We start from the raw sequence: 144,179 nt of genomic DNA, 5'->3' as shown, positions 1-144,179 counted from the left end.
TAGCTGTGGGAGAAAATGGCATAAGGCGTATTTTACTGCATTTAATTCTTTAACATTAGAGGAGTAGCAGCTTTCCTCCATGTTCCATAACCCTTGGCAAAAATCATTCCCCATATGAGCGCCCCATCCATGAGGACTGGCGTCCGTGGTTATGGTATGAGATGGCGTTATTATCCATGGAACACCACTCATTAAATGGTCTGAATTCAGCCACCACGTTAAGGAAGTTAAAACTTCCTGAGATAAGGTTATTTTCACATTTAGGTGACCAGAGAACCGTCTATCTTCTTGTAAAATCTGGTGTTGCAGTGTACGGGTATGATGTTGAGCCCATTTTACCGCAGGTATACAAGAGATAAGGGATCCTAGTAAGGACATAGCTTGTCTTAGGGATATACGTGGATTGTTTATTGCCGCTAGGACTTTGCGTTTGACCAGTAGTATTTTTACCTGAGGCAGGAGACACTTTTGAGATACGGAGTCTAGATGGAACCCCAAGAACGCCTGACAGGATAGCAGAGTGAGTCTGGATTTGTTGGTATTGATTATCCAGCCTAGATCCTGTAGAGAGGAAATTGCATGAGCCAAACGATCAGCACATTGAGTAACTGAATTTCCAATGACCAAAAAGTCATCCAGATAGGGAACAATTAAGGTTTCTTTTTGGCGAAGGTAGGCCATCACCTCTAGCATTATCTTGGTGAAGATCCTCGGTGCTGTTGAAAGGCCGAAGGGCATGGCTGTATATTGGAAATGATGAATCTCGCCGTTGATTGTCACTGCTATTCTGAGGTACTTTTGGTATCTGTCATGGATAGGGAGATGATAATAAGCATCTTTCAAATCAATGCCCCCCATCATACAGTTTGGAAAGAGGCGTTTTAGAGTGGATCTAATGGATTCCATCTTAAATGTATGGTTTTGTAACAAATGAATTGAGTTTTTTAAGGTTTATGATGGTCCTGAAAGAACCGTCGGGTTTAGAAATCAGGAATAAGGGAGAGTAGAATCCTCTGCCTTCCTGTCCCTCGGGGACTTGGACTAAAACCCGCTTTGATAATAGGGTTTGAATTTCTAGCTCTAGAGCCTGCTGTTGTGCGGGCGAGCTGAGGGATGTTATAATATATGACTCGTGGGGAACACGAGAGAATTGTAGTTTAATTCCATCTCGGATGATGTTTAAAACCCACGAGCTAGATGTTACTTTTTCCCATTGGGTGGCGAAAAATTTCAGTCTGCCCCCTACTGGTATATCCTCAGAATTTATTGTCTTTTGGGGGGTTGGGTCTTCTAAACATGGTACCTCTTTGCCTGTCCTCTTTAGCAGTCCATGTTGTAGACCTATCCGTTTGCCTCCTTTTACCAAACGGTCTCCTCTTAAAGGCTCTCCTGTAAAAGGGAATAGAGGAATCAGAAAAAGCTTTCTTCCTGTCCTTTGCCTTTTTGAGTATCTCATCTAAGGTTTTACCAAAGAGGTACTCACCCTCGCATGGGATTGCACATATTTTAGATTTAGACTGCGCGTCCCCTTTCCAACTTTTCATCCAAAGTGCGCGTCTTGCATTGTTCACAAGACCTGCGGATCTCGCTGCTAACCGAAGAGAGTCGGCAGATGCGTCCGCCATAAAAGCTGCTGCTCCACGTATAAAAGGGATGGCCGCTCGTAGTTTCTCTCTTGAAACTTTATTTTCGATCTGCTGGTCCAACTGATCAATCCAAATGATCATTGACCGGGCAGCGCAGGTGCTGGCTACTGCAGGTTTAAAAATTCCTGTAGCCGCTTCCCAAGATCGTTTAAGGGATGATTCAGCTTTACGATCTAATGGATCGACCAGAAGTCCCGCATCCTCCACAGGCAGAGTGGATTGCTTGGAGGTAGAAGCTACGGCTGCATCGACCTTAGGAACTTTGGTCCATGTAAGGAGCTCCTCATCACTAAACGGATATTTACGTTTAGACGCGGAGGGCAAAAAGCTTCTTTGATCCTGCTTCTCCCACTCTCTTTTAATTAATGCTTTCACCGCTGGTATAACCGGAAAACATCTCCTCTTTCTCTCCGCCAAACCCGCAAACATAATTTCCTGCGTGGTTTGCGCACCCTTTACCTCCTCACACCCCATGGTATTGCGGATTGACTTCACCAAGTTGTCCACACTGTCTAAGGGGAAACATGAACGCCCCTCGATTTCTGATGAGGAAGATGACGATGATGATGATGATAGGGAGGCTTCTGACAGTACAGTCTGGTCACTTTCGGAGTCTGACATAAGTGTTGGTGTTTTGGACTTAGCTTTACGCGGTTTTTCCTGGGTCATATTTTTTAGTTCCTCCCTAATAATGGCCCGTAAGTCCGTAACGGACACTGTCGCTCCCTGAGTTGTTTCCTTAAAACAGTCCTTGCACAGTTTTTTGGGGTATGAGTCCGGAAGGGGCTGGCTACACAAGGCACATTCCTTATGTTTGGACTTTTGTCGTTTTTTAGACTGGGCGTAATAAGTAGCGAGAGAGAGAGAAAAGAGAGAGAAATAGGGAGACAACGTCAGCTTAATAGGCAGAGTTTTAACACTCACCCAGTGAAGCGAATAATACCGGATCAGAAGGCCGAGATCCTGTTCTGGAACCGTCACTCTTACGAGCGGACTCCGAGGATCCTTTGGTGTGATCTTTGGTGGGGGGCACTGGATCTCCAGCTGTGGGGTCCATGGCACCTGGGGATGACATCTCTGCATCGCCGCATTATTGTTTCTGGGCGTTTTAAATAGTGCGCCCTTTTTTCTTTTTTTCTTTTTTTTTCCTTCCCCGCTGCGCAATGCGCATGCGCGGATCGTCGCTGGCTCCCCCGCCCCAGATCCGGCCTAGGCGCCCTGGAAGTGACTCATTCAGTTCCGGGGTAGCCAGTATTGCGGCGGTCGGCGCATGCGCGGTCCGGGGTTCAGCGCCTGACCGCAATGGAGATTATCTTACCCGGCTCCTGGCCGCACCGCACGCAGGAGAAGACGCCGGGCGGCCCTCCCCGGACCCGGCCGTCTGCTCGATTCACCAGCCGAGGAGGGAGCCATCTAACGGAACTCCCCCAACGCTGCTTCTGAGCTGTAGCCCCTGCCGTTCTCACAGACACCGCACAGGCGGCATGCTAGCCCAGGTATGTTGTAGTCGTCCTGTCGTTCCTGCAGGAACAGGAAACCTAAACTGAGGAGGAGAGGCGGACCGCCCCCTTTTATTTCTCGGTAGGTTTCCTGTTCCTGCGGGGCGGATCCCTCTCTCCAGTGGGGTGCTGTCGTGGCGAAAGGGAAAAATGGCATCGTCAGCACTAAACATCTTCGTTGCCATTTCAAAACTGTGCAGAAGGGTGCATAGGTCCCTGATCTGAGACGACTCCTGCAGCGTGATTTGCCCCACCTCTTGATCTCGTTGGCCCAGGCTATATGTCATAACGTATTGCACCAGGGCTCGTCAGTGCTGCCACAGTCGCTGCAACATGTGCAGAGTTGAATTCCACCGTGTGGGAACACTGCATTTCAGCCGGTGAACTGGCAGGCCCAACGACTTCTGTAGAGATGCAAGTCGTCGAGCTGCAGGATGCGAACGTCGGAAGTGAGCACACAGCGACCATGCCCTCTGCAGAAGCCCATCTAGTCTGGGATAGTGGGATAAAAATTGCTGGACAACCAGGTTCAAAACGTGAGCCATACAAGGCACGTGTGTGACATTGCCCCGGCGAAGGGCCGCACCCAGGTTTGCAGCATTGTCGCACACAGCCTTCCCTGGCTGCAGGTTGAGTGGAGACAACCATTGATGGAACTCGGTCTCCAGAGCTGACCACAACTCCTCAGCTGTGTGACTCACATTTCCCAGACATTTCAATGTAAACACCGCCTGATGCCATTGAGCCCTGGTGACAGCATGGTGAGGTGTGCAGGATTCCTTCTGCGCAGTTACAACGTGGGTGGCATTACCAGACAGGCTTTGGGTGCAGGTGGAGGACCGAGAGGAGGTTGAGGAGGCAGAAGCAGTGGAGGAACTTCTAGATACAGAGGATCGACGAGCAACTTGTGGCGATGGCAAGACTTGGACAGCAGCCCCTTCTCCTGATGTCGCCGTAGTTACCCAGTGCCCAGTCACCGATATGTAACGCCCCTGTCCATGTCTACTCGTCCAAGTGTCTTTGGTGAAATGCACCGTCACACACAGAGTTTCTCAAGGAAGCGGTGATGTTGTGTGCAACATGCTGGTGTAGTGCAGGCGCAGCTTTCTTTGAGAAGTAGTGGCGACTGGGCATCTGGTACTGGGGCACTGCGACGACATAAGGTCTCAAAAATACTCTGTGTCCACCAGGCGGAAAGGCAGCATTTCTGTAGCCAACAGCTTGCAGATGGAGAAATTCAACCTCTTAGCTTTGTAATGGCTAGGAGGAAGTGGTCTTTTACTTGTCTACATCTGAGGGACTGGGGGTTGGCTGCCGTGTTTAGATGGAGTTGAGTAGGGTGTCCCCGGCAAACTGCTGGTCTGTGAGGAAGGGGCAGGTGGAGATGTTATGTTGCCTTGATCAAAATGTGGTGTTGATGTCAGAGAGCGCTCAACACCAGCAGGTGTTTCCACTTGGAAATGTCCTGATGACCTGCCAATCACACTGGCTGTTGCGGGTAAAGTGGTGGAAGGTCTGCATGCAAAACCATGTGCGACTGCTGTCCCCACAGTCACAGAGGATGAAGAGGACGTGGATGCACTTGATGGGGCAGACGGTGGTTGACCCGGCCCACTAGGCCGCATTGTAGCATAGTGAGCTTCCCACGGCAACTTATGCCTCATATCCATGTGACGGTTCATGCATGAAGTACTCAAGCTAGTGATTTTTTGGCCTCTACTAAGATTTTGTTGACAAATCTTATAGACAACATGAGTTGGGTCATCCTTTGCGATGTCAAAAAATGCCCAGGCTATGCAAGGCTTAGAGCCCGTGCGACCTGAAGAGCCACCACGACTTCTGGTCTGAGGCACAGTTGAGGTTGAGGAGGCAGGTGTTGATGTGCTTCCAGTACTCCGACTCTGTCCAGGAAGGCGCACCGTTACCTCGTTGTCAGACTCATCACTAGCATCCTCCCCCACCTCCTCTGCTGACCTCATGGACTGGCGGACTGGGGATTGACAGTAAGTGGGGGTGTACAACCTCGTCATCATCATCCTGTGTGTTCTCACACCCGTCATCCTCAGAGCCAACCTCTTCCTGCCCCGACAGAAAAGTCAAGTTTTCGTTCCAATCAGGTATCTCAGTCTCATCATCATCTTCATCATTGTCTCCACCAGCAGGAGTTACAGTTTGGGAGCAAGGTTCTACATTACTACATTATGCTCAGAACCTTCTTCATCTGGGCCTGGATCCGACTCACAAAGATTCTGGGCATCAGTGCAGATCATTTCCTCGTCTGGATTCACAGAAGCTCTGGAGCCGACCTCTGATTCCCAGGCTATAGTATGAGTAAACAGCTCGACAGACTCAACCATCTGTGGTACCCCATGCTCTGATGGGCTGCTGGAGACTTGGGAGCTGTGAGGAAGCAAATGCGATTGGGGTGACAACTCTGAGGACTGGAGTAGTTGTGATGTTGAAGTTGACATGGAGGAGAGCCCACTTGAACGAGCACTTGATATCCGTTCAAGCAGCTGCTGTTTTTGTGCCTCATCTGGAATTTTTGGCGATGTCCACGAAAAGAAGTAGACATCTTACTTCGGCTGGAAGATGGTCTTTCTTCTGCAGATGTTACTGTTGCTTTACAACTTACCACTCGGACACAACCTTTTTTTCCCTTTCCAACATGCCTATTCCCCTTTCCACCATTAGCAGGCCTTTTGCCACTCATTTTAGTGCTTAACTAATTGGCAACTCTGTATCTGTAGTTGTTGGCACAACAACCGATGGATGAAAACCGAGCAGAACTGAGTGGCCAAACTGTGGTACTAGGCCCAAAACTATTAACTGGATCAGATGCAGTGAAAATAGAGATACACAGGCGGTATAGTTTGTTTCACAGGCGGGCTACTCTGCTGACATGCAGACACTGCTCCTAGGCCCAAAACTATTAACTGGGTTAGATGCAGTAAAAATTGAGATACACAGGCGGTGTAGCTAGCTTCACAGGCGGGCTACTTCAATGACTATCAGACAATGCTACTAGCCCAAAAGGATTGGCTGAGCTAGATTACACCAAGTGCTTTGACAAACACTTACACAGCACTGGCACAGACCTGCCTGGCAAACAGTGCTATGAACTGCTGTAACCTACCCTGAAAATGGCTGATATCACAACTAGTCCCAACTCCTCCCGACTCCCTAAACCTATTTCTCTGACAATTCGCTCCATAAAAACACTCTTAGGCTGTATAGCGCCCACAGCAGCAGCGGAGCCGTCTAACACTAAGCTGCAGCAGTGAGGAAATGGTGGTGACGGGGCAAATGGCTGGTTCTTATAGGGCAAGGACATGTGACATACACAGCCAATGACACATGCCCTTGCTTGTGTGCATCACATGCACATTGCTGTGTGTGTGCGCACTGCTGATAGGCTGAGAGACTGCACCGCCCCACTGTAAATGCGGGAAAGAAGAAAAAAATGGAGATCGGCATTATTTCAGCACAGATCTATCCCCCGCCCACTATACTCTGAAACAGTCTATTAACAATGATAAACAGTTTTAATGTGCAAATCAAGGGAGGCTTTTGGTGAACGAACAGTTATTGAACAGAAACTCGAACAGCCGAATTTTAAGCAAATTGTTCGGGTTCGTTGAACGACTCGAACACCGCCCAAAACAGCTCGAATTTGAAATTGGTGAACAGTTCGACTCGAACACCGCTCATCTCTAGTCTGGACTGTGTCTTTGGGACCTCCTCCACCTGCATCATATCTCTGATAGCCTGGCCTAGACCATCGGTATCCTCTGAGGCAAATAGGTATCTCCTGCCCCATTCTGCATTCTCTGACACTGCCTCACTGTCTTCTTCCTGGTCTGAACCACAGAGTTGGGATACCTCAACCGAGCTTAATTTCTTCTCCCACCGAGGTCTCTTAGCTCTCGGACCCAGACTGGGGGGTTGCGGACGGGCCAGGGTAGATATAGAGGCCTAGACTTCGTCCCGAATTAGCGACCTCATCTCGGACAATAGGGATAGTTGTTCCTCCCTTACAACCCTGGTTGTGCAGGTGTCACAGAGTGTTCTGCCATATGCTTCTGGTAATTTTATCTGGCATACAGGGCATTGTCTGGTTTTAGCTGAAGCTTTGCCAGACCATTTTGGCATAGGCAGGGGCATAGCTGGGGTTCCCTTTGTTCTGCCTATTTATGAGCAGCAAGTAATTTTCATAATGTAGTACTAGTTATAACCATTAGATGTCATTAGTTGTCCATTTATCCTGTTTCTGGATAAATGAGCATTTCTCTTTAAGCAGCGTGTTCTGATTAGAACTGCCCCCTTAGTTTCCTGGGCAAGAAGGGTTGCAGAGGTTCAGCCGTATGCTGAAATCCACACAGCACCATATGTGGAGGAAGGCAGAACACCCTTATACTGTACGATGTAGAGAAAAGGAATAGTCAAAAGGGCGTGCGTGTAAGTGTGGGTAGGATTGCGCACAGCGCATTTACCCCACAGTCCTGGTCCATTTTGGCCAGATCCTCCATAGCACTCTGCAAGCCCTGTACCTCCGGAGAACCAGGTAACAGCTTCTACTACCTATCTCACTTGGTACTTCTGCAATCCACCCTAGAATGCACACTGACACCATATTCCGGCGCATCCCTGACATCACCGGAAGATCGACGGGTCTTTCCACCGCGCAACTTCTGGAAGGGAGCAGCACCCAGCCAGCCAAGATTGGACCTGAGAGCCCCCCCCATCAGGAGGAAGCAGCTCTACCCATGAGCCCGTCCGCTCAACTGGTCTTTGTGGTTGTGGGATTCCCCACTGGAGAGTGTCAGCCTCGGACCTTCTTGACAGGGGAAAGGATTGGTGACGCCGTATGATCCCCCTGAGCCCATCCAGTAAGCTGTGCTTCACTCTCGTGCATCCCTCCATGCAGGGATAGGAAAAAACACACTGAGGGTTGTGAGTGAAGAGGGGCATTTTAACCTCATGTATTTCCTGTCCCTGTAAGGAGGAGGAGGACAACCTCTATGGTGCTGTCAGGAGGGATGTCCTAGAAAATCAAAATATACTGTATCTATAAATATTTGAATAAAAAGAAATAAAAGTACACATTTGGTATCGCTGCGTCCACAATGACCCAACCTATAAAATTGTCCCACTAGTTACTCTTTTTGCGAACAGTATAAAAAAAGGCAAAGGAAAACATGCTTTATCATACTGCCTGACAAAAAGTGGAATAAAACGCGATAAAAATGACGGATATAAATAAACATTATACCGCTGAAAACATCATCTTGTCTCACAAAAAACAAGCTGCCATACATCTCCATCAGCGAAAAATAAAAAACGTATAGCTCTCAGAATAAAGCGATGCAAAAATATTTTTTTCTATAAATAGTTTTTATTGTATAAAAACGCAAAATCATAAAAAAGATATAAATGAGGTATCGCTGTAATCATACTGACCTGAAGAATAAAACTGCCTTATCAATTTTATCACACACGGGATGGCATAACCCCCCCTCAAGAAATTACTGAATTGCTGTTTTTTGTTCATTCTGCCTCACAAAAATCAGAATAGAACGCGATCAAAAGATGTCATGTGCCCGAAAATGGTACCAATAACAACGTCAACCCATCCCGCAAAAAACAAGCCCACACATGACTGTGAGCCAAAAACCTGGAAAATATATAGCTCTCAAAATGTGGTAATGCAAAAATTTTTTTTTGCAATAAAAAACATCTTTTAGTGTGTGACAGCAGCCAAACATAGAAACCCGATATAAATCTGGTATCACTGTAATTGCACTGACCCGAAGAATAAAGTCGCCTAATCACTTATACCGCATGAGGAACTGCGAAAAAATTAATAAAACCAATTCTTCACATACTATTGATTTTTTCATTCTACTTTCCAAAATCGCAGTAAGGCTCGGGCACATTTATCCTGCGCTCTACGTTTATACCACGGTTTATGTGTAAATCTCTGAAATATGTGATTCAGATGAAACCCCCGGCAGAGGATCTAATATATAATTGCCTAGAATACTACTTCCTGCAATTTGTGCCAACTTCCGTGGCTTTGTCCGGAGCTAATGTCCGGAGCTAATGTCCGGAGCTAATGTCCGGAGCTAATGTCCGGAGATAAGTGACGTCAACAGTGTCCAGTGTCTGATTGGTTGCCGCCTGCTGCGAGCGACCAATCAGAAACGTGCCGTACTGTGACACACTCCGCCCGCCATTTTGGTGTGATTTTTGAATTTTTACCTCACAGCAAGTTTCTACTGCGTGGAGGCGGGCCCAGTGACGTTGCTCTTCAAGCTCCTGCCGAATTTCGTCAAAAAAATGATAATACCATTTACCAAAACTATATATATTTAGTTGTGAAGTGGTTCAGTGACATTTTCACACCAATTTTGAACTTTTGTTTGGTGTTTTCTCCATACACTGCCTATTATTTTTGTTCTTTCTTACTATTATTTATTAATTGTATTATTCTTACATTTGAATAAATAAAGTATATATGGATTCTAGACTCCCGATTCTTTAGAATCGGGCTGCCATCTAGTTTACTATAATGAGGCAGATGGAGGCAATGTGGATGCCGTCTGACCTGTGATCCAGCGGTGTCCACGTGTCTAGGATTGCATAAAAGTCCCGTCGGACACAGTTTTGTGCATTTCTGAAAAGGACATCACTGAACAGAGGCCAGATGGAGCCCAGAATAACTCTGCTGCCTCATTATAGTGAATGGATCCCTTAGGGAATCACGTCATTTGGGGATTTAGATAGAAACCCCAAAGCAAGTGCTCAGCATAGAGCACCGGATAAATGTGATCCCAAAAGTTATGTAAAATGTTCCCAATAAAAGCTTCAACTCAATCCACAAAAAAAAGCAAGCCCTCACTGAGGTCCGTCATCTGCTAACAGAAATATAGGGGGCTACCACGTTACTGGTAGCACAAAGGCTCTGGAAAAGCGAAATGGTTCCTCACCCGCCAAAAGAAACTCAGCAAATTCTGCGCTCCCAAATCCAAATGCCCCCCTCCCTTCTGAGCCCCACAGTATACCTAAACCACATATTGCATCCACATTTGGCATTTCTGAAGTGATGAGAGAATGCCTAATTTACGAGTGCATGCCCCCAGAAGCACAGGCTGGGCATAACATTCTGGTGACTGCAAGATACAGGTCACAACAGTGTATAGGTCATTTCAAGGGCAGTTTGCAATTTTCACTCGGCAGCATTCATTGCTGCTTGTTTCTGGAAAATACCCATGGAGTAAAAATCAGCACTACACATGTAGATAAATTCTCCAAGGAGTATTGTTTCCCAAATGGGGTCACTTGAAGAGGGATTCTGCTCTTCTAGCAATTAGAGGTTCTGTATATGGAGTCTGCAAACCGTTCTAGGAAAATCTGTGCTCCAGGAGGCAAATAGCACTCCGTTCCTCACGAATGTCTCTGTATGGCCAATTAGTACTGTACAGCCACATATGGGGTATTTCCACGGTCAGCAGAAATTGTAGGACAAATTTTGGTGCAATTTTTATCCACTTCTTGTGTGAAAATGCAAAATCTCGGGCTAAAACAAAATTTTGGTGGTAAAAATTTATTTTTTCTTCAATGCCTAATGGTATAAAATTTTATGACACACCCGTGGTGTCAATATGATCACTGCATCCCTGGATGAATTCAAGTAGAGGTATAGTTTATAAAATTGGGTCAATTATGGGAGGGTTCTGCTGTTCTGGCACCTTATTTGCGCTCGCAGTGGCTCATGGCACCTGCAGACCATAACATTAAAATCTGGCGCTCGTTGCCTTCTGAGCTTTGCACTGTGCCTGAGAAATACTTCACGATTACATGTAGGGTATTGGCTTATTCAGGAAAAAATGGACTGCAGTTTGTTATAAAAAAAAAATCTTATTAGCTTTTAGAAAAATTAAAAACTTTTGGCTAAAACATTTTTGTGAGGAAAATGTGATTTTATTATTTTCACGGCTCAACGTTATAAGCTTCTGTGAAGCACCTGGAGGTTCAATGTGCTCACCACACATCTAGATCACTTCCCTGATTGGTCCAGTTTCCAAAATGGTGTCATTTGGGGGGGATTTTCACTGTTTATGCACATCAAGAGGCTCTCCAAATGTGACATGGCGTCAGCCAATTGTACCAGCAAATTTTGCATTCAAAAAGTCATATGGCGCTCCTTGCAAGCACTGCCGTGCGCCCAAGCAGTGGTTTTCTCCTTCATATGGGTATTCGTGTGCTCAGAGAAATTACACAACAAAGTTCGGGGTCCATTTTTTCCTGCTATTACTTGTCTAAATAAAAAAAATTGGGATTTTTTGTGTGAAAAAAAGTTAATGTTAATTTTTACTTTTTTTTCAAAAACCTGTGAAGCACCTGAAGGGTTAATAAACTTCTTGAATGTGCTTTTGAGCACCTTGAAGGATGCAGTTTTTAGAATGGTGTTATTCGGTATCTTTTGTCATATAGACCCCTGAGAGTGACTTCAAATGTGATGTGGTCCCTAAAAAAAAAAAAGTTTTTGTAAAATTTCTTGGGTAAATGAGAAATCGCCAGTCAACTTTTAACCCTTATGTAAAGGATCGCACAGAGGAAGGGGTGTGTTGACTTCACTCACATAAGGGGAGGGGAGAGAATGACCCAGCAGGGATTGGCTCTCTGGCGGCACCACTCACCCCAGGTCAGTCAGGGAACAGTACAGAGGGCAAATAGTCGCCGGAAAGGCTTCCATTATAGGTACGAGTTATTGAGGCGCACCCAGTGAGGGTGGATATACATCACCAGTCCAGGCTGGGGATATAAATATTATATATATATATATATATATATATATATATATATATATATATATATATATATATATATACATAAAAAAGTCAAAAAATGAGGCAGCACTCCATAGGATCAGTATTCAACTTTGCAGGATTTAATCAACCCACTGTGCAGGGCGACGTTTCGGCTCAGACTGAGCCTTTCTCAGGCAATGGGTGGTACAAAAGGGTGCATATATATAGTACTTCCATCAATAATTACAACCAATGAGTATTTCAACCAATCAAAATTCATAACATACAGTGCTTAGGTTATTTTTCATTGTCATATACTAATATAAAGTGCTATAGTGCTTAAGTGCTAAGTGCTCTTATGTGTTTATATTGTAGACATATATCCCCCTGTCACGATCGCTACATATTTATTGTCCATAGATATTATTGACACTTACTTTCCGTTGTGAGGGCTCATGTAACGCATGGAGGACGCCATTCACTATACTTAGCGTCCATACGTTCTAACTGCGCATGTCCGAGAGAGCAATAAGACCCGAATAAGGGAATACCGATTGCTTTACTATGCGCTTGCGCACTAGCGCCAATAGACGCCATGTAGTCTCTGGCAGAAGATGATTACAGATTAATTCATCTAGCGCTCGCGCACTAGCGTCCTTAGTAGCCATATTGTAAGTGGCACATTCCACCGCTCTACCATGTGCTTCCGCCTAGCCACCATATTGGAAGTGGCATGAACTAGAGCGCTAATTCCTATATAAACAACCAGTAGATCAATCCAATCCGCCATGTATTTCATGAAATATGGTATCGTGTTGTGGCTAGAATTATCCAACTATCCAATATATAGGCTTTCAAAAGGTTTTTTACATACCCTGGCAGCTCGGACGGCACCTTATTCAGGATGTCTCCGGGCGCCACGTAGTGTCCAGATGCCCCAGCTAACCCATAAACGCCAGCTGTTGCAATTAGGACAACTACTAGGTACCAAACCTTAACCTTTGTGATACCATTATCTGAGCCAACAACCACCATATACATAAGAATATAATATCCTATAGGAAATAATTTTTCTTCAGATGATAATGCTTTACACCAATTATTTTATTGTTCTCAGGACAGTTGCACAGTAGAAATAGAGATTTTTTGAAAAACTTATTTTTAATATTTTGAAATTTTTGGCAAAAAACAAACATTTATAGAAAAAAACAGGAAATAACAAATTTTCGGTCCTCCTGCGTTCATGTCCACCCACAGCTTTGTTATGGATCTACAGAGGAGATAGCAAAAAATATATATTAAAAACAATTAGAATTTAAAACAACAGAAGGGTAAGCATACCCCTTCTAAACCCGGTCCTCCAATTATACAACCTAAAACAAGGAACTATATACCATAGAAAACCATACACTTTACATAACTGTATGAATTTTAAAGTCCACATTAAGGCCATTTGGTTTCAGGGTGTTCAGTTCGTAGATCCATTTTAGTTCCTTCTTCTTTAGGATCAATTCCCTATCCCCCCCTCTCCTCTGTGCCGGGACTACATCAATTATTTTACATTTCAAATCCTTCTCAGTATGGTTGAATTCTAGAAAATGTTTCGGTACTGGGAGATCCGTTCGCTTTTTCCGTATGCTGTACCTATGCTGGTTCATTCTTACCTTAAATTCACATGTGGTCTCACCTATATACCAAAGTTTGCAGGGGCACATCAGTAGATATATAACATATGCTGAACTGCACGTCAAATATTCATTAATCCTATACGTTTTCCCTGTCTGGGGGTGTAGAAATGTAGGGCCTTTTACCATGTGGGTGCAATTCACGCAATTCAGACATGGAGAGCACCCTATTTTACTGACACCAGTTAATGTCCGCTGGGAATTTTGTCACATTGTCCCTATATCTGATTTAACGAAATGGTTACCGATATTCCTACTTTTTTTATACAAACATATGGGAGGCCTCTCAAACTCTTTAATGTCCGGGAGACATCTCCCTAACATCCCCCAATGTTTTTTTTATAATTTTAACTACTTCACTGCTTTCTTCGGCAAAGGTCATAACTAGTGGGATTCGGTCAAGTCGTTTCCTTACAATCAATGGCTTATTAATTAATTCATCCCTTTTCTGGTTAAGGACTGTTATCCTGGGGCCCTGCACCTGAAGATAAGTTGATATTGTGCTGTTCCCTTTTTCTACGTATATATATATATATATATATATATACACACCGCTCACTTAACCGCGATGTCATCGAGGGTTCTTCACTCACTGCATTCTTAGGAACAGAGGCAGACGCTTGCAGCGCTGAGAGCCTGGGCCAGTCGGAGGGGTGAGTATATCCATATTTTTTATTTTTATTCTTTACTTTTTACTTGAATATGGATCCCAGGGCCTGAAGGAGAGTCTCCTCCAGACCCTGGGAACCACACGCCGTAGAAGATGACTGGGTGTATAAGATGACCCCCGTCTTATATCCCAAATTCCATATGGAAAAGTTGGGGGTCGTCTTATACGCCCAGTCATCTTATACACCAGAAAATACGGTGTGTGTGTATATATATATATATATATATACACACACACACTGCTCAAAAAATAAAGGGAACACAAACAACAGAATATAACTAAGTAAATCAAACTTCTGTGAAATCAAACTGTCCACTTAGGAAGCAACAGTTTGACAATCAATTTCACATGCTGTTGTGCAAATGGAATGGACAACAGATGGAAATTATTGGCAATTATCAAGACACACTCAATAAAGGAGTGGTTCAGCAGGTGGGGACCACAGACCACATCTCAGTACCAATGCTTTCTGGCTGATGTTTTGGTCACTTTTGAATATTGGTTGTGCTTTCACACTCGTGGTAGCTTGAGCTGGACTCTACAACCCACACAAGTGGCTCAGATAGTGCAGCTCATCCAGGATGGCACATCAATGCAAGTTGTGGCAAGAAGGTTTGTTGTGTCTGTCAACATAGTGTCCAGAGGCTGGAGGCACTACCAGGAGACAGGCCAGTACACCAGGAGATGTGGAGGGGGCCGTAGGAGGGGAGCAACCCAGCAGCAGGACCGATATCTCAGCCTTGTGCGAGGAACAGGAAGAGCACTTCCAGAGCCCTGCAAAATGACCTCCAGCAGGCCACAAATGTGCATGTGTCTGCACAAACGGTTAGAATCAGACTCCATGATGATGGACTGAGTGCCTGACATCCACAAATGGGGGTTGTGCTCACAGCCCAACACAGTGCAGGATGCTTGGCATTTGCCACAGAACACCAGGATTGGCAAATTCGCTACTGGCACCCTGTACTCTTCACAGATGAAGGCAGGTTCACACTGAGCACATGCAACAGTCGTGACAGAGTCTGGAGATGCCGTGGAGAGTGATCTGCTGCCTGCAACATCTTTCTGCATGACCGGTTTGGCAGTGGGTCAGTAATGGTGTGGGGTGGCATTTCTTTGGAGGGAAGCACAGCCCTCTATATGCTCGCCAGAGGTAGCCTGACTGCTGTTAGGTACTGAGATGAGATCCTCAGACCCCTTGTAAGACCATATGCTGGTGCAGTTGGCCCTGGATTCCTCCTAATGCAGGACAATGCCAGACCTCATGTGGCTGGAGTGTGTCAGCAGTTCCTGCAAGATGAAGGCATTGAAGCTATGGACTGGCCCGCCAGTTCCCCAGACCTGAATCCGATTGAACACATCTGGGACATCATGTCTCGCACCATTCACCAACATCATGTTTCACCACAGACTGTCCAGGAGTTGGCAGATGTTTTAGTCCAGGTCTGGGGGGAGATCCCTCAGAAGACTATACGCCGCCTCATCAGGATCCTTGTATTGAGGCATTTCCACTGAAGTTGGATCAGCCTGTAACTTCTTTTTCCACTTTGATTTTGAGCATCATTCCAACTCCAGACCTCCGTGGGATATTAGTTGTGATTTATGTTGATAATTTTTGGCTTTTACTGCTCTCAACACATTCCACTATATAATGAATATAGATTTTCAACTGGAATATTTCATTCAGTGATACATAGGATGTGGCATTTTAGTGTTCCCTTTATTTATTTGAGCATTGTGCATATATATATATATATATATATATATATACACACATATACCTCCCGGCCATCACTGTCAGGGCTCCTCACTAACACAGTACAGTAATGCTACCATCCGTTCCTCGTTCGATATAAGCCCTATCCGACAGCAGGCTTAAATCGGGTCAGAAACCAACTTGGGTAGCGTATAATAACCAACAGAGGATGTGGGGATTCGTGAATCGAGATAAAAGAGCAGCCCAAGATTAACCCCTTTACCCCAAGGGTAGTTTGCATGTTAAAGACCAAGCAATTTTTTACAATTCCGACCACTGTCCCTTTATGAGGTAAGAACTCTTGAACGCTTAAACAGATCTTGGCGATTCTGAGAAGGTTTTTTTCCTGACATATTGTACTTCACGTTAGTGGTAAAAAAATTTTCGATACAACTTGCGTTTATTTGTGTAAAAAATGGAAATTTGGCAATTTTCAAACTTTGAATTTTTATGCCCTTAAATCAGAGAAATATGTCACACAAAATAGTTAATAAATAACATATCCCACATGTCTACTTTACATCAGCACAAATTTAGAAACAATTTTTTTTTGTTAGGAAGTTATAAGGGTTAAAATTAAAAATCGATTTCTCATTTTTTACACCATCATTTTTTCTTTAAAGGGACCACATCACATTTGAAGTCACTTTTAGGGGTCTATATGATTAAAAATACCCAAAAGTGACACCATTCTAAAAACTGCACCTCTCAAGGTTCTCAAAACCACATTCATGATGTTTATTAACCCTTCAGGTGCTTCACAGAAATTTTTTTAATGCTTTTTAAAAAAAATAATGAACATTTAACTTTTTTCCCCAAAAAATGTAATTCAGACCACATTTTTTTTTATTTTACCAAGGGTAACAGGAGAAATTGCACTACAAAAGGTGTGCAATTTGTCCTGAGTACGCTGATACCCAATACGTGGGTGTAAACCACTGTTTGGACGCATGAGAGCGCTCAGAAGGGAAGGAGCGGCGTTTTACTTTTTCAACGCAAAATTGGCTGGAATTAAAGGGACTCTGTCACCTGAATTTGGAGGGAACAAAAAATGCAAGATTGCCTTGTGCAGGCATGTACTACGGAGGACAGAGAATGAACTTCAATCCAATATTGCAGCCAGCATGCAGCCAGCGGGTAAGGAAAGGGTGAATCAAACACCCGAAAACCCCGCCTCTATAGCTGAAAATTGTTCCCTCCAAATTCAGGTGACAGAGTCCCTTTAAGATCGAACTCCATGTCGTGTTTGGAGAGACCCTGATGTGCCTAAACAGTGGAAACCCCCCACAAGTGACACCATTTTGGAAACTAGACTCCCTAAGGAACTTATCTAGATGTGTGGTGAGCACTTTGAACCCCCAAGTGCTTCACAGAAGTTTATAACGTAGAGCCATAAAAATAATGCAAATTTTTTCACAAAAATGATTTTTGCCCCCAATTTTTTATTTTCCCAAGGGTAACCGAAGAAAATGGACGCCACAAGTTATTGTGTAATTTGTTCTGAGTACGCTGATCTCGCATATGTGGGGATAAACCACTGCTTGGGCGCATGGCAGAGCTCAGAAGGGAAGGAGCGCCAGATATTACTGTTATGGTTTGCAGGTGCCATGACCCATTGGGAGAGCCCAGGAGGTGCCAAAACAGCAGAACCTCCCATAATAGACCCCATTTTAGGCCGGTTTCACACGTCAGTGGCTCCGGTACGTGAGGTGACAGTTTCCTCACGTACCGGAGACACTGACTCACGTAGACACATTAAAACCAATGTGTCTCTGCACATGTCAAGCGTGTTTTCATGGACCGTGTGTCCGTTTGAAAAACACGGAGACATCAGTGTTTGTGGGAACGCATGGATCACACGGACCCATTAAAGTCAATGGGTCTGTGTAAAACACCTACCGCACACGGATGCTGTCCGTGTGCAGTCCGTGTGCCATGCAGGAGACAGCGCTACTGTAAGCGCTGTCCCCCCAGCTTGTGGTGCTGAAGCTCCATTCATTTCTTCTCTCCAGCAGCGTTCGCTGTAGAGAAGGAATGAAAAATCATTTTTTAAAAAAAAATTGTTGTTGTTAAAATAAAGTTCCCGGTAATCTCCCCCCTCCCACCCCCTGTGCGCCCGCCCGCTGGCATTAGAATACTTACCCAGCTCCCCCGATGCTTCCTCTCAGCGTCGCAGCTCTTCCTGTATGAGCAGTCACGTGGTGCCGCTTATTACAGTGATGAATATGCGGCTCCACCCCTATGGGGAACTTTATTTTAACAACAAAAATTTTTAAAAAAAATGATTTTTCATTCCTTCTCTCCAGCGAACGCTGCTGGGAAGAAGGAATGAGTTCTGGATTCAGCACCCAAAGCAGGGGACAGCGCTTAACTCTAGCACTGTCTCCTGCACGGTGCGTGTGGTGTTATGATCTGGTGGCCTAGGAGCAGCATGAGACGGACTCTGGAGAAGGTGGTCCCTGTACTGACCGCAAACCCTGAACCTAGCAGCACAACTAGAAGTAGCCGTGGGGGGTACCTAACACTCCCTAAGACCCCTCGGCACAGCCTAAGATCTAACTACCCCTAAAGACAGAAACAGGAAACCTATCTTGCCTCAGAGAAAATCCCCAAAGGAAACATAGCCCCCCACAAATATTGACTGTGAGAGGAGAGGGAAATAACATACGCAGATATGAAATCAGATTTTAGCATAGGAGGCCATACTAGCTAAAAAGAAAGAATAGAACAGAGTACTATGCGGTCAGTATAAAAACACTAGAAAATATCCACCGCAGAAAATACGGATCACCACATCTGACTAAAGACATGGGGGGTATATCTGCATCTCCAGAGAAATATCTAGGCTGCAAAAAATCCTTCACAGACTAAGCTGGACAAAACAAAAACATGAAAATGCACAGAACTATAAAGTCCACTGCAGGTGGACAGCAAAAACCAAACCAGGACTTATCTTAGTAGAAAAGCACAGCAAACTGGAGACCAGCAGGGAAGTGAATCCTTCCAGAACAATGGACAACTGGCACTGACTAAAGGATCCTGCAAAGCTACATACCCTAGTCAGTTTTGCAATTAGTAGATACACCTGTCCACTCCTGCAGTCCAGGCACAACTGCATTACCCTCTACAACCACCGGAGGGAGCCAAAAAGCCGAATTCACAACAGTGTGGTACCCAGTCGGCACACGGCTACCGCACGTGTGCCACGTGAGCACACGGACACGGATAACTCCGGTACCGGAATTATCTGGACGTGTGGGACAGGCCTTATGAACTACACCACTAAATGAATTCACCTAGGGGTGCAGTGATCATATTGACACCATGGGTGTATCACATAATTTAATAACATTGGGCAGTGAGGACAAAATACGTACGCTACTCACCTGGTAGCAGTGTTTTTTCAGGAGCCATGACAGCACAACGAGAGAGGGGATCCGCCCTTCAGGGACAGGAAACCTCAGACATAAAAGGGCGGCACCTCACTCCCCCGCCAGTTGGTTTACAGAGTATGAAAGGACCTTCTAGGTTAGTAGCACATAAACAATATTAATATTTGGTACAATTCACCCAGTGAATAAACTTAGGAATTTCTCTAAAGGAAGTGTTAAACCCATAAACAAAGAGGGTAGGGAATATAAGGGTGCTGTCATGGCTCCTGAAAAAACACTGCTACCAGGTGAGTAGCGTACGTATTTATTCAGTCGCCATGACAGCACAACGAGAGACTTTCAGAGAAGTGAAAAGGTGACTAGGGAGGGATAATAGCTTCCAGCACCCTTCTCCCAAACGTGAGGTCGGAGGAGCCACCTAGATCTAATCTATAGTGTCTAAGAAAGGTGGATGGAGAAGACCATGTGGCCGCCTTACAGATGTCCTCAATCGATACTTCTGCTCTCTCAGCCCAGGATGTGGCCACCGCACGAGTAGAGTGAGCCTTTATACCTTCTGGGATTTCCACGCCACCTGCGGTATAAGCAAGAGATATCGCCTCCCTAATCCATCTGGCTAGGGTATTTTTTGATACTTTAAGTCCCTTCCTAACCCCCTGGTAGGATAAAAATAAAGCGTGGTCTTTTTTCCAGGTGTCTGTTACTGAAATGTATTTGAGAAGGCACCTACGTACGTCCAAACAATGAAATCTCTGCTCCTTATTGTTAGAGGGATTAGGACAAAATGAAGGTAGGATCACCTCCTGGGATCTATGAAATTTTGAGGCAACCTTTGGAAGATAAAGAGGGTCAGGTCTCATCACCACTCTATCTTCCAAAAATTGCATATATGGACGCTGCCTGGATAATGCCTGAAGATCACTAACCCTTCTTGCCGATGTAAGGGCAACTAAGAGGGCTGTTTTGACCGACAGGATCTTGATCGGGACAGAGTCAATGGGCTCGAACGGAGCTTGTGTTAGAGCCGAGAGCAGAAGATTTAGGTCCCATGGAACTATTCTCGGTTTAATAACCGGCCTGGATCTGGTGACCGCTTTGAAAAACCTTGTTATCCAGTGATTATTGGCTATGTTGGAATTATATAGTGCCCCTAGAGCTGAAACCTGAACTCTAAGGGTGCTGGTGGCTAAGCCTAACTCTAGGCCCTTCTGTAAAAACTCTAGGATTTGAGCAATATCAGGTTTTTGATCGATCTGTGCTCCTGAACTTGATAGGAACTTCCTCCATACCCTAACATAAATGTTAGTCGTGGAGGCTTTCCTACTTTTAAGTAGAGTATCTACAAGATTCTGGGAGAATCCTTTTCCTTTCAGAAGTGACCTCTCAAGTTCCACGCTGTCAGGTGCAAGTTGGTTACTCGTGGATGGAAGACTGGACCCTGGGAAAGGAGGTCCGGTATTTCTGGGAGGATCCATGGTTGGGAAATGGACATGCTTCTCAACCATGGGAACCAAGACCTTCTGGGCCAGAATGGGGCTATTAAAACCACTCGGGCTCCGTCTTCCCGAATTTTTCTCAGAACTAGAGGAATGAGATTCAGAGGAGGGAAAGCGTAGGCGAGATTGAAATTCCAGGGGATCAGAAGAGCGTCGACTGCGTATGGATTGTCCCTTGGGTCTAGGGAACAGAATTGATGGAGTTTCTTGTTTTCTCGACTGGCAAACAGATCTATCTCTGGATATCCCCACAACCGCACGATCTGGTTGAAGACAGCCGGTTTTAGAGACCAGTCCCCTTGTTTGAGCTCGTTGCGGCTTAAGTAATCGGCCATGGTATTTAGATTTCCCTTTATATGAAGGGCCGTAAGGGAGAGCAGGTGATTCTCGGCCATCTGAAAGATATGATTCGTAACGTTCATTAATGACTTAGATCGTGTACCTCCTTGGTGGTTCACATAAGCAACGGTCACCTGGTTGTCAGAGAGTAGCCTAACATGTCTACCCTGCAGAGGTATAAGAAACCTATCTAAGGCGCGTTCCACCGCCATCAATTCCTTCAGATTGGAGGACGTGTCTCGCTCAGAATGGGACCACAGACCCTGAACGCAATTGCCTTCCCAGTGTGCTCCCCACCCCGTGGGGCTAGCATCCATTGTTATTACCCGTGATATCTGATATGTCCAAGGTACCCCTCTACGCAGATTAGGGATGTGTGTCCACCACCTTAGTGAACCCGTGGCCTCTACAGATAGGGAAAATTTTTTGTCAAGGTTAGCGCCCAGACGCCGAAAATTATGCAGAACATCCCATTGCAGAGCCCTGGAGTGAAACTGAGCCCACATCACCGCCGGAAAACAAGAGGTAAGTGAACCTAAGAGTGACATAGCACTTCTTAAGGAAACTACGGGATTACTAATTGCTCTGGAGGCCAGCCGGTGAATAGTATCAACTTTTGAGTCTGGCAGGCGACATTCCTGCTGAGCTGAATCCACAGTAAGACCCAAGAACTGCTGTGATGTCGAGGGCTGAAGACGCGACTTTTTGAGATTGATAATCCATCCTAAGTTGTGTAACGCCGCCATCACTTTCCCCAACTGTTCCTTACAGTGTATCTCTGAGCGCCCAACGATCAATAAATCATCTAGATAGGGAATTACTAGTATATTTTGCTCATGAAGGTGTGCCATAACCTCCACCATAATCTTAGTGAACACCCGAGGTGCGACTGCAACACCAAAGGGGAGTGCCCGGTATTGAAAGTGCTCCACTGTGCCGGCAAGAGAAATTGCTACCCTGAGAAAGCGCTGATGAGTTGCATGTATCGGGACATGATAATAGGCGTCTTTCAGATCCAAGACAACCATGAAGCAATTGTGAAAAAGAAGCTTTATTGCCGATTTCACAGATTCCATTTTAAAGGATGGGACCAGCAGGAATACATTCAGACCCTTCAGATTGATGATGGTACGATAAGATCCATCTGGCTTCTTTACCAGGAATAAAGGGGAGTAAAACCCCGTACCTTGTTCCTCCGTAGGTACTTTAACGAGAACCCCCTTTTTTTGGAGATCTCGAACCTCTGACTCCAACGCCAACTGTTCTGCGGGAGAAGAACGGATAGGAGTTAATTTGAATTTGTCCAGGGGGGTATGGTGAAATTGGAACTTTAGCCCCTCTTTAATGATACTGAGTATCCATGGACTATTGGTGATTTTTACCCAGGCTGGGTAGAAGGCCAAAAGCCTACCGCCCACCTGGGCCGCCAGTCATTGATGCTTTTTAGAGTCTGTAGAAGAGTTAAACATGTAACCTCTACCTCTTCTCCTGTAAGAGTTGTATCTGGTCGATTCTCTATTTGAATCCCTGTCCGATCTTCGGCGATATGGCCCTCCTCTGTTATAGTCCCGTCTATAGAAGGGTCTTGTTAGGAGAGGGAAACGCTTTTTACTGTCGCCTGCTTTTTCTAGAAGCTCATCCAGTACCGGGCCAAACAAATGAACCCCCTCACAGGGGATGCCACATAGTTTTGATCTGGCCTGCAAGTCTCCTGGCCAGCATTTTATCCAAAGAGCCCTACGGGCCGCATTGGACAGTGCTGATGACCTTGCCGCTAGCCTAACGGAATCGGCTGACGCATCCGAGAGGAAGGCTGCTGCATCCTGAATCATAGACATGGATGATAGGATCTCGGCCCTAGGAACCTTATCCTTGAGCTGGTCTTCTAGATTACCCAGCCATACCATCAACGACCGGGCAGTGCAGGTGGCCGCAATCGCCGGTCTCAGGGAACCCGCTGATGTTTCCCAAGCTCCTTTAAGGAATACCTCAGCCTTCCTATCAAGCGGGTCTTTTAGGCTCCCCAGATCCTCAAACGGGAGAGACGTCTTTTTACACGCTTTAGCCACTGCCGCATCTAATTTCGGAACCTTGTCCCAGGATGAAGAAGCTTCCTCCTCAAAGGGGTATCTTCTTTTGAACGCTGGTGGGAGAGACCCCTTCCTTTCGGGTTTTTTCCATTCTTTCGTAATCAGAGACTTAACTTTATCGACTACGGGAAATACTCTTCTGGATTTGCGATCTATGCCTTTAAACATTATATCCTGGATGGAACTTTCCGCCTGGGTCTCCTCAATGCCCATAGTACTGTTGACAGCTTTGACTAAGCGGTTAACCCTGTCCAGTGATAGACAGGTTCGACTAGTTTCCGCGTCCTCTGATGATGATGACGGATGGGAATCTGAACTCACACCACCCGTGTCTGAATCCACATCCGAGGCTGGGGATAATATTTCCCTCCTGTTTTTTGAGACTGTCTTCTGAGACCTTATGGAATCTCTGACCTCCTGTCTAACCAGATCCCTAAGAGTAGACGTAAGGTCAGGGGTCTCGTCCTTAATTAATTGTTGAATGCAGATGCTGCACAATTTCTTTTTATGTCCATCCGGAAGAGGTTCCGTACAGATGGCACACTCTCTATGTTTGGATTTGGACACAGATTTCCTCCCCTAATAAGGAGAGAGGGAATACAAGGAGGGACAGCTATCAGAAATGTACTTTCACGAAGCTCACTTACCCATCCCTGCAGTGAATGGTACCGTGATCGGGGGGTCCTTCTTAGCCGGAGATTCCTTACGGCCAGAGGACTTAGTTGACTTCTGAGTTTCTTTGGCTCTACCAGCGCGACTACTGCCACTAGAACGCCGCTGGGAGCTGCTCAAAGGTTGTTCAGGTGACTGCTGCTGCTCACCGCCCAGCTGCGGTGTTCCTTCCAGAGACTCCATTCCAAAATGGTGGACAGGAACAATGTTGAGCCTCAGTGCAGCGTTTAAATGTATCCCCCTGGGTACCACCCCCGGATGGGGGGTCAGCAGGGACATCCCTCGGTGCACCGCTCATTGGTACTGCCCCCGCTAGCGCCCGTAGAGCGCCAGACACCCTGAGGCCGAAATCCCCCCTGCGACGCCGGGCGCCGCCATTAGCCAGAATAAGACGCTACCGCGCATGCGCGGCCGCGTCATCGCCCCGCGCCGCACCCGCGTCATCAGGACACGCCCCTTCTGGACGCGGCCGCGGCGCTGAGAGCAGACGCGCCGACAAGGACGGCAGCACTCACCTAGCCACCGCAGACCCCAGCACCAGCGGCGGACCGACCCCAAAGGCTCCGGCAGATGCGCATATGGGCCCCATGTACCAGGTGACTAGCGGCATCACAGAAGTCAAGCCCTCCGCTTAGGGCTGCTTCCTCCTGCTGTCACCTACACAGACAGTCCCCCTGCCGTGTGGTGCTTCCATCCCCCTGATCAGGCCGAGGTAGGGGACCCCCGCTACCTGCATCGGCCTGTCAGGAGTGGGATAGCTTCTATCTTCGACCCTCTTCTCTGGGCCTGTCTGAAGAGGTTCCGCTGTCAGGGACAGGAAACCAACTGGCGGGGGAGTGAGGTGCCGCCCTTTTATGTCTGAGGTTTCCTGTCCCTGAAGGGCGGATCCCCTCTCTCGTTGTGCTGTCATGGCGACTGAATAAATAACACTTTTACCACCAAAATTTTGTTTTAGCCAAATATTTTAAATTTTCACACAAGAAGTGGGTAAAAGTGGCAACAACATTTGTCCCACAATTTCTACTGAACGTGGAAATACTCCATGTGTGGCTGTAAAGTGCTACTTAGCCATGCGGAGAGACTCGGGAGGAACGGAGCGCTATTTGCCTATTCAAGTGAATGGGTCTGTGCTCATGTCAGTGTGTTTCCATGAACTGTGTGTCCGTGGGCAAAACACGATGACATGTCCATTTTTTTTGTGTCAGAACGGGCCACAAAATGTCCCGCACATGTGCATACACAAGACATGGATGTCATCCATGTGACACGCATCAGTGCCAGGGAAGAAGCGTTACAGTAAGCGTAGTTCCGCATCGCCGGGTGCTGAACACGGCTCTCCTCATTATTCCCTGCTCTGCCGGTGATCAGTGCAAGCAGGGTAGAATGATGAGAGTTACATTTAAGTAACAAAAGACAGCAGGCGGCGGCTGATGGGATTATTACTCCCATCAGCCTACCCCTGCTGCTAATAACAGTGACAGCAGGAGCGGCGGATGGGAGTATTAATCTGCCCCTCATGCGCTGTAAATAAAAAAAACTAAAAAGAAAAAAAAAACGGCGTGGGTTCCCCCTTATTTTTGATAACCAGCCAGGCAAAATTCACAGCTGGGGGCTGCAATCATCAGCTGTCAGCTTCAGGTAGGTTGGATATCAAGAATAGAAGGGGTCCCCAAGCCATATTTTTAATTATTTAAATACATATTTTTAAAAAGAAAATGGCGTGGGGTCCCCCCTATTTTTGACAACCAGCCTTGCTAAAGCTCACAGCTGGGGGCTGGTATTCTCAGGCTGTTAAGGGGCCATGGATATTGAGCCCCCAGCCTAAAAATAGCAGCTGCCCAGAAAAGGCAGATCTATTAGATGCGCCAATTCTGGTGCTTTGCCCGGCTCTTCCCATTTGCCCTGGTGCGGTGGCAAGTGGGGTAATAGTTGTGGGATTGATGTCACCAGTGACATCAAGCCCACGGCTTAGTAATGAAGAAGCATGTATAAGACACCTATTCATTACTAATCCTATAGTTGTAATGTTAAAGGGAACCTGTCACCTGAATTTGGCGGGACTGGTTTTGGGTCATATGGGCGGAGTTTTGGGGTGTTTGATTCACCCTTTCCTTACCCGCTGGCTGCATGCTGGCTGCAATATTGGATTGAAGTTCATTCTCTGTCCTCTGTAGTACATGCCTGCACAAGGCAAGATTGCTTTGCGCAGGCGTGTACTATGGAGGACAAAGAATGAACTTCAATCCAATATTGCAGCCAGCATGCAGCCAGCGGGTAAGGAAAGGGTGAATCAAACACCCGAAAACTCCGCCCATATGACCCAAAACCAGTCCCGCCAAATTCAGGTGACAGAGTCCCTTTAAATAAAGACACAGCCAGAATAAAGTCTTTTAATGAAATAAAACACCACACAGTTTTACCATTTTATTTGTTACTCCTAAGCCAAGCGAAGCCCTTGATCTCCTGTAATAAAAGTAAAATAAAAAACAACAATATACCATACCTGTCCGTAGTTGTGTCCCACGCCGTAATCCGTATCTTTCAACCTGGACGGTGCACAGATGCGACCATCCCGGCCAAAAACCACTAATGAATGAGCTGCTTGGGAGTGGAGCTTCAGTGACCGGGGGTGACGTCAGAGATTGCTCCCAGTCATTGAGCTCCGTTCCCAGCTGGGCTGAGCTCCGGTGGCTTCTGTGAGAACCCCTCTAGCACCATAAGCCCCGAGAGCTCAACCCGGCTGGAAACGGAGCTCAATGACCGGGAGCAACCTGTATGACACCACCGAAACTCTGCTCCCAGCATCTCCTCTTTCACCAGTGGGTTTCAGCCAGGACGGTCGCATCTGTGCACCATCCAGTTTGAAAACTGTATATCCCCCAGATATGGATTACAGCATGGGACACAATGACGGACAGGTATGGTATATTGTTGGTTTTTTATTTTACTTTTATTACAGGTGATCGAGGGCTTCGCTTGGATTAGGCGTGACACTAAAATGGTAAAACTGTGTGGTGTTGTATTTCATTAAAAGACTTTATTCTGGCTGTGTATTTAACATTACAACTATAGGATTGGTAATGAATAGGTGTCTTATAGATGCTTCTCCATTACTAAGCCGTGACAACAACCCCACTTGCCACCTTTACAGGGCAAGTGGGAAGAGCCGGGCAAAGCGCCAGCATTGGCCCTTTTCTGGGCAGCTGCGGGTTGCTATTTTTAGGCTGGGGGGGTCAATATCCATGGCTCCTTACCAGCCTGAGAATATCAGTCCCCAGCTGTGAGCGCTAACAAGGATGGTTGTCAAAAATGGGGGGGACCCCACGCCATTGTTTTAAAATTATTTAAATAATTTTAAAAAATGGTGTGGGGACCCCTCTATTCTTGAAATCCATCCTTGCTGAAGCTGACAGCTGAGGATTGCAGCCCCAGCTGGGAGTTTTGTCTGGCTGGTTATCAAAAATAGGGGGGAACCCAAGCATTTTTAAGAAAAAAAAATAACTATTTATTTACAGCGCATGAGCGGCAGATTAATACTCCCATCCGCCGCCGGCTGCTGTCTCTTTTATTACTTAAATGTAACTCAAAACACACCTGTGGTGATTTAAATGTAACTCATCATTCTCCCCTGCTTGCGCTGATCGTCGGCAGAGCAGGGGAGAATGATGAGAGCAGTGTTCAGCACCCAGCGACGGGGAACAGCGCTTACTGAAACGCTTCTTCCCTTCTTTTTTATTTTTCTGGTGATCGAGCTGTATGGTGGTGGCTTGTTTTTTGTGGGACAAGATGATGTTTTCAGTGGTACCATGTTTATTTTTATATGTCTTATTGATCGCGTGTTATTCCACTTTTTGTTCAGCGGTATGATGATAAAGCATTATTTTTTACCTGTTTTTATGGTGTTCACTAGAGGGGTTAACTAGTGGGACAGTTTTATAGGGCAGGTCATTATGGACGCGGGGATACCAAATGTGTACTTTTATTGTTTAGATTTTTTTTAAGTATTTATTTGATAGAATATTGATTTTTTTAAACTATTTTTTTTTAAATATTTTTATAATTATTGAAAACTTTTTAAAATTAATTTTATCTTTTACACTGTGTCCCACTATGGGACACTCATTTTTTGCATGCTGATCGCTTCTATAGCATGCAGATCTGCATGCTATAGAAGTTGTCAGCGCTGAAGTTTCTGTACACTAACCTGAGAGACTTCCTGAAATGCACTGCGCATGACAGGAAGTCTCTCAGCTCTGGAGACCCGGATGTCGTCATGACGACATCAGGTCTCCATGGCAGTGATCGGGACTTGGCATCACGCCGCAGGGTCTCCGATCCAAAGGTAGAGGGGCTTTCCCCCCCCTGTGCCGGCTCTGGAATGCTGCAATCGTGTTCACAGTATTCCAGGGGTTAAAGTGCCGGGAGAGGTCCATGACTGCTCCTAGCACTTAGTACCGGGTGTCAGCTGTGACAATCAGTTGACACCCGGCTGCGATAGGCCACACACCACCCGTGTGTGCGGCCAATTGGTGATGATGTACTATTCCGTCCATGGGAATTAAGGCCCAAGTTACATGGACGGAATAGTACCTCTGATGGCAGGAAGGGGTTAATTTTATATTTAATCGCCAAAAGGCGCACTAGAAATATACAGGTATATATTTTCAAGAACAGATATGCAAGTATACATTCAAGAGTGTAGTAAAAGGATAGGGTATAGATAGGTTGCAATTACCGTATTATATAACATGTGACCACAGGGAGGTGCTGATGGATTACAGGTCCCAATCTTTGTTACGTTATTGCCTGGCCGCATCAGGTAACCTCCTGCCAGTAGAAAAACTGAGTCCAAAATGAGGAGCTGCCTATTATAACCTTGTCTGCTCCCTCCGACACACTATGCCCACCTCTGGGGTATGCAGCCTCTCTCCTCCCATATCTGAAAGAAAGTATGGTTTTCCCTCCGGAACCATGGATGTCCATAACTTTCCGCCCGAGGCTGACAAACGGCAGCGGAGCTACTGGATTCTATCTGTGCAGGGAGATCAAAAATGCCTACCGTATGTAATTCATGGTAGCTATGCTTTATAACGCCATAATGCAGAGTTCTACAGGTGGCTGCAAGGGACATGTGTGTGGGGGAAGGAATGCCGATTCGGATTATGTGCTCGTCTAGGCTCAGAGATATTGCATTCTGTTATTGTAAGTCATTTTCTAGATTCAATATCTCAGAGCCTTGCACTGGTTAGCCTTGGATCTGCTGTGCCATGATGACAGCCTGAGTAAGGGCAAGTGTCCACATTCAGGATTGCATCCGGATTTGATCAGGATTTGATGCAGGTAAAATCTGCACCTGAGGTCACTGGCAGGTCACCTGCGTTTTTGTACGCGTTTTTGCATGCAGATTTGTGTGTGTTTTTGTAAGCTCAATAAAGATATACCAAAAAAAGGGTGATGTCATTTCTTGTCCAACCTCTTCATTTACATACTCCATTGAAGAATAATGTTTACACACAGATGATAGATAACAGATCGATAGATAATACATAGATCTATCGTATCTACCTATCTACCCCATATCTATCATCTATCTATCTATAAATATATCTATTGATAGATACAGTAAAGACCAAAAGTTTGGACACACCTCATTTAAAGATTTTTCTGTATTTGTATTTTAAATTGTACATTCACACTGAAGGCATCAAAACTATGAAGTAACACATGTGGAATTAGATACTTAACAAAAAGTGTGAAACAACTGAAATGTCTTATATTCTAGGTTCTTCAAAGTAGCCACCTTTTGCTTTGATGACTGCTTTGCACACTCTTGGCATTCTCTTGATGAGCTTCAAGAGGTAGTCACCGGGAATGGTCTTCCAACAATCTTGAAGGTGTTCAGAGATTCTTAGCACTTGTTGGCCCTTTTGCCTTCACTCTGCGGTCCAGCTCACCCCAACAATCTCTATAGGGTTCAGGTCTGGAGACTGTGGAGGCCAAGTCATCGGGCATAGCACCCCATCTGCTGGCTATGCAGCATCAATAGTAAAAAGATATAATGGTAAAAGTAATAAAAAAAAAAAAAAATGCTATTCTGACCTTCCGTCGCCTCCGCAGCTTTTCCGCTCCGCCCGATGCTCTCGGCAGCTTCCATTCTCAGAGATGCATTGCGAAAATACACAGATGAGTTAGCGGTCTCTGGCAAAGACCGCAAAGTCATCTGGGTAATTTCGCAATGCATCTCTGGGAACGGAAGCTGCCAGCCACATCGCGAGGAGCGGGACAGCTTCGATGGACGACGGAAGGTGAGAATATAATTATTTTTTATTTTAATTCTTTTTGTGGGCTGTATTATTTACTACGTGGCTGCTATATACTACGTGGCTGTGCTATTACTGCGTGGGCTGTTCTATATACTACGTCGCTGTGCTATATACTACGTGGCTGCTATATACTACGTGGGCTATGCTATATACTACGTGGCTGTTATCTACTGCGTGGGCTGTGCTATATACTACGTGGGCTGTGCTATATACTACGTGGCTGTGCTATCTACTGTGTTGGCTGTGCTATATACTACGTGGCTGTGTTATATACTACGTGGGTTGTGCTATATACTACGTGGCTTGTGCTATATACTACATCACTGTGCTATATTTCGCGGCCGGCCGCAACCAATCAGCGGTATTGGCGCAGAATTCAACCCCCACTCACAGCGCGACATACATACATACATATTCTAGAATACCCAATGAGTTAAGAATATATATATATATATATATATATATATATATATATATATATATATATATAAGATGTGGCTTCATCTGTCCAGCGGGGTAAGCGATATGAATCACTATATACATGAGATATGAATCATCACATATGTGAGACTATGGAGGACAAAAGTAAAATACATCAAAGCAGCAATATTGAAGGGAATGTGGAGATAATTATACTTATTAGAGCACTTTAGCACAATGCACCTTATATGTTAAAGAGGTACACATGGAGCGAGTTTTTATAGAAATATGATGTAATCTTAATACGTTTACTGTAAACACGTGTATGGCTATTGAATATGTAAATGATTGTGGGCTATATGTATAAAAGGACACAACTTGTTACCACCCACTGCTTGAGGAAGGCTCAATGTGAGCCGAAACGTCACACAGATGTGGGTATGAATAAACGTCACAGTTTTTCACCTTTCTAAGAATTGGAGTGCTGCCTTCTTTTTGGTATGTATGTATGTATGTATGTATGTATGTATGTATGTATGTATGTATGTATATATATATATATATATATATATATATATATATATACACACACATATACATACATACACATAATATATATACATATATATACACATATATACATAAACACAGTACAGACCAAAAGTTTGGACACACCTTCTCATTTAAAGATTTTTCTGTATTTTCATGACTATGAAAATTGTAAATTCGCACTGAAGGCATCAAAACTATAAATTAACACATGTGGAATTAAATACTTAAAAAAATGTGAAACATCTGAAAATATGTCTTATATTCTAGGTCCTTCAAAGTAGCCACCTTTTGCTTTGATGACTGCGTTGCACACTCTTAGCATTCTCTTGATGAGCTTCAAGAGGTAGTCACCGGGAATGGTTTTCACTTCGCAGGTATGCCATCTCAGGTTTAATAAGTGAGATTTCTTCCCTTATAAATGGGGTTGGGACCATCAGTTGTGTTGTGCAGAAGTCTGGTGGATACACAGCTGATAGTCCTACTGAATAGACTGTTAGAATTTGTATTATGGCAAGAAAAAAGCAGCTAAGTAAAGAAAAACGAGTGGCCATCATTACTTTAAGAAATGAAGGTCAGTCAGTCTGAAAAATTGAGAAAACTTTGAAAGTGTCCCCAAGTGCAGTGGCAAAAACCATCAAGCGCTACAAAGAAACTGGCTCACATGAGGACCGCCCCAAGAAAGGAAGACCAAGAGTCACCTCTGCTTCTGAGGATAGATTTATCCGAGTCACCAGCCTCAGAAATCGCAGGTTAACAGCAGCTCAGATTAGAGACCAGGTCAATGCCACACAGAGTTCTAGCAGCAGACACATCTCTACAACAACTGTTAGGGCTTGTTTTCACTTGCGAGGAACACGTCCGTGTCTCGCATGTCGAAACGAAGCTCTGGCGCCGGCACTCCGGAGCGGAGCGTGCGGCCGCATAGCAACACATGCAGCCGCACGCTCCGCTCCGGAGTGCCGGCGCCAGAGCTTCGTTTCCACATGCGAGACACGGACGTGTTCCTCGCAAGTGAAAACAAGCCCTTAAGAGGAGACTTTGTGCAGCAGGCCTTCATGGTAAAATAGCTGCTAGGAAACCACTGCTAAGGACAGGCAACAAGCAGAAGAGACTTGTTTGGGCTAAAAAACACAAGGAATGGACATTAGACCAGTAGAAATCTGTGCTTGGGTCTGATGAGTCCAAATTTGAGATCTTTGGTTCCAACCACAGTGTCTTTGTGCGACGCAGAAAAGGTGAACGGATGGACTCTACATGCCTGGTTCCCACCATGGAGCATGAAGAAGGTGTGATGGTGTGGGGGTGCTTTGCTCGTGACACTGTTGGGGATTTATTCAAAATTGAAGGCATACTGAACCAGCATGGCTACCACAGCATCTTGCAGTGGCATGCTATTCCATCCGCTTTGCGTTTAGTTGGACCATCATTTATTTTTCAACAGGACAATGACCCCAAACACACCTCCAGGCTGCGTAAGGGCTATTTTACCAAGAAGAAGAGTGATGGGGTGCTACGCCAGGTGACCTGGCCTCCACATTCACCAGACCTGACCCAATCGAGATGGTTTGGGGTGAGCTGGACCGCAGAGTGAAGGCAAAAGGGCCAACAAGTGCTAAGCATCTCTGGGAACTCCAAGATTGTTGGAAGACCATTCCCGGTGACTACCTCTTGAAGCTCATCAAAAGAAGGCCAAGAGTGTGCAAAGCAGTCATCAAAGCAAAAGGTGGCTAACTCCCGGTTACGTGCACGGCAGTTCTCACGATAACATAAGTTATCGCGAGAACTGCAGTGGACAAGAGACTTCCGGCGGCGGGACAGGTGAGTCAGCAGACATGCGTAGTAAGCAGCAATCTTGCCTTGCGCAGGCATGTACTACGGTGGACAGAGAATGAACTTCAATCCAATATTGCGGCCAGCATGTAGCCAGCGGGTAAGGAAAGGGTGAATCAAACACCTGATAACTCTGCCCATATGACCGAAAACCCGTCCCGCCAAATTCAGGTGACAGGTTCCCTTTAACCACTACCTCCTGGAACTGAAGGCACGACGTATCGGGGTGGCGTGCACATCGTGACAGCAGGAAAGCGTTGAGCATTGCCATTTGTTCGATGTGCACAGCCAGATTTTTGTACCACACCCTTGCCTTTCTCAAAGCACTGTACGGTAGGATGAGTTGATCGGAGATCAATGGTCCCCATGTTTTTATTGTACCCCAGTACACAGTCCGGTTTGCTGACCTGTGTAGAGGTACCTTGTACAGTGCCAAGGGCTGCCATCACCGTGTAAGGTGGTCAAGAGAAGGACATCTCTCTTGTCCTTGGACTTAACCACCAACAGGTGGTCGATACATTGGGCTCTGCTGTCACCCCTTCTGAGCATCTGCCCAAGTAGCGTTTTCGGGAGGCCTCTCTGATTTTTGCGGACAGTACTGCAGGATGCGGTTCCTCGCGCAGATGACCAGTCGAACTTTGAACAGACTGTCAAAGTTGGGGTCATCTCGTGGAGTACACTGTGCATTATAAGTATAAAGCAGGCATTTGTGGATGGCCTCAAAACGTGTCCAGGCCATGACCATTTGGAACACTGGAGTGTTGCATACAAATATCAACACTCCAATATTGCCGAAGTTCTGGCTTCTTCAGGATCCCCATATGAAAGACCAGGCCCCAAAACTGCACAATTTCAACTGCTTCTATGGGACACCAGTTAGAAAATGATGAACCGGGGTTTTGTGCCAAAAATTGCCAAGGGTACAAATTGCTCCACCATGAGGTTAACAAAATCCTCAAAGAAAAAGACTTTGAAAAAGTCTAGTTCTGTGAGGCCGGTGGTGTTACACTTGCTTCCTGTTTCTGCTACAAAATCAGGGATCAGTGGCTCGCAGTTTTCAGGGGGCGAGATCCATACGGGGTTCGAAGAGGGGAGCACTGGTTCATCTTTAGGAGGAGGCGCTGCCTCATCTGTCCTGGGACGTGGTGGAGGAGGAGGAGGAGGAGGCGCTGCCTCATCTGTCCTGGGACGAGGAGGAGGAGGAGGATGTAGAATCCAAAAAGTATAGAAATGTGGGATCCTCTCCCTCGCTGTCAGTGTCAGAGGCAAGGAAAGCATATGCCTCCTCCACTGAATAGCGCTGTTGGGATGAACGGGACAGGTGGGACATTTTTTTTTGTGAGTATGGTGCTCGGGTGTACTTTATTTGTAACTGTATGTATGGGGGGAATAGTGATTGGTGCAAACTATTATCTGAAAAGAAAAAGGTAAAAGAAAATAAAGCAAATAGGGAGAAAAAAAATTCCTGTGAAAAGAAAAGTCTAAAACAGCCGGCATGAGCTCTGATAAATTAACCCCTTCATGACCGGGGGATTTTTCGTTTTTCCGTGTTCATTTTTCACTCCCCTCCTTCCCAGAGCCATAACTTTTTTATTTTTCTGTCAATTTGGCCATGTGAGGGCTTATTTTTTGCGGGACGAGTTGTACTTTTGAACGACATCATTGGTTTTAGCATGTCGTGTACTAGAAAACGGGAAAAAAATTCCAAGTGCGGTGAAATTGCAAAAAAAAGTGCAATCACACACTTGTTTTTTGTTTGGCTTTTTTGCTAGGTTCACTAAATGCTAAAAATGACCTGCCATTATGATTCTCCAGGTCAGTACGAGTTCATAGACACCAAACATGACTAGGTTATTTTTTATCTAAGTGGTGAAAAAAAATTCCAAACTTTGCTAAAAAAAAAAAAAAAAAATTGCGCCATTTTCCGATACTCGTAGCGTCTCCATTTTTCATGATCTGGGGTCGGTTGAGGGCTTATTTTTTGCGTGCCGAGATGACGTTTTTAATGATAACGTATCTGCACCGAAATGCTCTTTTGATCGCCCGTTATTGCATTTTAATGCAATGTCGCGGCGACCAAAAAAACCTAATTCTGGCGTTTCGAATTTTTTTCCCGCTACGCTGTTTAGCGATCAGGTTAATACTTTTTTTTAATTGATAGATTGGGCGATTCTGAGCGCGGCGATATCAAATATGCGTAGATTTGATATTTTTTTTATTGATTTATTTTGATTGGGGCGAAAGGGGGGTGATTTAAACTTTTACGTTTTTTTTATTTTTTTCACATTTTTTTAAACTTTTTTTTTTTTAACTTTTGCCATGCTTCAATAGCCTCCATGGGAGGCTAGAAGCAGGCACAGCACGATCGCCTCTGCTACATAGCAGCGATCTGCTGATTGCTGCTATGTAGCAGAATTGCACGTGTGCTGTGAGCACCGACCACAGGGTGGCGCTCACAGCGACGGGCGATCAGTAACCATAGAGGTCTCTAGGACCTCTATGGTTACCATCCAGACGCATCGCCGACCCCCGATCATGTGACGGGGTCGGCGATGACGTCATTTCCGGCCGCCCGGCCGGAAGCGGTAGTTAAATGCCGCTGTCTGCGTTTGACAGCGGCATTTAACTAGTTAATAGGTGCGGGCAGATCGCGATTCTGCCCGCACCTATTACGGGCACATGTCAGCTGTTCAAAACAGCTGACATGTCCCGGCTTTGGTGCGGGCTCACCGCGGAGCCCTGCATCAAAGCAGGGGAGCCGGCATCGGACGGTATAGTACGTCCGATGCCGGTAAGGGGTTAACTGTGTCACTTATCAAAGTTTGGCGGCTGCGGGATGTGCGCACGGGGGGTGTCGCAATGGAAGGGGGGGGAAGTAAATGAAAAATAGCCAGCACAAGCTCTGATGAGTGAACTGGGTCACTTATCAAAATTCGGAAGCTGCAGGATAGTGCGTACGGAGTTGGCGCAAAGCGCTGCGGAATATGTTAGCGCTATATAAAAATAAAGATTATTATTATAAAAAAAAGGGGGCTGAGAAAAAAAAAGCGAGCACAAGTGTTGATCTTTGAACTGCGTCACCAATCAACGCTCAGCAGCTGCTAAATGTGCGCACGGAGGTGGCGCAAAGGGGGGTAAAAAAACAGGGAAGAGGGGATGGGGTGGATGAAGAGACATCGGGCAGGGATCAACACTTACGGTTGTAGCCAGGTGGCGCAAACGGGGGGTGAAAAAAATGAAAAAAAAAAAAAAGACAATGACAGGCACGAGCTCTGGTAAGTGAACTGTGTCACTTATCAAAGTTCGGCGGCTGAGGGATGTGCTTACGGAGTTGGCGCAAAGGGGGCTGGGAAAAAAAGCGAGCACGAGTGTTGATCGGTGAACTGCGTCACCAATCAACGCTCAGTGGCTGCTAAATGTGTTCATGGAGGTGGCGCAAAGGAGGGTAGAGGGGGGTAAAAAAAGGGGAAGAGGGGGGTGGGGGGGATTGGGGTGAAGAGAGATCGGGATTCAACACTAACGGTTGAAGTCTCTCTTTCTCCAGTCTTCTTTCTTCAGCAGGAATTGTGGTGTCACAGGCTGCTGTGGCACCACAAGTCCCAGCACAGGACATCTAGCTGTGTGACCGCTCTGCAGGAATCCTCAGCTAGTGTGAGAATTCCTACAAAGCAGTCAGACAGGTCACACACAGGTGACAAACAGGTCACAGAGCGGACATACCGCTGCTGTGACCTGTCATTGGTGGAATCGATGATCACATCGATCCCACCAATCAGAGGTGGCCCTGGCGACGTCGGTGTTGCTAGGCACAGGCGTAGGATCAGAGCTCACAGCTTCGATCCTAGGCAGGTCACCAGCAGGTCACTGCGGCCACACCGCTGCTGTGCCCTGTAATTGGCGCGATCAACATTACATCGATCACGCCAATCAGCAGCTGCAGGCCATACTAGACCTGTCCTCCTAGGCACCGACCTAGGATCGGTGCTATTACAGCACCGATCCAGGCCGGTACCGGCAGGGTACACTGGGGTAACACCGCCGCTGTGCCCTACGATTGGCACGATCGATGTGATCGTCGATCACGCCAATCTAAGCAGTTTTGGCAGAAGCCTGGTACCGGCCTAGGATTCAGTACATAGATCCTAGCCTGGGACCTCACTGTTTCAGCCAATCTGACAGGCTGAAATTGGCTGTTCAGAATTGAACAGCCAAATCAGTGATCGGGAGGCCGGATGGGGAGGACGCAGCCCGGGATGCAGACACCATCTTCCCTGAGGTAAGATGGCATCTGAATTTTAATGCGATCATCACGACTTAAGTCGCAGTGTCGCATTAAAGGGCATGACGTACTATTCCATCCATGGGTATTAAGGCCCTGGTCACATTGACGGAATAGTAAGTAAGATGGCAGAAATGGGTTAAAAACAGAAAACACATTGTAAAATTTTCGCCAAATTTTTTTCTGTTGTTTCTATTTATTTATTTTTTTACAAATAAACACAAGTCATACAAAATAAATTTTACAACTATCATGAAGTACAATATGTCACGAAAAAACAATTTCTGAATTAGCGGGATCCGTTGATTTGTTCCAGAGCTATAACCTCAAAGTGACAGTTGTCAGAATTATAAAAATTGGCCAGGTCATTAATGTGCAAACCACCCTCGGGGGTAAAGTTCAAATCACCAATTTGCCCCATTCAAAATAAAAACAAACAAAAAAAAAATAAATAAATCACATTTGGTATCGCCGTGTTCACTATCACCCGATCAATATATAAAAAATTAAACCAAATCAGTAGACAGCGTTACGAGAAAAAGATAGACGGCAGAATTACGGTTTTTTTTTGCAACGCTGTAATAAAATGCAACAACAGCAGATCAAAATATTACATCCACCCCAAAATGGAAACCATCAGCTCGGAGCACTTTTTTTTTTTTTTTGCATACTTTGAATTATTTTTTTCACCACTTAAAATGAAGCAGAACCTATACAGGTTTGGTGTCTGAACTTGTACTGACCTGGAAAATCATAATGGCAAGGAGCAGTTTTAGCATTTGGCTAACATGGTGTTAAAAAAACAAGTTGTGGAATTGCACTTTTTTGCAATTTCACCACACTTTGAATTTGTTTCCTGTATCCGATACGGTAAAACCAATGGTGCCGTTCAAAAGAACTCATCCCGCAAAAAACAAGCCCTCACATGGCCATATTAACCAAAAAAATGAAAAAGTTATGGCTCTGGGAAGACTGGGAGCAAAAAACAAATGAAAAAACTGAAAATCCCAAGGTCCTGAAGTGGGCAAGTTGGATTAAACGACAATAAACCTCATATCCTTATGTCTTTCTGGTCTCTTCTGAATGTGGTGAAACCCTCTATGTTTGTCACCATTCATGGCTCTTGCAGCCAAGTTTCTGAAATGTCCACTACATTTCTAAATGTTTTAATTAGTTCAAGGTTCCATAGCAATTTTACATAGTTACATAGTTATTAAGGTTGAAGGAAGACTATATGTCCATCTAGTTCAACCCATAGCCTAACCTAACATGCCCTAACATGTTGATCCAGAGGAAGGCAAAAAAACCCCATGTGCAAAGAGTAAGCTCCACATTGGGGAAAAAAATTCCTTCCCGACTCCACATACGGCAATCAGACTAGTTCCCTGGATCAACGCCCTATCAAGGAATCTAGTGTATATACCCTGTAACATTATACTTTTCCAGAAATGTATCCAGTCCCCTCTTAAATTTAAGTAATGAATCACTCATTACAACATCACACGGCAGAGAGTTCCATAGTCTCACTGCTCTTACAGTAAAGAATCCGCGTCTGTTATTATGCTTAAACCTTTTTTCCTCCAACCGCAGAGAATGCCCCCTTGTCCCTGTTTCAGGTCTATGATTAAAAAGATCATCAGAAAGGTCTTTGTACTGTCCCCTCATATATTTATACATTAAAATAAGATCACCCCTTAGTCTTCGTTTTTCCAAACTAAATAGTCCCAAGTGTAATAACCTATCTTGGTATTGCAGACCCCCCAGTCCTCTAATAACCTTGGTCGCTCTTCTCTGCACCCGCTCCAGTTCAGCTATGTCTTTCTTATACACCGGAGACCAGAACTGTGCACAGTATTCTAAGTGTGGTCGAACTAGTGACTTGTATAGAGGTAAAATTATATTCTCCTCATGAGCATCTATGCCTCTTTTAATGCATCCCATTATTTTATTTGCCTTTGTAGCAGCTGCCTGACACTGATTTTGTCTTATTTTTTATGAGATTGCACACAAACGGTGTCACTGTAGTTCAAGTTTACTTGCAGCTGTTTTTTCTAAGTAAAATGCTCAGGATTTTAAAAAAATAAACAAAAAAACAAGACTTCCTGATGTGAGCAAATACGGATGATTGATTATCAGGCTATGTGCACACGTCAGGATTTCTGGCAGAAATTTTTTTGACAAAAACCTGACATTTCTGCCAGAAATCCGCACACGTCTTTGACACGTTTTTTGTGCGTTTTTTCCCAAATGCATAGAATAGCGGGAAAAACACGAAAAAAGACGCAAAATTAATGAACACGCTGTTTTTTTTTTACCGCGATGCACTTTTTTTTCGCGGAAAAAAACGCATCATGTGCACAAAAATTGCAGAATGCATTCTAAATGATAGGATGCATATGTCTGCAGTTTCTAATGTGGTTTTATCATGTTTTTATCGCGAAAAAACCTGAACGTGTGCACACACCCTCAGTGTCCAGAGCTGTACTCGTCATGGACCCTGCCTGAAGGTGAGTGACCTTGGAAATCAAACTACCACTAACATGTAGAATTTAGTCATTAATATTATATAGCAATCTACATTTAAAGGGAACCTGTCACCCCCCCTGGCGTTTTTAACTGAAAGAGCCACCTTGTGCAGCACTAATGCTGCATTCTCTGAAGGTGGCTCTTTTTTGTGGGTCCCTTCCAATGCTGCAATATCAATTTTTATAATTTGTCCGCCATATCTTTAGTCTGTCAGGGGGCACGTCTTTTACCCCCGTACACAAACGTTTCCCAGCCATCACTCAGCCCCTCCGTGTGCAGCCTCCTGTTCCTTCATTAACGTCCCCAGTGCTTGCGCTGTAAGTTCCCATCATGCGATGTGAATCGAAGGGCAGCACAAACTGCGCATGCCCGAAAAAGGAACTTACAGCGCAGGCGCCGGGGACATTAATAAAGGCAGAGGAGGCGGCGCCTGGAGGGGCTGACAGATGGCTGGGAGGCGTTTGTGTCCGGGGGAAAAGATGTGCCCCCCGGACAGACTAAAGGTCTGGTGGGCAAATTATAAAAATTGATATTGCAGCGTTGGAAGGGGCCCCCCCAAAAAAGAGCGACCTTCATAGAATGCAGCATTAGTGCTGCACAAGGTGGCTCTTTTAGTTAAAAACTCCTGGGTAGGGGGGGTGACAGGTTCCCTTTAGGAGTTATTTCACAAACATAGAATTATTCCAGGTAGTAAAAAGGTTACAAGACTCTACTTTATGATCAAATATTTTTATTTAAAACACATGTACAACCCCTTTGGGGGAAGCCCGGAAGAAATCGTCCAAGTCCAGAGTTGTTGGGATGTTTATTTTGGTGTTCAGGCGTCAGAAATGCTATGGAGACTGTTCTTCACTTTGTTTAAGTTAATTTTCCAGGAGTTGAGAATATCGTATAACTGTTGCCACTGCTGCTTCCCAAACGTTCTGTGTGTGCTGTGACTATAAAAATTAAATCAAAATGTAAATAATGCAATACCGCCAAGACGGGTCTGCAATTATTCTAACTGTAGTTTAATAATTTCATTCTGCGCCGCCGGTTCCAAAGCACAATTCCCATTTCACAAGCCAAACTATAGAAAGATGCGCAGCTAATTAGCATTCAGGCCACTTTCACGGTCATTAAGTGAAATGTGCTGGAAAATAGGACACTTTCATTAAATAAGCTAATCACATTCAGCTCTGTGCTTTAATAAAATTATAATAAATAGGCAGCATTTAACTACAAGCACATGACGGGAACGGGCTAAAATATTAAACAGATATATTATGAGAAATAATTAAAAAAAAAAACCTAGAGATTGCACATTGCGGTAGGGAAATGGATTGCCTTACCTCACAACAACTTTCTTCTGTGTCTGGTCAATCTTGCAGTACACCATCTTAGTTTTCACAGCTGTAATTACAAATATGAGCAAAATTAAAATATTGTAAAAAACACTGAGCCATATATGACATTGTACTTAAAGTTCCTGGACCATCATAAAATGTAAAAAGGGGCTTGCTAGTAGTCACTGACATGCATGGCAGATATCCCTAAAATGTGCTGGCAACAAAGGGGGGTTCATTTATATGGAGATTATGGCTCTGTAAAATATTTCTGAAAGTATGAACTATATCTCTGCATGTCTCATATACAGAGAGAACAAATGCTGTACTGCAGAGTAACACTCCTCTAGCTCTGAAATAGTTCGCTATAGTTGGGAAGAACGCCTTCTATCCAGACCTGCAAGAGCTGCGGCATGAGGGTGTAACTGTGGAGAGATACACAACTATATGTTATATAGATTATATACATACTATACATAACCTGGCAGAATTTTTGCTTTCTTGGCCTCTTTTCAGAGAATATGAAAGATAACACCAAAACTTTTTATCCGTTCATTGTTAGTGGTTGTCAAATTACTGTGATCTCTGTCCCCACTGGGGCTCACAATCTAAATTCCCGATCAGTATGTTCTTGGAGTGTGGGAGGAATCCGGAGAACCCGGAGGAAACCCACGCAAACACGGGGAGAACATACAAACTCCTTGCAGATGTTGTCCTTGGTGCTAACCGCTGAGCCACCGTGCTGCCCAGATCCATCACGTTTATAGCCTTAAATCTACAGGGACCCCATGTAATCATGTCCACTTCGCCCATCGATCTCCAACCTCCAAATTGGAGTCCACTGTCTGAGACAATTAGCACGTTTTATTTTTGTTAAGAGACGTTAAAATTTAAATTGCTCTGTCCATGATTTCACATACAAAAAGTATTACATAACTCTGGTGAAAACCACAGAGGGCGACTTACCATCAATTACAAACGCTTCCACATCTTCTGCCCCAAGTTGCAGCTCCTGCTGCATGGTGTCAAATAAAATCTCCTTGTTTTCCACAGCCATTCCCATAAATGTTAGAAGCCGCATTTTTTCCATGTTTTGCTCATGTGAGAGACCTGAAAAGGGTAAATGAGTGACTATACAAACTAAAATAAGCCTAAAAACAGTATTAGTCACCTAAATGCTGCTCGATTTTTGGACCAATGATATAAACTATTAATATGTGGAGATTCCCATCTTCATGTGAGAGCCACTGTAATCTTGTATTTCATTTCATTAGAAAAAGGTCTAGACTTGTCAAGAAACAGAACCTCTCTTGTCCACAGGTCTAGTACTGCGGGGCAATGCGAAATGTGTACGCGCGTTTATAAACAGGAAGACAATCTCCAAGATACAGCAAACTACAAAACACATAAAGGGGTGTTACCTTTTAATTCATTTTCTACCCTGCCTGCAGTTTGTTTAAAAAATATAATAAATAATAAAAACCCACAAAACCAAGAACTCAAACAAAAAACGTGCCTTAACCGCCTTCCCTGGGTGCACTGATAAGCCTCCACTACTGCTCCTCGTGTCTGACATTGGCTGTCATCACTGACCACACACATGAAATGCTCCTTCCAGCGCCGCAGAGCTCAATGATTGACTTTTGCGCCAGTGACGTCAGGTCGCAGTCCATGCCATACACCATGAGCAATGGCGGGGACTTAAACCATTTTTTATCTTAAAATATTGCAGCCAGGATAAAAACGTAATTGAATGGGAACAAGCTACTTAAGATTAATTCAAAATTCATGTTTTAGACCCCTAATTTGTTTTATCCATTTAAAATCCTAAGTTCCCAAACAAATTGTCTGTGAAAAGAGATTTTTACTGTACTGGACACCTAAAATGCAGGGATTACAGCATTACATGATAAGTTACTAATTAAGTGAATAATTAGCAGTAATTACAGCACAAGAGCAGACCACCTATGAAACCAAAACAAATTAAAGCAACCAAAAGGCCTTTCGTCAAGGATCTTAAAAGTATAAAAATCAATTAGTACAAATTAACATAATTAACAAATGTAGGTTGATTAACTTTGAAAACAAACAGGGTCGATGCGCACAGAGAAATATTAGGTGTACAAGAGAGGGCGATTCGGATGACAAATTGTAATGCTTCATTCTAATTAGTAATCAAGGAATCAGCACATTCCTGCCAAAGAAATAACACAAATCAAATTAGATCTCATCTAAAATAAACTTCCCCGAACAATTAACTTCAACCGCTATCATGGGAATTTGTGAAACACACAGCATGGTCATAAGTTCTTAAAGCACGGCTTTCCATGGTGGGTACGGCTGCTTCCACATAGTTCACACACACATTTTCATGGTCTGCAACACATTTCTTAGGATTCTTCGTTTGTGAATTTATTTTTTTTATTGCCAAGGAATAAAATACCGTATATAGTCGAGTATAAGCCGACCCGAGTATAAGCTGACCGCCCCAGTTTTGCCACAAAAAACTGGGAAAAGTTAATGACTCGAGTATAAGCCTAGGGTGAGATATGCAGCAGCTACCGGTACATGTCAAAAGTAAAAATAGATACCAATAAAAGTAAAATTAATTGAGACATCGGTAGGTTAAGTGTTTTTGAATATCCATATTGAATCAGGAGCCCCATATAATGCTCCATAAAGTTTATTATTGCCCCATAAGATGCTCCATATTAAAATATGCCCCATATAATCCTGCATAAAGGTTAATAATGGCCCCATAAGATGCTCCATAGATACATTTGCCCAATATAATGCTGCACAAATGCTGATTATGGCCCCATAAGATGCTCCATAAAGATATTTGCCCCATATAGTACTGCACAAATATTGATTATGGCCCCATAAGATGCTCCATACAGACACTTGCCCCATATACCGTAATGCTCCACAAACGATAATTATGGCCCCATACAGACACTTGCCCCATATAGTGCTGCACAAACATTATGGCCCCATATAGTGCTGCACAAACGTTATGGCCCCATATAGTGCTGCACAAACGTTATGGCCCCATATAGTGCTGCACAAACGTTATGGCCCCATATAGTGCTGCACAAACGTTATGGCCCCATATAGTGCTGCACAAACGTTATGGCCCCATATAGTGCTGCACAAACGTTATGGCCCCATATAGTGCTGCACAAACGCTATGACCCCATAGATGCTCCATACAGACACTTGCATTTGCAGTGATAAAAAAAAAAAAAAAAAATCACATACTCACCTCTCCGTTGCTCAGACCCCTGCGCTTTCAATATTCACGTGCTGATCGTTCCGGCGTCACTCCATCTTCAGCACTGACGTACAGGCTGAGGGTGCGCACTAATCACATCACCGCACCCTCTGACCTGAGCGCCACTGATGAAGATGGAGCGGCGCCGAAACGAGGAGCAGGTGAGTATCGGGCAGCGCTGCGCTCACCTCCCCGTTATACTTACCTGCTCCTGGCGCTGTGCAGTCCCTGCTTCCCCGGCGCCGCAGCTTCTTTCTGTAGTGAGCGGTCACCGTTACCGCTCATTACAGTAATGAATATGCGGCTCCACCTCTATGGAAGGTGGAGCCGCATATTCATTACTGTAATGAGCGGTACCATGTGACCGCTCAGTACAGGAGGAAGCTGCCGGCGCCGGGAAGCCAGGGACATACAGGGACCGCGCCAGGAGTAGGTGAGTATAATTAGACAACCCCCGCTCCCCCTCACCTGCCGACCCCTGGGTATGACTCGAGTATAACTCGAGTATAAGCAGAGAGGGGGCCTTTCAGCCCAAAAAAGTGGGCTGAAAATCTCGGCTTATACTCTAGTATATACGGTAAGTATATTAAAGCTGTTCCCTGATTCACTGATTGTATTAGTGATGTAGCAGTTCCATATATTGCTTGTCACATAGCTGGCATCTACCTGTAAGTACAGCGCCAATTGGTGGAGTTTCACCACTTAAATGCCGCCGTCCATCGGTGCCAGCAGCATTTAAACGGCATGATCGTGGATGTACGCGGTGACTGGCTACTACTGTCTCTCTTAAGACATGATCGTGGGGGACAGATAAAGACCTCCTGCCGCAGCCATCTTGATTCTCCTGCAAAGTCCCACCCTGTGGGGGGGATTCATAGGAGAATGTCTTTACTGTAGACTGCAATATATATGTGTTTAGACCATTGCAAGCTCAAGTTCGTAAAGGAAATAAAAAAAATAAAAAGAGAAAATTCAAGAATTTGTTGTCAATTGCTGTGATGGAACGGAACTGTACAATCATGATTGCAGGCCAATTTTTACAGCACAATGAATGCTGCAAAAACAAAACCCAAAAAGAAATTGCGGAATTGTGTTTTTTTTGCCCAATTTCACTGCAGTTGGAATTTGTTTTTCTTGTTTTTCAGTACATTGAGTTTTTTTTACCTTTCTATCCAGATAATTTTTCTCTGCTTTTTGTAGAAACAGGCAGTCTAGTGTCCCTGCATTTATAATTCCCATCTTCAACTCTTTATCCAGCTGCTCCCTCCTCTCCTTGCCAAGGACTTTTGCAGTGACTCATGACTCCTGCAGGGAAAATTGACCTCCTGTTTCTACATAGAGCTTAGAAGGATTCAGCTTGTCAGTTTTTAATCATGTGAATTCAAAGACCTATTGGAAAAGGGAAGAATTAGCGGAGTAGAAAGGCAAAATGAGCAATTGTAAGTACACAGTGCTATGTAGGAGGACAACTGCAATATATTCAATAGAATAAAAAGGATGATGGGAGGAGGAGGATGGCTTCTTTAATAGTTGACTAAGGACTGTTCTGCTGCGCTGAAGACACGAACAAATAATCAAGATCCGTTGCAGGCAGCTCCCTGTTCTTTTATTAATCATGTTATGAATACAGTTGAATATTCATTTCTACTGACTGGTCCAAAACAAAATGTTGGAGGCACAGTTTCTCATCTACTTCATATGGTTATATACTATTACATAAGATGGCAGTGTAACAGTCCCATAGCTTACCATCAGCCAAACAAAAGTGGTAGCACCCTATACCACTTTATATGAGCGGAAGGACCCAAACAGTTATAGGTTTCCTCTGTCGCTATATAAAACCAAACTTCACTTTTGGGATCCGTATGTCTTATGAAACACATGTGCGAGACTTTAGGCTTTCCAAGTGTATTGTTTCTCATCTCATGTCAGATGTAGCTGTCAGAACGGTAGAGTATTTATATCTGAAATGCATCATTTACTGTGCCTGGCATTGGCTCTGACCCCTTTCCACAAAAAGGTAGTAGAGTGTCAGAATGGACGAGGAAAGGGGGGGATTCAATATGGGAAATGTAATTGTAATGCGCACAATAGCTGATGGACCTGTGCTCTTTTGAAACAGTCAATTACACATGAATGGGGGAGCGGCAGAGTGTTAATGACTACTCCCTTTTTCCTTGGTCTGTAAATAAAAGAGCTGCTGACATTAACATTCCATCAAAGAGATGCACGCTAGGAAACAAATTAACAGCAAAAGACAGGACTGCCAACTTTGCAGGACCCCAGTTTTCTGTTTTCCTTACAAGTCTATTGACACTTTTTTTAAAAAATCACAAGTTGCATGAAGAGCAGAAATCAGGAGACATCTGCCTCTTCTCGCCATCATTCTGAACCAGCAGTAATTGCAAGCGGTTTTTATCCATTGCTGCAGACACGACACCCTACATGCAGGTCATCAAGGCACTGAAGAGTTGGCTCCATAGTGTGCACCTTGATTACGTAAAACAGGACTGGTGTCAAATACCCGCAGTATATGGAGGGACACTTGAATTTAGTTACACGATTAGGGATAGTCAAAAGTCATATGAGTATTAGGAATGGCCAATTAAATGCACTTAAACCCTTTGGGTATGTTTTCACTGGGTGTTTTTTTTTTTTTTTGCTGCTTTTATGCTAATTTTCAGCTGTTTTTTTACAATATCAGCAAAGCCTATGAGATTTCAGAAATCTCATGCACACGCATTGTTTTTTTGTCATCAGTATTTTGTGCTTCGCTGCGATTTTTGGGCATAGAGCATGTCACTTCTTTCAGCATTTTTGCAGCGCTTTTCACCCATTGGCTTGAATGGATCTTGAATAAAAATGCAGCAAAAACACAGGTATCATTATTTGCAACCTTTTTGCTGCAGAAAAGTCATGGACGTTAGCACAGACAAAGACAAGTTAGGCCTAAAACCGCACCAAAAATGCACTTAAACCTGCATTTTTTTTCCGCAGCTTCTTTCTTGCCAAGAAATCGGGTTTTGCTGCAGAAAAAAAAAAAAAAAAAAGCAAAAAACGCCCAGTGTGAACATACCCTTAAGTTCAACTAAAAGATAAGCTGGAGAAAACAAAGGGAAAGTATCATCAGAAAATGACCTTTTGTTAACCCCTCTAATGGATACAGCCATCATGGAGCTCCTCAGGGTCTTTGGAGCCAGCTCAGAATCAGAGCCTGCTCCACACAGGGCAGATGCCAGCTATATAATGTGTCCACTGATTGCTGCCCTTTTAGCATCTTAATGACACGGTCAATTACAATTAAACCAAAAGGGGAGAACCCCATATTGGATCCTTCTCTAACAAGCCATAAGACTTGACCTTTATTTATTTGATTAAAATACATCCAAGTTGTATATAAAGGCGTCCCTAACCTGTCTTCTGTTTATATACTATGAGGAAGACTTCCTATTAGTGCTGTCAATAGATGGCACCCAAACTTTTTCAAAATTTTTAAAGGGAATCTGTCATCTCATATTTCGCATATAAGCTGCGGCCATTAGGGGCTTATCTACAGCATTCTGTAGTAATGATGTACAGCAGCGAGTGTAGCCCTGTGGCGGCATATGGCAGCTGCCATCCTTCTTCCGGGGTCCGGCTTCTTACTCGGTGCAGATGGAGCAAAGCAGAGATCGCCATCCGCACCTGTCTCTGTGATTTCTTCAGGAAAATGGCCGCAGATGTGGCACAGATGGAGATCTCGGCACCAAGATCTTGGGAGATGAGATCTCAGTGCCAAGATCTCCATTTGCACATGCGCCACCCTGGCAGTCATTTTCCTTGAGTCTACCACATAGCAAACAGTGCGAGGCTCTGGGCTTTCACAAAATGGCGACAGAGCCCCCGCACTACTGAACACCCGCAGCGCCACGCTTTTGTCCTTTAGCAGCGACCCTGGGACCCCGCTTCACTGCAGCAACCACCCCCGGTGAGCAATAAGATGCCTGGATCATAAGAAGCACCACTATTTTATTAAAAAAAGGTTTTTTTTCCCTATTTTTCTCCTCAAAATCCGAGGTGCGTCTTCTAATCTGATGCATCTTATAAACCACAAAATACGGTATATACGAGACAAGAAGTAGAAAAAAAAAATCCAATAGGGTTCTCAGAGTGATCTGTCAGAGCCAGAGGAAATATTCTCTAGCACTCACTCAAAATATTTCCAAGTAAAACAATAAAAAAAAAAATCAATATAAGCAATTTTCGCAACAATAGAGGTGCAATTCTTAAAAGAAAAGAATACATCCCTCCATCTCAGAAACAAACATCGACGATGGTTAGCGGCAGTGAAAATCATAGTCAAACAACCCCAACAAGTAAAAAAAAAAAATTACACTAGCGCCCCAAGAAGAAAGATGAGTATGAGAGAAAAGTAGCAAAGCAGATGTACAGACCTGTGTGAAAAAAAAAATCTGTGAAAGAGAGCTTGAAAGTTAATAAAAAGTATCTGCTACGCTAATCGCTCACAAGAAATTGCACTTTATAAGAATATAGATAGAAACCAACACATGATATATGGAGATCACCAATATGCATGATACTGGATAAGATAAATGTATACACTGTGTGCAGAATTATTAGGCAAGTTGTATTTTAGAGGATTATTTTTATTATTGATCAACAACTATGTTCTCAATCAACCCAAAAGATTCATAAATGTCAAAGCTTAATATTTTTGGAAGTTGGAGTGGGGTTTTTCAGATTTGGCAATCTTAGGAGGATATCTGTTTGTGCAGGTAACTATTAGGGTATGTGCACGTCAGGATTTCTTGCAGAAATTTTCCTGACAAAAACCGGACATTTCTGAAAGAAATCCGCATGCGTTTTTACCGCAATTTTGATGCGTTTTTGGTGCGTTTTTTCCCAAATGCATAGAATTGCGAGAAAAACGCAGAAAGTCCGCAAAAATAATGAACAAGCTCATTTTTTTTACCGCGATGCGTTTTTTTCGCGGAAAAAAACGCATCCATGTGCACAAAACATGCAGAATGCATTCTAAATGATAGAATGCATAATGTATGCATTTTTAATGAGTTTTTATAGCGTCTTTAGCGCGAAAAAACATGAAAAAACCTGAACGTGTGCACATGGCCTTACTGTGCAGAATTATTGGGCAACTTAATAAAAACCAAATATATTCCCATCTCATTTGGTTTTTTTCACCAGGTAAACCAATATAACTGCACAAAATTTAAAAACAAACCTCCCAAAAATTAGTGACCAATATAGCCACCTTTCTTTATGATGACACTCAGCAGCCTTCCATCCATAGATTCTGTCAGTGGCTTGATCTGTTTACAATCAACATTGTGTGCAGCAGCCACCACAGCCTCCCAGACACTGCTCCGAGAGGTGTACTGTTTTCCCTCCCTGAAGATCTCACATTTTATGAGGGACCACAGGTTCTCTATGGGGTTCAGATCAGGTGAACAAGGGGGCCATGTCATTATTTTTTCTTCTTTGAGACCTTTACTGGCCAGCCACACTGTGGAGTAGTTGGAGGCAGGTGATCGAGCATTGTCCTGCATGAAAATTATGTTTTTCTTGAACGATACCGACTTCTTCCTGTACCACTGCTTGAAGAAGTTGTCTTCCAGAAACTGGCAGTAGGTCTGGGAGTTGAACTTCACCCCATCCTCAACCCAAAAAGGTCCTACAAGTTCATCTTTGATGATACCAGCCCATACCAGTACCCCACCTCCACCTTGCTGGCATCTTGAGTTGGAATGGAGATCTCTGCCCTTTACTGATCCAGCCTCTGGCCCATCCATCTGGCCCATCAAGAGTCATCAGTCCATAAAACCTTTGAAAAGTCAGTCAGATATTTCTTGGCCCAGTCTTGACGTTTTATCTTATGTTTCTTGTTAAAAGGTGGTAGTTTTTCAGCCTTCCTTACCTTGGCCATGTCCCTGAGTATCGCACACCTTGTGCTTTTTGTTACTCCAATAACGTTGCAGCTCTGAAATATGGCAATACTGGTGGCAAATGGCATCTTGGCAGCTTCACGCTTGATTTTCCTCAATTCATGGGCAGTTATTTTGCGCCTTTTTTGCCCAACACACTTCTTACGACCCTGTTGGCTATTTGCAAAGAAACACTTGATTGTTCGGTGATCACGCTACAAAAGTTTGGCAATTTCAAGACCGCTGCATCCCTCTGCAAGACATCTCACAATTTTGGACTTTTCAGAGCCCGTCAAATCTCTCTTCTGACCCATTTTGCCAAAGGAAAGGAAGTTGTCTAATTAAGCACACCTTATTTAGGGTTTTGATGTCATTAGACAACACCCCTCCTCTTTACAGAGAAGCACATCACCTGATTTACTTAATTGGTAGTTGGCTCTCAAGCCTGAACAGCTTGGAGTAGGGCAACATGTATAAAAAGTATCATGTGATCAAAATACAACTTGCCTAATAATTCTGCACACAGTGTATGTACAGACATAGGAGGGAGTGTTATTGTTATTCCTTATCCAGAAAAAGATAACATTGATGAAATAAAAGTTAAAGGGTCTCATGTGTGTTTCAGGTCCAGCACCTCCCATTTTCTTGCGACAACGCCCTCCCGCTTGGTTCACAGGCTCCCCGGCTTTGAGCTCCTACGCAGGCCTACTTATCTGCCCTGTTGAGGGCAGAGTAAAGTACTGCAGTGCGCAGGTGTCGGGCTTCTCTGACCTTTCCAGACGCATGCACACTGCAGTACTTTACTCTGCCCTCAACAGGGCAGATAAGTACGCCTGTGCAGGAGTGCCGATGCTGGGGACCATGAAGAAGCAGGAGGGCGGCGTCGCAAGAAGATGGGAGGTGCGGGACCAGGACCTGCGACAACCATCGGACTGGACCGCACTGGACCGGCCCCGGGTGAGTATAATATAACTTATTTTTCTGTACTTGCAGGACAGATCGGGGGCTTATCTACAGCATTATACAAAGCTGTATATCAGCCCTGAAAGACGGTGGTCACATCTTATATCGGTCAAAACTGCTGACAGGTTCGCTTTAATATGACAGTTATATAATGAAAAGTGCCTTAGAAGAAATAGTCTGTTTTAAAGTTCTCAGCTGCGGTTTACAATGTCCCTATATTGTATAACAACCAAAACAAATGATCTTGGATTCTGGTATCCAGGGACGCTAGCATCCTGAGAACCCCTGGCTCTACACACTCTCGTCCTTCCGGGTCTCGCTGTTTCACCACCAGCCTACGGCTGCATCTTTTTCCGGATCCACTGACACAATCATTCTTTCCATGGCATTCGTTAATATATGATTTTCATACCAGTCCCTCTCTAAGGTACATCTGTGTTGGTTATTATACTGCTACTAAAACGCTGCATCACCAATGAAGAAATGAAGAGGAAACTCCTCATTTATATTAACAGCGTCTAGTTAATATTTCTACCTTATCCTTGGCAGAGAATATAGTGACATTGTAAACCACAGCTGAGAACGATAAAACAGACTATATTTATGCTAAGGCACTTTCAATGATCTAACTGTCCAATTAACTTTTATTTCACAAATGTTAGCGTTTTCTGGATAAGGAATAACAAACATACTGTCCCTCCTATTTCTGTACATATTTATCTTATCCAGTATCATGAATATTGGTGATCTCCATATACATGTGTGTTGGTTTCTATCTTTATACTTCTAAAGTGCAATTTGTTGTGAGAATTTAGCGCAGCAGATACTTTTTATTAACTTTCAAACCCCAACAAGTGTACAGTGTCACAATTTTGGTTCCCTCTACCAGGTCATCTTTGGATTCCTCTTTTCTGCAACCTCTGAATATGCAGGTTCACAATGCTCCAACTCTAAATTCTGTGAATATAACCTCAAAATACAGGAGCGGAAATACCAACTTGGAAGCATGACAACCCAAACAGTGATGAACACACTAATGCCTGTAAAATCATGCCTGACCCCCACATCTTCTTTAGTGGCATGTCAAATACAGTTATCCAACCAAGAAATGGACATACCAACAATCATACAAGCCCAATTAGAAAATTATATTCAAATCTTTAATTTGCCAATCTTTTATATTAAGGATTATCCTTTACTAGGCACCATAGATGGGACACCTTTAATTTGGTAAAAGATGTTAACTTACATTACATAAGTTACACAAACATCAAAACAAAGACCTTAATTTACTTTTGAGGAGTGAACAAGAGTCTATTGACACCTTGAAGGAATTACTTGTGGAAAATGAGGTTGGTACTTTGATTGTTCTGGATCATTTACATCGATTAACACCGCATCAAAGCCAGGACATGTCAGCTATGTTAAACAGCTGACTTGTGCCCGCAATAGCGCAGGTGGAATCGCGATCCACTAGCACCTATTTACTAGTTAAATGCCACTGTCAAACTGACAGAGGCAATTAACAAGTGCTTCTGGCCATCCAGCCGGAAATGTGCGCATTGGTGACCCGCCCCTCCCCGTCACGTGATCGGGTCATCGGTGTGTCAGCATGACAACCAGAGGTCTCCTTGAGGCCTCTATGGTTGTTGATGCCGGATTGCTGTGAGAGTCACCCTGTGGTCTAGGTCTATCAAAAACAAACCTACACATATTTGGTATCGCCGCGTTCAGAATCGCCCGATCAATAAAAAAAAAAAACCTGATCACTAAACGGCGTAGCGAAAAAAAAAATCCCCAGAATTACGTTTTTTTTTTTTGTCGCTACAACATTGCATTAAAATGCAATAACAGGCAATCAAAAGAACGAATCTGCACCGAATGGTATCATTAAAAAAGTCAGCTCGGCATGCAAAAAAATAAGCCCTCACCCGACCCCAGATCATGGAAATTGGAGACGCTATGGGTAACGGAAAGTTGCGCAATTTTTTTTTTTTTTTTTGTAGCAAAGTATGGAATTTTTTTAACCATTTAGATAAAAGAGAACCTAAATATGTTTGGTGTCTATGAACTCGTAATGACCTGGAGAATCACAATGGTAGGCAAGTTTTAGCATTTAGTGAACCTAGTAAAAAAGGCAAACAAAAAATAAGTGTGAGATTGCACTTTTTTTTGCAATTTCACTGCACTTGGAATTTTTTTCCCCGTTTTCTAGTACATGATATGGCAAAACCAATGGTGACAGTCAAAAGTACAACTCGTCCCGCAAAAAATAAGCCCTCAAATGGGCATAATCACGGAAAAATAAAAAAAAATTTATGGCTCCGGGAAGAAGGGGAGCGAAAAACAAAAATGCAAAACCGAAAAAGGTTTTGGGGTTAAATCAAAATCTTTAACAGCCCCCTTTCTCCATGTATCCGTCTACTGCTAATTTTGTGGATTTAGTCACAAGAGAGATGGAGAAATTCACTATTTCCTTAAAGGGAACCTGTCACCCCCAAAATGGAAGTTGAGCTAAGCCCAACAGCATCAGGGGCTTATCTACAGCATTCCAGAATGCTGTAGATAAGCCCCCGATGTATCCTGAAAGATGACAAAAAGAAGTTAGATTATGCTCACCCGGTCCGGTGCGATGGGCGTCGCGGTCCGGGGCCTCCCATCTTCTTATGATGATGTCATCTCCTTTGCTTCCTGTCGTGGCTCCGGCGCAGGCGTACTTTGTCTGCCCTGTTGAGGGCAGAGCAAAGTACTGCAGTGCGTAGGTGCTGGGCCTCTCTGACCTTTCTCGGCGCCTGCGCACTGCAGTACTTTGCTCTGCCCTCAACAGGGCAGACAAAGTACGCCTGCGCCGAAGCGTGAAGTCAAGAAGAGGACGTCATCCTATGAAGATGGGAGGCCCCGGACCGGACCACGACGCCCACCGCAGCGGGACCGCCCCTGGGTGAGTATAATGTAACCTCTTTTTCTCATCTTTCAGGTTACATCTAGGGCTTATCTACAGCATTACAGAATGCTGTAGATAAGCTCTGATGCCCGTGGGTTTAGCTCACCTCCCATTTTGGGGGGTGACAGGTTCCCTTTAAAAGCAATGACAACAATGTTACCCCGAAGCACAGAAATCAATTGACAATTAAGAGGGTAACATTATCACAGATAGTGTTTTACATCCATATGGTGGACAGTATCCTCTCTGATACAAACATAAGACAGGTCCAACATACAATATTTCAATAAACTGAAAACATACTGAGCATGGATTATTAGCAATGAAGAATACAAATGTATCTTCAATAAACATCCTACCATTCTTATCTTTTATGCACTACCCAAGGTGCATAAGAGTAAAACCAACAATCCAGGGAGGACAATCATTTCAGGGAATGACTTTGTAATGGACTTTCTAACGGAGAAAGGTAGGGTTCACGTGGAACAAAATTATTTTGCTTTTTGTTCGTACACTGCCATCATTTTTTGAAAGATCAGAAGGATGTTGTATGTAAATTGCAGAATCTTTCAGTTTCTGAAACACATTCTTAGCAAGCATGGATGCAGAAATGCTATACTGCTGCATTAAACATGATTTTGGAATACATGCGGTTGAAATTTTACTAAAATCACGTGGCTCACATCTTTGTGAACATAATTGTTTTGTACTCACACTTTTGGGAGGTTTTGGAGAACAATTTATTTTTGTTTAATGTTCCACGTTCCACCAACTCAGGGGTACCGTACTGCTATGGGGATGGTTTGTGCTTCCTCATATTCCAATTTATTCCTGGGTTGGTGGGAGCATCTATCTTTTTACATGATTCACATTTTACTTTGGGAATATAAAGATGAGCTTTTATTGTTTTAGGAAGGGCCTAAAATCAGTTTTTTCCGATTATGTCCATATTCTAAACAACAATGAATTGGGTCTTAAGTTTACACGAGATAAAAGCCAGATTTCACAAATTTATTTAGCTCTATCTGGATTGATGAAACCGGCAACATCCAAACAAAAACTTACAGAAAGGAGACCTCAACTAATAGCTTTCTCCATTGGGACAGTTTCTGACTCCCCTAAAGAAAAGTATCCCAACTGGGCAATACTTAACAGTGAGACGAAATTGTTCAAGAGAAGATGCTTTTTAGAGGAATATTAAAGGTGAACCTGTCAGCAATATTGTGCACAGTAACCTACAGACACCGCCAGATCAGCGCCGTTATACTGATGAATATGATACCTTGGTTAATGGAATCCATCTTGTGGTTGTGGTTTAATCTTTATTCTCAGTGTTGAGTGAATGATATGCCCGTGGTCCGGGGTGGCCTGTGCGGGGTCTTCATGTGGTGCTCTGAGTAGGTATTCATACTGCTGACCGGTCACTGCTCCCTCACTGACCTGTCCCCTAGCATACATGTTAAATTTACATTCTGAAGAGAAAAAAAAACCCTTCTGCAGGCAGGCGCCGGCCGTGGCACCTGCGCTACAGAACAACCGTACATTTACTGTGTTTATAATTAACATGGTTGAGGCTTTCCTGATATTTAAAAAAAAAAAAATCCATTTGAAAATGGCGCCTGCGCAGTAGCAGCTATCAGTGTATATGGAGGTGATCTCCAAGATCTTCTATATACACCGATAGCTGCTACTGTGCAGGCGCAACGGGCGCCATTTTTAAATGGATTTATTTATTTTAATATCAGGAAAGCCTCAACCACATTAATTATAAACACACAGTATACATGCGATTATGCTGCAGTGCAGGTGCCACGGCTAGTGCCTGCCTGCAGAAGGGTTGTTTTTCAGTATGTATATACAATATTCATCATGTAAGCTAAGGGTCAGGTCAGTGAGGGATCAATGACCCGTCAGAAGCCATACAGATGAACATGAATCAGAGCACCACATGAAGACCCTCCCAGGCCGCCCCGGAGCACGAGCATATCATTCACTCAACACTGAGAATAAAGATTAACCAGAAGACGGATTTCATCACCAGGTATCAGTGTAATCAGTATAACAGCACCGACCTGACTGTGTGTAGGTTACTGTGCACAATCCTGCTGACAGGGTCACTTTCACGGGAAAATCAAGGGGTGTTAAATGCATCTTACACATACAAATTATATCTATCTTTCGATCTATCAATCTATCTATACACACACATACATCATGTCTCTCTTTCTACATACCTACATACTACACAGACAAAAACGGGTAAGATACGTCTCTGCAGAGTTCTTAACCTGAGTGGATCCAGTTAGAGGGGATCGGTCACTTTTTTGCCAAAGAGAGCAGTATAATATAGTGGTTGCCGATTCCAGTGGTGTAATAAAAAAAAACAGAGCAAGAGGGCGCTCTTAGGATTACATGGATGGTCAAGAGGAACGTACAATAAATCGGAGATCCACTCACCAGTCCGGGTTATGCACCACTGCACAACCACGGGAGAAGCCTGCGGTGAGTGGAGAGCCGGCCGTCAAGCTGTGAGGCGTGGAATCTAAGCTGACATGTGACTAGACCACATAACCACAGGTAATGCGGATCTCCAAATGGTAATGCCTGTGCTGCTCCATCCGCAACTCACAACGGAGTGTGGAGCTTTTCGAGTCCGTCCACATAGTGCAGTCCACCCTGGCTCTAACCCATATCGTTTTATATCGCAGCCTTATCGATTATCTGTTTTTATATGGAGAGGCAGGAGAGAGGAGGCTATTTATTGAGTTTGTGGCTCATTTGAATTCTAATTCTTGGGGGCTGTCATTTATTTCTAACATCGCTGACGGAGATATTCAATCCTTGGACTTGTCCATCCGGCTGGATGCCTCTGGGAGTTTGTCCACAGCTACGCATTTCAAACAGGTCGATGTGAACAGCTACCTTGGGTTCAACAGGGGACATCTCCCTAGTTGGATTAAAAACATTTTATACTGGCAATATTGCAGGATACGCAAGAATTGTAGTAACGATCATGATTTTCTCCTTGAATCAAAAGTTCTTAAAAGAAGATTTGCGGCTAAAGGATATCCCAGAAGGTTGCTCAATGATGCCTTTAATAGAACTAGGGCATTGACCCAAGCAGATTGTATCGAAAAGATTCATTCCACATCTTATTCAAAAGAACGGGATGATGTTGCAAAAAATATGAGTCTTGTAAGAACTTTTAGTCAGTCGCAGCAGACGCTCCAAAAGTTGATGAATAAATATTGGTTCATCTGAGGAATGACCCAATTTTGTCAAAAAGCTTACCCACTAAACCAAGAATTATTTATAAGCGGAGCCGAAATCTCCGAAATTTAGTAGCTCCTAGTAGGATATTGCATGTCTCTGAGGAAAAAGGGGTAATCTTGAATGCAAGCTAGGTTGTTTTCGGTGTAATGTCTATGCTGCCCTTATTATTAATGGGGCCAGAACTTTTTTCTCTCGCACTACGGGAGAAACTTTTCAAATTAAATGTAATGCTTCTTGTCATTCGTCTTATGTTGTGTACTTGATGGAATGTACCTGCGACCTGCAATATGTAGACTGCACGATACAGACCATGCAGGCCAGACTTACCTAACAGACAACATTAGGACAGGTTACCTTCTTCAGGTGTTTCTCAACATTTTCTATTGAAACGCTCAAAAAACCCTAGGGAGATGAGGCTGACCATTAGCAAATAGACACAGGAGCCTCATTAATAAGGAGAATTACTGGATCTTCAAACTTGGTACATTGTCCCCACTCAATTTATCATTGGAGAAGGTGATGTAATATACACGTTCTCCTATTGTTTTTATTTATCCCTTATTCTGTCTTGTTTGGGTTTTTTTGTGTATCTTTTTATTTTTATTATTTGCATTATTGTTTTTCCTTTAATGAGATTATCATTCCACTTTTTAATCATGCTTTTGATGGTTAGGCTAAGGAGGGGTTAATGGTTTTCAGATCTCTTCCTGTTCATTTGTTATATAAGCTATCTGCTTGTAATGGTCTTCCATCACCTGATGAAGGTTGCATTCAGCCGCCAAAACGCGTTGTGTTCAGCATTTTAATAAAGATCTGTACATATTTTTAACTTTCTGTCCTTATCTATATGCCCAGCGCTCCATCTGTCTGCACATTCTTTCCTTCATTCATCATCGATTCCAGTGGTGTGTCCCTTAAGGTACCGTCACACATAACGATATCGGTAACGATATCGTTGCTTTTTGTGACGTAGCAACGATATCGTTAACGAAATCGTTATGTGTGACAGCGACCAACGATCAGGCCCCTGCTGGGAGATCGTTGGTCGCTGGGGAAAGTCCAGCACTTTATTTTGTCGCTGGATCTCCCGCTGACATCGCTGAATCGGCGTGTGTGACGCCGATTCAGCGATGTCTTCACTGGTAACCAGGGTAAACATCGGGTTACTAAGCGCAGGGCCGCGCTTAGTAACCCGATGTTTACCCTGGTTACCGTTGTAAATGTTAAACAAACACTACATACTTACATTCCGGTGTCTGGTCAGGTCCCTCGCCTTCAGCTTCCCGCACTGACTGGTGAGCGACGGCCAGCCGTAAAGCAGAGCATAGCGGTGACGTCACCGCTGTACTTTACGGCCGGCGCTCATCAGTCAGTGCTGGAAGCTGAAGGCGAGGGACATGACCAGACACCGGAAATGTAAGTATGTAGTGTTTGTTTTTTTACATTTACAACGGTAACCAGGGTAAACATCGGGTTACTAAGCGCGGCCCTGCGCTTAGGTACCCGATGTTTACCCTGGTTACCCAGGGACTTCGGGATCGTTGGTCGCTGGAGAGCTGTCTGTGTGACAGCTCTCCAGCAACCAAACAGCGACGCTGCAGCGATCGACATCGTTATCGGTATCGCTGCAGCGTCGCTTAGTGTGATGGTACCTTTACTGGGATGTGTGTTTTACTAAAATCATTACTTTATCAGCAGATGATCATCACTGAAGGACTAGATGTCTCATGCCATGAAGTCCTCCTGCTCTGTGTAACCCCATCACTGATTAACAGATATCTGTCAATATACAGTGTGCACAGAAAGCTGCCAATCAGTGGTGTGGGCAGGATTACACACAGCTCAGCATTGAGCTCTGCTAGATCTGGAGTGGAGAGAAGAGGGATTTTATCACAACTGCTGCACCCAGTAAACTAAAATACATATCACCATGTTACTCCCAATTACATGCTGAAAGATTCCCTTTAATGAGAAACCAGTCTTAAGAAAAACAGCTAAAAAACAGCGAAGGGAACACATTCTTATATATTGTTTCAACATAAAAAATTAAATCATTATAAACAAAGGCACTAAACAGATCATGAATTCACTTACCGAGTGAGTCTATGAAATCTTTGTTATTCTGATAAAACTTGACATATGAAGAAAGTTTAGCACTCACGAATATTGTCAGGAGCTAAAACCAAACAGAATGTTGGTCTTAGTCATTTTAGGAAGTGTTAAAGATGTCTATCATACGTAGCTTCCACACTCTAAAGGTACTGTCACACTAGACGATATCGCTAGCAATCCGTGACGTTGCAGCGTCCTCGCTAGTGATATCGTCCAGTGTGACAGGCAGCAGCGATCAGGCCCCTGCTGTGATGTCGTTGGTCGGGGAAGAAAGTCCAGAACTTTATTTTGTCGCTGGACTCCCCGCAGACATCGCTGAATCGGTGTGTGTGACACCGATTCAGCGATGTCTTCTCTGGTAACCAGGGTAAACATCGGGTAACTAAGCGCAGGGCCGCGCTTAGTAACCCGATGTTTACCCTGGTTCCCATCGTTAAAGTAAAAAAAAACAAACGCTACATACTTACCTACCACTGTCTGTCCCCGGCGCTGTGCTTCTCTGCTCTGGCTGTGAGCACAGCGGCCGGAAAGCAGAGCGGTGACGTCACCGCTCTGCTTTCCGGCTGCCCGGCGCTCACAGCCAGAGCAGAGAAGCACAGTGCCGGGGACAGACAGCGGTAGGTAAGTATGTAGCATTTGTTTTTTTTACTTTAACGATGGTAACCAGGGTAAACATCGGGTTACTAAGTGCGGCCCTGCGCTTAGTTACCCGATGTTTACCCTGGTTACCGGGGACCTCGGGATCGTTGGTCGCTGGAGAGCTGTCTGTGTGACAGCTCTCCAGCGACCAAACAGCGACGCTGCAGCGATCCGGATCGTTGTCGGTATCGCTGCAGCGTCGCTTAGTGTGACGGTACCTTAAACTTGTGCCCGCACTTTTCAGATAAGGATTATGCTAGGTTTCTATTACAGAAATAGCTTAACCTTTAAAGTAGACAAGTACATGTAAAATAAGGATTATACAAGATCAACAATCACTCAATCAAAAAGGCTGTCCGAACTTTATGAGTAAGTTATCAATATCAGTTCAGTGTGGATCCGATACCCAGCACTCGAGCTGGGTGAACCCAAACATGGACTTCACCGAGAAGACTGCATTACTGTTCGGGTGCCGGCATCTCGACCATTGGGTGTTTCTCACGCCGTCATCTGCATGACAGCGCAAGAAACACCGATGGCTATGATTCCGCTGTAAGATTAATACCACTGGTCAAAGGGATGCGGTTCCCACTGTCAGATGACCACGTAAGCCTGCAGCGGTGCCTGGAGTTAAACGCTTACCTTCGGGTCACTGGCATTGGCTGATGGGACTGACTTCCATCAGCCTACGCCTGCAGCTGCCAGTAACAGCGAGGGCAGGCAGCGGCTGTATTCATCAGCGGAGTATTTATCAGTCGCCGCATGGACTCTAAATAATTAAAGAAACAGGATGGGTTCCCCTGTATTTTTGATAACCAGTCAGGCAAAACTGACAGCTGCAGGCTGCAACTCTCAGGTGACAGATTTAGCAAGGCTGGTTATCTAAAGGTGTTTTTATTTTTTACATTTATTAGCAGCAGGCGTAGGCTGATGGGAGTAGTAGTTCCATCAGCCAATGCCAGTGACCGGAAGTAAACTTTTTACGTCCAATAACAGCTGTGGGCTCACGCCGTCATTTGACAGATGGGGAACCGCAGCTCTCTGACTAGCGGTAACGATTTGACTGCTGATCAGCGGCAGTGTTTGCCGCACTGTCATGCACATGATAGTGTGGCAAACACTGGATATTCGGGCCCCCCATTCAAGTGAATGGGGTCTGGGTTCTGTTCTGGTACCCGAACCAAACTTTTTTTTTTTATTATTCTGTTCCGCCGAACATCCAGAAGTTCACTTATCACTACCCAGGAACCCTTAGCATGACCTGAAAATCTGATCAGAAGTGATGTTGCTGCCCCACTAATCTGATATTGACTATCGGAGTCCTAGAGAATCCATTTAACACATGGAACAATGTATTTCTCCAGTATTCATATTAGGAGTAGAAGAAACTACATACATCATGAATGAGCTCGCCTTCCAAAAATTTCACTGGTTTCAAAGCTAGAAGGTGGTCAAGCAAGAATGTCTTGGGATCCTTCAATGCTCTCACGATGCATCTAAAATCAAATAAAAATAAAGACTGTGTAAGAGAAGCAAATTATAGACAGAAAATACCCAAAAGTGACACCATTCTAATAATTGCACCCCTCAAACTGCTTAAAACCACATTTAAGATGCCATGTCGCTTTTGCAGAGCGCCTGATGTGCCTAAACAGTGGAAACCCCTCACAAGTGACCCCATTTTGAAAACCTACATCCCTTAAGGAACTTATCTAGAGGGGTGGTGTACATCTTGAATCCACATGTGCTTCGCGGAATTTTAAAACATTGGACTGAAAATCAAAAATTAATTCCCCTCAAATTTTTAATTTTCACAAAGGTAACAGGAGAAAATGGACTACAATCTGTTGTGAAATTTCTCCTGGGTACAAGGATATCCAATATGTGCTCAGAAACTCTTGTTTGGGCACATCGCAAAGGGAAGGAGCACCATTTGATTTTTATAGTACAAAATTCTAAGGAATAGTTAGTGAACGCCATGTCTCATTTGGAGAGCTGCCAAGGTTCCAGAACAGCAGAAACTCCCACAAGTGAACCCATTTTGGAAACTAAACCACTTAAAGAATTCCTCTAAGGGTTTAGTCAACATTTTAAATCCACAGGTATTTCACAGAATTATGCAAAATTGGGCTGTGAAAATGAAGAGTTACATTTTTACCACTAAAATGTTGTTTTAGCCCCAAGTTTTTAATTTTCAAAAGGGCTATTAGGAGAAAAATGGACTACAAAAGGTTATGCAAAGTCTCCCGAGTATAGCATTGCCCCACATGTTATCAAAAACTACTTTTCAGGCACAGTGCAAATCCCAGAATAGAAAGAGCTCCAAATCAAAGAAGATTTGTGGGTGCCAAGTCACATTGGCAAAGCCTCAGATGTCAGGACCCCAATAAGTGACCCAATTTTATAAACTATTCCTTTTAATGAAATCCAGGGGTGCAGCGACCATACTGACGTATTCACAAAATTTTGTACCATTAAGGCTGCTTTCACACATCAGGTTTTTGTAATCAGGCTCAATCCGGCGAATTTTGAAAAAAAGAATCCGGCAAAAATTGCCGCCGGATCCGTTTTTTTCTCATAGACTTGTACTAGCGACGGATTGCCTCACGTTTAATCAGCTTTTCGCGGGGTCCGTCGCTGTCCGTTTTTTCACTGGACACAAAAAACGGACATAGTAATGTTTGCTATAATGGAACCCGGCGACGGATTCCGTTTTTTTTTAAACTAAGCATGCATTTTCCATTCTGGGGTGTCTCTCTCCTATTCGGCTCCGGACCGGATAAGCTAGTCGGATCCGGCGGAAAAAAAACGTATCCGTCGCATCAGTTTTTCACAATTTGCGATGGATCCTTTTGTCTCAAAATTTGCCGGACGGCAAAAAAATTATGTGTGAAAGCAGCCTAAGTGGTGAAGAAAAAAGTAAAAAAAAAAAAAAAGTTTAACCACTGTAAAGTTGTTTTAGCCTCAGAGTTTACATTTTTGCACAAGGAGAAATAGGTAAAAATGACAATTTGCTATACAATTTGCTGAAAGTGGCAATACCCCATATATAGCTGTACAGTACTATTTGGCCACACGGGGAGACTCGGGAGGGAATGAGCGCTATTTGACTCTTGGAGAACAAATTTTCATAGAATAGTTTGTGGACTCCATATACAGAGCCCCTACCTGCCAAAAGAGCAGAATCTCCCTTAATTAACTCCAATTTGGAAATGACTCCCCTCTAGGAATTCATCTACAAGTGTAGTAATGACTTTGAATCCATAGCTGTTTTCCAGAAACAAGCAGCAGTGGCTGCTGACAAGTGAAAATGCAAATATTCCATTGTACTTTGTGCCCCGCTCGTGCTTCTGAAGACATGGACCCCATAAATTACCGTAAGAGTGTTTTCCTCACTACAGTAATGCCAAACATGTGGACTGCTAACGATTTTAGGAATACTGGGGCACGGGACAGGTATTTTAATTTGAGAGCGCCGATTTCTTTTGGTGGGAGCCACGTCACTTTTCCAGACCCTTTATACTACCAGTAATGCGGACACCCAATATATTTCTGATAACAGATGAGGAACCCAAGAAAGAACTTGCTTTTCTGTGGGTTGAGTAGAAGCTTTTATTGGTGGCATTTTGGGGTACAGAACATTTTGGATCAGTTCACATTTATTTGGCATTCTATGCTGAGCACTTACATCGGTGTTTCCATCCAAGCCTACAAAATATGGGATTCGGATGAAACCTCTGAGGTAGACGGCACGTTTATGCACGCCTAAAAAGAAAGACACCACCGGATCATAGATCAGATGGCGTCCACAGTGCCTCCACATGCCTCATTATAGGGAATCTTCCGCCTGGGGTTCCGTCTGAATCACCCATGGCAGAGATTTACACGGAAACCCCGGTGTAAGCGCAGGATAAATGTGCACCCAGCCTTACTGCGATCTTTGAACAAATCAACAGCAGGTGAAGAATTGGTTTTATTTTTTACACCGTTCCTCCTGCGGTATAAGGATTAGGTGACTTTAGTCTTTGGGTCGGTACGATTACAGCGATACCAGATTTATATAGCTGTTTTATGTCTGACAGCTGTCACACACTAAAGACACTTTTTGTTGCAAAAACTAGTTTTTTTGCCACTTTTTTGCTTTTATGGTGGTCACTAGTGTGACAGTTTTATAGATCAAGTTGTTCTGGATGTGACAATACCAAATAAGTGTACCTTTTTGTTTTTAGATAAATATGTTTAGCTATTGGTGTAATATTTTTTAGTTTTTTTATTAAATATGTTCAATCGTAACCTTTTTTTTTTTTTGTTAAACTTAGTCCCTCTATGGGACTTTAACTTTTATTGTTCTGATCACTGGTCTCATGAATTGCAATGCACCAGCACTGCAGTGCACAAGACCTGTTACAATACACCAGTAGATCGCTTGTTAGTCCCCGTCTATGGAGGAGTCTAACAGGCCACCGCACTTGGCACACCAGGAGGTCATTGTTTGACCTCCAGATGCCAAGACAACCATAGGCTCTCCGTGATTTTGACATGGTGTCACTGATGGGGGCGAGAAAGGGAGCCGACTCCCTCTCACAACCTTCCAAATATTGTGATCAATACCGATTGTGGTCTCTGGAGGGTTAATCAGCCAGGGGCTGTGTGTTTCACCATCCCTGGCTGTTACTGCAGGAGCTTAGCTATTAGCTGAGCTCCTGCTGTGATCAGGCAGGAAATGGGTCCCCGCACCTTTTCCCATGCAGCTCAGCTGTCAGTGACCGCTAATCGGCAGTGAGACCGATAGCATTTCATGAGCTAAACACAGTGCTATGTCCGTGATTACTCGTAAAGGGGCTGAAGAACTCATCGGAAACAGATAGTACAGCATCAGGGAGCCGTTAATGAAAACATTAACTATATTCAAACTACAATAAAATCCACATGGAGCAGTGGGTCCGGTGGTCGAGCTGACAAGTTTCAGACTGTACAAGTCCTTACTCATGGCGTACATAATTTTAATATGGTTAAAAGGGATTCTGTCACCAGATTTTTGCCACCTAATCTGAGATTAGTATAATATTTGAGGATGAGACTCCGATTCCTGCAACATGTCAATAACTGAGCTGCTTGCTCTAGCTTTGATAAAATTAGTGTTTTATCAGGGTGAGATTATCACTAGGAAACTAGTATACCTGCTGCCATGTAGTCTTTCATATGAATACTCCCATCAGCCACCACCTGCTTTGGCTGTTATTAGCAGCAACAGGCGAAGGCCGATGGGAGTAGTCCCATCAGCCGACGCCAGTGACTGGAGGTAAACTTTCACAGCTGCGGGCTCTGGGAACCGCAGGTGTCTAACCGCTGGTAGTGATTTTACTGCTGAATAGAAGCAGTGCTTGCCACAGTGTCATGCACATGACAGCGCGACAAACACCGATGTCCAGGGGGCCGAACGAGAACAGCAGTTGTTCAGTATGGACGCCGGACGTTACTATTCAGGATTGGCCATCACTAGCAATCCCACAGAACAGCTAGAAGAACATGCAGTTACATTGTACCTCTGTACTCCTCCAATTTTAAAAGAAGTAATTCAAAGGTTTTCTCATAGGGGTTGTCCATTTTAATCTTTTTTAGCCCATAGGTATGCACAGGTGTAAAATAAATGGTTAAGTAATCACCCTCCATGGGTCCAGCACCGCTTCTCTGCTAATAATTCAGTCTTTGTTGACTGCCTATAGTGGTGACTCCATGTCTACAGTGCATGTCACTGTTGCAGCCAATAATCGAGCTAACAATGGCATAGTACTGCGGCATTAGGCTGCTTTCACACATCAGGTTTTTTGTTTCAGGCACAATCCGGCAATTTAAAAAAAAAAACAGATCCGTTTTTTTTCCCCATATAGTTGTATTAGCGCCGGATGGTGCCTGATGGCCACACGTTTCATCCGTTTTTAGCCGGATCCGTCCAAATAGTCTTTTCCGGCGGACAGACAAAACGTCCACTGCAACGCTTTTTTGTCTGGCGGAAAAAAACGCACAGTGATGGAATTGGCCAAAAACAGATGAAACGGAGGTGTGAAAGAAGAATCCGGCGTCCTGATCAGGTTTTTCACAGTATCTCTCTCTCCGCATTAACCCCTCTGTGACCTTAGACGTACTATCCCGTCGAGGTGCCCTGGGCTTATCTGACCCTGGACGGGATAGTACGTCATAGCGATCGGCAGCGCTCACGGGGGGAGCGCCGCCAATCGCGGCCGGGTGTCAGCTGCTTATCGCAGCTGACATCCGGCACTATGTGCCAGGAGCGGTCACGGACCGCCCCCGGCACATTAACCCCTGGCACACCGCGATCAAAGATGATCGCGATGTGCCGGCGGTGCAGGGAAGCACCGCGCAGGGAGGGGGCTCCCTGCGGGCTTCCCTGAGCCCCCCGCAGCAACGCGATGTGATCGCGTTGCTGCGAGGGTCTCCTCACCTCCCTCCCTGCTCGAGCCCCGGATCCAAGATGGCCGCGGATCCGGGTCCTGCAGGGAGGGAGGTGGCTTCACAGAGCCTGCTTAGAGCAGGCACTGTGAAGGCTGCAGCGCTGCATGTCAGATCAGTGATCTGACAGAGTGCTGTGCAAACTGTCAGATCACTGATCTGTGATGTCCCCCCCTGGGACAAAGTAAAAAAGTAAAAAAAAAATTTTCCAAATGTGTAAAAAAAATTAAAAAAAATATTCCAAAATAATGAAAAAAAAAAAAAAATATTATTCCCATAAATACATTTCTTCATCTAAATAAAAAAAACAAAACAATAAAAGTACACATATTTAGTATCGCCGCGTCCGTAACGACCCGACCTATAAAACTGTCCCACTAGTTAACCCCTTCAGTAAACACCGTAAGAAAAAAAAAAAAAAAACGAGGCAAAAAACAACGCTTTATTATCATACCGCCGAACAAAAAGTGGAATAACACGCGATCAAAAGGACAGATATAAATAACCATGGTACCGCTGAAAGCGTCATATTGTCCCGCAAAAAAAGAGCCGCCATACAGCATCATCAGCAAAAAAATAAAAAAGTTATAGTCCTGAGAATAAAGCGATGCAAAAATAATTATTTTTTCTGTAAAATAGTTTTTATCGTATAAAAGCGCCAAACCATAAAAAAATGATATAAATGAGGTATCGCTGTAATCGTACTGACCCGAAGAATAAAACTGATTTATCAATTTTACCAAACGCGGAACGGTATAAACGCCTCCCCCAATAGAAATTCATGAATAGCTGGCTTTTGGTCATTCTTCCTCACAAAAATCGGAATAAAAAGCGATAAAAAAATGTCACGTGCCCGAAAATGTTTTCAATAAAAACGTCAACTCGTCCCGCAAAAAACAAGACCTCACATGACTCTGTGGACCAAAATATGGAAAAATTATAGCTCTCAAAATGTGGTATTGCAAAAAATATTTTTTGCAATAAAAAGGGTCTTTCAGTGTGTGACGGCTGCCAATCATAAAAATCCGCTAAAAAACCCGCTATAAAAGTAAATCAAACCCCCCTTCATCACCCCCTTAGTTAGGGAAAAATAAAAAAAAATGTATTTATTTCCATTTTCCCATTAGGGCTAGGGTTAGGGCTAGGATTAGGTTTAGGGCTAGGGTTAGGGCTAGGGTTAGGGCTAGGGTTAGGGCTAGGGTTAGGGCTAGGGTTAGGGCTAGGGCTAGGGCTAGGGCTAGGGTTAGGGTTAGGGCTAGGGTTAGGGCTAGGGTTAGGGCTAGGGTTAGGGCTAGGGCTAGGGTTAGGGCTAGGGTTAGGGCTAGGGTTAGGGCTAGGGTTAGGGCTAGGGTTAGGGCTAGGGTTAGGGTTGGGGCTACAGTTAGGGTTGGGGCTAAAGTTAGGGTTAGGGTTTAGATTACATTTACAGTTGGGAATAGGGTTGGGATTAGGGTTAGTGGTGTGTCAGGGTTAGAGGTGTGGTTAGGGTTACCGTTGGAATTAGGGTTAGGGGTGTGTTTAGATTAGGGTTTCAGTTATAATTGGGGGGTTTCCACTGTTTCGGCACATCAGGGGCTCTCCAAACACGACATGGCGTCCGATCTCAATTCCAGCCAATTCTGCGTTGAAAAAGTAAAACAGTGCTCCTTCCCTTCCGAGCTCTCCTGTGTGCCCAAACAGGGGTTTACCCCAACATATGGGGTATCAGCGTACTCAGGACAAATTGGACAACAACTTTTGTGGACCAATTTCTCCTGTTACCCTTGGGAAAATACAAAACTGGGGGCTAAAAAATAATTTTTGTGGGAAAACAAAAAGATTTTTTATTTTCACGGCTCTGCGTTATAAACTGTAGTGAAATACTTGGGGGTTCAAAGCTCTCACAACACATCAAGATGAGTTCCTTAGGGGGTCTACTTTCCAAAATGGTGTCACTTGTGGGGGGTTTCTACTGTTTAGGTACATTAGGGGCTCTGCAAACGCAATGTGACGCCTGCAGACCATTCCATCTAAGTCTGCATTCCAAATGGCGCTCCTTCCCTTCCGAACCCTCCCATGCGCCCAAACGGTGGTTCCCCCCCACATATGGGGTATCAGCGTACTCAGGACAAATTGGACAACAACTTTTGGGGTCCAATTTCTCCTGTTACCCTAGGGAAAATACAAAACTGGGGGCTAAAAAATAATTTTTGTGGGAAAAAAATTTTGTTTTATTTTTATGGCTCTGCATTATAAACTTCTGTGAAGCCCTTGGTGGGTCAAAGTGCTCACCACACATCCAGATAAGTTCCTTAGGGGGTCTACTTTCCAAAATGGTGTCACTTGTGGGGGGTTTCAATGTTTAGGCACATCAGTGGCTCTCCAAACGCAACATGGCGTCCCATCTCAATTCCTGTCAATTTTGCATTGAAAAGTCAAACGGCGCTCCTTCCCTTCCGAGCTCTCCCATGCGCCCAAACAGTGGTTTACTGCCACATATGGGGTATCAGCGTACTCGGGACAAATTGGACAACAACTTTTGAGGTCCAATTTCTTCTCTTACCCTTGGAAAAATAAAAAATTGGGGGCAAAAATATAATTTGTGAAAAAATATGATTTTTTATTTTTACGGTTCTGCATTATAAACTTCTGTGAAGCACTTGGTGGGTCAAAGTGCTCACCACACCTCTAGATAAGTTCCTTAGGGGGTCTACTTTCCAAAATGGTGTCACTTGTGGGGGGTTTCAATGTTTAGGCACATCAGTGGCTCTCCAAACGCAACATGGCGTCCCATCTCAATTTCTGTCAATTTTGCATTGAAAAGTCAAATAGCGCTCCTTCCCTTCCGAGCTCTCCCATGCGCCCAAACAGTGGTTTACTGCCACATATGGGGTATCAGCGTACTCAGGACAAATTGGACAACAACTTTTTGGGTCCAATTTCTCCTGTTACCCTTGGTAAAATAAAACAAATTGGAGCTGAAGTAAATTTTTTGTGTAAAAAAGTTAAATGTTCATTTTTATTTAAACATTCCAAAAATTCCTATTAAACACCTGAAGGGTTAATAAACTTCTTGAATGTGGTTTTGAGCACCTTGAGGGGTGCAGTTTTTAGAATGGTGTCACACTTGGGCATTTTCTATCATATAGACCCCTCAAAATGACTTCAAATGAGACGTGGTCCCTAAAAAAAAATGGTGTTGTAAAAATGAGAAATTGCTGGTCAACTTTTAACCCTTATAACTCCCTAACAAAAAAAAAAATTGGTTCCAAAATTATGCTGATGTAAAGGAGACATGTGGGAAATGTTACTTATTAAGTATTTTGTGTGACATATCTCTGTGATTTAATTGCATAAAAATTCAAAGTTTGAAAATTGCGAAATTTTCAAAATTTTCGCCAAATTTCCGTTTTTTTCACAAATAAACGCAGGTACTATCAAAGAAATTTTACCACTATCATGAAGTACAATATGTCACGAGAAAACAATGTCAGAATCACCAGGATCCGTTGAAGCGTTTCGGAGTTATAACCTCATAAAGGGACAGTGGTCAGAATTGTAAAAATTGGCCTGGTCATTAACGTGCAAACCACCCTTGGGGGTAAAGGGGTTAAGGTACACCGGATTCGGATTTAAAAAAAAAAAAAAAACGGATCCGGCGCATCAGTTTAACCCCTTCATGACCAGGGGATTTTTCGTTTTTCCGTGTTCGTTTTTCGCTCCCCTCTTTCCCAGAGCCATAACTTTTTTATTTTTCCGTCAATTTGGCCATGTGAGGGCTTATTTTTTGCGGGACGAGTTGTACTTTTGAACGACATCATTGGTTTTAGCATGTCGTGTACTAGAAAACGGGAAAAAAATTCCAAGTGCGGTGAAATTGCAAAAAAAGTGCAATCCCACATTGGTTTTTTGTTTGGCTTTTTTGCTAGGTTCACTAAATGCTAAAACTGACCTGCCATTATGATTCTCCAGGTCATTACGAGTTCATAGACACCAAACATGACTAGGTTGTTTTTTATGTAAGTGGTGAAAAAAAATTCCAAACTTTGCTAAAAAAAAAAAAAAAAAAAGTTGCGCCATTTTCTGATACTCGTAGCGTCTCCATTTTTCATCATCTGGGGTCGGTTGAGGGCTTATTTTTTGCGTGCCGAGATGACGTTTTTAATGATAGCATTTCGGTGCAGATACGTTCTTTTGATCGCCCGTTATTGCATTTTAATGCAATGTCGCGGCGACCAAAAAAACGTAATTCTGGCGTTTCGAATTTTTTTCCCGCTACGCTGTTTAGCGATCACGTTAATACTTTTTTTTAATTGATAGCTCGGGCGATTCTGAGCGCGGCGATACCAAATATGCGTAGATTTGATATTTTTTTTATTGATTTATTTTGATTGGGGCGAAAGGGGGGTGATTTAAACTTTTATGTTTTTTTTATTTTTTTCACATTTTTTTAAACTTTTTTTTTAATTTTTGCCCTGCTTCAATAGCCTCCATGAGAGGCTAGAAGCAGGCATAGCACGATCGGCTCTGCTACATAGCAGCGATCTGCTGATCGCTGCTATGTAGCAGAATTGCACGTGTGCTGTGAGCGCCGACCACAGGGTGGCGCTCACAGCGACGGGCAATCAGTAACCATAGAGGTCTCAAGGACCTCTATGGTTACCATTCACAAGCATCGCCGACCCCCGATCATGTGACGGGGGTCGGCGATGACGTCATTTCCGGCCGCCCGGCCGGAAGCGGTAGTTAAATGCCGCTGTCTGCGTTTGACAGCGGCATTTAACTAGTTAATAGGTGCGGGCAGATCGCGATTCTGCCCGCGCCTATTACGGGCACATGTCAGCTGTTCAAAAAAGCTGACATGTCCCGGCTTTGGTGCGGGCTCACCGCGGAGCCCTGCATCAAAGCAGGGGAGCCGGCATTGGACGGTATAGTACGTCCGATGTCGGTAAGGGGTTAAAAAAAAAAAGACTGATCCATTTTACAACATTAGCCGGATTTAGTCTGACACAAAAAACCTGATGTGTGAAATACGTACGCTACTCACCTGGTAGCAGTGTTTTTTCAGGAGCCATGACAGCACAACGAGAGAGGGGATCCGCCCTTCAGGGACAGGAAACCTCAGACATAAAAAGGGCGGCATCTCACTCCCCCGCCAGTTGGTTTACAGAGTATGAAAGGACCTTCTAGGTTAGTAGCACATAAACAATATTAATATATGGTACAATTCACCCAGTGAATAAACTTAGGAATTTTCTAAAGGAAGTGTTGAACCCATAAACAAAGAGGGTAGGGAATATAAGGGTGCTGTCATGGCTCCTGAAAAAACACTGCTACCAGGTGAGTAGCGTACGTATTTATTCAGTCGCCATGACAGCACAACGAGAGACTTTCAGAGAAGTGAAAAGTGACTAGGGAGGGATAATAGCCTCCAGCACCCTTCTCCCAAACGTGAGGTCGGAGGAGCCACCTAGATCTAACCTATAGTGTCTAAGAAAGGTGGATGGAGAAGACCATGTGGCCGCCTTACAGATGTCTTCAATCGACACTTCTGCCCTCTCAGCCCAAGATGTGGCTACCGCACGAGTGGAGTGTGCCTTTATGCCTTCTGGAATTTCCACGCCACCTGCGGTATAAGCAAGAAATATGGCCTCCCTAATCCATCTGGCTAGCGTATTCTTTGATACCCTAAGCCCCTTCCTAACTCCCTGGTAGGATAAAAATAAGGAATGATCTTTTTTCCAGGCGTCTGTTACTGCAATATATCTGAGAAGGCATCTACGCACGTCCAAACAATGAAATCTCTGTTCTTTATTGTTAGAGGGATTAGGACAAAATGAAGGCAAGATTACCTCCTGGGACCTATGAAATTTTGACGCGACCTTTGGAAGATAAAGAGGGTCAGGCCTCATCACCACTCTATCTTCCGTAATTTGCATATACGGACGCTGCCTGGACAATGCTTGCAGATCACTAACTCTTCTTGCCGATGTGAGGGCAACTAAGAGGGCTGTTTTGACAGACAGGATCTTGATCGGGATAGAGTCAATGGGCTCGAACGGAGCTTGTGTTAGAGCCGAGAGCACAAGATTTAGGTCCCATGGAACTATTCTCTGTTTAATAACCGGCCTGGATCTGGTGACCGCTTTGAAAAACCTTGTTATCCAGTGATTACTAGCTATGTTGGAATTATATAGTGCCCCTAGAGCCGAAACCTGAACTCTAAGGGTGCTGGTGGCTAAGCCTAAATCTAGGCCCTTCTGTAGAAATTCTAGGATCTGAGCAATATCAGGTTTCTGATCGATCTGTGCTCCTGAGCTTGATAGGAACTTCCTCCATATCCTAACATAAATGCTAGTCGTGGAGGCTTTCCTACTGTTAAGCAGCGTATTTACAAGGTTCTGAGAGAATCCCTTCTTTTTCAGAAGTGACCTTTCAAGTTCCACGCTGTCAGATGTAAGTTGGCTACTCGTGGATGCAAAACTGGACCCTGGGAGAGGAGGTCTGGAATTTCTGGGAGAATCCATGGTTGGGAAATGGACATGCTTCTTAACCATGGGAACCAAGACCTTCTGGGCCAGAATGGAGCTATTAATATAACTCGGGCTTTGTCTTCCCGAATCTTCCTCAGAACTAAAGGAATTAGATTCAGAGGGGGAAACGCATAGGCGAGACTGAAGTTCCAGGAGATCAGAAGAGCGTCGATTGCGTACGGGTTGTCTCTTGGGTCTAGGGAACAGAATTGATGGAGCTTCTTGTTTCCTCGACTGGCAAACAGATCTATTTCTGGACATCCCCACAACCGTACGATCTGATTGAAGACAGCCGGTTTTAGAGACCAATCCCCTTGTTTGAGCTCGTTGCGGCTTAAGTAATCGGCCATGGTATTTAGTTTCCCCTTTATATGAAGGGCCGTAAGGGAGAGTAGGTGATTTTCGGCCATCTGAAAAATACGATTTGTAACGTTCATTAATGACGTAGACCGTGTGCCTCCTTGGCGGTTCACATAAGCAACTGTCACCTGGTTGTCAGAGAGTATTCTAACATGTCTACCCTGTAGAGGTACAAGAAACCTATCCAAGGCGCGTTCCACCGCCATCAATTCTTTCAGATTGGAAGACGAGTCCTGCTCAGATCGGGACCATAGACCCTGAACGTAATTATTTTCCCAATGTGCTCCCCACCCCGTGGGACTAGCATCAGTTGTTATTACTCGTGATATCTGATATGTCCAAGGTACCCCTTTACGCAGATTAGGGATGTGCGTCCACCACCTTAGTGAAACCGTGGCCTCTACGGATAGAGTGAATTTCTTATCTAGGTTGGCGCCTAGTCGCCGAAAATTACGTAGAACATCCCACTGAAGAGACCTAGAGTGAAACTGTGCCCACATCACCGCCGGAAAACAAGAAGTAAGTGACCCCAAAAGAGACATAGCACTTCTTAAGGAGACTACGGGATTTGTAATTGCTCTAGAGGCCAGCCGGTGGATAGCATCGACTTTTGAGTCTGGCAGGCGACATTCCTGCTGAGCTGAATCTACAATAAGACCCAAAAACTGCTGTGATGTGGAGGGTTGAAGACGCGATTTTTTAAGATTGACAATCCAACCTAAGTTACGAAGTGCTACCATCACTTTCTCTAACTGCTCTTTACAGTGTAACTTTGAATGCCCCACGATCAGTAAGTCATCCAAGTAAGGAATTATCAGTATGTTTTGCTCATGAAGGTGTGCCATAACCTCTACCATAACCTTAGTAAAGACCCGGGGTGCGACTGCAACACCAAAGGGGAGTGCCTGATATTGGAAGTGCTCCACTGTGCCGGCAAGAGAAATCGCCACCCTGAGAAAACGCTGGTGATCTGCATGTATCGGAACATGGTAATAGGCGTCTTTTAGATCTAAGACCACCATGAAGCACTCGTGAAAAAGAAGCTTTATTGCCGTTTTCACAGATTCCATTTTGAAGGATGGGATTAGCAAGAATTCATTCAGGCCTCTCAGATTAATAATGGTACGGTATGACCCATCTGGCTTCTTTACCAAGAATAACGGGGAATAGAACCCCCTACCTCGCTCTTCCGTGGGTACCCGAATAAGAACCCCCTTTTGTCTGAGATCCTGAACTTCTGACTCCAACGCCAACTGTTCTGCAGGAGAAGAACGGATAGGAGTTAGTTTAAATTTGTCCTGAGGGATCTGATGAAACTGGAACTTTAATCCCTCTTTAATGATACTGAGTATCCATGGACTGTTGGTGATCCTCAACCAGGCTGGGTAGAAAGCTAAAAGCCTACCGCCCACCTGGACCGCTAGTCATTGAGTTTTCTTCGAGTCCCGAGGGGTGTTAAACATATACCCCCTACCTCTTCTTCTGCTGCTGCCGTAATATCTGGATGAATCTCTATTTGGTTCTCTATCAGATCTGCGGCGATAAGACCATCCCCTGCTGTAGTCACGCCTATAAAAAGGTTTTCTTAATAGAGGGAACCGCTTCTTAGAGTCGCCCGCCTTCTCAAGCAGCTCATCAAGTACCGGACCGAACAGATGAACTCCTTCACAGGGATGCCGCATAGCCTTGACCTAGCTTGTAAATCACCTGGCCAACATTTAATCCAAAGTGCTCTGCGGGCTGCGTTGGATAAGGCTGAGGATCTTGCGGCCAGCCTGACCGAATCCGCTGATGCATCCGAAAGGAAGGCTGCAGCATCTTGGATCATGGGCATAGATGATAGGATTTCACTTCTAGGAACTTTATCCTTAAGTTGATCTTCCAGGTGGCCTATCCACACCATCAAGGACCGAGCTGTGCAAGTAGCCGCCACTGCCGGTCTCAGGGATCCCGCAGAAGTCTCCCAAGCTCCTTTAAGGAACACATCAGCCTTTTTATCGAGCGGGTCCTTTAAGTTACCTAAATCTTCAAATGGAAGAGAAGAGTTTTTGCATGCTTTGGCCACTGCTGCGTCTAACTTCGGGACTTTGTCCCAAGAAGCTGAAGCTTCTTCCTCGAACGGGTATCTTCTCTTAAATGCTGGCGGAAGTGACCCCTTTCTTTCGGGCTTCTTCCACTCCTTCATAATCAGAGACTTGATTTTCTCCACCACAGGAAAAACCCTTCGGGATTTACGGTCTATGCCCCTGAACATAATGTCCTGAATGGAGCATTCTGGCTGAGTTTCTTCAATCCCCATGGTGTTGTTGACAGCTTTCACCAGATGATTAATCCTATCTAATGATAAACATGTTCGGCTAGACTCTACGTCCTCTGATGATGAAGATGATGGATGAGAATCCGAGCTCACACTATCGGAATCCATCTCTGATACAGGGGATGAACCTAGTATTCTCTTCTTAGATTGTTTCTTATGAGAACTGGATTTTAAGGAGTCCCTGATCTCCTGTCTGACCATGTCCCTAAGGGTAGACGTCAGGTCAGGGGCCTCCTCTTCGATTAAGTGCTGTATGCAGGATCTGCACAGCTTCTTTTTATGCCCATCTGGGAGAGGCTCTGTACAAACGGCACACTCCCTATGTTTAGCTTTGGAGGCACATTTTTTCCCCTAAATAAGGAGAGAGGGAATACAAGGAGGGACACCAATCAGAAAGCGTACTTTCACGTAGCTCACTTACCCATCCTTGAAGTAAACGGTACCGTGATCGGGGGGTCCTCTTTGGCCGGAGAATTCCTACAGCCCGAGGATTTGGTGGACCTCTGAGCAGCTTTAGCTCCACCAGCACGACTACTGCCACTGGAACGCCGCTGGGAGCTTCTCTGAGACTTTCCTGTTTGTGGCTGCTCCAAAGGCTGCTGCTGTTCACCGCACAGCTGCGGAGTTCCCTCCGGTGACTCCATTAGGAAATGGACAGGAACCAGGATGGGCATCTGTGCGGCTCTTAAATACATCCCCCTGGGTACCACCCCCGGATGGGGGTCAGCAGGGCTTCCTCCAGGTGTCAACGATCGGTATTAACTACCGATAGGCTCTGGCCACTGCACGCCGTGCCCCACGCTGAGCGCCGAACTCCCTGCGGCCAGTATCCTCCCCCTGCCCCTGGGCGCCGCCATTAGCCGGCGAAAGAACGCTACCGCGCGTGCGCGGCCGCGTCACCGCCCGGCGCCGCTCGCTGCGTCATCCGGACACGCCCCTTCCGGTCACAGCTGCGGCGCCGAGGGCAGACGCGCCGAACAGAGGACGGCAGCGTCCCCCGGCCAAGACGGACCACCAAGGCAGGAGTGGACAGACCCCAGAGGCCACGTAGACACGGCGGCGTATACTCACAAGGTAATGTGACACCTAGAAGCTAACCCCTTGGGGTTGCTTCCTCCTGCTCTCACCGACACTAACAGTCCCCCTGCCGTGTGGTGCTACCGGCCTCCTGACTAGGCCGAGGCAGGGGACCCCCGCTACCTGATCCGGCCTGTCAGGAGTGGGAAGACTTCTTTCTTCAACCTTCTTCAAAAAAGGTCTGCCTGAAGAGGTTCCACTGTCAGGGACAGGAAACCAACTGGCGGGGGAGTGAGATGCCGCCCTTTTTATGTCTGAGGTTTCCTGTCCCTGAAGGGCGGATCCCCTCTCTCGTTGTCATGGCGACTGAATAAAGTAGCCTTAAAGGGAACCTGTCACCCCGAAAATCGCGGGCGAGGTAATCCCACCGGCATCAGGGGCTTATCTGCAGCATTCTGTAATGCTGTAGATAAGCCCCCGATGTTACCTGAAAAAGGAGAAAAAGACGTTATATTATACTCACCCAGGGGCGGTCCCGCTGCTGGTCAGGTCGGATGGGCGTCTCCGGTCCGCTCCGGCGCCTCCTATCTTCTTTCCATGACGTCCTCTTCTGATCTTCAGCCACGGCTCCGGCGCAGGCGTACTTTGCTCTGCCCTCTTGAGGGCAGAGGATAGTACTGCAGTGCGCAGGCGCCGGAAAGGTCAGAGGGCCGGCGCACTGCAGTACTTTGTCTGCCCTCAACAGGGAAGAGCAAAGTACGCCTGCGCCGGAGCTGAAGATCAGAAGAGCACGTCATGGAAAGAAGATAGGAGGCGCCGGAGCGGACCGGAGACGCCCATCCGACCTGACCAGCAGCGGGACCGCCCCTGGGTGAGTATAATATAACGTCTTTTTCTCCTTTTTCAGGTAACATCGGGGGCTTATCTACAGCATTACAGAATGCTGCAGATAAGCCCCTGATGCCGGTGGGATTACCTCACCCGCGATTTTCGGGGTGACAGGTTCCCTTCAATAATACCACAAGGTAAGGATGTATGAACAGTAAAAGATGAGAGGTCTCATTTTATATTTACTTCATGCTACATACATCATAGGTGCAAGAAAGCTCCTGGAGCACATGGCCCTTATGTACACACATTATGCCTATGCAGTAGTGTGCGTCAGAGGCTTCAGATGAGGGTACAGTTGTGGCCAAAAAGTATTGACACCCCTGCAATTCTGTCCGATAATAATCAGTTTCTTCCAGAAAATGATTGCAAACACAAACTCTTTGTTGTTATTATTATTATCTTCATTTAAATTTGTCTTAAATGAAAAACACAAAAAGAATTATCCTAAAGCCAAATTGGATAAAATTCCACACCAAACATAAAAAAGGGATGGACAAAAGTATTGGCACTGTTCGAAAAATCATGTGATGCTTCTCTAATTTGTGTAATTAACAGCACCTGTAACTTGCCTGTGGCACCTAACAGGTGTTAGCAATAACTAAATCACACTTGCAGCCAGTTGACATGGATTAAAGTTGACTCAACCTCTGTCCTGTGTCCTTGTGTGTACCACATTGAGCATGGAGAAAAGAAAGAAGACCAAAGAACTGTCTGAGGACTTGAGAAACCAAATGTGAGGAAGCATGAGCAATCTCAAGGCTACAAGTCCATCTCTAAAGACCTGAATGTACCTGTGTCTACCGTGCGCAGTGTCATCAATAAGTTTAGCCACAGTGCCATGGGCTTTAACCTCCCTAGATGTGGACGGAAAAGAAAAATTGACAAGAGATTTCAATGCAAGATTGTGCGGATGTTGGATAAAGAACCTCGACTAACATCCAAACAAGTTCAAGCTGCCCTGCAGTCCGAGGGTACAACAGTGTCAACCCGTACTATCCGTCGGCGTCTGAATGAAAAGGGACTGTATGGTAGGAAGACCCCACTCCTTACGCCAAGACATAAAAAAGCCAGGCTGGAGTATGCCAAAATTACCTGAAAAAGCCTAAAACGTTTTGGAAGAATGTTCTCTGGTCAGATGAGACAAAAGTAGAGCTTTTTGGGCAAAGGCATCAACATAGAGTTTACAGAAGAAAAAAAAGAGGGATTTTTGGTACACACCGTAAAATCTCTTTCTTGGAGCCTTCATTGGGGGACACAGATAATCGTGGGTGTATGCTGCTGCTGCTGCTGCTGCTGCTAGGAGGCTGACACTATGCAAAAAGGAAAAGAACAATAGCCCCTCGCCAGCAGTATACACCCACCGAAAGGCACTGAGCACCTCAGTTGGTGAAAAAAGCAGTAGGAGAAACAACCATAACTGAGAACACATGAGTACCAACTCAATCAGGACTTGTAGGCCCAAACACGGTACCAAGAACAAATAACCACGGAGGGTGCTGTGTCCCCCAATGAAGGCTCCAAGAAAGATTTTACAGTGAGTATCAAAAATCCCTTTTTATCGCTTCATTGGGGGACACATAACCTTGGGACGTCCAAAAGCAGTCCCGGAAAAGGGTGGATAGAAAGGAAGCGAGAAAAGGGCTCAGGTCGGCTGGTGTGTGACCGCCGCCTGCAGTACCTTCCTACCAAAACCTGCATCTGACGAGGTCTGGGTATGAACCCTGTAGAACCTCGTGAACGTATATAAAGACGACCAGGTGGCAGCCTTGCAAACCTGCAAAGCGGAGGCCTGGTGACGAACAGCCCAGGAAGCACCGACAGCTCTGGTGGTGTGGGCCCGTACCCCAGGAGGGGGCTGTGTCTCTCGAGCACGGTAGGATTCCGTTATAGCAGAACTAATCCAGCGAGAAATAGTGGATTTGGACACTTGAAGGCCTTTCCGGCGACCCTCAGCAATGACAAACAGAGTCGGATTTGCGAAAATGGGCAGTTCTAGAAAGACAGATCCGAACGGCCCTGACAACGTCAAGCTTGTGAAGAGACTTCTCCAAGGGGTGAACAGGAGAAGGGCAAAAAGAAGGAAGAATGATATTCTCATTGATGTGGAAAGTGGAAACCACCTTCGGAAGAAATTCGGGGACAGGTCTTAGAACGACCTTGTCCTGATGAAGAATCAGGAAGGGGGAGCGGCAGGATAATGCTGCCAACTCGGAAACTCTTCTAATTGAAGTGATGGCAATGAGGAAGGCCACCTTCCAGGAAAGAAAGGAAAAAGAGACATCCTGAAGCGGTTCAAAAGGAACGGTCTGAAGGGCACTGAGAACCAAATTGGAGGTCGCAAGGTTCCAGCGGAGGACGAAAAGGAGGAGCAAGATGAGCAACTCCTTGCAGAAAAGTCTTCACTTGAGAGACGGAAGCCAAGTCCCTTTGTAAAAGAATGGACAAGGCGGAAATTTGACCCTTTAGGGTACTGAGGGACAAACCCGAGTCGAGACCCGACTGCAGGAAGCCCAGAAAGTCCGGAAGGGAAAAAGTCATCGGAAAGACGTCATGTGTCTCGCACCACCGGAAGAAAGCCTTCCTGTACCTGTGGTAAATGCGAGAAGAAGCTGGCTTCCTGGGTCTGATCATGGTGTGTATGACCTGATGAAGAAAAAAAAAAATAAAAAAAGACTCCCTCAGAACCGCGGCCTCAACAGCCATGCCGTTAAATGAAGGAATGAGAACTCTGGTGGAAGAGTGGGCCCTGTGAGAGAAGATCTGAGCGGTCTGGGAGTCTCCAAGGGGTATCCGCAAGCATGTTGGCCAGCTCCGCGTACCAGGGGTGCCTTGGCCAGTCTGGAGCTATGAGTATGACAGGAATCCCCTCTAACTATCTTTTTTACTACCCTTGGGATCAAGGGAAGTGGGGGAAACAGGTAAGGAAACAAACTGCGACCATGGGATTACCAGGGCATCGTGGCTGATGGCCAGAGGGTCCCGGGATCTGGCGACAAACTGAGGAACCTTGTGGTTCATCCGAGACACCATGAGGTCGACGTTTGGGGTGCCCCAACGAAGACAAATGTGGTCGAATAGTGAGGGATGGAGAGACCAGTCGCCCGCCGGCAGGCCCTGGCGGCTGAGGAAGTCGGCTGCCCAGTTTTCGACACCCGGAATGTGGACAGCTGAAATGACCATAACAGTGGAGTAGGGCAAGGAAGATTGCTCTTATGTCCAGTAAGTTGATAGGAAGAAGAGCCTTCTGGTGGGTCCAGCGAACCTGCGCTGTGAGATGTCGGAAGACCGCTCCCCAACCGAGCAGGCTGGCATCTGTGGTGTTGACCTGCCACTGAAGCGGAAGAAAAGACCTCCCTCTGAGGAGCGATGAAGACAGGGTCCACCAGGTCAGTGACTGCCGAACCTGCCGAGGCAGACGAACGGGGCGGTCCAGTGAGGTCGTTGATGTGTTCCAAGTGGAGAGACCGTGTGTGGAATTGGGCAAAGGGAACGACCTCAGGACTGCCATGCAGAACCGAAGGAGTGAGGAGCTGGGTGTTTGAGAGATCGGGCTGCCTTGCAGAGACCGGAGAACTTGTCTAGTGGGAGGAAGACCCGAGCCAAGTTTGTGTCGAATTCCATGCCCAGGAAGGACAGACGCTGGCAGGGAATCAGAGAGGACTTGTCCCGGTTGATGATCCACCCGAGGTGAGTTAGAGTGTCCAGAGAGATCTGGAGGCTTTGCGCACAGTCTCGATGAGAAGAACCCCTGATCAAAAGATTGTCCAGGTAGGGGATGATGAGTATCCCCCTAGAACGAAGGATGGCCATGACCGCCGCCATGATCTTGGTGAAGACCCTGGGGGCCGAAGCCAGGCCGAACGGGAGGGCCGTGAATTGGTAGTGCTCTTCCTGGATGGCAAACTGAAGGTACCTCTGGTGCCGTACGCAGATAGGAACATGAAGGTACGCATCCTAAATATCCACCAAACACAGGAACTCCCCGGGATCCATGGCGGCAATCACAGAGCGCAAGGACTCCATCCTGATGTGACGGAGTCGAACATGGCGGTTCAAAAACTTGAGATCCAGAATTGGGCGAAGGGAACCGTCCTTCTTGGGGACTACAAAGAGGTTCAAGTAGAACCTCAAAAAACGCTTGTTTGAAGGCACAGGAGCGACACTGCCAGCTGTGAACAGGGAAGAGACCGCCTGAAGAAAACCGGGCAGTTGAGACGGTTGCCTTGGTGGACGAGGGAGGAAGAGACGATCTTCCGGAAGGGAAGAAAATTCGATCTTGTAACCGGAGATAACTACCTCTCTGACCCAGGCGTCGCTGACTACAGACAGCCAGGCGTCCCGGAAGGAAAGAAGTCTGCCTCCCACCCTGGAAGTCATTCCAGGTGGGGGCGACCCGTCATTTGGAACGTAATCTATCGGAACGGGAGCCAGAGGACCTGAAAGGTTGGCTCTTAGTTCTCCATCTGGGGGCAGGCTTGTAAGAGGGTCTCCTCCGCTCTCCTGAAGCGGAAGGTTGCTCCTGCTGGGAAGAGGAGTCAGAGGTCTGAAATTGACGAAAGTGCCTAAAAGGCCTAGGGCCCTATATATGGAAGAAATGTTTTGGTCTAGACTGAGGGAGGGAAGTACTTTTTCCTCCCGTGGCATCAGAAATTATCTGGTCTAAGCGAGAGCCAAAGAGTCTGGAACCCAGAAAGGCTAGGTTGGTGAGAGACTTCTTAGAAGTTGTATCTGTGCTCCATGCTTTGAGCCAAAGAATGTGGCGTATAGCAATGATGTTGCTGCTTGCCCTTGCGGAACAGGCAGCTGCATCCAAAGAGGCAGCCAAAACATATTTGCCTGTGTGGCCCATTTGGTCCGCCAAATCAGCCAGTTCCTGTGGTGAAGCCAAAGCCAAAATGCCTCGTCAAAGAATTTTGGCCCAGGCGGAAATGGCCTTTGCCACCCAGGTGGAGGCGAAACTGGGGCAGAGGGAAGCTCCTGATGCCTGGAAAGCTGATTTGGCTAGAGTCTCAATCTGTCTGTCCGTAGCGTCTAAGCGACGCACCGTCAGGTAAGGACAGGACCGTCTAGGATGAAAGACAGGAAACCGGCGGGTCCTCCTTTGGAGATTCTGCCCATTTGGCAAGGTGGTCAGCACTAAACGGGTATAATATGTCCAGGTGTTTTCTGCCTGGGAAGCGCTTCTCAGGATGTTCCCAGTGCTTAGACAGGGTAGACTCAAATTCCTCGTGATTGGGAAAGGAGCGAGAAGGACGCTTGAACCGTTTGAAGGAGACAGAAGAATCCTCGTCTTGTTTAAGCTTAAGAGTTTGGGAGATAGGGTACCGTCACACAGTGCAATTTTCATCGCTACAACGGTACGATCCGTGACGCTCCAGCATCGTAACAATATCGCTCCAGCGTCGTAGACTGCTGTCACACTTTGCAATCTACGACGCTGGAGCGATAATTTCATGACGTATGTGCGATGTAGAAGCCGTTGGTTACTATGCGCACATCGTATACGATATATGTTACACCATGCGATCATGCCGCCACAGCGGGACACTAGACGACGAAAGAAAGTTTCAAACAATCTGCTACGACGTACGATTCTCAGCGGGGTCCCTGATCGCAGGAGCGTGTCAGACACTGCGATATCGTAACTATATCGCTCGAACGTCACGAATCGTGCCGTCGTAGCGATCAAAATTGCACTGTGTGACGGTACCCATAGTCACATCTTGGCTATCCACAATAGCCTGTATGCCAGACGTCTGGTCTGAGTCAGACCCGGACTGGGAATCTATGTCCGGCCCAAGGACCTCCTCCGAAGAGGGGAATTGGGAAGAGGTGAGCAGCTTGGGAACTGCTGAGGGACCCGGAGAGCTGGAAGAGGAGTCAGACAGGGACCTCTTTCTAGAACGGCCGGCGCGTTCTTCTGAGGGTCGATAACAGGTGCGTGCGACTCGCCATGAGAGACGGTCGGAGCACTGGTGGCTGTAGCTAGATGCGGAAGTCGTTCAAGCGCCTGGACCAGAGATTGGGATACTATAGTCAAGTCAGAGACTGACTGAGACATAGCAACTGCCCACTCTGGGGGAGGGGGAAGTGCACTCATCCCGAGATTCGGAAGCTTCCTGCGGAGCAGACATGGTGGGCGGACTGCAGGATTGGCAGAAGGGTGACGACTGACCTGCTGACCACTTTTTCTAGCAGCGTGAGCATACTGACAGCACCCTGGAGGTCGTCCTCCTCCCCCTTGCTGGGACAGGAAACACACGAGAGCTCAAAAGGGCATGTCCCACCCCCAATCCTCAGTGTTGTAACAAGAACCACCTCATGGAAATGCAGAAAAGACTTTAATAGAAAATAAATATATACATCAACTGTCAGGAACATATTTCATCATATGTCAAACATAATATGCAATACATTTTAGGCCAGGAACATAATACGTCTCATGTCAGGCTTTCTTACATAGAGGATAACGATATCACCAGGGAGGGAACTACTAGTGCTGTCAGTATGGACTCCTGAAAACATAATTAACGGTAAGCTTAATACCTATTTTCCAGGACGTCCCTCCTGACAGCACCCTGGAGAGTACCAAAGCACCTCCTTAGGGTGGGATTACCGCCTGGAGAACCTTTCTCCCAAATGTAGTATGTTGACCAGACAAAACATCAAGCTTATAGTGACTACAAAATGTATTAGCGCTAGCCCAAGTTGCTGCTTTACAGATCTGTTCAAAAGAGGCACCTGCTCTCTCTGCCCAAGAAGTAGCTATCCCTCGAGTAGAATGCGCATGGAGACCCCATGGAGGAGGGAGCCCTTCAGACTGATAAGCCTCAGAGATCACCAAAGTGATCCAACGAGCAATAGAGGCCTTCTTTCCCTTATTCTTCCCCCCAAATAAGATAAATAAATTTGGGTCAATACGCCACGAGCTGGTGGCTGCTATGTAGTCTAGAACTGTCTGTCTGACATCGAGGGAATGGAGAGCTCTTTCTTTTTCGTTAGCCGGGTTATTACAGAAGGATGGTAACACAATTTCCTGATTTCTGTTTTTAACCGATCCCACCTTTGGAATAAAAGAGGGATCCAATTTAAGGATTAGACTATCTTCTCTAATCTGAAGGTACGGGTCCCTAGTGCACAGGGCCTGAATCTTCCCCACCCTCTTAGCCGTAGTAATTGCCACTAAAAATGCTGTTTTACGAGTGAGGGCAGGAATGGGCATACTATCAGCCGAAGCGTAAACATTTTTACAGAGGAGTTTGAGGACCAAGTTAAGGTCCCAGGACGGCGACAATTGCCTAATGGTAGGGCGCAACCTCTGGGTGGCTCTGATAAATCTAACTATCCACTGGTGGGATGCTAGGGGATAGTCGAAAAAAGAGCTAAGTGCCGAGATCTGCACTTTCAAAGTGCTTGGTTTGAGACCTTTGTCAAACCCAGCCTGCAGGAAATCTAAAATTCTGGGTAAGTCGGGAGCACCTGCCGTAACCTCAGACCTGCCACTCTCCAGACAGAAACGCCTCCAGATCTTCAAATAAATTGCCGATGTGACTGGCTTCCTGCTGGATTTTATAGTAGCTATCACCTGATCTGATAGCCCTCTTGCCTTCAGGATGTTCCTTTCAGGATCCATGCAGAGATGGAGATTCTCTGGATTTGGGTGGTACACCGGACCCTGGTGGATTACATCTGCCCTGAGAAGGAGCTCTACTGGGCTCTCTATTGCCAGATCCACCAGAAGAGAGAACCAGCTCCTTCTCGGCCAAAATGGTACAATCAATATGACTTGAGCACGATCCTCTTTGATTTTTCTGAGAACAGCTGGAATCAGTGCAAGAGGCGGGAATGCGTAGGAGAGAGGTTCCGTCCATTCCTGGCTCAGAGCATCTATCCCTTCTGGGAGATCTTGAGGTTTCAGCGAGAAGAATCTTGAGACCTTTGAGTTCCTCCTGTTTGCAAATAGGTCTATACTGGGAGTTCCCCAGTGAAGGCATAGATCTTGGAAGATCTCCTGATTGAGTTCCCACTCTGTTGCAAATACCCGTCTTCTGCTCAGATAGTCTGCTATGACATTCTGAGAGCCTTCTAAGTGGATTGCCGAAATGGATAGGACTGATCTTTCTGCCCAACGGAATATTCTTCCCGCAAGCTCCTGAAGCGGATAGTGTCTTGAGCCTCCCTGATGCTTCAGGAAAGACACCGTTGTAATATTGTCGGATAGTATCCTGATATGACAATTTTTGAGGGTGTGTAGGTTCCTTCTTAACGCCTCCCAGACCGCATACAACTCTTTGAAGTTGGAGGAGCTGTGAACGACATCTGCTGGCCACCCCACTTGTAGGATCCTGCCCTTTAGGTGGGCTCCCCAGCCCCAGGCGCTGGCGTCTGTAGTTACCACTACGTAGGGATTGGTAGACCATAACACCCCAACTCTTAGCTTCTCTGGTTGTCTCCACCAGAGTAAAGATCTTCGTACTGGATACGTCAGCCTTAAAGAACTGTCCAGAGAAGACTGACGACGGTCCCATTTGGAAAGGATTAATCTTTGCAGAGGTCTTGAATGGAACTGTGCCCATCTTACACACGGTATGCAAGCCGTCATCAGACCTAGTACTTTCATGGCCGTTCTTATTGATGCTCTGCATTCTAATAGGAGCCTGATCTGGATCCGGATTGCCTCCAACTTGTTCTCGGGTAACAGAGATATCCTGTTCCTCGAATCCAGACATACTCCCAGGAAGATCTTTTTGCATTCCGGAGTCAGGTCGGATTTCTGCCAGTTTATGATCCATCCTAACTGCTCCATCACTGACACAGTTCGGTTCCTGTGATCTGACAGAATCTCTGGTGTACTTGCGATCAGGAGAAAATCGTCTAGATATGGGACTATCTTGATCCCTTGGTTTCTCGGGCACCAGTTTTGTAAACACACGAGGTGCTGAGGCAAGCCCAAACGGAAGGCATTGGAACTGGTAGTGACAGGTCCCGGACGGCAGCACCACCGCAAACCTCAGAAGTTTCTGAGATGACGGTTGGACGGGGACCTGATAATAGGCACTCTTCAGGTCGAGAGTGCACATCACAGCGTCACGATCTATTAGGAGGATTGCAGAGTGTATGGACTCCATGCGAAACCTCTTGTACCTGACCCAGGCATTTAGAGGCTTCAAATTTATTATCGTGCGCGAGTCCCCAGAAGGCTTCATTATAGAAAATAGGGAAGACTAGTGACCCCATCCTACTTCTAGTGGTGGTACTGGAATTATGACATCTGAGGAAAGCATGTCCTCTAAGTCTAGCATCATGGGAGAGTTTTGCATGACCATCGTAGGTACGATGTATCTGTCCGGAGGAGGGGAGGAAAGTTCGATGCTGTAACCTTCTGACGAAGTCCGAAGAACCCACTGATTTTGGGTGACTCGGGCCCAGTTTTTCGCAAAGTGGCGGAGCCTTCCCCCTATAAGGGTGGCGTCATTGTGTATTAGGCTTTGAGGGTGGGCTAAAGAAGTAACTCTTGTTTCTATTGCCCTGGTTACGGAAACCTTTACCGAATCCTCTATTGGATCTACCCCCTCTGTAATCGGACTGTCTCCTGAAGGGAAAACCTCTCCGAAAGGACTGGCCCTTTTTTGGTTTGTCCTCTGGAAAACCCTTTTTCTTATCAGAGGCTGACTCTAAGATAGTATCTAGGGAAGGACCGAATACTCTCGCCCCTGGAATAGAGCATAATTTGGTTTTTGAGGCATTATCCCCCGACCAGGATCTTAGCCAGACTGCCCTTCTAGCCGCATTGGATAAAGAACCGTTTCTATCTGAGAACCTGACTGATTCAGCAGTGATGTCAGATAGGAAGGCCGTGGACGATCTCATGATAGGAAGGGAGCTTAATATATCAGCCCTGGGGGTCTTATTGGATAGATGTTCCTCCAATTGACCCATCCATAGGTACATAGACCAAGCTACCGAGGTAGCTGCTATATTGGTCTTAATTAGGGCTGCAGTAGATTCCCAAGCCCTTTTTAGCAGTATGTCGGCTTTCCGATCCATGGAATCGCAGAGATTTGAAGAGTCCTCGAATGGTATGGCTGTCTTTTTAGCAACCTTTGCCACAGGGACATCCACTTTGGGTATCTCCTCCCAAAGTTTGACTTCTTCTGGCTCGAAAGGTAAGCGAGCTTTGAAGTCTTTAGTCAAAACCAGCCGACGTTCTGCCCCCTTCCACTCCTCCAGTATCATGGCCTTGATATGCTCGCTAACTGGGAAGACTGTCTGCCTACGTGACATAAGTCCCCCAAACATTAGGTCCTGCCTGGATTGAGGCTTAGATGTCTCCTCAATCTGCATCGTGCTCCGCACCGCCTGCACAAGTTCATTCGTCTCCTCAGCCTGGAAGAGGTATTTTCTCTGGTGGTCCTGACTCCCTGAAGGAAGTTCCCCTTCCTCTTCTGAGGCGAAGTTATCGGAGTCAGACTGGTCCTCAGAGCTATACTCTGGCTCTCTTATGTCTCGTTCCCGTCTGGCTCTTTTGCGGCTGGGACCCGGGCTGGACCTCTCCACCATACTGGACAAAGAAGCCTGAACTTCTTCCCGTATTACGGACCTCATCTCTGACAGAAGTGTCGGCTGTTCATCCCTCATAACCTTGGAAGTGCAATCTGCACACAAGGTATTAGCATGAGTGTCCGGGAGCTTTACGTTGCATATAGGGCATCTATAGGTTTTCCCAGATGATTTGCCGGACTTCTTAACTTGAGCAGGGGGGGCAGCGGGGGTTCCCTTATCCTTAAATGACAGAAGATAGGGAGAAGTAATGGGATGAACCGGAGTATCAGTGCGCGGATAGGGGGGACAGCGCTATGCGCACTCACCCCTTCCTCTGCTGGTGTGCCTTCCATGACGATCCTGGCAGCAGGTCCACGCTGGATTAGGAGCGATTCGGCTGCTTGTGCGTCTCACGCTGGAGCACACACACTTTCCCCGCACTTTACCTCGTCACCGGAAGTGACGGTAACAGATGCTGCGAAACCGGAAGTGACGCGGTTCCCCGGGACTTCCGTCAGAAGACGCCATGTCAGACGCTACACCACTCTGGATGTTGCGCCGCATGGAACCACATCGCGGCCGAGAGCCTCCCTCCGGGAGGAGCGGCCGCCACAGGATCTCGCCCTTCCTGTTCTTTGGAGCAGAGGGACCCCCCTCTGGAGGGTTTCTGCCCTCAGCCTCTTGACAGGGGGAAGGGTATTGGATGAGCCGCACGATCCCCCTGAGCTCCGGTAAGCTTGCGCAGCTTCTCTCGTGAGTCCCTTGCAGGGACAGGAAAAACACTGAGGATTGGGGGTGGGACATGCCCTTTTGAACTCTCGTGTGTTTCCTGTCCCAGCAAGGGGGAGGAGGACGACCTCCAGGGTGCTGTCAGGAGGGGCGTCCTGGAAAAAAGGGTTGGAAAGCTCTGCCTGTGTAAGTCTTAAACTACTGCAGCGCTGCCTCCTGAATATGATATACTGCAGGGGGGGGGGTGCTAGGGTACGGATGAAAGCCTACCGTACAGGAAGGAAAGAGCTGCAGCTGAGACGGTATCCGTGCCCCCCCGAGTGGAGTAGCGTCCGGATAGGAAGCAGAATCCAAGATGGAGGAGGAATAGAGGCCTCGTGGGGAAGGGGGGGGGGGGGGGGGGGAGTGGTTAAGCGCACAGCAGATGACTGGGAAGAGAGAAACCCGATAGGTCCAGCGGCAGAAGGGGGCGTGCGAGCTGTGTTAAGATATCACTGGGTGCCAAGAAAGAGCGGGCGATGGGAGGCGTGGCCGATCGGCCCGAACTGAGGTAAAGTGAAAGTAAAAAAGGGGAAGCCGCGGCGCTGAATGAACAACGCATGGAATAGATGGCAGGGCAGCACTGACAGGTCCAGGGGAGGGAAGGGAGCCAGCGTGAAATACAAACAACAATCCCCTTCCCCCGATATATCTTCATTACCTTGATCTTCAGCGCTGTATGAGTGTCGTCCAGGGGCCCAAGGGAAGGCAGGGACGCTGGAGAGAAGAACCCTCCTCCAGGAGACGGCATCAACCCCCTTATGGAAAAAAGGGGGGAGGGTCACCACTGGTGACTACCGTCTCCCTCTCAGCCCTGTCCGAGGAGAGGGGTGAGGAGGAAATTCGGCAAGGAACGGCCACCAAACTCACCCTGAGGCACCAATGAAGGCACAGGGGAGAAATGTCCTGCCAGCAGGCCTGAGTGTAGCGATGTGGGTGACACCACACTGCTCGCTCAGCCGCTAATAATGGGAAGGCAGAGTGAATTAACACCCTGATTCCCTAGAAGTTGAATCTGAAAAACAAAATAAATAATTAGTAAAACACAACAAACCTACGAAAGCAAAAAATTATTAGCTGCGGATCTGGGAGATCCAGGTCCGCCTCCTACAGACACTAAGCACAAACTGAGGTGCTCAGTGCCTGTCGGTGGGTGTATACTGCCGGGGAGGGGCTATTGTTCTTTTCCTTTTTTGCATAGTGTCAGCCTCCTAGCAGCAGCATACACCCATGGTTATCTGTGTCCCCCAATGAAGCGATAAAGAAAAGAGGCATTCAAAGAAAAGAACACGATCCCTACAGTCAAACATGGCGGAGGTTTCCTGATGTTTTGGGGTTGCTTTGCTGCCTCTGGCACTGGACTGCTTGACCGTGTGCATGGCATTATGAAGTCTGAAGACTACCAACAAATTTTGCAGCATAATGTAGGGCCCAGTGTGAGAAAGCTGGGTCTCCCTCAGAGGTCATGAGTCTTCCAGCAGGACAATGACCCAAAACACACTTCAAAAAGCACTAGAAAATGGTTTGAGAGAAAGCACTGGAGACTTCTAAGGAGGCCAGCAATGAGTCCAGACCTGAATCCCATAGAAGACCTGTGGAGAGATCTAAAAATGGCAGTTTGGAGAAGGCACCCTTCAAATTTCAGGGACCTGGAGCAGTTTGCCAAAGAAGAATGGTCTAAAATTCCAGCAGAGCATTGTAAGAAACTCATTGATGGTTACTGGAAGTGGTTGGTCGAAGTTATTTTGGCTAAAGGTTGTGCAACCAAGTATTAGGCCATGTTCACACAGTGCGTTTTTTACTGCGGAACCGCAGCGGTTTTGCCGCTGCGGTTCCGCAGCTGTTTTCCATGCAGGGTACATAACAATGTAACCCTATGGAAAACAGTCACTGCTGTGCACATGATCCGTAATTTCGTTTAAAAAGCCGCGCAGAATAGCTGCGGCAAAAAAGAAGGAGCATGTCACTTCTTTTTCCTGAACCGCAGCGGTTCTGCACCCATAGACCTCCATTGTGAGGTCAAAATCGCAGTAAAACCCGCAGATCAAAAATATATCTGCGGGTTTTACTGCGATTTGATGTGCAGAACCGCTGCAGCAGGAAGTGCGGGGGAGCGGGCGGAAGTGCGTGGGCGGAGTGTGGCTGCCCCCCCGTGCTCCGATCCCGCCCCCCCATGCTCCGATGCCCCCCCCCCCCCCGTGCTCCGATGCCCCCCCCCAGTGCTCCGATGCCCCCCCCGTGCCCTAATCTCCCCCCCTTATACTTACCCGGCGTCCCGGTGTCCGTCCGGCCGTCTTCTCCCTGGGCGCCGCCATCTTGCAAAATGGCGGGCGCATGCGCAGTGCGCCCGCCGAATCTGCCGGCCGGCAGATTCGCTCCAAAGTGCATTTTGATCACTGAGATATAACCTATCTCAGTGATCAAAATAAAAAAATAGTAAATGACACCCCCCCCCCCCCACTTTGTCACCCCCATTGGTAGGGACAATAAAAAAATTAAGAATTTTTTTTTTTTTTTTTTTTCACTAAGGTTAGAATAGGGTTAGGGGTAGGGTTAGGGGTAGGGTTAGGGGTAGGGTTAGGGGTAGGGTTAGGGGTAGGGTTAGGGGTAGGGTTAGGGTATTTTCAGCCATTTTAGCCCTAAAAAGCTTCCTAGGAAACACACAGTCTCTGCATAGAAAACTGCATAAAAAAAGGATAAAAAAACGCATCAAAAAAGGACAAAAAAAGGACCTACGTTTTCTGCCAAGAGCTGCAGTTTTTAAAAAAAACTGTCCTGAAAAAAAAAGGATGGAAATCCTGAACGTGTGAACATACCCTTAGGCTGAGGGTGCCAATACTTTTGTCTGGCCCATTTTTGGAGTTGTGTGTGAAATGATCAATGTTTTGCTTTTTGCTTCATTCTCGTGTTTTTTTTTTTCATTTAAGACAGTATTATCTGACAGGATTGCAGGGGTGTCAATACTTTTGGCCACAACTGTATATAGAAGATAATACCACCAGTGGAAACAAAAATCAAAGTGTGAACATGCGCAAGTAATGCATTTATACTGATACTAAAAGGAACAATTTAGCTAATATATTACTTGTGTGCATCAACGCGGGCCTGAGAGGCATTATCATCTGTGTAACTTCCCAGAAGCTCCACCATCACTTTAGCCGCTTCCTCACTGTAAAGAAAAGGTGAACATTACTAATGAGCATACAATACTTCTCTACATATGTACAATTACAAAGGAAAGCCACATGAAGGAATGCAAACCTTCAAAGTAAACCAGATGTTAATAAACACCACCACATCCAAACAAAATAGTCCAAGATGTCCTAAGATTACACAAAGGAGCAACTTATCGAGACGTTAAACTCCTCCGTGAACTATAATCTAACGTTCTGTATAAGCAATATGATAAAGTGGGGCACATGAACGACAATGTGAACTAACGTATATATTCGAGTATAAGCCGAGATTTTCAGCCCATTTTTTTTAGGCTGCAAGTGCCCCCTCAGCTTATACTCAAGTCATTGCCCCAGGGGGTCGACAGGAGAGCGGCAGCTGTCCAATCATACTCACCTGCTCCCGGCACGTCTCAGCACGTCCCTGCTTCCCTGGCGCCCGAAGCACTTCCTGTGTTCAGCGGTCACGTGGTACCGCTCATTAAACTAATGACTATTTACGCGACTCCACTCCCATAGGGATGGAGCGCATATTCATTACTTTAATGAGCGGTACCAGTGACAGCTGAACGCAGGAACAAGCTGCCCGGTGTCAGAGACCATCGCATCTGAGAAGCAGGGACTGCGCCGGGAGGGTGAGTATAACAGGGGAGGGTGTAATTGCGATATTCCCCTGTCCCACCACCGCGCGCTGCTCCATCTTCCACGTCCTCCGGCTGTGACGTTCAGGTCAGAGGGCGCGACGACGTTTTGAGTGTGTGTGCCGCCCTCTGCCTGAACAGTCACTGCAGAGAGACGGAAGACGGAGCGGCGCGTGGCGGTGGAACAGGTGAATACTGCTGCCAGTGTCCCCGCCTGCTCAGGACAAGAGGTATGTCATTTTTTTAATCGCAGCAGGAGCATATGGGGCAAATGTTTCTATGGAGCATCTTATGGGGCCATAATCAACCTTTATGCAGAATTGTATGGGGCATAATTTTTTATTGAGCATTATATGGGGCTCCTGATTCAATATGGATATTCAAAAACACTTAACCTACTGATGTCTCAATTTTACTTTTATTGGTATCTATTTTTATTTTTGAAATTTACCAGTAGCTGCTGCATTTCCCAGTTTTCCCATTTTTTTGTGGCAAAATTAGGGGTCTCTGCTTATACTCGAGTATATACGGTACATTTATTATGGCGGCAGGGCAAAGCTTTGGACAACCTTCTTTAGACACACTAGGTCCTTCATGATGATAGATGTTCTGTCAAAGTAATGGGGTACCAAGCAAGGGTCCAAATTCAACAGGATTATCTAAATTAGACGAACCATATTTTTTTTTTCTCATCGCCATTACACAAAATTTGTCCCTCTATTGGGTAAATCATCTTCTACTCAGACACCAAAGAGAAGCCATTATGCAGTACTTGCAGGTTCTTTACAAACCAGAGGAGAATGCAGCTCTTGGAAGGGGTAATTTTTCCTTTCATAAAAGGTGTGAAGCCAAGTCACACCAGAAAGCATACTTTCTGGGCAGCAGATTTCCCTGAGAATTGAGGATTGGATTCATTGATGTGTGAAGACACCAAAAGGAACCTGGTCTCGCATGTCCTCAGCGTTTAGGCTTCTGCTAACCAATTAATCTGGACTGCTCTTTTAACCACAAGAATAAGTAATTGCCCAAACAGGACTATCTTAGCAGCGCACTGGCTGAAGTCTTTTCACATCGTTGCCACTTTCCATGCAATCACTGCTGCAGCATTCGTTTTAATGAATGAATGAATGCATGCATGCATCTGCTGTCAGGAGCACTATTTCAATTCTCAGCTTTGACAAGGAAAATGTAAAGTATTGCCTGCACTGGTAGGAAATTCTGGAGGAAGCAATCAATATTACTCCATTGCTACACCATACATAGCGTGAATAGCTACCACCAAAGTGCAGGAATCATCCAGCGAATATCAGATAGGGAGGGAAATTAGTGAGGTCGTGGAAGGTTCCTAGAAACCGAATTACTGGTAAGTCTAATGCTATTTTCTCTAGTCACCTTCCACGACAGTCACCTTGGAGTTATACCAATGTTAATTTCTTTAGGGAGGAACTGAACACGTCTGCCGAATGTCAGATCCCTGTCGAAATTTAGCCTGCAGTGTCTGATGAAAGTATGTACAGAAGACCAGATGGCGGCTCTGCATATCGGCTCTGATGAGGTGTTCCCTCTTCCTGCCCATGACGTGGAAACCGACCGAGTAGAATGGGTCTTCAGCAAGATCGGCGGAGGGAGATCTTTTGCCGAATACGCAAGGCAGATGGCTTGCTTAACAAGCTTGCAATTGTGCTCTTAGCCGCTTTCCTTCCTCTATTCTGTCCTGAGAACTGGATAAACAGATTCTGGTCGACCTCCAAGCCTTGTACTGCTCCAGGTAGTGGAGGACTACCCTGCGGACATCCAGGGTGTGGAAGTTTTCCTCCTTGTTGGAAAGATTTGGACAAAATGAGGGCAAAACCACATCCTGACCCCTATGAAAATCCGAAACGACATTGGGCATAAAGGCGGGGTCTAGTCGTACGACTATGCTATCAGAGTTTATGGATAGGAAGGGCTCTTGAACCGACAAGGCCTGCAATTCTCCTATGCGCCTAGCTGTGGTAATTGCGACCAGGAGCACTGTTTTAAGTGTTAGGATTTTAAGGGGCAAAGACGACAAGGTCTCAAAGGGTTTAGGAGTTAGACTATTGAGTACTAAATTTAGATCCCAGGGGGGAACCCGACTGGGGAGTCTAGGACCTAATCTGCTTGCTGAAGTCATGAATCTTTTGATCCAGCGGTGGCCAGCCAGATCTGGTCAAAAAAAGGAACTAAGGGCCGATACCTGAACTTTTAGAATACTCAGGGAGAGCTCAAGATCTACACCCTTCTGGAGGAAGTCTAGGATTTGAGAAATGTTGGGGTGGAAGGGAATCAGGGACATTGGGAAGACACCAGGAAGAGAACTTCTTCCATACTTTGTAATAGATGGCATTGGTCACAGGTTTCCTACTCTTTTGGAGAGTTTGGATAACCCTGTCCCAGAGGCCTCTGGATTTTAATATGTCAGTCTCAGTAGCCAAGCAGCCAGGTTCAACTTTTTGAGTTCTGGGTAAAGAAGGGGACCTTGAACAAGGAGGCCGATTCTTTGAGGAAGTATGGGACCTTCTTTGGCCTTTCCCCTCAAGGTGCTGTACAAGCTCCAACCCGGCCACATCGGGGCAATAAGGATTGTCGTGACTTTGTCTGACCGGATCTTCTGCAGCGTCCTTGACAGCATCGGAATTGGTGGAAAGGCGTAAGCCAAGTTGAAGGTCCATGGATGAATGAAAGCATCTATTCCCAGAGCCCCATGCATGGGGCTGAGGGAGAAATATGTTTTTGATTTTACGTTTTGGGCATTTGCAAATAAGTCGATCTCCGGGATCCCCCATCTCGAGGTTAAGGATAGGAATACCTCCTGGTTCAGGCACCATTCCCCGGGATGGACGTCCTTCCTGCTGAGGAAGTCCGCTTGGGTGTTGTCTGAACCCTTCAGATGTACTGCGGAGATTGAAAGCAGGCGTTTCTCTGCCCAGAGAAATATCAGTGCTGCCACTAGCTTCAGACTGGCAAACTTCGTGCCTCCTTGATGACGAAGATAAGCCACCGTCGTTACATTGTCGGAGTAGACACGGATATGATGGCCTTGGACTAGAGATGAGGCAGCTACCAGTGCTTCCTCTACTGCCTTTTGTTCCCTCAGGTTGGAAGATCTGGAACCCATGTCTGAGGACCATAGTCCCTGAAAATATGTTTGTTCCACCACGGCACCACAACCTCCTCGGCTGGCATCGGTGTGAAGCACTTTCAGGGGGAGCTGGTCCCAGCTTACCCCCCGCCGAAGGTTCCGGCCCTTTAGCCACCGCAAGAGGGCTGACTTCACATGTCCGGGGAGTGGAATTCTCCTGGACAGAATGTTCTGATACCTCTGAGCGTATAGGAGAATGTGAGTCGGGAGGGTCCGTGTGTGTGCCTGGGCCCAGGATACTGCTTGAATGCACGAAGTTAGGGACCTTAGAATGGACTTGGACTCCAGGGTTGGGGACCTTTGTTGTTTGAATCTGGAGATTCTCTGACAAAGGTCGCGCTGACTATCTTCGGGAAGGAAGGACATTCTTTCTTTTGAGTTTAAGAGAATCCCCAGGAATTTTTTCCTTGTGGACGGTTGTAGGTCCGACTTTTGGAGATTCGGGATCCAGCCTAGGGACTCAAGAATACCTAGAGTTTGACACATCTTGGTTCAGCTGGGATGTTGAAAGAACAATGATGAGGTCGTCTAAGTAAGGGACAAGGCAGATTCCCTGAAGACGGATGAAGATGACTGCTTTTCTCATGCATTTCGAGAATACCCTCGGGGCTGAGGATACTCTTACGGGAAGCACATTGAATTGGAAGTGAGTGATCCTGTGGTTGTGGGAGATCGCGAACCTGAGGAACCTCCTGTGATCCGGATGGATTGGAACATGATAATAGGCGTCCCTCAGGTCTATTGTTGCCATTACCCAGTTTTGCCCGATAAGTGGGATTGCCGTCTTGACTGACTCCATCTTGAACCTTCGGTATTTGATAACCTGGTTCAAGGGTTTTAAATTTATGATCACTCTGCATTTCCCAGAGGGTTTTCTTATGACGAATAGACGAGAGTAATGACCTCTGCCTAAGTCCTGCTGAGGTACATGAAAGATCACTTTTTCTCACAAGAGATCCTGAATTTGAAGGAGAAGGGAGTCCTGGAGGTCTGAGTGTTGTTTTGGGGTAATTCTCAGGCATGGGGGGGGGGGGGGGGGCTCTCAAATTCCAATTTCAGTCCGAAATGTAAGGTGTGGAGGATCCACTGGTTCGTGGATATGGACTGCCATTGGGTGAGAAACTGTGAGCCGACCCCCACCGGAGAGTCACTGCTTATCCGGGGTCTGTTGCTGTTGAGGCACAAGGATATTCCTGCCTCTACCCCCTCTCGGGTAGCTCCATCGACCAGTTTTACCTTTTCCCCTAAAGTCTTTCTGGGAGGACTGGTCACGAGGGGGGTGAAAAAAACGCTTCATGGCAACCTTTTGTTCGGGAAGTGATTTCTTCCTATCGGAGGCTTTATCCAGGATATCATCCAAGACTGGCCCGAACACATGGTGACCCTGAAAGGGGATGGCGCAGAGTTTAGTTTTAGAGGTAATGTCGCCTCCCCAAGACTTCAGCCAAAGGGCTCTCCTGGCTGAGTTCGAGAGGACTAGGGACCGAGCAGCCACACGAACGGACTGTCCTGAAGCATCGGCTATGAACCCTGATGCCTTTTGAAGAAGGGGAAGAGAGTCCAGGATCTCCTCTCTGGAAGTACCCTGGGAGAGATGTTCCTCTAATTTGCGAAGCCAGAGGACCAGGACCCTGGCGACGCAAGTAGATGCAATATTTGCTTTAAGCAGGTTTGTAGAGGACTCCCAGGACTTCTTTATGTGGCTCTCTATTTTTCGATCCATTGGATCTTTCAATTGAGAAGAGTCCTCAAATGGGAGAGGCGTCTTTTTGGTGACCCTAGAGACCTGGACGTCCACCCTGGGAACCTCCCAAATAGAACTGTCACCTTCTAGGGGAAAACGGTTTTTAAAATCTGAAGGAACACTAAGGCCCTTCTCTGGGGAAGCCCACTCTTGGAAAATGAGATTTTGAACATTTTCGTGAATAGGAAACCCTTTGTTAGTTTTGGGTTTCATGCCCCCAAACATTTCATCCTGTACGGAATGTTTTTCCTCCACTTCCTCAACCCCCATGGTGCTTCTTACTATGGAAACTAGCTCATCCATATCCTCAGAGGAAAAGTAATATTTTTTCCCATCAGGTTTAGGGGTGGATGTGGAGCCCTCATTCTCCCAGTTATCATCTGACTCAGAGGAATGGACTTCACCAGAGTCAGAACTAGGGCCATTTTCATCTTTTTTTTTTTTTTTTTTGGGGGGGGGTGGGGGGGAAGGGGATGCGACACTTGGGGTTGCGAGAAGGCCACTATGGAGGTTTGTACCTCCTGTTTAATCAGAGTTTTTATGCTGTGCAGGTGGGAGGGCTGTTCAGCACGTAATATGTCATCCGTACAGGGTTGACACAGGGTCTTCTTGTAGGCAGAAGGTAGCCGGGAGGCACAAACATCACACTTGCGGCTGGGTTTGTTCTTTGGGGCAGATACCTTTTCTCCCTAAAAGAGAGAAAGGTATAGTAAATGACCCATTTTAATATGGCTGAACAGTAAAGGGACCAGCCCAGCTACTCACGGTAGGAGGGTGAACGCTGGCATCTGCAGATGTAGCAGAGGGTTTGTCGCCATTCATGGTCAAGCTGTACACAGTCACACAGAGACAGACAGAATCTTACCTGGAGGCCCCTGACCAGGATATGAAGAGATCGAGGTTTCCAGCATTAATTACGTGCTCCTCCCCCTTTGGTCCAAAGGGAGGCAAGAGACGACCCTAACATGCCGGCGATCCTGCCCGCATGGAACGCAGGAGATGGCGCACGTTCCAGCGTGGAGTCCCAGGCCGCAAACCGGAAGTGCGTCACTGACATGACATCCGGCACGCGCGCGAACCCGGAACTCCACTACACGCCGGAGGACGACGCCGGGGAGCTCAGAGAGGACCCCGGCAGCAAATCACCGCCCCGCTTTGCCCCTAACAGAGGCGCGGGAGGAGCGAGAAGGAGGGCCCGAGTCCAAGAAGATGGAGACGGGCGCAGCCGCGTGGAGGAGGATAGGAACACCGCCCGACCTCGGCTGCCCGGCTGGTAAGAGTATCCAGGTGCTCCGTTCACCGGCCACGACAGCACCTGCAGAAACTCTTCATGCCCCACTGGGGGACAGGAAAAACACTGGAGATAGCAGGAAGGGGAGGGTTATTTAACCTCTTTGTGTTTCCTGTCCCCCATTAGGGCGGCGAGACATCCTCCAAGGTGACTGTCATGGAAGGTGACTAGAGAAAGGAGGGAAGAGTTTAGCTGCTAAATTCAATTGGCTCAGCTAATAGTTTTGCGCTCACCATGAACAATCAGGCACAGGTTTGTGTTTCAAAGCTGTTTTACGCTATGTCTACCAAGTTTATATTGCACTCTGCATAAGCATACACATTGCTGTTCATCCAGCTAAAAGCAAGCAGATATGCATGTAGTTGGCAATCTGTCACACAAGTACAAGTCCAGCAGCTTTATTCTGCCATTTCTAAATGCACCTAAAGAGGCAGAAAAATAATACAGGGATAAAACAGCTACTTCCCCGCATCATCCCAGAATATACATGGGTGAAACAGTGCTGTACCTCTTTTTGCAGTCTACCAGCGCCTCGTAGAGCAGTCTGAGGAGAATGTGCTTCTTTTCGGTGTTAAGATTCCAGTCAATTATCCATTTTCGAACCTGACATATATATAAAATACAGTAAGCTCTATCTGGAAAAGATATCAGAGCTTATACACATTATCGTGTGAAAAGGGCACTCACCTGGTCAAGATCTGTAGGAATGTAAATGATGGCTCCACAGGTAGCGGCCACCTTTATGAGGGCACAGTAGACGGTGTACCTGACGGGGGTGCTCTTATCCATGCCATGGAAGAGATTGCTCAACCTTTAAGGAATACACAATACTAGTACATTAGATATACTGTATACAGGCATTAACAGGCTGAGGATGCATCAGGGATGCCTGCAAAATATTCTCTGGAGTTTAACACCTTATCAACATCCACCGTACATGTATGGCACAAATCAGGAGCAGGCTCATGGTGTGGGCCCGCCCCATATCTGGGCATCAAAGGAGACCGATTCTTGTGTTAAAAAAAATAAATAAACCCTCACAGCTCCATTGACATAAAAATGTCACTGGTCTTGAAAAATGGTGACAATCAAAAGTGTTTTTCCAACATTTTTTATCACTAAAATAAACTGGACAAGTTTGGCATTGCCATACTCATAGTAACAAGGAAAATCTTGATGCCAGGTCATTCTTTTTTACCACACATTGTATCTCGTAAAAGCATATCCCAAAAATCAATCTCAGAATTGCACGTTTTTTTGGAGAGGTTTTTCATCCTCATGTGGAATGGAAAATAAAAACAAAATTATGGCTTTTGGATGAAGGGGAAGAAAAAAAAAAAAAAAAAAAAAAAAAAAAGGGAAATCGGCCAATTCAGGAAGAGGTTAAATTAAAGGTTTCTAAAATGTTACCTTTCTTTTTGTCATGGTCTACAATTGGAGTCGCTATGTTTCAACAATAAATTGGAGACTGATGGGACTAGAAAGTGTGACACCCGCAATATTAAATATAACGAAATGAGAACTGAAAATCATTAGCTCATCATTATTACAGTTTTGGCTACCTGTATATGAGGCTGACAATGGATAAACCAGTTTGGGCAGTGGCCACACAATATTAGTCTTGGCAGAGAAGACATGATATGCTTTTTGAGAAAACTAGGTTTGCATCTTGCAGCACACTGAGATGCCATTACTCACAATTGCAGCCTCAATGATGGACGTTCACCTTCCCGAAATTTGACAAGTTTCTCACATAGGCTTTCAATGAGAGCTTCCTGTTTGTCTGGCTCCAATATCAGTAACAGCGACACCACACTATTCATGACACTCTCGATATCTGTGAATGAGAACATTGGAGCAGCCATCAGATGACGGACATCACATATCATCACGTAACGTAAGGAAATTACATCTGTACCTTTATCATCCTCCTTTAGACAAACATCACAGGCCTCAATGATTTGGGCCAAGTCGATGTGAAGACCCCCCTCTGAATTCTCCTCTGAGATCTCTGCTCCTCTAGATTTCAAACACGCACGTAGCTCGGCAGCCTGAAAGAGAGGGACATTTAAAGGAGACCACAAAACCTTATCACTGAGGAGCAGTCTGCAGCACAACAGCCTGACACTGCAGTTCCACAGACAGTAGTTGTGCCCTTGGAAATATTCATATAATACAAAATTAAAACTATCTGGCCGCTTTCTTCCAGTACCGTCTACAACACATAACCCCTGCAGCCAATCATTGGGCTCAGTGCACTCTGCCCTGGCAACACCGATTAGTGGAGTGATTGACTGCAGCTGTCATGTGCTGCAAATAAAGATGAGCAGAAGAGAGACTCACCTGGAGCAGCAGGGGATTGGACAGGTATTTTCTGGAAAAACTAACATCCCCTATAAAAATGTCATCATTCACTTTGCTGGTACTGTGATGCACGGAGCTTTCTCAGCAGGCAAACATGCAGTGAAAATCCTGCTGTGCATCAGTCCTGTGTGGACTCACCCTGACACCAAGATCCCACGATAAGTATTGGTGGATTCATGAAATCCACAGATCAAACTTACTGTAAAAATATGTGATGTGTCACAGGCGTCTTCTAAATACATTTTGTATAAATTCCATAAGAAATTGCACAGGAAAATACCCTTTATTACAGTCCCCCTGTGCGGATTTTCGGCAGCGCTTCTGCACCACGGAGCCAATTGAGGGTGCTTGTATTTTTTACTGTAATTTGTTTTTACACGCTTTTCCTACACTGCTGTTTTGTCTTTCACATTTTACATTAAACTACCGTAGTTTGTTTTAGCTGAGTTATCGTACTTGGTTGTGATAAAGCTTTACTGATCAGGTCACAGGCAGATTACAAGCCTGTTTAATGGGTTTCTGCTGCCGAAATGCAATAAACAGATATGTGCCTTTTCTTTCTGGTTCTTATTTATGTCTATGGGGAAAATCCACAAGGGAAGCTGACATAGTGCAATAATCTATATTCCTCTGCAAAAATCAATTTCTGCAGTGTAAAAAAAAGAAGAAAAAAGTTTGAGATTCATATAAATCTCATCCATTTGAATTGAACTGTAATACGCTGTGATGTTTCTACATGCAAATATACAGTGGGAAAAAAAACACAACATAGTGTGAACTTAGCCTGAGAGTATATAGTGTCAATTCAGTCTCACCCACTGCTTATAGCAACTAATGAGTAATTACATGTTCCTACATCATATATGAAAGAATATGCAGCACACCCACTTATTACGGGTTCTTAAATAAGAATACACTCCAAGATATATAGTATAAGAAATCTGCCACTCCAGATAATGATGCAAAAATAATTTATTTCATGTAGTAACAACTTTGGTGCAAAAAAAAATGTGTTTCAGCCACAAACGGCCTTCTTCAGAACATTTAGTAGTTACACGAGAGTGGCAAGGAGTGTGAATGGCTGGAGTCACATAGCATAAGACCATACAGGCCACATGGGTGTAGAAACAGCGCAGGAGAATGGGTGCAGGAGAATGCGCTTCTCTGCTATGCACCATGCCGCCATTCTCCTGCGCTGTATCTACAGTACATCCACTTGGCCTGTACGATCGTATAAATACCGTAAATTATTTTTGCATCATTATATGGATTCCCAAATTTCTTATACTATATCATATATGCCAAGATTCATCTATAACGTGACCCCGGTAGAGAGGAAGTAAGTGAAGAGGTTTGGTAATCCACACTTACATCCTGACTGTTGCTTAACATACAAGCTCTCCTTAAATCTGCACTTGTTTCCTTAACCCCTTCATGACCCAGCCTATTTTGACCTTAATGACCTGGCCATTTTTTGCAATTCTGACCAGTGTCCCTTTATGAGGTAATAACTCAGGAACGCTTCAACGGATCCTAGCGATCCTGAGATTGTTTTCTCGTGACATATTGGGCTTCATGTTAGTGGTAAATTTAAGTCAATAAATTCTGTGTTTATTTGTGATAAAAACGGAAATTTGGCAAAAATTTTGAAAATTTTGCAATTTTCACATTTTGAATTTTTATTCTGTTAAACCAGAGAGTTATGTGACACAAAATAGTTAATAAATAACATTTCCCACACGTCTAATTTACATCAGCACAATTTTGGAAACAAAATTTTTTTTTGCTAGGAATTTATAAGGGTTAAAATTTGACCAGCGATTTCTCATTTTTACAACGAAATTTACAAAACCATTTTTTTTAGGGACCACCTCACATTTGAAGTCAGTTTGAGGGGTCTATATGGCTGAAAATACCCAAAAGTGACACCATTCTAAAAACTGCACCCCTCAAGGTGCACAAAACCACATTCAACCACATTCAACCACAGCAGCAGAAGCAACATGGAAGGAAAAAATGAACATTTAACTTTTTAGTCACAAAAATGATCTTTCAGCAACAATTTTTTTATTTTCCCAATGGTAAAAGGAGAAACTGAACCACGAAAGTTGTTGTCCAATTTGTCCCGAGTACGCTGATACCTCATATGTGGGGGTAAACCACTGTTTGGGCGCACGGCAGGGCTTGGAAGGGAAGGAGCGCCATTTGACTTTTTGAATGAAAAATTGGCTGCACTCGTTAGCGGACACCATGTCACGTTTGGAGAGCCCCTGTGTGCCTATGCATTGGAGCTCCCCCACAAGTGACCCCATTTTGGAAACTAGACCCCCAAAGGAACTAATCTAGACGTGTGGTGAGCACTTTGAACCCTCAAGTGCTTCACAGAAGTTTATAACGCAGAGCCATGAAAAAAAAAAAAAAATTATTTTCTCAAAAATGATTTTTTAGCCCGCTATTTTTTATTTTCCCAAGGGTAACAGGAGAAATTTGACCCCAAAAGTTGTTGTCCAGTTTCTCCTGAGTACGCTGATACCCCATATGTGGGGGTAAACCACTGTTTGGGCACATGCTGGGGCTTGGAAGTGAAGTAGTGACGTTGTGAAATGCAGACTTTGATGGAATGCTCTGCGGGCGTCACGTTGCGTTTGCAGATTCCCTGATGTGGCTGAACAGTAGAAACCCCCCACAAGTGACCCCATTTTGTAAACTAGACCCCCCAAGGGACTTATCTAGATATGTGGTGAGCACTTTGAACCCCCAAGTGCATCACAGACGTTTACAACGCAGAGCCGTGAAAATAAAAAATCATTTTTCTTTCCTCAAAAATGATGTTTTAGCAAGCAATTTTTTATTTTCTCAAGGGTAACAGGAGAAATTGGACCCCAGTAATTGCTGCGCAGTTTGTCCTGAGTATGCTGGTACCCCATATGTGGGGGTAAACCACTGTTTGGGCACACGTCGGGGCTCGGAAGTGAGGGAGCACCATTTGACTTTTTGAATACAAGATTGGCTGGAATCAATGGTGGCGCCATGTTGCGTTTGGAGACCCCCTGATGTGCCTAAACAGTGGAAACCCCTCAATTCTAAAGGTACCGTCACAATAAGCGACGCTGCAGCGATACCGACAACGATCCGGATCGCTGCAGCGTCGCTGTTTGGTCGCTGGAGAGCTGTCACACAGACACCTCTCCAGCGACCAACGATGCCGGTAACCAGGGTAAACATCGGGTTACTAAGCGCAGGGCCGCGCTTAGTAACCCGATGTTTACCCTGGTTACCATCGTTAAAGTAAAAAAACAACCACTACATACTTACCTACCGTTGTCTGTCCCCGGCGCTCTGCTTCTCTGGTCTGGCTGTGAGCACAGCGGCCGGAAAGCAGAGCGGTGACGTCACCGCTCTGCTTTCCGGCTGCCCGGCGCTCACAGCCAGAGCAGAGAAGCACAGCGCCGGGGACAGACATTTTGGAAGATGGCGGCGCCCAGGAAAGAAGACGGACGGACCCCGGGAGGCTCGGTACGTATAAGGGGGGGGGAGATCAGGGCACGGGGGGGGGGGGGGGAGATCGTAACACGGGGGGTGGATCAGAGAACGGGGGGTGGATCTCAGTACGGGGGGTGGATCGCAGTGCGAGGGGGTGGATCGCAGTGCGAGGGGGTGGATCGCAGTGCAGGGGGGTGGGATTGGAGCACGGGGGGTGGGATTGGAGCACGGGGGAGCGGACAGGAGGACGGGGGAGCGGAGCACAGGACGGAGGGGAGCGGACCACAGATCGGAGGGCAATCGGTGGGGTGGGGGCACATTAGTGTTTCCAGCCATGGCCGATGATATTGCAGCATCGGCCATGGCTGGATTGTAATATTTCACCAGTTTTTTAGGTGAAATATTACAAATCGCTCTGATTGGCAGTTTCACTTTCAACAGCCAATCAGAGCGATCGTAGCCACGGGGGGGGGGGGGTGAAGCCACCCCCCCTGGGCTAAAGTACAACTCCTCCTGTCCCTGCACGCCAGGTGAAATTACAGTTAATCCTTTCACCCGGCCTGCAGGAACGCGATTCCGCCATGACGCATATGCTGCGTCATGGGTCGGAATGGCACCGACTTTCATGACGCAGTGTATGCGTCAAAGGTCGGGAAGGGGTTAATACTGTGGAGTCTATGGGGACAGGTCGGCCAAATTTAATGTCATCGGCCGTGGATCAGATTCCTGGGAGTGTCAGGTGTAGTCACATACATGCTGATAAAAGGTTGGATGACCACTGTTACCCGCCAAACAAATGTGGAGTGGCTCCTCTTCCCAAATAAATGGGACAGTAATACATTTGTATACGGAGCCATAGTAATTGTGTAAATGACGTGCGGTACAGCTGAGCACTGACAGCACAGCCATGGTTCTGGCAGGACGTTCCTGGTACCCGCCTGATAGATTGCCCTCGGTCACTTCACTGGCACAAGGTCGCCCATGTATATCCATGATCTGGCCCAGCAAAACTTCCACACTCAGACTCCATTTTAACAACCGTATCTTTACTGTTATACATTTTCCTTAACACAGCGGAACACAATAGTAGACAGTACAAAATATGCCTATTCACAGAGATAACGTGTAATAACAAACTGTCCCTCACTTTCCCTATCCACACGTTACCAGTTCCTTTGCTCCAGGAGGTTATCCTCCCACGTCACAGGCCTGTCTGTCACTGTAGGGGGACGCTCCAGCCGAAGAGAAAACAACAGGGATCAAACAAAACTCCGTCTCTCAGGTCCAGACTGTAGTCCTTGGGATTCAACAGGTAAGGGTGGAATGTTCGGCCTCTCAACAGAGGACCCGCTTACAGTTCATGGGCTCCAGGATCTGTGAAGATGTCACTGTTGGGCGCTCCGCAGTGTGGGAGCTGGGAACAATCTGGATGTCGGCTGCCAAGAGATAGCGGTCAACCAGGCAATTTCTATATCGCATCTACAGGAGGACGCCAGCACACACAGACCTCTCTCTGCACACACCAGTTTCCCGGGCTCTCTTATTCCCTCCCCTTCCTGTTCACATGACATCACAGGGGGAAGTTCTGCCAATACTGTTTGTTTCTCTGTAATCACATTCGGCATAGGTATAACTTCTGGCCACACGGGGGCAGTGTCTGTCACAGATTCTATGTCAATGATAATAGAACAGTCACAGCCGGCCAGCTCACTACACGCCCCCCCAGCTTAAAGGTTGGCAGTCCCTGTCAACGACTGTCTCCAGGGCGGCGATGGCTGTGGAGGTTGTAGGACCCGGCTGCGAAAAAGGCCACACATATTGGTCACTGTAGGACTGTCCCGGGGGCACCCCTGCGGTGGTCCTCGTTCTCCGCCTAACGGGTGCTTGCCTCTTCCCCCGATCAGTCACCCCAGTCGGTAAGTCAGTCGAGGAGGTAAGGGGTTCAGACGTGTCAGTCAGGCGAGCAGGGGTAGGGATGTCTTCCACCTCTACACCCCCGGTATCGGTGTCTCCCACAGCATTAGTGATATCCATCTCTCTAGGTATTACAGGAGGGGGGTCAGGCTGAGAACAACAGGGGCGCAACATGTTGCGGTGCAGGGTGCGGAGGCTGCCGCTGTCTTCGCCTTGTACTTGGTAGACGGGGCCACCAGGGTACGGGTGTCCAATTACTCGATAGACTTCGGTCTCCCACTTGGGCCGGAGTTTTCCTTGCGGTTTCTTTATACGAACTAGGACCAGTTGACCCACACTCAGTAGGTCTTCTTGTACTGGAAGTGGATCAGCGTGGACCTGGTCCTGGATCTGCTGCTCCACCAGCCGGTAGACAGTTTCCATCCTTTGACGGTGTGCTTGTAGCCAGGAAGGATAGGTACCACAGGTGTCTTCATCAGAGTTATACAGGTGTAGCTCATGGATGCCTTTGCCTGGGCGGCCAAAAAGGAGGGTATAAGGCGTGTATCCGGTGACAGAATGGACTTGATTGTTATAGGCCCACAGCAGTTCTGGGAGGAATCGAGGCCAGTCGGGCTTTTTGTCTTCTGCTAAGGTTCGGATCAGTTGTAAGAGGATCCGGTTGAAACGTTCACACACGCCATTCCCCTGTGGATGATACGGGGTGGTCCTGGACTTCTTGATTCCATACATCTGCTGAAGTTCTTCAATGACTCGCCCTTCGAAACACGCCCCCTGATCAGAGTGCAGCCGCTCCGGACACCCGTAGACCCGAACGAAGTGTTGACAGATGGCCTGTGCAGCGGATTCGGCAGTCTGATCTTTGGTAGCAACAGCGACGGCGAATTTCGTGAAGTGGTCCACCATCACCAGACAGTACTGGTAGCCACTATTCGCCGTTCCAATCAACAGATAGTCCACCACCAACAATTCGAGGGGCCTGGACGTGCGAATAGCCTGAACGGGTGCACGCTGCTCAGTAGACTTGTGGAGTTCACATGTGCGACATCTTAGTCTTCAACCAGCTTACGGAGTCCTGGGCAAAAAATGAATTGCTGGGTCCACCGGAGGGTCTTGTCTATGCCGAAGTGGCCGTTCCTTCTGTGAGCTTCAGCCACCATCTCATGGGCCAGCTGCACCGGGATGACAACCTGCAAACATTCTTCCAGCATATGGGATAAAAGGGCCCTTTTCTTGTCAACAGCATAAGATCCAGGTCTTTCAAGATATTCATTCCGATTATTACTGGGGTCTCGGAGCCGAAGCCTTCCTTGATAACGACGATTCCTCGTTTCCCTAGGTCTTGTCCGCAGGCCTTCGTATCCATCCAGGCGACTCCGGTTACTGGAATGGGTAGGTTATTAGCCGCAATTATCTTAATGGTGGTATCTGGATCACAAGCAGTTCTTGGTTTGAGGTACTTTTCATAAAACTGTTCAGAGCTCGTGGTGACTTGCGACCCAGTGTCCATCAATCCTTGTACTGCAACTCCCTCCAGAATAACTTCAAGTGTAGGACTACTCGAGGCAAGAGTATTCCGTTGCTGGCTCTGTTTTTCTACACCCCATTCTCTATCCCCCCCCTGCTGCTCGAACCTCAGCTGCAGGGGGGTCTAGTTTAACGGCGGCCATTGTGGTGAGACCTGGCGTGGCGGCTCTGCTCGTGGATGTAGCTGATATTCCGTTCGTCGTGGTAACTGATGGTTTGTTCGTTGAGGACAACGATTCGCCCTATGACGAGGATCACCACATGACCAACACGGTCCTGCGGGACGGCTAGGTTGCATCCGCTGGTCTCTGTCGTTCTAGTGTTAACTGACACCTGTTGCTGTAAATCTGCTACCATCTGTTTCAGCTCCTCGGTGTCACTGTTGGGCTGTTTAATGTCTAATATGGATCTGCACGCAGCGCTTTGAGTCCCCACATCCATGACGGGTCCCCTAGAACGTTCTATGGCTTCCTGTTTGACTTCAGCGAAGGTGAGAGTCGGCGTCATCCGAATCAAGTCCTGTAGCGTACGGTTAAGATACTGGTCTCTCAGCCCTATAACGAATTGGTCTCTCAGTACCAGGTCACGAGGAGCTATAGTAGCCAGTTGTTCCCCTTTTGCACAGACTTGTTCAAGGAGTACCTGAAGGGCATTTGCATATTGGGGAATGTCCTCCCATTCTAGCTGTGTCCGTCTAAAGAACAGGTATCGCAGTGTTCCCTGGTACGTTTTAGGTCCATAGGTCTTTTCCAGCACCCGCACCAAATCCTCCAACGTACGCTGCCCCCTGACCGTCTCCAGTCTGACTGTCGTCCATGCCTCCCCCTCTAGCGTCAGTACCGCCATTTGTGCCAAGGTCTTAGGGTCAATATTATACATTTCTCCCAGTATCCGCACTTGTTCCGCCCATTCTGGTATGGGGTAGTTTCGCCCGCCAAACTTCCTGACCTGGTTTACAATGGACACCGGCGGCGGTTTCTGACTGTACACTGGGCCTGGGTGGGAATCCTGCTGGGCACAGATCCTGCCGACTACGCCAGATGAAGTGACCGAGGGCAAGGTCGCCCATGTATATCCATGATCTGGCCCAGCAAAACTTCCACACTCAGACTCCATTTTAACAACCGTATCTTTACTGTTATACATTTTCCTTAACACAGCGGAACACAATAGTAGACAGTACAAAATATGCCTATTCACAGAGATAACGTGTAATAACAAACTGTCCCTCACTTTCCCTATCCACACGTTACCAGTTCCTTTGTCCCAAGAGGTTATCTTCCCACGTCGCAGGCCTGTCTGTCACTGTAGGGGGACGCTCCAGCCGAAGAGAAAAACAACAGGGATCAAACAAAACTCCGTCTCTCAGGTCCAGACTGTAGTCCTTGGGATTCAACAGGTAAGGGTGGAATGTTCGGCCTCTCAACAGAGGACCCGCTTACAGTTCATGGGCTCCAGGATCTGTGAAGATGTCACTGTTGGGCGCTCCGCAGTGTGGGAGCTGGGAACAATCTGGATGTCGGTTTCCAAGAGATAGCGGTCATCCAGGCAATCTTCTATATCGCATTTACAGGAGGACGCCAGCACACACAGACCTCTCTCTGCACACACCAGTTTCCCGGGCTCTCTTATTCCCTCCCCTTCCTGTTCATATGACATCACAGGGGGAAGTTCTGCCAATACTGTTTGTTTCTCTGTAATCACATTCGGCATAGGTATAACTTCTGGCCACACGGGGGCAGTGTCTGTCACAGATTCTATGTCAATGATAATAGAACAGTCACAGCCGGCCAGCTCACTACACCAGGCCACATCTCACGTGTGACAGGATGGCAGCAGGTGACGGCTCCAAGTCCATGCACATTATGGCGGCACGACTGCGGCTGCCACGACCGCGGCTATCACCACTGCGGCTGCCACGACCGCGGCTATCACCACTGCGGCTGCCACGACCGCGGCTATCACCACTGCGGCTGCCACGACCGCGGCTATCACCACTGCGGCTGCCACGACCGCGGCTATCACCACTGCGGCTGCCACGACCGCGGCTATCACTACTGCGGCTGCCACGACCGCGGCTGCCACGACCGTGGCTATCACGACCGCGGCTGCCACGACCGCGGCTATCACGACCGCGGCTATCACGACCGCGGCTATCACGACCGCGGCTGCCACGACCGCCACGACTGCGGCTATCACGACCGCGGCTGCCACGACCGCGGCTATCACGACCGCAGCTGCCACGACCGCGGCTATCACGACCGCGGCTGCCACGACCGCGGCTATCACGACCGCGGCTATCACGAGTGCGGCTGCCACGACCGCCACGACTGCGGCTATCACGACTGCGGCTGCCACGACCGCGGCTATCACGACTGCGGCTGCCACGACCGCAGCTGCCACGACCGCGGCTATCACGACCGCGGCTGCCACGACCGCGGCTATCACGACCGCGGCTATCACGAGTGCGGCTGCCACGACCGCCACGACCGCGGCTATCACGACTGCGGCTGCCACGACCGTGGCTATCACGACTGCGGCTACCACGACTGCCACGACCGCGGCTATCACGACCATGGCTATCACGACCGCGGCTATCACGACTGCGGCTATCACGACCGCGGCTATCACGACTGCGGCTACGGCTGTGGAGCACGTCTGCCACACACGGGGGAGATGGAGCAAAGCTAGTGCGAGCGACAAGGGAGCCGTTACCCATAGCAACCAGTGACTGCAGTCACTGACCCCAGCCGCAGATAACAGGAGCTGTCCGGACATTCCCATACCGGCACATGGCTGCTCTGGGCCCGTGTATCCGCCTTCCTGCTATCGCCAGGAAACAATAACCATTGTTGAAAGTATTTCATTAGCCTGAAGGTTACTATGCGGTTTTCAGGCAATACACGAAGCCTGCACGTCTCCATATGCGGCGGCACTAACAGTCCCAGCAAGTCCTGCGGTTTCGTCATTAGCCACCGGGGCTCCATACAGCGTCCTCACTGGGACCAGCGCCGTACAGAGCCGCTCACCTGGTCCTCCTCAGACACATCAATAAAGGCAGGGACGCTCATGGCTGCTCTGTCTGCTGCCGCACGCCGCCAAGGAACCGGAAAAGGGAGAGGAGCCGGCAAACACTTCCGGGTCAGGACGAGAACGCATGACGTCAGGAGAGCGGCAGTACCGGGAGCGCATGCGCCGTACAGAAAAAGTGTCCGTACTACATGGGAGACCCGGCCGGCGACCATATTGTTGGTGGGCATGGCCTGGTTGATATGCTCTGTGTGTGCGGAGCTGCTGCAGTGACGTACCTATGAAGGTGGTACAGGCAGCAAAATCCAGTCGTCTTTAGAGGGGCTGTCCACCATTAGGGACACTTTTTGTTGCTTAAGTGCATGTGCCACTGACCGGAGCTAAATACCATTTTTGCAATAGCTTTTCGCACTACATGTTGCACCTCCGCGTTAGGCCGGCTCACACTTGTGAGTGCAATGCGAGAAACTCGCGCATCAATCCTCGGGACCGGCTCCATGTATTTCTCTGCAGCTGACGCTTCGGTGCCGGGTATTGCTGCGGGAGGCCCGCGCTCCCCTCACTAGTGTGACCCGGCCTTAAGGTACCGTCACACTCAGCAACTTTACAACGAGAACGACAGCGATCCGTGACGTTGCAGGGTCCTGGATAGCGATCTCATTGTGTTTGACACGCAGCAGCGATCAGGATCCTGCTGTGCCATCGCTGGTCGTCGCTGAAAGTCTAGAACTTTATAGGTACCATTACACTAAACGACTTACCAACGATCACGACCAGCGATACCACCTGGCCATGATCGTTGGTAAGTCATTGTGTGGTCGCTGGGGAGCTGTCACACAGACAGCTCTCTCCAGCGACCGACGATCAGGGGAACGACTTCGGCATCGTTGAAACTGTCTTCAACGATGCTGAAGTCCCCGGGTAACCAGGGTAAACATCGGGTTACTAAGTGCAGGGCCGCGCTTAGTAACCCAATACTGCCGTGTTTGACGTCTCTACAGCGACCTAAACAGCGACGCTCCAGCGATCGGCTCGTTGTCTATATCGCTGCAGCGTCGCTGAGTGTGACGGTACCTTTACCCTGGTTACCATTGTAAAAGTTAAAAAAAAAAACACTACATACTCACATTCCGATGTCTGTCACGTCCCCGCCGTCAGCTTCCCGCACTGTCAGCGCCGGCCGGCCATAAAGCAGAGTCACCGCTGTGCTCTGCTTTATGGCCGGCACTGACAGTCAGTGCGGGAAGCTGACGTGCGGGGGACGTGACAGACATCGGAATGTAAGTATGTACTGTTTTTTTTTTTAACTTTTACAATGATAACCAGGGTAAATATTGGGTTACTAAGCGCGGCCCTGCGCTTAGTAACCCGATATTTACCCTGGTTACAAGTGAATACATCGCTGGATCGGCGTCACACACGCTGATCCAGCGGGTGATCAGCGACCCAAAAAAGGTCCTGATCATTCCCCAACGATCTCCCAGCAGGGGCCTGATCGTTGGTCGCTGTCACACATAACGACATCGTTAGCGGGATCGTTGCTACATCACAAAAAGCGTGACGTTGCAACAATATCGTTAACGATATCGTTATGTGTGAAGGTACCTTATTTCGTCGTCAGGTCGGCGTGTATCGTCATGTTTGACATCAAAAGCAACGATGCCAGCAATGTTTTACATGGAGCTAACAACCAGCGAGAACGATAAGTGAGTCGCCGTTACGTCACTGGATCGCTCCTGCATCGTTCTGCCGTTGCCGTGTTTGACGTCTCTACAGCGACCTAAACAGCGACGCTCCAGCGATCGGCTCGTTGTCTATATCGCTGCAGCGTCGCTGAGTGTGACGGTACCTTTAGTGTATTGCTGACGGCAGCGTTGGTCTGGAGAACCTTGGGCCCAGCAGAGATAATGGTTCCTGGGGCCGCCAGTGGGGTGGTAACCGGTGCTAGTAATATAAGAACAATGGTCCACATTTATCAAAAGTGGCGTAATGTCAGCCACATCTCTGCTGCCTTCACCGCTCCATGTTTATCACATTGGGCGAATTATGGAAGCGCAAGGTTGTAACGTCCCAATTGTCAGAAGAGCTGGCGTCCAGCTGGTCAAATGTTGCATAGTTATATAGTTTTGTGCAAACTCCGACTTTTTATAAATGTTAAAAAAGGTTGTAATATAAATGACTGTGTTCCTTGCCTTCTTGTTGCCAGTGCTGGGACGAGGGCGCTCCTCTCCCTATGCAGAAAATCAAAACATTAGTCCCTGGGCACAGAAGAACGTAGCAGCACGTCCACATCAGGATCCGCATCTGTGGAGTTGGGTCAGGAGCCGAGCCCGCTTCATACGAACACATGGGCACAGTGTTGTACAGCTGACATGTGCCTGTAACAGCAGCAAACAGAGTTAGCTCTAGTCACTGCTGTTAAACCAGTTACATGCTATAGCCAATCACTGACAGTGCCATTTTAGGTGACATGATTGCAGGATGCTGACGGGTTACCATGCAGCTGTGTGACTCCATCGCTGCCATCTTGATATGACTGAAGTCCAGCATTGGGCTGGTTTGATATGAGCAGGGCTGTGGAGTCGGTAAGCCAAACCTCTGACTCCACAGCCCTGGATACGAGATCATTATCTACACTATATATTGCAATATTCAGAACCAAACCAAAGAATGGTAGCCGTGCGGCACTAGAACCACAACTTTTCACAGGTGTGTGGATGAGCAGCGGCGGCTGCAACACTATCCAGAGAAAACAGCTCAGGGTGGTGCTCACAGAACAATCCACAGAGGACCAAAGGCTTCACTGACGGTATATCAGAAGAAAAAATATGGCACTCACCCCTAGAAATGCTGTGATGAAGTCCTTTATTTGCTACAAACAGCAATCAGGTACACATGGAGAGGCGGCAGGACGTGAACAGGAGAGGGTGCGGGGAACCGGTAAGGACTACGGCCGTCGAAACGGCCGTAGTCCTTACCGGTTCCCTGCACCCTCTCCTGTTCACGTCCTGCCGCCTCTCCATGTGTACCTGATTGCTGTTTGTAGCAAATAAAGGACTTCATCACAGCATTTCTAGGGGTGAGTGCCATATTTTTTCTTCTGATATACCGTATATTGCAATATTGTTGTGTTGAAGCATACAGAACAAGATGGGGTGTAATGATCGCGGTTGTAGAGGGTGCAACTGCGACCAGGTCCGTGCTGGATGGAGGCCCACCGAAGCCAATTTCACCTGAGTATTCGTGCTCAGACACACATTCATCTGAAATGCATTGTGGCACAGAGATCCGCCAGCTCCCTGCACTGCAATACACGCTGCAGGCTAATCCGAGGTCGGCTTGCCAATGATGGGTTGCGCATGGCGATGTGCACTGCCCGTGCCGGCACACAAGTCAGCTTCTGCATCAGCTATTGAAAATGAGGCAGCATCTCGTGGGAGTAGAGGAAGATAAAAGCAATTTACAATTTTCAAAAAGAAAAAAAAAACAAAGGGCCCAGGATGGAGGACTTTAATCCAGGATGAGGGGCATTATATCAGGATGGGTGACATTATTCCAGTATGAGGGGCGTTATATCAGGATGGGTGACATTATTCCAGTATGAGGGGCGTTACATCAGGATGGGTGACACTATTCCAGGATGAGGGGCGTTACATCAGGATGGGTGACATTATACCAGGATGGAAGACATTGTGCCAGAATGTGGGACATCATACATAGTAACATAGTAACATAGTTAGTAAGGCCGAAAAAAGACATTTGTCCATCCAGTTCAGCCTATATTCCATCATAATAAATCCCCAGATCTACGTCCTTCTACAGAACCTAATTGTATGATACAATATTGTTCTGCTCCAGGAAGACATCCAGGCCTCTCTTGAACCCCTCGACTGAGTTCGCCATCACCACCTCCTCAGGCAAGCAATTCCAGATTCTCACTGCCCTAACAGTAAAGAATCCTCTTCTATGTTGGTGGAAAAACCTTCTCTCCTCCAGACGCAAAGAATGCCCCCTTGTGCCCGTCACCTTCCTTGGTATAAACAGATCCTCAGCGAGATATTTGTATTGTCCCCTTATATACTTATACATGGTTATTAGATCGCCCCTCAGTCGTCTTTTTTCTAGACTAAATAATCCTAATTTCGCTAATCTATCTGGGTATTGTAGTTCTCCCATCCCCTTTATTAATTTTGTTGCCCTCCTTTGTACTCTCTCTAGTTCCATTATATCCTTCCTGAGCACCGGTGCCCAAAACTGGACACAGTACTCCATGTGCAAGAAGGAGGATATTGTTACTGGAAGGGCCCCAGGATGGGGGACATGATGCCAGAATGGGGGCATTATACCAGTGAGGGGGGTGATACAGGGGGGCTCAGTCAGTCAGTGATGATACGGGAGGGGGGACCAAATCAGGCAAAGGTGATACGGGAGGCCCAGGGGTGATACAGGGAAAAAGGGCTCAGCCAGTCGGGTGTAATTAGGGAGGAGGGCCCTCACTCATCCCTTAGTGACTGAGCCTTCTTGCCCTATATAACCAATGATAAAGCCTCCTATTGACACTTGGGATTGGCAATGGCTCAGTTATGTATGATAATCCCACTGAGGGACATAAATCTAAACTTGGGCAAGTAATGCAGCTGGGAGCCATCCATCGCCTTGTGCTCTGTACTGTTAGCCTGCAACAATGTGGGCTAGGGGAGGCACGCTACTTTACTAACCACAGCATAGCTCATTACCTGAGCTGTGTTGCATTACGGTGAAGAGGCCTCAAACAAATCTAACACTGATGGATTGCGCTACTGCTAATCCATGCTAGGCTATGTTCTCACAATGAGCTTTTGGTGAGTTTTTGATGCTGCTGATTTCCGCACCATTTCGGCACCCATTAATTTTTAAAATAGGTTACTTGCATTTTTTTTTAAATACACACACACACACAAAACTCACCAAAACTCATTGTGGGAATGTAGCTTTAGGCCGGGTTACACTTAACGTATGAAAAACTCAGTCCGAGTCTCCCTGCCGAGAGTCTCACAAGTGTTCTCCATATTGTCATCCATATGTAATGCGTTTGCAATGCGATGATGCAATTTTTCTCCCACCCATGTATCCGTATGACATTCGTATTTCTTTACATGGCTCAATGGGCTGAAATGAGGAAAATGTGTGCGTATTTGTCGCAAGTCACAATGATGGTCCGTGTAGTGTCCCGAGTTTTTCTCTCACCCATAGGCTTTGGCGAGTCTCGGGTGATATAAACATATAATCACGGCATGCTGTGATTTTACACGCATGTATAATACGCCCGAGAAAAAAAACAGTGATGTGAGCTGCCCCATAGATTAACACTAGGCCATGTGCTATGCGATGTTTTCTGACGTAACACTCGTGCGTAGTCTATGATAGTGTGACCCCGGCCTTAGTTTTAACAACAGCAGCACCTCTCTCCCCAGTTGATCCAGGTGCGGTAGAACAGTGTTAGGGCAGTCTCACACGTCCAGATAATTCCAGTACCGGAAAAATCGGTACCGGAATTATCCGTGTCCATGTGTCGGTGAGTTTCTGTGGCACATCAGTGTAGCACACGGGCGGCACACGTGTGCCGCCCGTGTGCCCACTGGGTACCACACGCACCGTGCAGGAGACAGCACTAAAGTTTAGCGCTGTCCCCTGCATCTGGTGCTGAAGCCGCGATTCATATCTTCCCTGCAGGAGCGTTTGCTGTAAAGAAGATATGAATAATCGTGTTTAAAATAAAGATCCATGACCCCTCCCACCCCCTGTCGCCCCCCCGCTGTTATTAAAATACTCACCCGGCTCCCTGGCTGGCGCTGCTTCCTGTCCTGGCCGCACCTTCTACTGTATGAGCGGTCACGTGGGGGCGCTCATTTACAGTAATGAATATGCGGCTCCACCCCTATGGGAGGTGGAGCCGCATATTCATGATTGTAATGGGGCGCACAGGGGGTGGGAGGGGGGTGGGGTCATGGATCTTTATTTTAAACACGATTATTCATATCTTCTCTACAGCAAACGCTGCTGCAGGGAAGATATGAATCGCGGCTTCAGCACCAGTGGGGGGGTACAGCGCTTACATTAGCGCTGTCTCCTGCACGGCACACGGACTGCACACGGGCAACGTCCGTGTGCGGTACGTGTTTTACACGGACCCATTGACTTTAATGGGTCTGTGTAATCCGTGCGCTCCCACGAACACTGACATGTCTCCGTGTTTGGCACACGGAGACACGGTCCGCAAAAAATCAATGACATCTGCACATATGCATTGATTTCACTGTGTCTACGTGTGTCAGTGGCTCCGGTACGTGAGGAAACTGTCACCTCACGTACCGGAGCCACTGACGTGTGAAACCGGCCTTAGGATTCACCAGGATAGATCAGCGTTCTGTCAGTACAAGAACTGAGCTGCAGTCTCAGCAGAAGAGAGATTCATTGACGTGTGCACAGCTCTCCCAGGATGTCAGTGTCACTAACATGCAGTGAGCAGTACTCCGTGGCACTAACGTCTGCATATTACTTACTGTTCACCACTCCTCCCAGCTTTAGACATCCCAGTAGAGCAGTGCTTAATAGGAATTGGTCATAAAAAAAAATCACTTTAAAACAATACTTTACAGTTTTTTTCTTTTTTACGTATTTACATGTTTTAAATTGGTAATATCAAAAATCCCAGCTTCATACTAACGGCAAGGGTGGCGGCATGAATCATGACCCATCCCAGAGACCAACACCCACTCCAAAAGTCATGGAAACCAAAGGAGAAAATAGGAGTAACAGGTGGTATAGGATAAAATCAGACGTAAACTATGAAATATCATGTAAAAAAGTAAAGTGTAATTTTATAACATGTTATAAAATTGCACTTTACTTTTATACATGATATTTCATAAAGTTTACATCTGATTTTATCCTATACCACCTGTTACTCCTATTTTCTCATTTGGTTTACATGTTTTAACCCCTTTACCCCCAAGGGTGGTTTGCACATTAATGACCGGGCCAATTTTTACAATTCTGACCACTGTCCCTTTATGAGGTTAGAACTCTGGAACGCTTCAACGGATCCTAGTGATTCTGACATTGTTTTCTCGTGACATATTGTACTTCATGATAGTGGTAAAAATTATTTGATAGTACCTGCGTTTATTTGTGAAAAAAATGGAAATTTGGCGAAAATTATTAAAATTTCGCAATTTTCCAACTTTGAATTTTTATGCAATTAAATCACAGAGATATGTCACACAAAATACTTAATAAGTAACATTTCCCACATGTCTATTTTACATCAGCACAATTTTGGAACCAAAATTTTTTTTTTGTTAGGGAGTTATAAGGGTTAAAAGTTGACCAGCAATTTCTCGTTTTTACAACACCATTTTTTTTTTAGGGACCACATCTCATTTGAAGTCATTTTGAGGGGTCTATATGATAGAAAATACCCAAGTGTGACACCATTCTAAAAACTACACCCCTCAAGGTGCTCAAAACCATATTCAAGAAGTTTATTAACCCTTCTGGTGCTTCACAGGAATTTTTGGAATGTTTAAATAAAAATGAACATTTAACTTTTTTTCACAAAAAATTTAATTCAGCTCCAATTTGTTTTATTTCACCAAGGGTAACAGGAGAAAATGGACCCGAAAAGTTGTTGTACAATTTGTCCTGAGTACACCGATACCCCATATGTGGGGGTAAACCACTGTTTGGGCACATGACAGAGCTTGGAAGCGAAGGAGCGCCATTTGACTCTTCAATGCAAAATTGACTGGAATCGAGATGGGACACCATGTTGCGTTTGGAGAGCCCCTGATGTGCGTAAACATTGAAACCCCCCACAAGTGACACCATTTTGGAAAGTAGACCCCCTAAGGAACTTATCTAGAGGTGTGGTGAGCACTTTGACCCACCAAGTGCTTCACAGAAGTTTATAATGCAGAACCGTAAAAATAAAAAATCATATTTTTTCACAAAAATTATCTTTTCGCCCCCAATTTTTTATTTTCCCAAGGGTAAGAGAAGAAATTGGACCCCAAACGTTGTTGTACAATTTGTCCTGAGTACGCTGATACCCCATATGTGGGGGTAAACCACTGTTTGGGCGCATGGGAGAGCTCGGAAGGGAAGGAGCGCCGTTTGACTTTTCAATGCAAAATTGACAGGAATTGAGATGGGACTCCATGTTGCGTTTGGAGAGCCACTGATGTGCCTAAACATTGAAACCCCCCACAATTGACACCATTATGGAAAGTAGACCCCCTAAGGAACTTATCTAGATGTGTGGTGAGCGCTTTGACCCACCAAAGGCTTCACAGAAGTTTATAATGCAGAGCAGTAAAAATTAGACAAAGATTTTTTCCCACAAAAATTATTTTTTTAGCCCCCAGTTTTGCATTTTCCCGAGGGTAACAGGAGAAATTGGACCCCAAAATTTGTTGCCCAATTTGTCCTGAGTGCGATGATACACCATATGTGGGGGGAACCACTGTTTGGGCGCATGGGAGGGCTCGGAAGGGAAGGAGCGCCATTTGGAATGCAGACTTAGATGGAATGGTCTGCAGGTGTCACATTGCATTTGCAGAGCCCCTAATGTACATAAACAGTAGAAACCCCCCACAAGTGACACCATTTTGGAAACTAGACCCCCTAAGGAACTTATCTAGATGTGTGGTGGGCGCTTTGACCCACCAAGGGCTTCACAGAAGTTCATAATGCAGAGCCGTAAAAAACAAAACATTTTTCCCACAAAAATTATTTTTTAGGCCCCAGTTTTGTATTTTCCCGAGGGTAACAAGAGAAATTGGACCCCAAAATTTGTTGTCCAATTTGTCCTGAGTGCGCTGATACCCCATATGTGGGGGGGAACCACCGTTTGGGCGCATGGGAGGGCTCGGAAGGGAAGGAGCTCCATTTGGAATGCAGACTTAGATGGAATGGTCTGCAGGTGTCACATTGCGTTTGCAGAGCCCCTAATGTACCTAAACAGTAGAAACCCCCCACAAGTGACACCATTTTGGAAACTAGACCCCCTAAGGAACTTATCTAGATGTGTTGTGAGAGCTTTGAACCCTCAAGTGTTTCACTACAGTTTGTAACGCAGACCCGTGAAAATAAAAAAATTTCCCCCCAAAATTATTTTTTAGCCCCCAGTTTTGTATTTTCCTGGGGGTAAGAGGAGAAATTCAACCCCAAAAGTTGTTGTCCTATTTGTCCTGAGTACGCTGATACCGCATATGTTGGGGTAAACCCCTGTTTGGGCACACGGGAGAGCTCGGAAGGGAAGAAGCACTGTTTTACTTTTTCAACGCAGAATTGGCTGGAATTGAGATCGGATGCCATGTCACGTTTGGAGAGCCCCTGATGTGCCTAAACAATGGAAACCCTGAAATTATAACTGAAACCCTTATCCCAACAGTAACCCTAACCACACCCCTAACCCTAACCCCAACCCTATTCCCAACTGTAAATGTAATCTAAACCCTAACCGTAACTTTAGCCCCAACCCTAACCCTAACTTTAGCCCAAACCCTAACTGTAGCCCTAACTCTAACCCTAGCCCTAACCCTAACCTTAACCCTAGCCCTAACCCTAGCCCTAATGGGAGAATGGAAATAAATACATTTTCTAAATTTTGTAATTTTTCCCTAACTAAGGGGGTGATGAAGGGGGGGTTGATTTACTTTTATAGCGGGTTTTTTAGCGGATTTTTATGATTGGCAGCCGTCACACACTGAAAGACGCTTTTTATTGCAAAAAATATTTTTTGCTTTACCACATTTTGAGAGCTATAATTTTTCCACATTTTGGTCCACAGAGTCATGTGAGGTCTTGTTTTTTGCGGGACGAGTTGACGTTTTTATTGGTAACATTTTCGGGCACATGACATTTTTTGATCGCTTTTTATTCCGATTTTTGTGAGGCAGAATGACCAAAAACAAGCTATTCATGAATTTCTTTTGGGGGAGGCGTTTATACCGTTCCGCATTTGGTAAAATTGATAAAGCAGTTTTATTCTTCGGGTCAGTACGATTACAGCGATACCTCATTTATATCATTTTTTTATGTTTTGGCGCTTTTATACGATAAAAACTATTTTATAGAAAAAATAATTACCCGTATATACTCGAGTATAAGCCGACCCGAGTTTAAGCCGACCCCCCTAATTTTGCCACAAAAACTGGGAAAACTTATTGACTCGAGTATAAGCCTAGGGTGGAAAATGCAGCAGCTACTCGTAAATTTCAAAAATAAAAATAGATGCTCCACACCGTTCATTATGGCCCCATAGATGCTCCATATACAACTGTGCTATATAGAATGCTCTATACCGTTCATTATGGCCCCATAGATGCTCCATATAAAGCTGTGCCACATATAATGCTCTGCACCGTTCATTATGGCCTCATAGATGCTCCTTATAAAGCTGTGCCATATATATATTGCTCTGCACCGTTGATTATGGCCCCATAGATGCTCCTTATAAAGCTGTGCCCCATATATATTGCTCTGCACCGTTGATTATGGCCCCATAGATGCTCCTTATAAAGCTGTGCCCCATATACGGTTTATTGCTCTGCACCGTTCATTATTTCCCCATAGATGCTCCTTATAAAGCTGTGCCATATATAATGCTCTGCACCGTTCTTTATGGCCCCATAGATGCTCCTTATAAAGCTGTGCTATATAGAATGCTCTGCACCGTTCTTTATGGCCCCATAGATGTGCCATATAAAGCTGTGCCATATATAATGCTCTGCACCGTACTTTTTGGCCCCATAGATGCTCCATATATAATGCTGTGCCATACAGAATGCTGCTGGTGCTGCCATAAAAAAAAAAAATCACATACTCGCCTCTCTTGCTCAGGACGCCGGCGCTTTCAATATTTACCTGCTCCTCGGTCGGCTCCGTCTCCAGCACTGATGCTCAGCAGAGGGCGCGCACTGACTACGTCACAGCGCCCTCTAACCTGAGCGTCACTGCTAGAGGACGCTGCAGACGGAGCCGCACCGGAGCAAGGAGCAGGTAAATATCGCGCAGCGCTGCGCTCCCCGTATACTTACCTGCTCCTGGCGTGGTCCCTGCAGTCCCTGGCTTCCCCGGCGCTGCAGCTTCTTCCTGTAATTGAGCGGTCACAGTTACCGATCATTTACAGCAATGACTATGCGGCTCCACCCCCTATGGGAGGTGGAGCCGCCTATTCATTTCTGTAATTAGCGGTGCCATGTGACCACTCAGTACAGGAAGAATCTGCAGCGTCGGGGAAGCCAGGGACTGCAGGGACCGCGCCGCAGCAGGTAAGTATAACTACACAGCCCCCTCTCCCCCTCCCCTGCCAACCCCCGGGTATATGACTCGAGTATAAGCCGAGAGGGGGACTTTCAGCCCAAAAAAGTGGGCTGAAAATCTCGGCTTATACTCGAGTATATACGGTATTTTTGCATCGCTTTATTCTCAGGACTATAACTTTTTAATTTTTTTGCTGATGATGCTGTATGGCGGCTCGATTTTTGCGGGACAAGATGACGTTTTCAGCGGTACCATGGTTATTTATATCTGTCTTTTTGATCGCGTGTTATTCCACTTTTTGTTCGCCGGCATGATAATAAAGCGTTGTTTTTTGCCTCGTTTTTTTTCTTACGGTGTTTACTGAAGGGGATAACTAGTGTGCCGGTTTTATAGGTTGGGCCGTTACGGACGCGGCGATACTAAATATGTGTACTTTTATTGTTTGTTTGTTTTTTTTTATTTAGATAAAGAAATGTATTTATGGGAATAATATATATTTTTTTCATTATTTAGGATTTTTTTTTTAATTTTTTTTTACACATTCGAAAAAATTTTTTTTTAACTTTTTTACTTTGTCCCAGGTGGGGACATCACAGATCGGTGATCTGACAGTTTGTACAGCACTCTGTCAGATCACCGATCTCACTTAGAGCACTGCAGGCTTCACAGTGCCTGCTCTGAGCAGGCTCTGTGAAGCCACCTCCCTCCCTGCAGGACCCGGATGCCACGGCCATCTTGGATCCGAGCCTGGAGCAGGGAGGGAGGTAGAGAGACCCTCGCAGCAACGCGATCACAGGAAGCCCGCAGGGAGCCCCCTCCCTGCGCGATGCTTCCCTGTACCGCCGGCACCTCGCGATCATGTTTGATCATGGGGTGCCGGGGGTTAATGTGCCGGGAGCGGTCCGTGCGATAGGAAGCTGACACCCGGCCGCGGTTGGCCGCGCTCCCCCCGTGAGCGCGGCCGATCCCGTATGACGTACTATCCCGTCGGTGGTCATAGGCGCCCACCCCACCTCGACGGGATAGTACGTCTGATGTCAGAAAGGGGTTAAATTATATGAAATCTGAAAAATACTTTAAAAAGTTTTCATTTTTTTTAACATTAGGGGGACCAAGAAAATAATGTGTACTGTTGGCTTAGATTATGACTGCAGTAAATGTGGGCGGGATCTGCCCACATGTGTCTGATATCACTATACCCCTCCCCTTCTGGGGGTTTGCAAAAGGGTAGGATGAAGGGTATGATGAAGTGTAGAATCGCAACACAGAGCCATTTTGTTGGTGACTGCAAAGTGATATCAACATCTGGGCAGTGTAACCAAGGACAGCTGGCAGCGCCGATTTAGGCTATGTGCACAAGTTGCGGATTTAGATGCGGATCCGCAGCATTTTTGGAGGCGCGGAATTGCATCAAATCCGCAGTGTAGTGCACAAGCAATGTTGGTCAATAAGAAATTGACATTTGGTGTGCACTTGCTGCGGAAAAAAACACAGGCCAATCCGCAGGTTTAAAAAAGATCTGCGGTTTTGCTGTGGATGTGCATGCGAGAAACGCTGCAGATCGGGAGGGGGAAGAGTGTGTGGGCGGAGAAGATGTGCGGGTGTTTGTATGTCTGTGTGTGTGCGGGGGGCTGTGCGTGTGTGTGTGTGCGGGGCTGTGTGTGTCTGTGTAGATATTGTAGTAGAAAAATATCTACTGGCTAACACTGTACCAAGATACGGTACCAAGGTAAATTTGGCGCCGCATCTCCTACCTGCCCGGAAGTACTCCGGTCACTTCCGGGTCAGACGCGCCGCTCTCCTCACCGCGCGGCAGCCGCTGAAAGTTTTGAAAAAGCCGGCCGGCCACTGCAGCGCGCGAGTCCTCATGGAACCGGGCGGCCCACCCCGGACCATGGATCGGCGGACAGACGAGGGGGGAGACTGCAAGCAGGGGCTCCCCCATCGCTGCATCTGGTACCGCAGCCCCTGCTGTTCCCCCGGATACCACACAGGCGGATGCTTTTGGCCCAGGAATCCTCTTCACTGCAGGTATTCTGGGATTCCTATAGGAACAGGAAAACTAAACTGAGGAGGAGAGGAGGACCGCCTCCTTTTATTCTGTAGGTTTCCTGTTCCTATGGGCGGATCCCCTCTCTCATGTGAGTGCTGTCGTGGACTCACTAAAAGAGCATTACTGGTAAGTAATCCGGCTTTTCCTGTGTGTAGGCAGGCATCGTCCGATGGGACTACTAGTCCCATCCAGCTATGCCTGCTACAGTGACAGCTAGCTGGATGATGGGACAGTAGTAGTCCCATCATCCGGCTACTGTGTTCAAATGTAAAAAACAAAACACATACAGTACATACATATAGACATACAACATACTGTACATACTCCCCATGCAGCTAATCCCCAAAGCCCTCGATCACCTGTAACAAAAAAAAAAATTATAAACCAACAGTATACTCCCTGATCCGATGCAATCCATTTAATAATGAGTGTCCCACGATGATCTCCCGAGAGGCCATTGTCTCCTGTCAGTGTGTCACGCTTATAGAGCTGTCACATCTCCTGATGTGACTGCTCTATAGGGGAGATCGTCGTGGGACACACGTTATTAAATGGACTGTGTCAGACCAGGGAGTATTTGTGTTGGTTTATTACTTTTTATTTTTTCCAGGAGATCGAGGGCGTCACATGGATTACCAGTAGCAATAAAGATGGCAAAACTGTGTGGTGTTTTATTTCATTAACCCATTTCTGACATGACGTACTATTCCGTCGAGGTGGTATGGGCCAATTTGACCATCGACGGGATACACGGTGGGAGCGCGGCCAATCGGGGCCGGGTGTCAGCTGACATACGGCACTATGTGCCAGGAGCCGTCACGGACCGCTCCTGGCACATTAACCCCCGGCACACTGCGATCAAAGATGATCGCAGTGCTCCGGCGGCACAGGGAAGCATCGCGCAGGGAGGGGGCCCTTGCGTGCTTCCCTGATACCCTCGGAGCAACGCGATGTGATCGCGTTGCTCCGTGGGTCTCCTACCTCCCTGCAGGTCCGGATCAAAAATGGCCGTGGGGGGCCTTCCGGGTCCTGCTCCTGCAGTGCCTGTGTGATCGCTGATCTGACACAGTGCACTGCAAAGTGTCAGATCAGCGATCTGACACTATAGCATAATGTCCCCCTGGGGCGATGTAAAAAAAAGTGAAACATTTTTTTTACATGTGTAAAAAAAGAATTCCTAAATAAAGAAAAAAATATATATATATTCCAATAAATACATTTCTTTAATTAAAAAAAACAATAACAGTACACATTTAGTATCGCCGCGTCCGTAAAGACCCGACCTATAAAACTGTCCCCCTAGTTAACCGCTTGAGTGAACACCGTAAAAAAGAGTCAAAAAACGACGCTTTATTATCATACCGCCAAACAAAAAGTGGAATAACACACGATCAAAAAGACTGATATAAATAACCATGGTACCGCTGAAAACGTCATCTTTTCCCACAAAAAACGAGCCGCAATACAGCATCATCAACAAAAAATTAAAAAAACTTATAGTCCTCTGAATAAAGCGATGCAAAAATAATTATTTTTTATATAAAATAGTTTTTATCGTATAAAAGCGCCATAACATAAAAAAATATAAATAACATATCGTTGTAATCGTTCTGACCCGAAGAATAAAACGGCTTTATTAGTTTTACCAAATGTGGAACGGTATAAGCGCCCCCCAAAAGAAATTCATGAATAGTTGGTTTTTGTTCATTCTACCTCACAAAAATCGGAATAAAAAGTGATCAAAAAATGTCACGTGCCCGAAAATGGTACCAATAAAAACGTTCAACTCGTCCCGCAAAAAAAAAGACCTCACATGACCAAAATATGGGAAAATTATAGCTCTCAAAATGTGGAGACACAAAAACTATTTTTTGCAATAAAAAGCGTCTTTTAGTGTGTGACGGCTGCCAATCATAAAAATCTGCTAAAAAAGCCGCTATAAAAGTAAATCAAACCCCCCTTCATCACTCACTTAGGTAGGAGAAAAAATAATAACATTTTAAAAAATATTTATTACCATTTTCCCGTTAGGGTTGGGGCTAAAGTTAGGGTTAGGGTTAGGGCTAAAGTCTGGGTTTGGATTACATTTACGGTTGGGATTAGGGTTAGGGGTGTTGTTAGGGTTATGGTTGGGATTAGGGTTAGGGGTGTGTTTGGATTAGGGTTTCAGTTATAATTGGGGGGTTTCCACTGTTTAGGCACATCAGGGGCTCTCCAAACGCGACATGGCGTCCGATCTCAATTCCAGCCAATTCTGCATTGAAAAACTAAAACAGTGCTCCTTCCCTTCCGAGCTATCCCGTGCGCCCAAATGGGTTTACCCCAACATATGGGTACGGCGTACCCAGGACAAATTGGACAACAACTTTTGGGATCCAATTTCTCCTGTTACCCTTGGAAAAATACAAAATCGGGGGGGTCTAGTTTCCAATATGGAGTCACTTGTGGGGGGTTTCTAGTGTTTAGGTACATCAGAGGCTCTGGAAATGCAACGTGACGCCTGCAGACCAATCCATCTGAGGCCGGCGTCACACTGGCGAGTTTTACAGATGTATGAGAGGTTCAGAAAATATGGATTGCACACAGTGCAATGATTCTCTATGGCCCAGCTCCTATCTGCCGTATTTTACGCATCTGTATTATACGGTCTTGTACGGCCGTAGAAAATCACAGCATGCTGCGTTTGTCAGCGTATTGCGCAAAAAATCCGCCAATGAAAGTCAACGGGGGCGAGAAAAATACGGATTACACACGGACCAACAGTGTGACTTGCGAGAAATACGCAGCTGTGTTCTATAAAAAAGCCGGCAATTCAGTACAGTAAAATCACACTGACAGGTTAGAATAGAATAGCTAAAATAAATGTCTACGCATAGTATAGGGGTGTATATATATATATATATATATATATATATATTTCATACAGCGCTAGATAGCAGAAAAGCCGGTAATTCAATTGCCGGCTTTTCCTATCTCCTCAAACCCGACATGATATGAGACATGGTTTACATACAGTAAACCATCCCATGTCCCTTCTTTTATTACATATTCCTCTTTAGTAATGTAAGAAGTGTCTTTGTGTCAAATTTGGGGTCTCTAGATATTAAATTAAAGGGTTAAATCCCGGAAAAAATTGGTGTGGGCTCCCGCGCAATTTTCTCCACCAAAGTGGGAAAGCCAGTGGCTGAGGGCAGATATTAATAGCTTAGAGAGGGACCATGGTTATAGGACCCCCCTGGCTAAAAACATCTGCCACCAGCCACCCCAGAATAGGGGTAACTACAGTATATTCCCCTGCATTCCATTCATTCATTCACCAAGTTTTACAGTCAGGAGCACAGCTGCATTAGCAGAGCTCTTGGGTGTAAAATGATTTAACCCCTTCAAATGGATTTACAACTTGAGACAAGACTGAACAATGGAAGGTATGGAATATTGTTGTTTGTTTTTTTAACTTTGTTTCAGGTGACAAGGGTCTTCAGGTGGATTAAGAGTATAATAAAATATTAAAACACCCTGCCTTTATTTCATTAAAGGGAACCTGTCACCCCGTTTTTTCAGTAGGAGATAAAAATACCGTTAAATAGGGCCTGAGCTGTGCTTTACAATAGGGTATTTTTTGTCCCCTGATTCCCTACCTATGCGGGATGCCGCGCGTGCGCAGATGGACATCGCGGCGGCCATTTTCCTGAAGCCGAGATTCGAACTCGGCTTCAGGAAAATGGCCGCCGCGATGTCCATCTGCGCACACGCGGCATCCCGTGGCCATTTTCCTGAAGCCCCGGGAAGCAGGAGACTCCATCTGCGCACGCGCGGCCTCAGGAAGATGGCCGCGCCCACCGAGAAACCGCTGAATAGCGGCGAGCGCGCTCTTTTTCTACAGCTGCGCAGTGCATTCGGCACCTGCGCATGCGAGAAGCACTACGCCACCAACGGGAACATAAGCAAGATGTGGGGGAGAAACAGCGCTGTGACCACGCCCATCTGACCTGACCAGCCTGATTGACAGGCGAAAACTGCAACTTTTGTAAGGTATTTCGGCAGCATAGGTAGGGAATCAGGGGACAAAAAATACCCTATTGTAAAGCACAGCTCAGGCCCTATTTAACGGTATTTTTATCTCCTACTGAAAAAACGGGGTGACAGGTTCCCTTTAAAATACTTTTTAATAATGTGTGTGTTTTTTTTTTTGTTCCAATAATTTTTATTAGACTTTTACCTTTAACTGGGAAGGAAAAAAACAGGAAAGGAAGGGGAGGAAGGGGAGGGGATAAAATAAGGAAAGAAAATAAACCCCTAACGGTAGGGGAAAAGAGCAGGTTTACATACATGTATAAATTCACATATTAATAAACAAAATGTAGTAATCTGGCGCTCAGTAAGAAAATAGCACCTGCTCTGTATGGGTACATTTAGTATGACCCGTAACAACAAATAAATAATTCGGAACATGGAAAGGATATAAATCGTAGTACCTAAACAAGATATGCGATAAAGTACTAAATTATTAAATATGTGCGGAGTTTAAGGGAATATTTCATTCCAACGTGCCCATTTCCTGTCGAACCTCCTCAGATTGCCAGTGACTCTAGCAAACTTGCCCTCGTAGGACCTATGGAGCATAAGAGTATCTATGATATTTTGTAGAGTTGGAACTTCTTCTGATTTCCATTTAGAGGCCATCAAATTTTTAGTGACAAGGAAAAGGTGGATGACTAACGGCCTGAGACTAGATTGGATCTTAGAGATCTCTAATGAAAGAAGAGTCAGTTGGGGAGAGAGTACGAGATCTTTTCCAATAATCTTAGAAACCAAGTCTCCAACCTTTTTCCATAGGGGAGTGATTTTTGGACAACTCCAGAACACATGAAGCAAATGACCCACCTGACCGCAACTCCTCCAGCAATTTGGAGATTGTTTTGCGTCAATATGGTGGACTCTATCTGGTGTGAAGTACCATCTGGTTATGGTTTTGAAGAACGATTCTTTTAGAGGCATGGAGATTGTTGCTTCATATGCGTTGGAGATTGCTTCTTCCCACTCCTCTACTTGAAAATTTATGTGGAGATCTTTCTCCCATCTAATCATAGAGGGGTTTTTTTCCATGTCAGTGTCGTTGTTAAAGCAATCATAAATATGTTTGTGGCTCCAGAAAATAGGATTCCCTATGTTGGAGAGCAAATTTATTGCTGCTGTGGAAAAATATGGCTTCCTCTCCAGAAATGAATGTGTAAACTCCTTGATAATTTGGAATTCTGTGAAGGAATTTGGAGGGACTTTAAATTTGGTTTTTAATGAGGAAAAGGAAACAAAGTTCTCCCCGTCGTGAATGTCTTTGAGGAATGTAATTCCTGAGTCAAACCAAATGGAGCTAATTGATTGGTTGAAAAATGATGCTATAAGTTTAATTGGCATATTGGCTAAGGCGAGGATTCTTTGGGGGCCTCTCTTAGGTTTTGAAAATCTATCCCAGGCCGAACATGTTGCAGAGAGAACTGGGTGTGTTACGAATTGAAATCTTTTTATGTTCATGATTTTATCGAGGATGATATCTTTTGGTGATCTGTCTGAGTTCAACGATGTCTCCAGGTCCACCCAAATAGGTAACTCCCCCTCTGACCACCAGTGGACCGATTGCCTTATAAGAGTAGCATTATAGTATGCCGTAATGTTAGGGATGCTAAGGCCTCCTCTAGATTTATTTTTGAGAAGAGTTTTACTAGCAACTCTTGCTTTTTTATCCCCCCAGATAAAACGATAGAAACTTTGTTGTATTGAATTGAGATGGTTTTGAGGGACTAAGATAGGAAGTGACCTTAATATGAAGGCTATTTTGGGGAGTATAAATGTTTTAACAACAAGGACCCTACCCCACCAGGACAGTTTCTTTCCACCGTGGAAGTTGAATTCCATTGATAATTTGTTGATGATTGCCTCCAGATTGACAGGAACCAGTGAGTCCAGCCTCCTAGTGATGATTATTCGCAGATATGAAAAGCTCTTTTCCGCCCATTCCCAAGAAGATAATTTTTTTATTTCATTGATTTCGAATCTGTTTAGGTTAAATGGCATAATTTGGGATTTTTTCACGTTGATCTTAAAATAAGAAATTTTTGAAAATGAATCGAGGATTTCATTTAATCTAGAGATGGATGTTACTGGGTTTGAAAGAGAGAGGATGATATCGTCTGCGAATAGACCTATTTTGCAGGTAACGTTTGAAAATTCAATGCCTGATATTTTTTCATCATCCCTAATCATTTGAGCCAGTGGCTCCATGGCCAGAGCAAATAAGAGGGGAGATAGGGGGCACCCTTGTCTCGTGCCATTTGAGATAGTGAATGAAGGGGACAGGTGATTGTTGGCGTAAATCTTTGCGGATGGGTTTGAGTATAGAGCTAGAATTCCTGACAGACATTGGGGGTTGAAACCGAATTTCTCCAAAACCAGCTTGAGGTATTCCCAGTTGAGGCGATCAAAAGCCTTTTCTGCGTCGAGTGATATTAATACCGATGGGACTCTCCCTGAATTTATTTTTTTAATTATACTGATGAGTTTTCTTGTGCCATCGGTGGCCTGTCTGGACCTGACAAACCCTATTTGGTCCCTATTAATTACTCTCGGAAGGATGTTGTTAAGTCTATTTGCAAGAATTTTGAAGTAAATCTTGATATCGGTATTAATTAAGGAGATTGGCCTATAGTTTGCTATATTACTTAGGTCTCCTTTTGGCTTGGGGATAACAACAATCGTTGCCTCCAACATTTCCTTGGGGAATGAACCCTCTATAAATGCCTTGTTAAATATGCTAGAGAGGTGGGGGGTTAGTATTTCGCCAATGGTTTTGAAATAGTCGTTTGTAAAACCGTCGGGGCCAGGGGCTTTATTTGGTTTCAAATTTGTGATAGTGTTTAGAATCTCTTCTTGTGAGAATGGTGCCATAAGGGATAAAAGGTCTTCTTGTGATAGTTTAGGGAGATTAAGAGAGGCGAAGAAGGCCTCAGAATCTATTCTAGTCGGTGCTGACGAAGTTTCATTTTTTTTAATATTGTATAGGGAGGAATAAAATTTGCCAAATTCTTCCACTATTTTTTGTGGGAGTGAAAGGAATTTATTTTTTGAGGATAGAATGTTATCTATTCTATTGCTGACTCTCTTTCTTTTTAGTTTATTCATCATAAAGCTCAACGGTTTGTTGAGAAAGGCGTAATTTTTGAATCAGATTTGATGACATTGTCATAATGGGTAAGAATCTCTGCTTTAAGTGCCTGTCTTAATTCTATCAGTTCTGACTGAATTTTGGTGTATGGGGGAGATTTTTTTAGTTGAGAATCCTCTTTCATTTTTATTAGGTTCTGGATTTCCTTGATTTTGGCTTCGTTTATTTTTTTGTCTCTGGAGGAAATTTGCATAAGGGTCCCTCTAAGGACTGCCTTATGGGCATTCCACAGAGAGAAGGGATTGATGTTGTCAATGTTGTTGTCAGTAAAGAAATTTTTCATGTCAGATTTAATTTTGTTTTGGTGGATTGGGTTGGACAAAATTGAAGATTTACATTTCCATAGAAACTGGCTCCTGGTCCCTGCAATAGAAACAATCTCACATGTGACTGGGGAGTGGTCCGAAACTGTCCTGGGGAGAATGGCCGCATTGCTGAATCTGGAAATAGAGAAGACATCAGTTAAGATTAGGTCAATTCTCGATGCCGACTGGTGGACAGCAGAGAAATGAGTGTATTCAACTGAGGACGAATTAAGGCACCTGAAGACATCAAAAACCTCATTATCAGACAGCCATTTGTTAAGTGTAGGGGCTTTGTGTCTGTTTTTGGCAGAGGAATCTAAGTGCCCATCTGGGACAATATTAAAATCGCCCAGAATGAGCAGGACCCCCTTTTTAATCAAATCAATTTTTTTTACTAATCTGCTCAAGAACCTTAAATGGTTTTTGTTTGTAACATACACATTTACTATGGTAAAAACCTGGTTGTTTATTCTGCAAGATAGAATATTGTAATGGCCCTCTGGGTCTTTGGTTTCTTGAAGTAATTCAAATGAGACCCCACTTCCAATCATGGTCAGGACTAGAGTTGAGCGACCTTGACCTTTTTAGAGTCGAGCCGGGTTTCGCGAAACCCGACTATCTCAAAAGTCGGGTCGAGTGAAATCGGCCGATTATGACGTAAAGTCGGGATCGACCGAAACACGAAACCCAATGCAAGTCAATGGGGCAGCATAGTCGGCAGTGAGTGGGGGCCAGGAAAACACCTAGAGTGCCCATTTTAATGTCAAAACCATCCATTCTTCTTAATGAAGCTTGTCAAGCGTAATTTACCTTATAATAATTGGAAGCCATTTGAAATTGGGGGTCATTTGGCTAAAGTTGTGTGGGGTAGGGCTGGTTCAAGTAATTAGTGGGCCCAGGAAATCTGGACCACGTCACGGCAGTGGAGCAGGGAGAGGTAAGTATTTCAACTTTGCAAGTGCTGTGATCCTGAGCAAGCAGGGGGGGCCCACTTGTTGGCATTGGCACTGGCACAGGGCCCCTCAAAGTACAGCGGTGTGTTTGCACGGCGGGGGCGCCTCCCACCGGCAGCAACACTTTTGCGTACTATGAGAGGCCCTGTGCCAGTGACGTCGCCAACTAGTATTCCTCCCCCCACCTGATGAAGGAACCTGCACTTTCATCTGCACCTTCCTCTTTGTCCCCGTGTAAGGTGGTATGGTATGCGGGAAGAGCAACCTGACTTTCAGCAGGGTCACAATGTTGTTGTGTAGCATGCACGGGGAATGTTGCGTTATGGGTCAATGTACCAGCAGACTCATCTATCACTGGCTGGGCAATGGGCACGATGAAGTGGAAACACAGATATAGGCCCAAAGAATAAAGTGGGCTAAATGCAGTTCAAAATTGGTAACACAGGAATAACCAGGGGGCATTGCAGTGGAGGACAACTGGAATGAGAGGCTGACACAGAGAGTAGGGCCAAATCAGTAAGTAGTCGAAATGCAGTTCAAAATTGGCAACCGTAGTAAACAGGCGGCACAGCTTTGTTCAGTGGAGTAGAACAGCAAGGAGTGGCAGACACCGATAGTAGGCCCCAACCCAACTAGTAGGCCAAATGCAGTCTAACATTAACAACTACTTAACGAGAGCCTGACAATGGAATTTCAGGACAGGAAACCAGGAGAACAGCAAGGAGTGGCAGACACCGATAGTAGGCCCCAAACCAACTAGTACGCCAAATGCAGTTGTTCCATTTAACCACAATTTAATGAGAGCCTGAAGATAGAAGCTCAGGAAAGGCAACCTGGGGAACACCTTGGAGTGTAACACACCATCTCTCTCCACCCCATACCCATTTTGTAGGCCTAATGCAGTGTACTTTTCTACAACTACTAAACGAGAGTCGGAAGACCGAAGCAATGGCAAGGAAACCTGGGGAACACCTTGGAGTGTAACACACCATCTCTCTCCACCCCATACCCAATTTGTAGGCCTAATGCAGTGTAGTTTCCAAGAACTACTAAACGAGAGCCGGAAGATCGAAGCTCAGGAAAGGCAACCTGGGGAACACCTTGGAGTGTAACACACCCTCTCTCTACACCCCATACCCAATTTGAAGGCCTAATGCAGTGTAGTTTCCAAGAACTACTAAACGAGAACCGGAAGATCGAAGCTCAGGAAAGGCAACCTGGGGAACACCTTGGAGTGTAACAAACCCTCTCTCTACACCCCATACCCAATTTGAAGGCCTAATGCAGTGTAGTTTCCAAGAACTACTAAACGAGAGCCGGAAGATCGAAGCTCAGGAAAGGCAACCTGGGGAACACCTTGGAGTGTAACAAACCCTCTCTCTACACCCCATACCCAATTTGTAGGCCTAATGCAGCGTAGTTTCCGACAACTACTAAACGAGAGCATGAAGATCGAAGCTCAGGAAAGGCAACCTGGGGAACACCTTGGAGTGTAACACACCCTCTCTCTACACCCCATACCCAATTTGAAGGCCTAATGCAGTGTAGTTTCCAAGAACTACTAAACGAGAGCCGGAAGATCGAAGCTCAGGAAAGGCAACCTGGGGAACACCTTGGAGTGGAACACACCATCTCTCTACACCCCATACCCAATTTGAAGGCCTAATGCAGCGTAGTTTCCAACAACTACTAAACGAGAGCCGGAAGATCGAAGCTCAGGAAAGGCAACCTGGGGAACACCTTGGAGTGTAACACACCCTCTCTCTACACCCCATACCCAATTTGAAGGCCTAATGCAGCGTAGTTTCCAACAACTACTAAGCGAGAGCCGGAAGATCGAAGCTCAGGAAAGGCAACCTGGGGAACACCTTGGAGTGTAACACACCCTCTCTCTCCACCCCATACCCATTTTGTAGGCCTAATGCAGTGTACTTTTCTACAACTACTAAACGAGAGTCGGAAGACCGAAGCAATGGCAAGGAAACCTGGGGAACACCTTGGAGTGTAACACACCATCTCTCTCCACCCCATACCCAATTTGTAGGCCTAATGCAGTGTAGTTTCCAAGAACTACTAAACGAGAGCCGGAAGATCGAAGCTCAGGAAAGGCAACCTGGGGAACACCTTGGAGTGTAACACACCATCTCTCTACACCCCATACCCAATTTGAAGGCCTAATGCAGTGTAGTTTCCAAGAACTACTAAACGAGAGCCGGAAGATCGAAGCTCAGGAAAGGCAACCTGGGGAACACCTTGGAGTGTAACACACCCTCTCGCTACACCCCATACCCAATTTGAAGGCCTAATGCAGCGTAGTTTCCAACAGCTACTAAACGAGAGCCGGAAGATCGAAGCTCAGGAAAGGCAACCTGGGGAACACCTTGGAGTGTAACAAACCCTCTCTCTACACCCCATACCCAATTTGTAGGCCTAATGCAGCGTAGTTTCCGAAAACTACTAAACGAGAGCATGAAGATCGAAGCTCAGGAAAGGCAACCTGGGGAACACCTTGGAGTGTAACAAACCCTCTCTCTCCACCCCATACCCAATTTGTAGGCCTAATGCAGTGTAGTTTCCAAGAACTACTAAACGAGAGCCGGAAGATCGAAGCTCAGGAAAGGCAACCTGGGGAACACCTTGGAGTGTAACACACCCTCTCGCTACACCCCATACCCAATTTGAAGGCCTAATGCAGCGTAGTTTCCATCAACTACTAAACGAGAGCCGGAAGATCGAAGCTCAGGAAAGGCAACCTGGGGAACACCTTGGAGTGTAACAAACCCTCTCTCTACACCCCATACCCAATTTGTAGGCCTAATGCAGCGTAGTTTCCGACAACTGCTAAACGAGAGCATGAAGATCGAAGCTCAGGAATGGCAACCTGGGGAACACCTTGGAGTGTAACACACCCTCTCTCTACACCCCATACCCAATTTGAAGGCCTAATGCAGTGTAGTTTCCAAGAACTACTAAACGAGAGCCAGAAGATCGAAGCTCAGGAAAAGCAACCTGGGGAACACCTTGGAGTGGAACACACCATCTCTCTACACCCCATACCCAATTTGAAGGCCTAATGCAGCGTAGTTTCCAACAACTACTAAACGAGAGCCGGAAGATCGAAGCTCAGGAAAGGCAACCTGGGGAACACCTTGGAGTGTAACAAACCCTCTCTCTACACCCCATACCCTATTTGTAGGCCTAATGCAGCGTAGTTTCCGACAACTACTAAACGAGAGCATGAAGATCGAAGCTCAGGAAAGGCAACCTGGGGAACACCTTGGAGTGTAACAAACCCTCTCTCTCTCTACCCCATACCAAATTTGTAGGCCTAATGCAGTGTAGTTTCCAACAACTACTAAACGAGAGCCGGAAGATCGAAGCTCAGGAAAGGCAACCTGGGGAACACCTTGGAGTGTAACACACCCTCTCGCTACACCCCATACCCAATTTGAAGGCCTAATGCAGCGAAGTTTCCAACAACTACTAAACGAGAGCCGGAAGATCGAAGCTCAGGAAAGGCAACCTGGGGAACACCTTGGAGTGTAACAAACCCTCTCTCTACACCCCATACCCAATTTGTAGGCCTAATGCAGCGTAGTTTCCGACAACTACTAAACGAGAGCATGAAGATCGAAGCTCAGGAAAGGCAACCTGGGGAACACCTTGGAGTGTAACAAACCCTCTCTCTACACCCCATACCCAATTTGTAGGCCTAATGCAGCGTAGTTTCCGACAACTACTAAACGAGAGCATGAAGATCGAAGCTCAGCAAAGGCAACCTGGGGAACACCTTGGAGTGGAACACACCATCTCTCTACACCCCATACCCAATTTGAAGGCCTAATGCAGCGTAGTTTCCAACAACTACTAAACGAGAGCCGGAAGATCGAAGCTCAGGAAAGGCAACCTGGGGAACACCTTGGAGTGGAACACACCATCTCTCTACACCCCATACCCAATTTGAAGGCCTAATGCAGCGTAGTTTCCAACAACTACTAAACGAGAGCCGGAAGATCGAAGCTCAGGAAAGGCAACCTGGGGAACACCTTGGAGTGTAACACAACGTCTCTCTACACCACGGAAGGGCTGATTCTTAGGAAGGAAGGCTGTTGGAAATAAGCATTGCGCGTCCGAGGGTGATTATATTCTTATTAGGTATATACTCACCCTCGGACGCGCCCTGCTTCTTTATTTGGAATGAATGTTTATTTGCAATGTGGTGTTGACTTTCTCTATTATTTTGGTAATTAATGATTTTATTATTTTCATTGTTTTGCATCTTCTCGGCAATAATATAAAGAAGACGCGACAGGACAACACTCGGTGGATGCCATATGTGTGTTTATAATTTAAAAAACCTTTCAGTTAACTACTTGCAGGAGAAAGTAATTGTAGCTGGTGGCCATTTTTAGTACTGTACCAGATTTTAGTTGTGTGTTTTTTTTATGTTAAAATGTCTGCATTTGATATCTCTCCAGTATTTTCTTTTTTGTAAGCAAAATACTTATTTTTATATTTTCTGATGTTGGTTCCAGGGGTACACGGGCAGCAGTGCCCTGGTCAGTGTAGTCGTAGTTGAAAGAATGGACCGCAGACAGGCATCGAAGGCCTAAAATAAAAAAATTGGGCTGGCTGTAGGCAATTTTAAATTGGTTCCAGGGGTACACGGGCAGCAGTGGTGTGGTCAGTGGAGGCCTAGTGGAAGGAGTGACCGCAGACAGGCATCGAAGGCCTAAAATAATAACACATGGCTGTAGGCAATTTTAAATTGGTTCCAGGGGTACACGGACAGCAGTGGTGTGGTCAGTGGAGGCCTAGTGGAAGGAGTGACCGCAGACAGGCATTGAAGGCCTAAAATAATAACACATGGCTGTAGGCAATTTTAAATTGGTTCCAGGGGTACACGGGCAGCAGTGGTGTGGTCAGTGGAGGCCTAGTGGAAGGAGTGACCGCAGACAGGCATCGAAGGCCTAAAATAATAACACATGGCTGTAGGCAATTTTAAATTGGTTCCAGGGGTACACGGGCAGCAGTGACCTGGTCAGTGTAGTAGTAGTTGAAAGAATGGACTGCAGACAGGCATCGAAGGCCTAAAATAAAAAAATTGGGCTGGCTGTAGGCAATTTTAAATTGGTTCCAGGGGTACACGGGCAGAGGTGGTGTGGTCAGTGGAGGCATAGTGGAAGGAGTGACCGCAGACAGGCATCGAAGGCCTAAAATAATAACACATGGCTGTAGGCAATTTTAAATTGGTTCCAGGGGTACACGGGCAGCAGTGGTGTGGTCAGTGGAGGCCTAGTGGAAGGAGTGACCGCAGACAGGCATCGAAGGCCTAAAATAATAACACATGGCTGTAGGCAATTTTAAATTGGTTCCAGGGGTACACGGGCAGCAGTGACCTGGTCAGTGTTGTAGTAGTTGAAAGAATGGACTGCAGACAGGCATCGAAGGCCTAAAATAAAAAAATTGGGCTGGCTGTAGGCAATTTTAAATTGGTTCCAGGGGTACACGGGCAGCAGTGGTGTGGTCAGTGGAGGCCTAGTGGAAGGAGTGACCACAGACAGGCATCGAAGGCCTAAAATAATAACACATGGCTGTAGGCAATTTTAAATTGGTTCCAGGGGTACACGGGCAGCAGTGACCTGGTCAGTGTAGTAGTAGTTGAAAGAATGGACCGCAGACAGGCATCGAAGGCCTAAAATAATAACACATGGCTGTAGGCAATTTTAAATTGGTTCCAGGGGTACACGGACAGCAGTGGTGTGGTCAGTGGAGGCCTAGTGGAAGGAGTGACCACAGACAGGCATCGAAGGCCTAACATAACAAAAATGTCAATACAATGGTATTGTCAGTGGCAGGCATTGAAGGATGTCAGCGCATAGACTAAACATTGGTGGAGCTGTGAGATAATTTTGCAAGTGGTAGAGCACTGTTTGAGCTGGAGTGGGGGGAAACTGTCTTGTGGCCGGCGGTACAGGCCCAGGGCCCCTCATATTACAACGGTGTGTCTGACGTTGGGTGCGCACCACCACCGCCAGAGACACTTTATTGTACTAGGAGGGACCCAGTGGCAGTGCCGTCGACCAAAAGCGGGCTCACCCACCTCTTCAGACAAACTGCACTCTCACGGGTGCTGTCGCCAAGTGTCGATACCACGGCCCCGTGTGGGGAGTTTGGCCATTTAGTGAGGTGTAAACATGTCGTATGCTGGACAATCAGGTGCTGAAAATTACGAGATTGGAAAAGGCATTCAGAATAGTCCACAGGCAAGACCTTTTCATAGGAAAGCTAGGTGTCAGCCGGGCAAGGTGGGGCAAAAGATTTCGAAATCCAGTTGTGGTTCATTTTAATGAAGGTTAGATCATCTACATTTTGGGTAGTCAGACGAGTCCTTTTTTCTGTTAGTATTGAACCTGCAGCACTGAATACTCTTTCTGATAGGACACTAGCTGCCGGGCAAGCAAGCTCCTGCAATGCATATTCTGCCAATTCTGGCCAGGTGTCTAATTTTGATGCCCAGTAATCAAATGGGAATGACGGTTGAGGGAGAACATCGATAAGGGATGAAAAATAGTTTGTAACCATACTGGACAAATGTTGTCTCCTGTCACTTTGAATTGATGCTGCAGTACCTGTCCTGTCTGCGGTCATAGCAAAATCACTCCACAACCTGGTCAGAAAACCCCTCTGGCCAACGCCATTTCTGATTTCTGCCCCTCTAACTCCTCTGGTCTGCTGGCCCCTGCAGCTCGTGTGAGAACGATCACGGGCGCTGTGTGCAGGGAATGCCAGAAGCAAACGGTCAACAAGAGTTGATTGTTTGGTTGCTAATATTAGTTCCAAGTTCTCATGTGGCATTATATTTTGCAATTTGCCTTTATAGCGAGGATCAAGGAGGCAGGCCAACCAGTAATCGTCATCATTCATCATTTTAGTTATGCATGTGTCCCTTTTGAGGATACGTAAGGCATAATCCGCCATGTGGGCCAAAGTTCCAGTTCTCAAATCTGCGGTTGTGCTTGGTTGAGGGGCAGTTTCAGGCAAATCCACGTCACTTGTGTCCCTCAAAAAACCAGAACCCGGCCTTGCCGCGCCACCAATTTCCAGTGGCCCCGGAAAAGCTTCCTCATTAAAAATATAATCATCCCCATCATCCTCCTCGTCCTCCTCCTCCTCTTCGCCCGCTACCTCGTCCTGTACACTGCCCTGGCCAGACAATGGCTGACTGTCATCAAGGCTTTCCTCTTCCTCAGCTGCAGACGCCTGATCCTTTATGTGCGTCAAACTTTGCATCAGCAGACGCATTAGGGGGATGCTCATGCTTATTATGGCGTTGTCTGCACTAACCAGCCGTGTGCATTCCTCAAAACACTGAAGGACTTTACACATGTCTTGAATCTTCGACCACTGCACACCTGACAACTCCATGTCTGCCATCCTACTGCCTGCCCGTGTATGTGTATCCTCCCACAAAAACATAACAGCCCGCCTCTGTTCACACAGTCTCTGAAGCATGTGCAGTGTTGAGTTCCACCTTGTTGCAACGTCTATGATTAGGCGATGCTGGGGAAGGTTCAAAGAACGCTGATAGGTCTGCATACGGCTGGAGTGTACGGGCGAACGGCGGATATGTGAGCAAAGTCCACGCACTTTGAGGAGCAGGTCGGATAACCCCGGATAACTTTTCAGGAAGCACTGCACCACCAGGTTTAAGGTGTGAGCCAGGCAAGGAATGTGTTTCAGTTGGGAAAGGGAGATGGCAGCCATGAAATTCCTTCCGTTATCACTCACTACCTTGCCTGCCTCAAGATCTACAGTGCCCAGCCACGACTGCGTTTCTTTCTGCAAGAACTCGGACAGAACTTCCGCGGTGTGTCTGTTGTCGCCCAAACACTTCATAGCCAATACAGCCTGCTGACGTTTGCCAGTAGCTGCCCCATAATGGGAGACCTGGTGTGCAACAGTGGCAGCTGCGGATGGAGTGGTTGTGCGACTGCGGTCTGTGGACGAGCTCTCGCTTCTGCAGGAGGACGAAGAGGAGGAGGAGGGGGTGCGAACGGCTACAGCCAATTGTTTCCTAGACCGTGGGCTAGGCAGAACTGTCCCAAACTTGCTGTCCCCTGTGGACCCTGCGTCCACCACATTTAACCAGTGTGCCGTGATGGACACGTAACGTCCCTGGCCATGCCTACTGGTCCATGCATCTGTTGTCAGGTGCACCTTTGTGCTCACAGATTGCCTGAGTGCATGGACGATGCGCTCTTTAACATGCTGGTGGAGGGCTGGGATGGCTTTTCTGGAAAAAAAGTGTCGACTGGGTAGCTCGTAGCGTGGTACAGCGTAGTCCATCAGGGCTTTGAAAGCTTCGCTTTCAACTAACCGGTAGGGCATCATCTCTAACGAGATTAGTCTAGCTATGTGTGCGTTCAAACCCTGTGTACGCGGATGCGAGGCTAAGTACTTCCTTTTTCTAACCATAGTCTCATGTAGGGTGAGCTGGACTGGAGAGCTGGAGATCGTGGAACTAGCGGGGGTGCCGGTGGACATGGCAGACTGAGAGACGGTGGGAGATGGTATTGTTGCCACCGGTGCCCTAGATGCAGTGTTTCCTACTACGAAACTGGTGATTCCCTGACCCTGACGGCTTTGGCCTGGCAAAGAAACCTGCACAGATACTGCAGGTGGTGCGGAAAATGGTGGCCCTACACTGCCGGAAGGGATGTTGCGTTGCTGACTAGCTTCATTGGCCGAGGGTGCTACAACCTTAAGGGACGTTTGGTAGTTAGTCCAGGCTTGCAAATGCATGGTGGTTAAATGTCTATGCATGCAACTTGTATTGAGACTTTTCAGATTCTGTCCTCTGCTTAAGGTAGTTGAACATTTTTGACAGATGACTTTGCGCTGATCAATTGGATGTTGTTTAAAAAAATGCCAGACTGCACTCTTTCTAGCATCGGATACCTTTTCAGGCATTGCAGACTGAGCTTTAACCGGATGGCCACGCTGTCCTCCAACAGGTTTTAGCTTTGCCACGCGTTTTGGGCAAGATACGGGCCCGGCAGATGGAACCTGTTGCGATGTTGATGCCTGCTGCGGCCCCTCCTCCTCCGCTTCAAAACTGCTGCCGCCTGCACCCTGTTCCCCCAATGGCTGCCAATCGGGGTCAAGAACTGGGTCATCTATTACCTCTTCTTGTAGCTCGTGTGCAACTTCGTCTGTGTCACCGTGGCGGTCGGTGGTATAGCGTTCGTGATGGGGCAACATAGTCTCATCAGGGTCTGATTCTTGATCAGCACCCTGCGATGGCAATGTTGTGGTCTGAGTCAAAGGACCAGGATAGTAGTCTGGCTCTGGCTGTGCATCAGTGCACTCCATGTCAGATTCAACTTGTAATGGGCATGGACTGTTAACTGCTTCACTTTCTAAGCCAGGGACGGTATGTGTAAAGAGCTCCATGGAGTAACCCGTTGTGTCGCCTGCTGCATTCTTCTCTGTTGTTTTTGCTGAAGAGGACAAGGAAGCGACTTGTCCCTGACCGTGAACATCCACTAACGACGCGCTGCTTTGACATTTACCAGTTTCACGAGAGGAGGCAAAAGAGCTAGAGGCTGAGTCAGCAAGATAAGCCAAAACTTGCTCTTGCTGCTCCGGCTTTAAAAGCGGTTTTCCTACTCCCAGAAAAGGGAGCGTTCGAGGCCTTGTGTAGCCAGACGACGAACCTGGCTCCACAGCTCCAGACTTAGGTGCAATATTTTTTTTCCCACGACCAGCTGATGCTCCACCACTACCACTACCCTCATTACCAGCTGACAATGAACGCCCCCGGCCACGACCTCTTCCACCAGACTTCCTCATTGTTTTAAAAACGTAAACAAACTAACGGTATTTGTTGCTGTCACACAACTTACACGGTGAGCTATAACTTCAGTATGATTTAGCTACCCCTTTACAGGTGGGTGAGACCACAACGAAAATCAGCCACAATGTTTCACACTCTGTTGTTGTTGGCAACAAATGAGATGGCACACACGCAGGACTGTCACTGAAGCGCAAATGTAAATATTTATCTCCCACTGATTTGTGTTTGTTTTTTTTAAAAGGGAGACTTCAGAAAAAAAAAAAATTAAAAAAAAATTATTTTTTACAGAAGAATTTATAAAACAAATAAAATGAAATGATTGTTTCAGGGAGAATTTAGGACAAAAAAAAAAGGCTTTGTAGACTCAGGTAGACTTGAGAGAAAAAAAAATACCAAAAAAATGATTTTTTTCAGGAATAATTTAGAAACCAAAGAAAATAAAATGATTGTTTCAGGGAGAATTTAGAAAACAAATAAAACAAAAAATAGGCTTTCTAGGGCCCACTGAGTGACAGATGACGCACACAGGAGTCAGGAGTGGCACACAAGCCCAGAGGCCAATATTAATCTCCCACTGATTGATTTAGTGATTTTTTTCAGGTAGATTTTGGAACCCAAATCAAGCAAAAAAATTAATAGGCTTTCTATGGCCCACAATTGGGGAGAGAGAGAGAGATGGCACACCCAGGAGTCAAGACTGGCACACAAGCAGAAGGGGCAATATGAATCTCCCACAGATTTTTTTTTTTTTTTTTTTTTTTCAGGGAGACTTGAGAGAAAAAAAAATACCAAAAAAATGATTTTTTTCAGGAATA

The 144,179-nt window shown here is 46.0% G+C and overlaps 1 protein-coding gene across 1 annotated transcript; it reads right to left on the bottom strand.

The window, feature by feature from the left end:
• Positions 1-40,701: 40,701 nt before the first annotated feature.
• Positions 40,702-111,786, bottom strand: EIF3M (eukaryotic translation initiation factor 3 subunit M). Its single transcript, XM_069740591.1, has 11 exons — positions 111,668-111,786; positions 101,269-101,401; positions 101,049-101,187; positions 100,038-100,161; positions 99,859-99,953; positions 92,424-92,507; positions 61,857-61,956; positions 59,804-59,885; positions 42,280-42,423; positions 41,320-41,380; positions 40,702-40,926 (listed from the first exon to the last, which is right to left on the bottom strand). The coding sequence occupies exons 1-11, from the start codon at positions 111,707-111,709 to the stop codon at positions 40,806-40,808; spliced, it is 1,125 nt and encodes a 374-aa protein (XP_069596692.1). The 5' UTR covers positions 111,710-111,786; the 3' UTR covers positions 40,702-40,805.
• Positions 111,787-144,179: the final 32,393 nt, after the last annotated feature.

Source organism: Ranitomeya imitator, chromosome 9 (genome assembly GCF_032444005.1).
Source record: "Ranitomeya imitator isolate aRanImi1 chromosome 9, aRanImi1.pri, whole genome shotgun sequence".
NCBI lineage: Eukaryota > Metazoa > Chordata > Amphibia > Anura > Dendrobatidae > Ranitomeya > Ranitomeya imitator.
The sequence above is the reverse complement of the archived record's forward strand: the minus strand, read 5'-3'. Positions and strand labels throughout refer to the sequence as shown.

Excerpts from the sequence above, each read along its gene's own strand:
- EIF3M (XM_069740591.1), bottom strand. The coding sequence starts at position 111,709 with ATGAGCGTCCCTGCCTTTATTGATGTGTCTGAGGAGGACCAG. Across the intron at positions 100,162-101,048 it reads CCATCATTGAGGCTGCAATT|GTTGAGCAATCTCTTCCATG; the intron begins GTGAGTAATGGC and ends TATTCCTTAAAG. Across the intron at positions 40,927-41,319 it reads CAGAAGAAAGTTGTTGTGAG|TCACAGCACACACAGAACGT; the intron begins GTAAGGCAATCC and ends TAATTTTTATAG.